At 41.0% G+C, this 121,896-nt stretch overlaps 2 protein-coding genes across 3 annotated transcripts; both read left to right on the top strand.

The window, feature by feature from the left end:
* Window positions 1-13,665: 13,665 nt before the first annotated feature.
* On the top strand, window positions 13,666-95,825 carry MAP3K20 (mitogen-activated protein kinase kinase kinase 20). 2 transcript variants are annotated; one of them, XM_054380839.1, is made up of 19 exons: window positions 13,666-13,854; window positions 37,023-37,110; window positions 41,222-41,323; window positions 42,065-42,130; window positions 43,025-43,053; window positions 43,176-43,313; window positions 49,134-49,220; window positions 52,773-52,847; window positions 58,004-58,110; window positions 63,824-63,959; window positions 74,774-74,818; window positions 75,724-75,754; window positions 75,875-76,014; window positions 77,178-77,240; window positions 78,165-78,257; window positions 88,815-88,931; window positions 90,488-90,562; window positions 91,593-91,743; window positions 95,146-95,825. In XM_054380839.1, the coding sequence occupies exons 1-19, from the start codon at window positions 13,696-13,698 to the stop codon at window positions 95,823-95,825; spliced, it is 2,382 nt and encodes a 793-aa protein (XP_054236814.1). In that variant the 5' UTR covers window positions 13,666-13,695. The 2 variants fall into 2 exon arrangements, with proteins under 2 accessions (XP_054236814.1, XP_054236815.1); XM_054380840.1 differs by lacking the exons at window positions 74,774-74,818; window positions 75,724-75,754; window positions 75,875-76,014; ... (4 more) ...; window positions 91,593-91,743; window positions 95,146-95,825 and adding an exon at window positions 67,797-68,759 and having other exon boundaries at window positions 13,696-13,854.
* An 11,417-nt stretch (window positions 95,826-107,242) lies between these two features.
* On the top strand, window positions 107,243-113,028 carry CDCA7 (cell division cycle associated 7). The gene is made up of 9 exons (XM_054381299.1): window positions 107,243-107,308; window positions 107,702-107,812; window positions 109,187-109,429; window positions 109,843-109,920; window positions 110,666-110,866; window positions 111,289-111,429; window positions 111,811-111,960; window positions 112,544-112,680; window positions 112,998-113,028. The coding sequence occupies exons 1-9, from the start codon at window positions 107,243-107,245 to the stop codon at window positions 113,026-113,028; spliced, it is 1,158 nt and encodes a 385-aa protein (XP_054237274.1).
* The last annotated feature ends 8,868 nt before the right edge of the window (window positions 113,029-121,896 follow it).

Below are 121,896 nucleotides of genomic sequence, written 5' to 3'. Positions count from 1 at the left end.
CATTAAAGTTTATCAGGCACAAGCAGCAGCTGTCACCAGAGGTCAAAGTATTAGCAATCAAATAAAATAAAGACCAGATTAAAAAGTTATCATTAAAGTTACAAACCGAGAAACTTTCACATCAGCTTGAGGACAAACAGCCAGTGGAGCTCTGCCTCCAAGGCCATAGCTGTGCTCAGGGAACCCCTGCCCCCATCAGACATCTCCCCACAGCAGTGTCGTGGAGCTGGCCAGCCTCAGTCAAAGTGTCAGCACATCCAGCCTCAGTGGCCAAAAGGTACCCTCACTCCTCCACCTCTCTCAGGAATGGGGACAGCTGCCTGATATCTGCTCTTGCAGAACAGGAACTCTCCTACATGTCTGGTGGCTTAAACCTGACATCCAGCATCTTACTGTGGTGAAAGGCTGTGGTCAGGGTGCCACAGGAGCACCTGGGGTATGCCCTCTGTGTGCTCACCATGCACTGCTTTAGCAAGAACATACATCTCTCATACACTATCTAAGAAAACTACTGGTAAATTCACAAAGGAAAGTAACCCAACTGTGGTCTTGCTGGTTTATGACTCAAGTGATAGGGGGACTACCGTAAAAAGGCAATTTTCATAACTAGAAGGGAAAAAAAGAACATGTACGTATAGCTACAAAAATCACCATCTGCATCTAATGGCTGAAGGACGCTTCCTAAAGGATTCATTTTTAATAGACTTGGCGCTCAAAGGTAATTTCTGAATTAAAAATAAACTCATAAAATTGCATGAAAATGCATAAAGAATACATAATTACTGACGTAAATTAGGATACTTTTCTTGGAAGCTCCATGTAATAGAAATGTGACCTGCAGGGGTACTGGTAAGAGACTGACCTTTATTTCCTGGCCCTAATCCATTTGGGTCAGGAAATAAAGCAAAGTCTTTGTCATATGGCAGGGGTCAGCCAGTCATGTTTAATTTTTTTCCTCTTTTTGCTTTCAAATGCAAATAAAGCACATCAACAATGAAAATAATGATTGTAAATGAATACATCAATTAAAGGAAATTTACATAAAGATATGTAGGATAGAGGTGACAGTAGATACTCCAGCATCCTAACAGACAATAATCCATTTCTTAATCAACTTCTGTCAATAATCATAAGCTCTCTGCTCTCCATGGTTTCCTCATTATAACACCTCCTCTTGTGTTTTTAAATAGTTCTTTCTTCAGATGCTGTCCGAGCCAGCAAGCGAATCCACTAGCTGTATGTGCCGGCGCTTTGTGTTTTTTCACAGGTGTACATTATTTCTGCACAGGAGTACTGCCGGCAGCATTGTGGATGTTCCCAGATAACAGAGCGCCAGCGCTGCCTTGGGTTTTCTTTAGATGTCCTCATTCTCTGTAGGACTGACCCTTGAGGGCTGCGGTACTGGCAGGTTGCTGCCTGGTGGCTGTTTGAAATCTAACGTTTCCTTCCATTTGTAATTCCTGCCCTAATGTTTCTCCTGTTCCAATTGTCTGGCTGTAACTCCTTTGTGATGCTCCTGATCAGTTAGCACTGTTGCCAGAAACTACTTAGAGGTTTGCACAGATTTTTCTTCTCCTTCCTGTCACAACTAGTCATTAATAGTGTGCTAGCATTTGGCAGGGGCTGATCACCTTTTTTTTTTGGAAATGCAGGCAAAGGGACTGAGATGATGCAACCAAACAGATTTATCTGCAATAAGGGCTTCTCTGAGGCAGCCTGATACTATGGACATTTCCTTGGTTTACTTTGCCTCTAAATCCAAAGAGAAAAAGATGTGATTTTCAATAGGCAGATTCATTTCTAATTAATGTACTCTGAATTAAACAAGTAGCAAAAAATGTAAGCTACAAACACTACAGTACATTATTAAAATGAGTCAATTTGTATTCAATACCCTGTCAAGAGTGGCCAAAGTTTTCGTGAATCCAGTGTCTGCCTTTATTTTCCAAGAAGGTAAATATACTAAATAGATAATTAATTAGTTTTTAAAAAGAAAATAGCACAAAATGCTTTAAATCAGCTATTGAGTGTTCTGCATTGTCATCTTCCCTTGGTGGTCCTTAGAGGTGGAATTGTGCCTGCTTTTCCCCAGACTCTCTACAACTGAGGAACCTATTGGAAAAAAAAATTATGAGGGTAATGAAGGAATCGTTGCTTCAGTGGAGCTCAAAGTAGTGTGGCAACACTACTTCAAGTAATAGTAGCAACAATAAATTCAGTACAGCTTTAAAACAAAGAAAAAAAGAGTTAAGTCATATTACATTTTAGAGAAAAATGTACAAAAATTAGAAAAACAATTAAAGCCTATTGGACCACAGAATTTAATATAAGAAAAAGTATAATATATAAGTATGTATAATTAAAAGTATGTAATGAAATAGTAACTGAGCAAAACTAGTGAGTAGATTGCAGCTGAGTATAATTATCAGCTAAAATTTTTATGCCAGTAAAAGATAAGAAAACCATTCCTGTAAAACAATCAAGAAATGTATTTCTTGTTAATATTTTGCTGTTTCACTGCTAACTTGTTGTTGATTGTATTGACATTTTTTGAGGAATTATATGTGCTTTTATAGTGCACACATGCCTGATCAAAAGACACATAGCATGCAAGCAGTAGCCTGCCAGTTCAGAAAACCATTATGCATAAAGCAGGTATTTGATCCACATTTAAAACACCAGTTCCATACTAGCCTTCTCTGCCAGAAAAATGCCTGTATTCTATCATTCAAGCTTGTACGTAATATTTCACTGCCTAATAATTTTATAATTAATTGTTTGTTGGAATATATTTATAATTTTATACTAAATATACAATATAGACACTTTCACAAATTCCTTTTCTCCCTCATACCAAAAAAACCCACACCAAAACCAAACCAAACCACTAAAAACAAAACAAAAGAAAACAAAACAACAACATAAAAAAAACCACACATGAAAAAAACAGATGAGAAAACAACAGCAGAAAAAAAAATACCAGTTGTGTGGGTCTAAGATTTGTATGATGGTTAGTTTGGGCTCTGTCTTTTTTTCATTCCCCATGAAAGTCAAGAATCAGGCATTACCCATGGCACACCAAAGACCAGGCTGCTGAAGCAAGCTGGTATCACACCCCTGACTGCATGGGCAGAGGGGCTGCGTGTAGCAGCAAGCTCGTCTTCGTGGGTGCATGCTTCACGTGTCATTTACAGGAGGAAAGCCAGAATTGCTTCTGAGACGAATCTGAAGGCAATTCCTTAGATTTTCCACTTGCCATTTCTCAGAAAGACTGAATGCCTCTTATCCTAGCTAACAGTATCATGCAAGTTCTCTCTTAGTCATGAAACCAAAGTTGCTATTTGTTTTGGGGTGTAACTGCAGAGGTATGTGACTGCAGTGTATCTGAATATGCCAGCATGAATTTGAGTCTGGGCAGCACAAGCAAAAACAATGATACAGAGAGACTTCTTTTCCAGGTCACAAACCTGATGGTACAAATGCGTAAAATTAATGTTTACCATATTGTTACTGCTACTATTGCTCAAACTAGTTAGTTTAACACTAGTGTATGCTAGGGCTACACATTCTACAGCAATGCGTGCAACTTTCTGTCCTAGCATATCCCAGGGATGACTATACTTTCTGGTCAATTTTTTTACTCTAGGAACAGAGGCAAGCCCAATTAGCCAAAGAAACAGAAGTGCTTCAAGAAGCCCTCAGTACTAAGCCTGAGCTGAATTCTGAGCCAGTCCTGAAGGAGAAGTGAAAAACACAGAGCAGGTGTCCACCTCCAAATTATCCGTGTCTAGAGTTTCATGTACAGTTTAAGCTGGCATAAACCTTCACTGCTGCTAAAAAAGCACTTACACGTTCTGTCCTTCTTCAGCTGCTCCTATCAGACCCTGTTCCTCTCCTGCCTTTGGGCCGGTGTGACTCATAGTGCAACTGCCTGGTGACCTGCATTCAGATGTTAAGGAAAACTGATTGTTTTCCCCTGCAGTATCTTTAACACCAGGACTCAGTTCACTGCGAAGCCGTGTAAAAACTCTGCCTGCAGAAGGGGAGGGGAGCAGCACAGCGGCAGGAACGGGGCTTGCTGGGCAGGGGTAGGGTGTGACTGCTGCTTTTGGCAGGCAGGATGATTTAAACCACCTGGATGTACACATGAAACTGTATTTTCCATGTTGAAACATGGTGAGACATCATTGCACACCCAGCACAGCAATGGTATGTAAAGAGACAATTCATGTGATTCTTTTCAACTCTAAAACTGAGTTAAAAGTTGCTAGAGCTGCCTTTATCTTTTGCCAATTGTTGTGGAGTTACAATAACCTTTGTAAGCTTTTCTTTTTCTGCCTGTTTCAAATAAATTGAAGAAGCCTGAGATTAGGGTTGAGCTCTCTAGAGCTAACTTTGAAGAGTTTTGCAGTTTGAATTTGCTGCCTCAAAAAAAATGGGGAAAAACCATACTGCCATGTGTTGGCTGACTGTTTTATATGGTATATGACCACCGAAGGAACTCCAATTATGCTGGTTTCCAATCTTTTCTAGCTAATTTTTTAGATTTCATAATCAAAAAGAACTTGAAAGGATCCAAAGACTCACTAGTCAGAGGGCAGAAAGAATATAAGCCCCAAAAGTCCACATTTAAAACCTTGTTGTAATAAATCCAGTTTCATGATAATGTACTACTTGGGGCTGGATCGTCCTCGTTAAGGTTCCTTCGCTTTTGCTCTCTGGTCCTCTAACAGAGCAAATGCAATGGTGTGTTTTAAACACTGGCATGTTAACACAGTGCCTGATGCAGACACTGCACTCTTAGAGTAGGAAATATTAGCCATCCCCTCCTTTCTCATGCACAACTGGAATAGTTTATTTTTGTTTGCAGCCGGGGCCTGAAATACGACATGTTAAATCCCAACTCTGCACATATGAAGCCCTTGATGAAATGCCTAGACCAAGTGCCCCAGGCAAGAGACTTCTGAATCCAAGTGTTCTACTCTCTGAAGCAAATGCCTATGAATCAAGTGATTTAACATTTAAATAGATTTTAAGATAATTTGACTAATTGGCAATTGACTCAGTCAGGAAGGATAAACACGTCAGTCATGGCATTTAAGACACTGAGTATGTGGCACCTCTTCTCCTCCAGAGCATGAGTTTCATGTGATGCGCATATGTTATTTGGCTTTCTTTTAAAACATGGCACCTTCGATGAACTTTGTGTAAAGATTTCTCCAGACTCACCAGCAGATCACTTCATAATAAAGCACAAGCGGTCTCAGATTAGACAGAAAGTGCCCAAAAGTGATGCATCCAGCCAGAGTACATCCCTTCACTCCTTGCCTCGGCAATGCTGAGCCTGCCTGGTGGGTGGAAGTGGGTCACCAGTGTCTACTTTTTGACTTTCTCAGCATCTTCATGTTGCACTGACTGCTTACGTTCTTCATGAAGTTTACCCCGATTAGTTATTATGGCTCAGTGAAACAATGTCTTATGACCAGCAATGTACACTTGGGCCCCACTGCTTTAATAGTTTTTTTTAAAATTCCTTGTGCCAATATAACACACTTTGGGGAAAGGCCTCTGATGTTTGTAAAATAATTGTATTTGATTCATCAGTAATGTGTTTTTCCATGATTCACTTTGATACCATACATCTTTGTGATGTACAATTAGTGTGCGTGATTCAGTGTGATGCCACACACCTCTACGTGGTTCATTGTGCCACGCAGCTGATTTATGTATGGCAGGTGTACACATACAAGTAACAAGAGTTGAATATGAGAGATAACAAGGAGGGGAGCCTCAAATGAATGCAAAACCACAGCATATGGACACCAGTAGATGAGCTGGGGAGTGCACTGTAAAGTGGTGACGAGGATTGAATCTTGCATGATACCCGTACAAAAACATGTGCTGTCACAGCCATGTGATGTGTTTGCCTCAGCAGAAAAATTGTTTGCCCCTGAGTCTTTTGAGTCACTTCCTTTAACAGCTTATTTTCCTTTAACAGCTTATTTTCAACTTGCAAAAAGTTTTCTGCAACAGCACAGTACCCTGATGTCATTAAAGTGTTTGGATAAGGAAGGGCCCGTGTGGCTTCAAAGAGTGAAGGTGGGCTGTCTGTGTTTTATCCATGACCTGGGGTGAGGATCCTGAAGGCAGCCAAGGCACAGGAATGGGATGGGGGGTTGCATTTGCCAGTCACATTCTCTTCTTCCACATTCCTGTGGAAGGAAGACTAGTAGTAGCGTCTCACTCTTCTCCCTTCCTAGTCCCGGGGACCTCCAGAGTCTCACACCCACCCACACCCACAGCAGTTAGGCAATCCCAGGAGACACCCAGCACTTAGAAGATGCTGCTGCTTGTGGCAACACTTCTGGTGGCACAGGAACAGTAAAACATATTTAAGATTACCATCATCTCGTCGGTTTGGTAGGAATTCTAGATTAATTTAGCTATATTGCCTGTCACTGAAGTAGCAACCCTAGGAAGAAGAAACTTGTCCTTCCAAAGCTGCATACACGGCAATGTACCACCGTGCCAAGACACCCCTCCATTTGCAACTCCAGGGCCATGCATGTGAACCGAAAGCACCCAAGCTGACAGGCCCTGCTCAGTCCAGAAGGCTCTTCCTAATTTGGCACGCCTAACCGACAAGCACTCTGCCTCAGTAGAAGGCCATCTTCACTGGTCGCTCATGGCTTCAGGCCAGCCCCACCGAGGCGGCTGAGGCTGCGGGCAAGGGGTGCGCAGGCCGCGAGGGGCCGGGTGCGCAACTCCTCACAGAGCCGGGACGAGGGCGGGGGGCACGCGACCCCCCTCACTGGCTGCCTCGCGCACCCCCGGCCTGGGCGGCGGCGCTGCCGCCGAGCCCCACGTCCCACCGCCCCATAGGGCGACAGCCCAGACGCGGCACCTCGCCCCCTACAGGAGGGGCGGTCCCGCTGCCCGCTCCCTTGCGGCGGCGGCGGCCTCGCCTCCCCCGCGGGGCTCGGCGCAGAGCGCGGGGTGGCGTCGCGGTGAGGCGGCGCGGGGGCGGCGGCTCCGGCTCTCGGGCACCAACCGGAAGCGCAGGGGACGGAGCGGGAGACGCGGTCGCGCCGGTTCCAGCCTCCCTCGGCGGCTCCGGGATCGGTGCCTCTCTGGTCCCGCCAGCCCGGAGTCCCTCGGGGAAGGTGAGGAGGGCGAGGTGCTCCCCGCCACGCCTGGGGCGGGGGTCAGCGTCGCGGTCATTGGGAGTTTCGCTGGGCGGAGGGAGGTGGCGGGCAGCCGGCGGGGCGCAGCGCGTCCGAAGAGCGAGGCCGGGCAGTGGGTGTCCCCGACAGGTTTGACGTTTCTTACCCGCTGAAGCAACTTTGAAGCTAGTGGAGGGGAGGCGCTCGGGCCGTCTCGGCGCACGGCCTGACCTTGCGTCGCCCCGGGGACAGCCGCCGGCAGGTCCCGGGGCACCGGACAACCAACCTTCCAACCCCCCAGGAGACAGTGACGCCCACGCGCGTCCGCGCAGTGGGTTGGGGATCCCGCGGGTGCCGCCGGCAGAGGGGCCGTGGCTCGCAGGGCAGGGCACGGGGTATTCGCGAAGGGGCACCCAGGAAAGCGAGGAGTGGTGGCTGTGCGGGACGGCCCCACGCAGTAACGGTGCCATCAGCTGTAGTCTTGCGTGGGGGTCGGCTGTGGAACGTGGGTAGCCGGCGTCCACTATGCTCTCCCACCCCTCTGCTCCTCAGACGGTGCTCACTTTGCGTGCACCTGCTAAGTTTTTCTGTGGGTTTTGAGCATAAAATTACTCAGGTTGGAATTTGAGGTGTTGCTTTCCTTCCCCTCTATTTTCTTCTTTCCCTCCTCATTTTTTAAGTGAACTGTCATTCTTTTTATACTATGTTTCTATGCTTGCTCAAGTTAGTTCCTTTCTACCAGTATGCTCTTTTTTTTTTTTTCCTAGCACATGTGTGTGAGCCATCCATTAGCCCTCTAGGCATTATGCTTTGCTGTGATTTTTAGTAGCAGAGCATTCAGGAAAGCCATGGATCATTACTTTTTCTAAATTCCAGAAGCAGAAATAATTTGAAAGCACTAGATGAACTGGGTCACTGCCTGAAAACATCATAGCTTTCTGCTAGAGGCACGTGGTTGGATGTTTTCAGGACTTTGGCCCTGAAATTTTAAGCCCTCAGAAGCCTACTTGTTTTATCTATCAAGAATGTGCTTTGCATACTGGTGGTATTGTGTGAATAATGGTAACCCAGGAGAACCTGACTTACGGAGAAGACAGAAACCAAGACCTAGATCTTGCCGTCATTTGTGTGCAAGGATCGAGTGGCTCTTGGAGCCAGGGTGCAGATTTAGCTGCCTCTGCTTTTTTTCAGGTTGTTGCATGCGTACTCTTGGCAGACACCACTGACAAGGTGTAATGTAAGCAAAACAAGAAGTTTAGAGTTTCTCTAGGATAAAATGCTTTCTATTTAAAGTGAAGCCTTTAAACCCTTCAGTCTCTTCCATTATCACAGCCTGTGTCGAAAATCGTTCTTTTCCTGAAGTACGCAAACTATATTTAGGCTGAGTTGAGCTCTTTTTCTGTAGCACTGATGGTTATATAAATTAAAATAAAATTAGAAATTATATTAATGGAATTTATACAGAATTCTTACGTTCTGACAAAGCACAGGCGCAAATGTTGCTTCTGTAGCTAAGGTAGGCAGAGCCATGCCTCCGATCACACCCTCTGCAGGGCTGTTGCTCAATCTGATTAAGGAAGTTCAAGAATTGTAGGAGTTGTTTGCTTTATATTTTAACTTACTGGGAGATTAGAAGATTAGGATATATTTAATTTGGAATTGTGCTTGTAGTTTGTTTGCATCTTATCCATTAGGAGTTAATGATAGGATTAAAACTTCTTTCTGCAGTGTCTCTTGTAGCTTGGGATCCCTGTAATTCCTCTTCAGTTTTCTGTTTATACAAGGCAGTAGTTAGCCATTCTTTGGTGGCTGAGGTTTGGGGTTTTTTTGGATGGGTTTTTGTTTGGTTGGTTTGGGGTGTTTTTTCTTTATTCTTTTTTTTGTTTGTTTTGTTATTGCTTTGTTTTGTTTTAAAGGCTAAATAAATATGAAAAAATTCAGGTTAAAATGCTCAAGAACTGTAGGCCATGTTGAATACAAAGGATGATTTGGGTCTAAAAATGGATGGTCAAAGATCCTGAAAGCAAATGGGCTGTTTTGCCAAATAAGGAAACTTGGCATATTCTGCTGTGTATTTTAAGATAGCACAACTGTAGTGTGCTACTACTTTATTGGCAATATGTTGGCAGAATGCCTTCCTGAAAGAAGCACTGAATCCTGCTTTGTGGAACTGCATGGTGTAGTGAGGGCAGCAAGATGTATGATTGTTTTTGATAAATTACAAAGGGTTTTCCTGAAGTAATCAAATATTGAAGCAGCGTTAGGTGCATGTGCAAGATGAGGGATGCAATTTTCTGCAGCCATGCACTAAACAAAATATGAGTTGCAGTTACTGTGCAATTTATACTAAATTCTTTCCTGTCTCTTGTGAGTCCCTCAGTGGAAGCTCCCCATGCTCCAGGAGCAGTAGCTGAATGACAAATAATAGGGTCTTCTGCCTTGTACATGGAATAAAGCAGAGTTGAGCATGGCAGCATTTCCCCTACAGCACAGGCTGGTTTTGGGGAGCTGGGAGATACAAGCAAACATGTTGAGTTCTTCCAGTGTTGCTATGCTAGGATGCAGGGCCAGGCAGGCTGCAGCAGTGGGAATCTGCAACATGTCTGTCTGGGTACTTGGGGCAATCTGGGAGGAGCAGCAGGTGTGGGACCTCAGCAGGGTCCTAGGAAAGGACTGTCATGCAGATTACTCCCCTGAAGTGCTGTGTAATCAGAACAGGCCAGGATGGCTGATGGCTTCCTACATGGAGCAGTCATTACTGTACTGAACCAAGCTTGTTATAACTTTAACAGATTGCTGCAAATTGACTCTGCATAATACAGTTCTGACATGTAAAATAATATTAAATAGTGATAAATAATAAGGTGTTAAATACTGCCAAATGCAGCACACGTCCGGAAATTTTTTTGTGTGAAATGAACAATTTCTAACAACATGCTCAAATAAGTTACTATGAGGGGAAAAAAAAATGACACAGGAAAAGATGAAGTATTTGTTGCAAGATGACAAGCTCACATTAACTATTAGAACTAAAACACAAAAAGGAGAAAGTTCTTTTTTTTTTCCTTAGAAAAATCCCATAAGAATAATTGAACTAACTGACAATCAAACTATTTCTCGAAATACCTGTCATTCACTCTTTCTGAACTGTCACATTTTGTCAACAAGCACCAAAGGCAGTCAGTGTGGCGCTCCCCACTGCTGTGTGACGACAGTGATTAAATACTCGACACTGTGCTCGTGGAGGACGCTACAAACACCAGCCCTTCCGTATGGTGTCTGCCTGCCTGCCTGCCTGCCTGCCTGTCTGTGCGGGGACTGCCATAACACTCCCAGCCGAATGCCTGGAGACTGTCACAGGGGACTTGTTCTTCTGACTGCGGAAGCATGAGGTGTTAAAAAGTGGTGCTGCAATGACACACTTGTCTTGGATCTAAGTGTAAGACTATGAAGTTTAATGAAATACTGGATTTTTTTTTTTTCCTTAACTAATGGTATAATCTCAGATTGTTAAATATCTTCTAAAACAGGATGACAAGTTAATAACTGTGTGTGGATTTATCACATGCAATTGTTACGCTAAACAGTTGTTTCCTCAAACATAACAAAGAAATCGATCTCTCTAATTGAGGATTAACTACCTTGCTTTTGAAAACATGGAGTAGTATTTAAACAGGTCTGTTCTTTCATCTAGAAAAAGAAAAACTGTATACCTAACTTGAGCTGTCATTTAAATTACAGATCTTTAGCTAAAGAGTGTCCAATGTAAATCTCTACTTTCCCTGAAAAAAAAATCATCTGGAAGAACCTGATAAAAAACAATAGAGCATTATTTAAATGATGTTCCTTCAGTGTATGCTGGGGCCCATAGCCTCTGCAGCTGATAGACTCCTGTGGATAAAACTGAAATCAGAAAAGTGTTAAAAGAATGAACAGTAGCTTCTTCAATTGCATAGATGTTTAGGTAAAGTTTTAAGCAGCAAGGAGAACCCTTCAGAAAAGTACTCATTGTAGCATTTTGAGGTCTGTTTTCTGTAAAATCTTGGAATCAACATCTTGTTCTACGTTAGCATAACTTTCAGTAGTAGAATAATTTACTTGTTTATAGGATTGATTTGGTTCTTCTGGGTGAACAATAGTTTAAAATAGTTTGACAGCTCTTCAGAACTATTGAATTCGTATAGTGAAAGCCAGAAATACTTGGTTTTTGTGATGTGTTTTTCTTTTTGCTTGGTTTTCTGTTCCTTTTGCTATCCCAAACAGAACCATCTGTTATCAGCTGTTCACACTTTCCTGTTAAATATATGGTCCAGTCAGTGCATATGCTTTTTCCTATAAAATAACATTACTGTTCTGAATAATTCTGTTGTCAGTAAGGAGATTATGCACTGGAGTTTGTATGTCCATAATTTGTGCAGGGATCTGCCCTTGAATTGTGAGGTCTCTGGGATAGGAAGCTGACTTTTTTTTTTTCTGCCTGTAAAGTGTGACATATGCTTGAGATACATGTACACAGTATTAACTTGGAGTAACTGCTGGAGTAAATAAGCAAATGAATTTTTGTTTCTGAAGACTTGCTAATTAGGCAGCACTGGCAAAGACTTAAAAGGTAGAACTGACTTTGCTACCCTCCTGATTTGCAGGAGGGACCAATTTCCTTTCCCTTGAGCTTTCTTTAGTGAAAATGTGTGCAGGGCTATGCAAAAGAGGACTCCAGGATGGCAGGAAATATAATGTCGATAGCAACAAAGTTAAAACAAGAATAGAAGGTCAGCAGAAGAGTTTAGGCACTTTTACTGGGGAAGGAAGCTGGCAGGGTACTGGAAGAATGGACTTTATTTCATGTCCCACAGGTAACCCCTGCTCCTGATTTGCATAGCTGTGTAAAGAGCATTTGTGTTCTCTCACCGAGAACTTTGCAGTCTGGCTGTCAACAAAAGGCGTGCTTGAAGCCTGCTTCTTCCTAAATGTGATGCCTTCTGCAAACATAGTAAAGTTGTCGCGGTCTGGTTGGTGCTCATCTTCACCTTTATGGGTAATGAAGAGATGTAGACTGAAGCAGGCAGTTTCAGAAAAGGCTCTGAGTTGTCTTATACTCTGTGTAGAAAAACATCTCTCATTTGGAGAACAGCTACAACCAAATAGTGCCAGAAGATTCTGGTTAAATGATATTTCAAATTTTTAATGAGACTAGTTGCACAATCAGGAAAGCTGGGAGGGAAATTGTATCTTTATTTGTTATGGAAGGGACTGGGATGCAGGGGTTTTGGCAGTTGGCAGTGCTAGTGCATTACAGGTGCCTTTCCCAGCCCTGAACAATACATAATATGTGGATTCCATCTCAAAAATCTGTATGGATTAGAGGTTTCCAGAAGTAACAGTATGTTTTGGTACTATAGTTAGACCTGTGTAACTGGAGGTGTAATTTTCACCAGCAATCCAAAATCTCTGTCTTTCTTTTTGGCTTGTTTTATTCAAAGCCATCTCTTTCATTTTATGCTAATAAGTTTACTTTCATTAATTGCAAGTGTACTAACTTTTGGTGGCAATTAAGCTACTTTGTCTAAACTAGCACATCTGAATTGATCCCACAGCAGGCTTTCAGATGGTTCTGTAGGGTGCTGTGTTCTGCAGTCCCACCAAGGACCTGAAGGCTTCCTGATTTTACACAAATAAAAAAAAAAAAAAAAAAAAGAAAGCAAAATTAGTCATTGTTCATGCATTTAGGTGATAACGTTTCTTGAAATTTGCTACGGGCAGAAGCTTTATTGCTGTGAAATTGCCGGGAAGGACGTTCTGTTCCCCTGGCAGCAGAACTGGGATCATCTTTTGAAACTGCAGACACCAACCTTGGCACTGGCTGCAGAATTTCACATATTGTAGCCCAGATGAATTACCGTGTACTTGTGCTTTGTTACAACATGCGAACAGAACTGAGTCACTCAGGAAGAGACTTTTACCATGTCCAGGTTTTTCCACATCCTTGTACAAAGCACTCCTACCTCGCCCCAAATGCCGGCAGCGTGCTTGGTGTGTGCTGAGGCGCCATGGCCCGCCTGCCGGAAGGCTGCCTGCCTGGCCGTGGTGGCCACCACAGCAGGAGAGCCAGCATGCCTGGAATGCCTGAGCTCCTAGGCAAGCTTGGAGCAGACAGTGTTCTTCTCATCCGTCGGTGCACTTCACACGCATTGGCGAAGGCAGTGACGTTGCCTGCCTTTCATAGAGCCACTTCCAAGGTGTTCAGGAAACGTCAGTATTGCTCTGAGGAATGTCTGTGGTCATTTTTGTCTCCCAGTTGCTCCTAATAGCTCGTGCAAATTATGCAAACATTTGCACAGCATGTTGGAGTGTGAGTTCCCAGGCTCTTGTCCTCCTGTGCCCCACAGATTTGCTGTAGCGTGTTTATTGCAACTGGGTCTTGTTTTGGCATGTCTGAGCACGGGTAAGAAACACCATAAACCCACAGAGCACATATATTAATAAAAGCTTTTCTCTTCACAGGTTTTGCTGTGGTATATTTTGTCATTATGAGATGTCGTCTACCAGTGCTTCATTTGTGCAAATTAGATTTGATGACTTGCAGTTTTTTGAGAACTGCGGTGGAGGGAGTTTTGGGAGCGTCTACCGAGCCCGATGGATTTCTCAGGACAAAGAGGTGGCTGTAAAGAAGCTGCTCAAAATCGAAAAAGAGGTAAGAATTTACCTTTATTTTACTTTAATTTCCTAGTGTCTTCCATCCTTTAGCTAATTGAGGCAAACTACCTTGGGCTTTTTTTGATTTAATTTTTTTTGATTTAATTACAAAACCCCATAACTGAACAAAGACATACTGAGGGGGCTGCAGCCCAGGGCGTCTATGGTTAAAGTGCTATTGTTTTATTGTTTCTTTACCATTCTTTTCCACTTGCCTTCTTTAGCAGCTCCTCTCTGCCTTGGCCTCTTGATCCTCAGCTTTGCTGGGACTGTACAAGAGACAAGATGTATGTGGTCCTTGTATCAGTCCAGTCTGCCTTCTGGTCACTGCTGCTGATGCAGCAGTGAGGGCACACCAATGGTAGTGATGGACAGCACTGTTACTGGACTGCTGTTCCAGCATGACTATATCTAGCTTGTGCATGATAGCCTCAAAGTATTTTAGGAAGACATAAGCTGGAGAACAGCAGAGCAGTGCTAGGGATAATTTGCTTAGCAAATACTCAGGCATCAAAGTTCATCCACTGCTGCAGCAAGTGAGTTAGTGTGGTTATATCATGGTTAGTGATGTGATAAGCATGTTTGATCACGATTAAGCAAGTTACTGTCTAAAAGGATCGTGAAAGGATTTCATTATTTTGTTGGGATAGCCAGAGATGTGTACATTATGCCCAGTGTCAGTTTGTACCTTTCTCTTTATTTTTAGTCTTTGTTAATATCAAAAGATGTACAAAGACAAGTAAAATCAGTGCTATGCAGTATGTGGAATGTGATCCTGCTAGTAGATCTTGGTAGTGGTCAGTGAAGTATCCTTATTGAATGGGTGTGTTTCTGATGGGATTTCACAGGAGTCTCTGCTGGACCTGTTGCTAGGTACTTAAAGGATTTTTGAAAGAAAATTGAAAAACAGTATTACTACATCTTGTAATGGCATAAACCTTAATTTATGCTTTGGGATGGGAAACAGTAGAGAAAGTAGGATAGTCCTATGTATTGCTTGACACAGTTGGACTATTCAACAAAGTTATTTTTTTTTAAACAGCCAAATACATCGCTCATCTTGTAGTAACAAAGAGCACAGATTGCACACTAGGGAAAGGAAACCATATGCTGGAAGGAATTTAGTATAATTTAAGGGTTTATTTAGGGATTAGTGAAGACTTGCAACTCAGTAAGAGCTCATGTGGTGGTACTGTTAGGCAAATTAAGTTAATACCCTTGCATATCCAAATGAGGATCAAGTCATTTGTAAGAAATGGCCAGGCTATATCTTGGTATGTGGCACTGGGAAAGTGGGTGTTAGGAAGTAGGTGCAAACCCTGTTCTGTTGTGTTTAAAAGAATGTAATCGAACTGGAGGGGCAGCCCAGGGGAATTGCAAAACACTTAAAAGAGTGGAAAGTAGGAGTGCTGTGGGAGCATGTGTGTTGAAAGGAGGTAATGGACATCATCTATCAGGATGACTTCATAAGAAAGGGAGCAAGTGCCTTCCAACACAAAATAGTTTTATTTTCCTTCAGACTGGTTGTCATTTGCAGCTTAGAGTAACAAAACTGGTTACATTTGGGAGCAAATTAGTGTGGACACCTTCTCTTGAAAGTTTTCTGGGATGGCAGCAGAGAGGCAAGTGGTGATACCTTCAGCCTAGCATGTTTTTCCAGAACTTTGCTCAAAACCCCCTACAGAATTATAAAATAAAAGCTGTTTACAAAGTTGCTTTTTCATATGGATAAAATGCTCTGCTCGTTTAATCTAGTACAGAAAGTTATTACAACGTTGGGATCTGAAGCCAGACAAATTATAATGGGAAACAAAGCACAAATTATAAGGAGTGAGGATGAGTAATGCTTAGAGTAGATTACAAACAGAAGAGGTGAAGATAGAGAATCCTTTCCATCTCTTGTCTTCACATTGAGATGTCTTTTTGAACAATCGTTTTTGTCAAAGCATTGAGCTCAACGCAAGCAGCTTGCTGAAGTATGGTGGCCTGTGATGTACTAGACACAACTGTGGTGGCCTAAAGGTCTCTTCTGACCCTAATCTAATGGCTGTCAGCCTGTTTACATATGTAGTGTGTTTATCTGTAGTGATGACAATAATGAACATCTGGGACTGAACTGTGATGAAAGTCATGGTAAGTTAATGAGTTTTCTGATAGTAATAGAAAAATAATTTTCCATAACTGTATGTATCTGTGTTCAGTGGATATTCGGATAGTCTGGAAAACTAGTACTCTTTCTGGTCTATTTGTTAGGAAATGTCCTTTTAACTCCATGACAGTTGTCTCATATATTTGTTAATGGCTGCCAATAATCCATAACAACTGATTAAAAGGAAAACAGGAGAGTTGGGAAAAGCTTGTTCAGAGGAATTTTGTGCTAGCTGAATCCAAGGGCACAAGCCAAGTCAACAGAACTATGGTGTCATTCTGGAAATATGTTGTATCTCTGTTTGATTTTATTAAACAAGCTAATCAAAACCAGCAAAGATCTTGAAGCCTTTATATTAGCCAAGTGGCTAACAAGTTTTAACATGTGAAGCAAGGCATTTTTTGTTGCAGTATATCATACTAAAATACGTGCTCAGAAAAGCTTAGAAATTTGGGTGTTGCTCAGAAAGATTTCTTCAAAACTCTTTAAAATTTGAGAAATGGGAAGACCTCTGCAACACATTAGCTCTTTATAAAAGGCAGTAAAGTGTGAGTGTATGGGAAAAGATGTGTGGTTATGTGACTAAATAGGTACGCTGATAAAAATAAATACGCTGCAAGGCCTTGATTAGCGTATCATATCTGAAACTCAGGACAAGACTTCTGTTGATTAAGTAAACCATAGGAGTGTTTCTTGTATGATTAAAGATCAGAAACAAAACAAACAAAAAAGTCATTTTACTGCCTAGTCCAAGCACTTTAGCAATTTTAGGTTTTAAGCAAGGTACAGGAGTTTTTTGTGAATTGTTTTATGGGAAGTCAAACTATCAATGTGACATTTATGATGCATGCAGGGAGGAGTAGAAATGCTTTCTGTAGTAGGATGTGTGCCTGCTCCCTTTGCCCTAAGTGATAATTATTTGCACTCCTTGAAGAAAACAGTGCACCTACCATTCAGGAAGTTATCTGGTATTTTTGTGAACAATTTCTGTGAATTATTGGATAAGCCCATAATTTGGTTCACACTGAAATGGATGGGAGAGATTGGGCCCAAAGGCCTTAGTCTGCAAATTGCTAACAGTTCTTTTAACTCCATTATCTTGAGCAGGTACCTGCTGGAGGGAAGTGTTACAAATGTTGTTTTATGCCTTTCCATGTTAGCTTGTCACTGAATAGCACTCATCTCCTTTGATTGTACATCTCTGAAGTTCACCTGTTATTTGTCACTGCTTTCGAAAGCTGTGCTTTTGGTGGCTGTCTTTGGGCAGATGGCATCTGAACTGGAATTTAATTCTTCATTGGGAGATTTATTACTGCTGAAATTTTACCAGAAATTTGAATTTATTTTTAATGTCACTGGTCTTTGGAAGTACTCCAAGATCCATGAATGGCCTGTGTGCTTTTGATGGACAGCAGTTTATAATCTGATTTGCTTGCTCCAGCTGTTACAACCGTGGTACTTAGGTACAAGATTGGTTTCATTCAGTAGAACTGTTTCAGGATTTCTTCAAAATGCTGGTGGTGATTTGTGCAAACTGCAGCAGAGTGGTGGAAAAAAATGAGTAAAATGTAACTGTAGTCTTACTGGGAACTATTATCTGGTGAAGTAACAGAAGTAGCTTGTGCATAAAAGATGCTCAGTTGAATAGGATCAACTGTATGTGCATTATTCAGTCATGTCTGTGCAGTTTTTGCTACTTTTGCATGTTTTTATTCGTTGCTGTATTTCTGGAAGTCTGACTATAATGGGAATTAATTTTATGTTGTCAGATTTTATGATACAAGTACAATAAGCTTTAATGAATCTTCTTGTGCTTCGTAAAGCTTTTAATATGGAATATAATGCAGCTTGTTCACTTTTTTTGGTTCTGTGATCCCCTCCTGGAGGGGATTGTCCAGAAAATACAAATTGTGCCTGTACCTTATGGGAGGGATGAGTTAAGTATAACCACATGCATGTCACTGGTAATTTTAGTGTGGTTTATGAAAGTCTGGGAATTACTTTGAAGAGCAACAAGAAAATAACAACAGAGGAAAATAGAGCAAACCAAACCAAACTTGATACTTAGCCCTGACAGGACTACAAATAGTAAATGTTCTTTTTGCTTGTGTTTTATAGCTGGTGTGGGTGCTTGGGTGCCATCGTTGAATGACTCCACACTGGGACCTGGCTGTAATGGGCAATTTTGATTCTTTTTTATTATTTTAGTAGCTCCTTCTAGGAGCTCCTCCTCCCTTACTCGTCTTATGTTTGAGTCAGCAGTTACTGAGAATGATTCAAAGTAACAGCTGCCAGGAAATGCCTGGATTTACCTGCTTCCAGCTTGGAGCAGGGGGAAAACAAACTGCATGTTTCCAACTCATGGTCCTTTGGTGAAGGTGCTGTTGCTAATGAAAGGGCCTAGAGGTACCTATATCAGGCTATGTAAGATCTAGAAGTCAAATATATGACCTTTCTAGAGATACCTGCACCTATATTGGAAAATTACAGAGTTCACAAAAAATGAGTGGTTGTGTATTCCTAGAATAAGTGATTTCATGGGAACCCTTCGAGCCTCAGATTAATTTCAAGAACTAATGCTCTATCTTGCTAACAGCTAAAAGGAAATAAAACTGTATTTAGCATAACAGAGGGGTGTTTTAAAATGTCTTTGTTTCTGTTTTACAGAGTGATTCCTCTTTCATGTTTTGCCAGTGACTTAGAACACTCCTCTTGGTGCTGACTAGAGTATTCCCAAAAGGTATCAGGAGGATACTTGGTAACCTTTCTAGACTGCGGAACTTGTCAAAATGGGGTCGGATGCTCCAGCTATTGTATATTTCTGTATCTTGCAGAACAAATAATTTTTAATAGGACAGACTTCTGCAATAAATCTCAGACTGCTTTTGAGTTTGCTCTGTTCTTGGCTTTCGTTCAAGGGATATTTTCTGGAGGACTTTATTTTGTAAATGAACATTAGATTTTTCTCAGTGGGTTCTTTGAACAAGGCTATATTGTAAGTGTTGAGTGGCATATGTGTTGTAACCAAAATTATACCAAAATCCCATTGGTGTTTGGGAGAGAGCAGTATAATGAAAGATGATTCAATACAATTACTCTAGGGAAGAAGAGGTTTTAGTCACATTTTGTCTCTTTTAAAAAGAAATTTCATTCCTCTGTGTTTCTGCTCTCCAAAACCATCTCAGATACCTAGCAATCTAGGCACAGAAGTGTATTTGTCTGTATTTTGCTGCATTTTATTCTAGTGATTTTTTTAAACTTGTGTATTTAAAACATTTTTTGTAGCAAGTTTTTCATTAAATGAGTAATGTCTTTCAGAGTTGCTTCATGTAAATAATGACTATTTCTAGTATGACTTCTGTGGTTTACTGAGAGTTTTTGACAAGCTGAATTTGAAATTCTTACTTACAGTGGTTTTGTATACACATTCTTTTAAATAAAGCCAGTTTTGGCTTAATTTGATTTAGACATCAGCTTTGATGAAACTGGCATATCAATGCCCAGACTAGCAATCTGTAGCTTCAAAAGTTATTTTGGGTCGCTTGAGAGATAGTGACTGTCAGTGTTGTCATCTTAGCTTTCAATAAATGAAAAGCAATTTCACAAGTACTGGGAATCTTGTTGTAGCCATAGTTAAGAAGTTATCCTATCCTCTTTTTTTTGTTTCCTTCAGGTAAACTACCAGATTGTGTACTGAAATTGTAAAGGGTTAAGAGCACATATCCTTCTGTTGACTGATGGTCAGCTTTGAATGATTGCTACATAAATGAACTTGTTAAATGGGAGAATTAATAAGCTAAGATGCACCAGATTTGTCTGTTGCTTCCTCCAGCTTGATTCTCAGATTGCCCTACACCTTGTCAGCATGAAGCAAAAGTACCTTGCCTATGCTGCTGGTTAAGAATACATGTACAGCTGCTATAGCTTTCTTGAGGCACAAGAAGTTAGTGTTAAGTTCCCTGATCCCTGGGTTAAGAACATCTCTGTGAGGTTTGGACCTTTCAGCCTCAATTGTCTTTATTTTTTCAAAAGGTGCACCTTCAGGTGTTTTTATGCCAGTTTCCTACAAATTATGAATATGTGTTGTTTAGAAGAGGGAGAAAATCTGTCTCAGTTATTTAAAAAATCATTCTTTCATATCCTTTTTGCTCTTCACAATATGCAGCCTGTTAGGATATTATTAAATATTCTTTATATTCGTAATTAGTTAATTCCATTGTATATTGTCTTAACAATTATTCTGTCAATCTGCTGCTTTGACAGGGAGTTGCTCAGGTTAAAAGTAGATACTTAGCCACAACTAAGGATATTTTCTCCTGTTTTTGTTTAATTTTGCTTTAGATGCATTTCTGCCTTCTCTGTTTTCTTTCTTCATAGGCGCAGTTGTTCTTTATAATTTGGAGGAGAGATTGTGTTGCTTATTTTTTCATGCCAGTGACCCTTGACATCAAATGGCAGTTCTTTTCTTTCCCCTCCCACGACATTCTCTGACCCTGAGCTTCTGTTGAAGTGATCAACTGCAAAATGGTATTTTTGGATGTTTAAGCTACCCTGAAGTTTTCTTTTAGAAATTTCATAGATGTGGAAGAGATCCTTTTCTCTGAAGGTGGCTGTTGCAGGATCAGGCAATTGAGAATTGGTTCAAGTTAGTCTTAGCCCTACATTTACCTAACCATTAAGTTTCTCTTAAAACAAGGTTACAATACAAAATCTCATGGCAGGTGAGATCTAGTGGTAACTTTAAAGTACAGTAAGTAATTGCATGTTTGAGCCTCTAGTGCTTTTAGGGACAGCAGACAATTTAAATGTCTGTGACCCACGCTGAAATCTGTTGTGTTGCAGTCCCTGGAGACTCTTAAATAATTTACACTTGCTGGACCATACGGAATGGCAAATTATGGTTTCAGATAATACTGTTGCTATTGAGTATGCAAAACAATTGTTTGAATCAAACAGTTTTTGGCTTACTGAATGCCTGTATGATGATTCAAAAAAAAATCAGGGATCTGTGCTGGTCTTGATATTATCTGAGTCCGGGACCATCAGTCTCCTGCAGACTGTTTTTCACAGATGTATTCAAAGCTAAGCATAGGGGTCACAATCTTTGTTTGGGGACACCAAACAACTCACCACACACATGGTAGTAATGGAATTTTAAACAACAATTTTGTCCTCTTGAGAGGGTAGTAAAACACTTGACAGGACTAGACATGCTCTCCTTCACTTGCCTTTTTTTGGCCCTTAATTTTGACTGGCTGTGCATAAGTCCTATAAGGGTCTGGGGCACAAGATCTCATTGAAACAGTTGAAGAATGTATATATATATCTATAAATACATGTCCTAACTTTAAGGGAAGCATCAAAATGAATCTTTTTAATTGAAATGATGCAACTTTGTCTGTAAAAGTTATTTCACATTTACCTACTGCCACTTCATAAGGTGCTGATAGAGAAAGTTTCCCTTTTAAGAAGACAATATAAACAGTCACAAGGAAACACTCAGATCTGTTTATGTTAGCTGGAGTCTGCAGAGAAACCCAGAGAACAGCTTCACCTTTAACTCTTTCTCTTGTACTCCATTAATTGTGCTAACAGACTGGGGAAATGAGACCAGTAAAGGCAAACACAGAGCTGCTCTTCTGATCCAGCTACCCCCAAACTGCTGTTTATCTATTTTATGTGCTTTATTTGCTACTGTTTGGCTACTGTGGAAGAATCTTATTTGCAAATACATGTTCATTTTTTAGACTAATGTTTAGTGAATCTACATTCTGTATAATTTCTATATAAGAAAGCCAGCTCCACTGGGGAGCTAGGTGGCTTAAGTAACAGTGACCATTTATGTACCTCCTCAGTCCCCTCTGCAGCTTGACTGCCTGATACTCGGAGATCAGGGCAGTCTCTTGCACACAGAGGGGGTCACCTTGAAGCTGCACCTCCCCAACAAGGTAGTGCCTGGCTCCTGGATATCACCTGAAGGGGACAGGCCCACATGTCTTCCATTTCTTCCAGCTCTGGTTGCTCACTTACTTTACTCCAGAACTTCTGAAAGTTGAGGTTCCTTATGGCTAAATGCTGCAAGCAGGGGAGATAAAAAATCATGTCATGATCCACACCTGACTAAATATCTGTAGGTTTTGTGTATCAGGCATGTGAGTTTCCAGTAGCTGCATCAAAAATAAGCATGGCTTGTGAAAACACTTGAGCTGCTGTGGGAGAATCGAGGAAGCAATTGGTAGATACAAGAAGACAACTTGCATTTGTTTTGTACAAAGTTTGTCTTTGGAGGGTGGAAAAAACAAAAGGCAGGCATTCAGGCTGGGTGGGTGTCTCTTTTCTGTGAAGGCTGAGGCTGCAAATTTTTGTCTGGCAGAGAGAATAGGAGAGGTGAGTAAGTTGTTGTTCTGGAAACTTGTTAAATTAATCTAGTTGTTGCACCTTTGAGTGGGTGAGTGGCATTTTCCAAGAGGATATCTTCTCCTTTTCCTTGAAAAATTGTGGAGCAGAGAACATGTAGTGCATGCCTGTGTGCAGTTGTATGGGGAAAAGCACAGAAATCACTGTTTGTCTAATCATTTAATAACCTTAATTTTAGTAATGTCAGATGCACTTGAGACAATCCTATCAAAAGTCATGGCTTGTAAGTAGTGATTGGTGATTTTCCCTTTTGATGAACTGTGTACTTTCAATCTCCTAAGCCAGGGAAAAGGCTTTTTACTCTGACCTCTTTGCAATGTGTCTGTGTATGCTGAGGTGCTGCATGTGATTTAGGTATGTAGCAACAGATGGATAAAATTTGGAGCTGCTGATCTGCACTTCCTTATGGATGTCACCTTGCTAGTACCTCCTGTAAAGGTTTTGAGGACGCTAAAGGCAAGTACAAGATCCAGAACCCCCCTCACTTAGAGTGCTCGTTTTGGCGTTCTGCTCTTAACTTTTGCATTTTTTGATTGTTTATGTATTTGTACCAAAGTCTCTTCTCCAAGTCAGTGTCTCATCTGTCCTGTGCAGCAGTTGGCAGTAATGTTGTTTCTGGTACTGTTGCAAGTGGTTTACTCAGTTCCCACTGCAAACTCTTTTCCTGTTAGTTCCTACAGTTCTGGAAGGAGTCCTGCAATTTTTCACTGACTTGGAATAAAGTTCAATTCTCCTGAAGTAAACAAGCATGACCATTGTTACTTACTACATTTGAAATCTGCAGTATGAAGGCTCCTGCCTTGTCACTGCTGTGTTGCTGAGCTATAGATTTCTCTGCCCTTACAGCTGTTACTAAGATGAGTGTGGAGTAACAGCACTAATGAAGTGCCTGGCTCAAGAAATTCAGGGTAAGTGACACTTGATTCTGTAACTACACTGGCATTGACTGTTAGCTCTAGTGACATGGTTGTTGGCTTGAAACTGTGATCTGAGTTTCCATTTCAGGGAATAAAACCCCACAAACTCATTTTAAAGACTTGGACATCTGCTTGCTTTGTCTTTTAAAATCTGTATTCTTGCCTTTCTGCTTGGTCAGTGTTTAGAACCATTAAAATAGCAAATGTGACATGAGGACTGAGATCCTGCAGCTAGAGCTCCTTTGTAATTACATATTCAGCTACAACAGTACAAAGGAAAATGAGAGTCCCTTTTCCTTTATGTACCATATTTCAGTTTTCCCTTAGGTTTAAATTGGCATTTTGGACTATGTTCGCTGGAGCCACTGAAGAGCTTATCAGAAAAGGAAGGAAACAAAGGGAGGGAAAGAAAGATAGATTTCCAAATGACAACCTTTTGAATAGTCCAAGTTCAATCCCTAAAACAAAAAGTAGAATCTTTTTTTTTTTCTAAATAATGTGCTCTACAGTCTCACCTCTCATCTTGAGCAACATGAAAGAGCAAGTGAAAGAGATGACCCAAATCAGAGAGTTCCTTTGAAAGAAGAAATTCAGCTGTTTTGAACACTTACAATCAAAGGAAGTGGTTTCCCTAATTACATGAACTATGTGAAAGCTCTCAGAATAGCTCTTCCACCCCAGGATTCCTTGCACTTTAGAAGTTTGCATAAAAGCTCACATGGAGAATCAGATGCAAAGTGTTTGATTCAAATTTTATTAGGCAGAAGTGAGCACACATTTGTATCTCTGGGTTTGACACCTGGTTGGGTTTGGACCACAATCCTGGGTTTGATGGATTTCAGTCCTATACTTTAAAATCTTTCACTCTTCAGGTTCTCCAATGAGACACCCCTTTCAAGAGAAAAGTGGTAATGAAAAAATGGAGAAGAGATAGAGGAGTCCCTTTGTGAGTTATCAGTGAGAATTCCTCACCCCTGTTAGGCTGTTCATCATTGTTAAAATCCATCCCTGTACACAGCTTTTAAAATACTGAAGAATTTTACTTTCATTTTAAAGAATCTGTGTACCTTAAAATATATATTTAGAAGAATTGGGATCTGAATTCTGTAACTCCAGTATTCTAGCACCACCTTTTACTTCAACTCATCAAAATTCTGAATTCAGTAGAGACTTTGAACAAAACTTCAGTATTTTCAGAAGCATAATACATCTTGTGCTTTCTTTTTGTACATACATAGTAGTAAAGTTTAGATAGTCTAAATCAAACAGTGAGGACATATGAAAAGATGCAGGATACTTCTGAAGGTTTAAGATCTCTGTTCCTCTGTTCCTCAAGATTTCCTTCTTAAAACCTTTTTTTTGTCATTTGGGAGTAATGGGAGAACCTCAAGCAGTATCAAGATCACTGTCAAATGTAGGCGACTACATTGAGATGCATCCTTGACCCGATTGAAATGCTCCGTTTTCTCCGTTCTTGCTCTGTAGTGAGGTGTGTCTCAGACAGTGAAACTTTGTGGTTGGTATTACTACAGAATGATTTTGCTTAGGTGAAGGAGAATGTTTAAGGTCATCCCAACTTTGCTTGACCTGAAGGTGGGGTGACAAATTCTGTTTGGGTGTATCTGACCCATGATGGAAGTTGATTTCCCCCTATATGTTAATTAGAGTAATCCTCAAACAGGTTTTTGTATGTCTTTTGGCACTGGGAAATGGGAAGCTGTGATATATGTGACACTGTTATTCTTCCATACCAAGGGAGATACTGAAGATTTGAAGGAGTTCTCTGCCACTAAACCAGCATGGAGCTCCTAGGTGAGCTCAGTTCTTTGTAGTGAATTTAGCCAATATAATCCATGTCCTTGGAACATAAATCAGTCACTGTGCCAGAACTATGGGCATTGCTAGAATAGGAAGAGCAACACTAATTCCTTTTGCTGCACTCAGATTCAGACTGGAGTTGCCATTAATTGCAATGGCAATGAGGTTGTCTCCTCTTTGGCTTTTCAAGTACAGCCTGTGAGAAAGAGGTATGCTACACAGCAGGGCACCCACCCTGAAGTTTCTGTGGGCTCATGTAACGCAGCCTTCCTGCTTCCTCTTTGCTGTTTAATTTATTGCAGGTCCTCAGGAAGCACAGTGCAGGGTGATGGAGGAAAGAGTGCAAGTCTGTTGTTTTGTAATCACAAAGATGATCCCCATTTTCTAACTGGCTTTTACAGTGTTCTTAATCCCTCATTGGCGTACATGTGTGGTATTTGTCTCATTTCTGAAGGGTTTGGAATTTTTCTAATAAAACCATGAAAGAGAAAATTTAAATGAAGTCTGAAGGTGCAGATTAATGGTGTGGAAGTAGGAACTTATAGATGGAGAAATACCAGAGCTGAATGTGATTGCAAGATGGTGGTGGTGTTTTTTTTAAGTTTATCCTAAAATGCACTGTGGTTACACTGTAGAGTGTTGTTGCAGTGTTACCTTCTGTTTATCACTTTCCCCTACATCTGTATTCTTTTATCAATTTTAGTCTGTGTGTGTCTTACTTGGAGCATTTCTCTATTTTGTACATGTTGGAGAATGGGAATCAATGGCATGCGTGATGCTAGCATGTGTGACTCTCTGATTCTTCCACATTCACAACTCTCCTCAGAGGAAACGTTCCTGGCTTGCATGTGTGCTCTTACGCCAAATGACCACAGAGGAGTCAGAGCAGGTCTCAGGCATTGTGTTTTCTCTTTAGCTCATGATTCAATTTTGCTCTTTTCTGGTAGATTTGAACTGCAGAGGCAAGGTTGTGGCACAGAGACACATAGAGGTTACAGTACCTCTGGTCCTGTTGTAACTTTGGGGAAGGAATTCGCTTTTCTCCTGTAATACAGGCTTGAAGTGAGTGCTCATCAAGAATACAACAATTTCTTTCCTTTGTTAAATTGCAGTTTTCGTTACCAAGTTTGAGAAAATACTTCAGGGAAAAGATCTTAACTTCTTTAGAGGAGTGGCTCCAGGTCCATAAGTATATTTGCTGCTGTCTCTGTTGGGTTCTGTGTTAATTGTTCAGCAGAAGCCACTGTATAATAAGGTTAGACTTGTTCTTCTAAGTTGTCTTATGCAGATTCCTTACTAATACTATGCAGACCTCAGAAAAATCCCTGCTCCAGTTGGACATGTATGAACATTGCCTTTCTCCAGATACCATTTCTCTGACATTATTCTTTCTTCTGTTACTCCTAAGTGCTGCAAGAGACTCCTTGAGAGAGGATTGGGTTTTCTCATCACTGCCTCACCAGAATGTCTCTCCAGTGAAGTGCTCATGAAACTTATAGTGACATTGATCTCAGATATAATTTCTTTGTATATTTTCCCATTTGTTGGATCTGGAAAGATTCAGGTGTTGTGAATTAGCCATGATACCCACTCACCTGTGGAGCAAGTGAGGAGTCAGACAGCTTTACGTTTTGTTATTCCTTTGTATTTTAGAGATGTGGTGGGTTTGGTTGCTGTATTGTATGGTCAAAGCAGGTTTCTGTTCAAAATTATTGTGAATAAATGGGGAAATTTCCCAACAGTGAAAACAGAAATTATGATTGCTGAAAATAAACTGCTCTATGGGAGCAGTTTAGTCCACTCATCTATGGTTTTCTATTCAATTGCTGGTATTGCTTTGCAGCTGGAGGCAGCTTCTTACTCTAAATCTGCCTGAACAAAATATTTATAATATTGCAGGATATTGCTGATTTATAAACTCTTGTATTATTAAAAATACATTGTTTATGAGAATAACCTTAGTGAAATCTAAACTACTCTTCTTATTCTTGACAGATCTTCCTTTATCAGGTACCTTAGTATTAAACACTGACACAATCTCAAGCTGTATGCTGTAGAATGTAATGCTCCTGTGACAAATGTTTGAACATTGTGGATTTCTGTGTGAAAATGAGTCATTTGTCAATGAGTCATTTTTTTAGTTGTTGGGAATTTGGTAAATGGCAGTGTAATTTTAACTAAAAATATTAGTTTTATCCTAAATGCCCTGACATCTGTTAACAGCCTCTTCTATCACTGATCGTAAGGTTTTAACCCCCATCATGAGGAAGACCAATCCCATGATCCTGCAATGGCTAGGTTAATGCTGGGTGGGCTCCATGTGGTTATTAGACTAGGCTGATGTTGTCAGTGTCAGGCTTGATCCAGTTAGCTTGGTATGACTCCCTCTGCGTAAAGCAGAGAGCCTTCTGACACATCACAAGGGCAGATCTCCCTGTGATTTTTGGAGGGACCGGATTTCCATGAGCTGAGCAAGGCTTTGCAGTGTTTTGTCAGGCATGTTCTGAATTCACTAGATAGTTCTTCTAATCCCATAGCCTTCAAATCATCCTTAAAACTGACAAGTTACAGCAGAGTATAAAACCTTTTCTTTTTAAGTGGTCAATATCCTGCAGCATTTCTTACCTCCTAAAAGGCTTGTATTCGTTTGCATGATGCAAGTGAAATCTTTTCAAATAAATTACGTAAGATGGGGTGAACCTGTAACAGCACATAGTAAATTTATGCCCATATTCCTTAATTGATGTATGTTATGACAGTTCAACAGAATTGAAGTCTCTTGGTAATGTAGGGTTTTTTTAACCTTCTTCAAGATTGCAACCTCAAAGTCAATACAAGATATTTAAAGTGTGTGTTTCTACCACAGTATTTCCAAAAGTAAGAATTTGTGGTGATATAAAACAATAGACTTAAAGTAATGATGATATTATTATATAGCAATGATAATTTATTTGTTTCCTTTATATTTCCACTTCTAATCTCTGGGATTTGTAACAGTCTAGGACATAATTTTGGATGCAAATTTTATGCTTTGAAACATATGGTGAATCAAAATGCTTTTAAATACATGTTTTGTACATCATTGTAGATGTACTTGAAAGAATTTAATTCTGTTTACAGAATTGCTGGTTTCATCAATCTGAGAATATAATTTAACCCTTCTTTTCTGTGTAGTTTGTGAAATACTATCCCTATAATATTGAATATCACAGTATCACAGTATATCAGAGGTTGGAAGGGACCTCAAGAGATCATCAGGTCCAACCCCCCTGCCAAAGCAGGATCACTTAGGGTAGTCCACACAGGAATTCATCCAGGTGGGTTTTGAAAGTCTTCAGAGACAGGGATTCCACAACCTCCCTGGGCAACTTGTTCCAGTGCTCTGTCACCCTCACTGTAAAGAAGTTTCTCCTCATGTTGAGATGAAATCTTCTATGTTCAAGTTTGAACCCATTGTTCCTTGTCTTACCAATGTGAACCACTGAAAAGAGCCTGGCCCCCTCCACTTGACACCCACCCCTCAGATATTTATACACATTTATGAGATCTCCTCTCAGTCTTCTCTTCTCAAGACTAAACATCCCCAGGGATCTCAGTCTCTTCACAGGGGAGATGCTCAAGTCCCCTAATCATCCTCATGGCTCTCCGTTGGATTCTCTCCAGCAGGTCTCTGTCTTTCTTGAACTGGGGAGCCCAAAACTGGATGCAGTATTCCACGTGTGGTCCAGGAGGGCAGAGTAGAGAGGTAGAAGAACTTCCCTCGACCTGCTGGACAAACCTTTCTTGATACATCCCAGGATCCCATTGGCTCTCTTGGCCACAAGAGCACATTGTTGTTCCATGGAGAACTTGCTGTCCACCAGCACTCCAAGGTCTTTCTCTGTGAAGCTGCTTTCCAGCAGGGCAGCCCCTAACCTGTACTGGTGCCTGTTGTTGTTTCTTCCCAGATGTAGGACCTTGCACTTGTCCTTATTAAGCTTCATGAGGTTTGCCTGCTCCCAGCTCTCCAGCCTGTCCAGGTCACGTTGGATGGCTGCACAGCCTGATGGGGTGTGAGCCAACCCTCCCAGTTTTGTATCATCAGCAAACTTGCTGAGGGTACTCTCAATCCTCTCATCTAGGTCGTTGATAAAGATATTGAACAAAACTGGACCCAGTACTGATCCCTGAGGGACACCACTTGCCACAGATCTCCAAGTTAACTCTGTGCCACTGATGATGACCCTCTGAACTCTGTTGTGGAGCATCAATCAATCCACCTCAGTGACCAGCCACCTATGCCACATCTCCTGAGCTTTTCTATGAGGATGTTATGGGAGACAGTATCAAAAGCTTTACTGAAGTCAAGATGTATGACATCCACTGCTCTTCCCTCATCTACCCACTTGGTCATAACTTCATAGAAGACTATCAGATTAGTTAGACAGGATCTCCCCTTGGTAAATCCATGTTGACTACTCCTGATAACCTTCTTGTCTTCCATGTGGTCAGAGATGACCTCCAGGATGAGCTGCTCCATCATCTTTCCAGGTATGGAGGTGGGGCTGACTGGTCTGTAGTTGCCTGGGTCCTCCTTCTTGCTTTTTTTGAAGACTGGAGTGACATTTGCTTTCTTCCAGTTGTCAGGCACCCCTCCTGTTCTCCAGGACTTTTCAAAGATGATGGAGAGAGGTTCAGCAACAGTATCAGCCAGCTCTCTCAGCACTCGTGGATGCACCCAATCAGGGCCCATGGATTTGTGTGTCTTGAGATGGTCTAAGAGATCTCTAACCCTTTCCTGACTGACCAGCGGAATGTCCACATCTCTCCAGTTCTGCTCCCTTGCTTCTAGAGACTGGGGTTCCTGAGAGCTGGTCTTAGGAGTGAAGGCCGAGGCAAAGAAGGCATTCAGCAACTCTGCCATCTCTGCATCATCAGTTACTCTATCTCTCATCTCATTCAGCAGCGGGCCCACCTTTTGCCTACTCTTCCTTTTACAATTGATATATTTGAAAAAACTCTTCTTGTTCTCTTTCACCCCTCTGGCGAGATGCAGTTCCAGGAGGGCCTTTGCTTTCCTTGTTGCATCTCTACATTCTCTGGCTATATCTCTATAATCCTCCCAATTGACCAGTCCTTTTTTCCACACATTGTAAACCTCCTTTTTGTTTCTGAGTTTTACTAAGAGTCCCTTGCTTATCCATGTAGGTCTTCTGCTTGCCTTACTTGATTTTTTTTTTTTGAGGGAATACATTTCTCTTGAGATTGGAGGAGGGAGGTAATGTTTGAATATTAACCAGCTCTCTTGGGCCACCCCTTCCTTCCAGAGCCCTAGTCCACTGGATATTTCTAAGTAGAATCTTGAAGAGGGGAAAGTTTGCCCTTTTAAAGTCCAGGGTTGAAATTTTACTTAGCCCCCGGCTTCTTTGTCTGTTGATATTAAACTCTAACATGTCATGGTCACTGCAACATGTGGCTGTCTTTTAAGGTACAACAAATACTGACAGAGTTTTAACTTCTTAATGGGCTACAGAAAACAGCTTTTATTTTGGATAAGTGAGCCTCTAAATTAATGCTGAAGAACTCCTCCAAACTCACACATCTTTAAGTGATATGCAACCATAGTTTTAAGAGCTATGACTCCCTCTTAAAAGGGGTGATAACATGGTTGTTTTGGATGGTTGCCCACAGCACTCATCAAAACATGTGGCAACTCTGCTTATTTATGATTTTAAAATGTCACTGAGGATTCTTTGGCTTTGCCATGTTCATGTGGTTTCCTTACTGCTTTGTTAGTATCAATGACAGTTTCATAGGTTTAACTAGGTAATCAGTGTGCTTTGCTTGTTTGCTTCTTAGGTCCTCAAAGCACCTTTATTTAATGTTCTTAGTAGTTTTATATTTCTACAATTCTTTACATACCCCTTAATTCGTTGCATATTGAGAGTAACATTTGTTAGCAATGATAGAACATCAGTTATCTTAGACTGTGGCATGATAATAATCCAGAAAGAGGTAAATTACTCAAACTGTTTCTACATCCTCATTAAGAATTGTATTCAATTTACCTTTCAGAAGGACAGAAATAACGAAGTAACATAAATTACCTGCTATGCTTAATTTCTGGCTTCTATCAAAATCTTAATGTGATTTTAAAAGGGTCATCATAGGGTTGTATATTTATGTTAAAGCATGTAAAACATGTAAATACCTTTTGGTAAAAATAGGCAGGTTTTTTGGCTTAATGATTTGTCATGTAATTGTTTTACAAAAATAATCATAAGCCTGTAAGATTGTAAGATGCATATTTTACTAGTGTTTTGTAGCTGAACTGTAGCTTTAGATACTGATTGTTTTAGTACTGCATCTGTCAAATGATTTTTTGGGCTCATTTGCATAGAGAAACTAGCATGTTTCTCTAAGAAACATCATCCCCTGTTAGACATCAGTGAATTCACAGGAGAGTATTCCTGAGACACTGGAATGGACACAGACTGTGTATATGTTTGAGCCCAAACCAAAAAAAAAGGTTGGTTTGGATTTGGTTTGTGTTTCTGTATCTTTTTTGTATGTGGTTGGCAGTAAATAGAACAATTTTAATAAAACATCAGCTGGCCTCCTCTAGCTGCCCTTTTATTAGATTGTGAGCCCTCTGAGAGTAGCTAAGTTGCATCTCGCCCAAGAACATGACAAAGGTCAAAGCCTTTAAAATGCTACAAGAAATAGGAAGAAATATATTTTCAGAGCTTCCTTAAGTGTGTCTAAATATCTCCTTAATAAACATGGCAAATATTTCTTTGGAAAAGTAAATAACCAACTACTGTGCACTGTAATAGCAAATATCATAAGGCAGTTCAGGAAGTTACATTTATCAGATTCCGTAAGTAGCTAACTATGTCTAACCCTGTAATTTTGCATGGAGTACAGGTGCCTCTTGCAGTGCAATTATTTGTTAACAAGAGAGCAGTTTGGCTTCTGGCTGGCCCAATGTTCTCACAAGGGGATGTAGCTATTTCCCATATTTAATCCTAAACAATCATGCTCAGACCTAAGGGAGGGATGGATGTACTTTGTCTTCTCTGGCCAGCAGCTCTAAAGGGACCTTGAAGAAATGGTGATTAAGTTGCTGTGGGCCTGGCTTGCCTGGACCTAAGCAAAAAAAGTATTTTGATACTGAAAAAAACCTCTCTGGACAGATGTTCTTTTGGAGATCCAGCTGTGCTGCTGGAATAGGCTGCTAACCCAAACCCTTGATCACTTCTCTTGACACCAAGTGTGAGTGTAACAACTTTTAGCATACTTCAAGGGAGGACTAGAGTAAGTAAATGTGCTGAGTCGTGTGGTCTTTGCTAACTTTAGCTGCTTTGGGATAGGGAGCTCTAACAAGAGCAGCTGCAGCTAGTATCAGTAGCTGGTAAGTAACAACACAGCTGTATGCAAAGTGCTGCTGTCCACATCCTTGTGGCTGCGATTAAAGATCTGATGATACTGCCTTGTCTGCATTCCTGAGTAATGCCAGCTCAGCATCAGGTGGCTGTTGCCCACATCTGCAGTCCGTGCTGACCTTGAATATCTCATCAGAGCTAAGCTGTGTTTGCTGTTCTTGTTGCTCTGGCATTGGATGGAGCAAATGCTATCTAGGACTTGTCATCTCAGTGAACTGAGGCTTGCGCAGCTCAGAGCAAGACCACACTGTCCAGGTAGCTTACTTTATCCCCTCATATGCTGCTGGATACAGGCAAAATCTGTGTTAGTGGCTTCTGTTCCAGAGCTGCTGAACACAGAGAAGGCCTAAAGGAGGACCGTGTTTTCACCTGCTGAAGATACTGAGGGTATGAGTATTCATACATAGTTGTTTGTATTAGAATATTAAGAGCAGTACTAGCAGGTCTGGGAGGCAGCTGTAGGGCTGTCAGTCCTAGATGATGTAATTGACATTTTCACACATCAATAAGCAGAGATTAAACAGACATAAAAATAAATTAGCCTTTAAGCACTGTGATCCATACCATGGTTCATAGGACACAATTCGTTTGTATTCTGAGGCGTTACTTGAATTCCTAAGTCTTATACTGTAGTTCTCTTATGAATTGGGTTTGATTTTTGATTTACAGTTAACACCACAAGGCAATAAGTGACAAAATGTTTTTTAGTGTCTCCTGCTCAGACCTTGGATTTCATGGTAGTGGTTGAATGATTTAAACAGTGGTTTAGGTTTGTTTAGACTTCTGAATCCTTTTACTTTCAAGAAATGACATCTAGTCTGCAATTCCATTCAGCAGTTCTCGAGAGAATGACATAATTTCTCCCATACCTGTGGTTTAAGTACAGAGTGAATGGTTTAGTATGGTTAGATGATCAGTACTAGGTTGTGACTAAATTTGTTGTAGGAGTAAGCATATATTTAACTCCACTGCAGTCACGTTGTGTATCTGACTGTGTCTCCACAGTGTGGAGTTTGTTTATATATTTGAAGTGTGCCATTCCTTCAGCTAAACACATTCTAGTTCTACTTTTATCCAGCATTTAAAAACAAACCAAACCAAACCTGTCTATCACACACAAAAAAGTAATATATTGAAGTAATTGAAGACTTGTTACTTATCATCACCATGGCTTTAGGAAGAAAACTGATGCTCGTTGAAGTTCCATAAAGTAGATATTAGCTTTACCAAAGGAACTGTGTCGTGCCCAAGCCAGTGAGGGCTGGGCTTTTCAGTGGCCTTTAGGCAGGCGCATGTCAGAATTTTCTTCCAAGCATTTAGACATTCTGCATTTAAGTATGAGCCTAAAGATGGTTCTAAATATTCTTGTAAGTGCCTAAAAATCCTTTGAAATACTGGTCTTTAACTATCACTTTGTAATTTGCTATCTGAAAGACAGTCTTTCATTGAAATATGGCACCTTCTTGTCAAAAAAAGTACAAAAGCTTCAAAGATGTGGATTGACTTGCATCTGGTTCTCAGTGTAAGGAATAAGTGTCTTTAAATTGGCTAATAGAGTTGACGGCTGATCTATGGCAACTGAAAAGAGCAAAACATGAAAGGAATAGTCTAGAATTGCTAGTGCTAACAGCAGCAGAGTGATTAAAAGTGTTTAGAAAGGATTTCTTTCAGAACTAATAGTCCTTAGAAAGAGTTAGCAATTTTTTCCCCTCATGATTCTTAATTTGGGATATCTGTGAGCAATTAGTAGGTGCCTTTCCTTGTTCTTAGCTGGAGGCTTGCTTTGGTGTCTGTTAAATCCCAAATTAGAGTATGAACATCAGTGTGAAGATGATGGTGTTAGCTGTGACTGGTGCAGTATTTCTTCATACTCCTGGAATGTGATTTTAGTGTATAATATATTGTAAATAAAATAATCTTAGGAAGTAATTATTTTTGAATCTCCACATAATAAAAGCGCTGTCTGTGAGTATGTCTGTGGCAGTGAAGGACTAGTCCTCTTGGCCCAGTGCTCCTAGCTTGCTTGTTCATTTCATGGGACCATGGTGATTAGTAGGCCTGGACTTCAGTGGGCTTTTACTGGATCCAGCAGCATCTTGTGTGAGATGGAGGATAGTCACTGGGTTCTGCAGGTTGCTGCAGTAGCATAGGGAGCTATGGCACTTGGATGTGTTCATTATGTGGCATTTTCAAATGTTCTCCAAAAAGATTCATCTAGTACTGTTTCTATAGCCAGGACCTTAATACATTATAGCATGGGAAAAAGTAAATGTGAAACAGGTCCATTTAATTCTGTTGGCCTGTTGAGGTACATATATTGTAAACATCAGCAAGTGGTATGCACAGTGCTTTAAAGACGTTGATTTTTAAGAACTATACAAGAAGATAATGCTATTGTGCTCCTCTTGACCAAGGTCTTAAAGAAAAGGTGGCCTAAATAGCCTTTCTAATGTTTGTGGCACGGTATTCCTATCTCATTTCTAACAGTCATGTAGGCAGTCAAGGAGTTATCCAGCAGTAATGCTGCTCGGAATTAGAGGATATTCACTGCTTTGGATATTTGCCAAAAAAGATAAAAAGAAAATAACAAAGTTTGTGAAGTATAGGGGTATTGCATGTGCTAGCCCATGGAGATGGAGTTTTGAATGACTCGTTGGTCATCTGCATCCTCCAGGCTACTGAAGGAGTTTGGAGGTACAGCTCCTGAAACAGGCAGTGCTGCCAGTGCTAGACTCCTGCCTTGGGAGGCTGATGGGGTTGCAGCTGGAGGGCAGAGCTCCTTCTGCCAACACACTGCTTGGTGATCGGACAGATCTCAGATCCCTTCACTGGCTGTAGGAGTGTTGCTGTTTACCTACAAGTGTGTCTTCCCACATTTGCTTAGCTGCCAATTACATTATTTTGTGGACTTACCTGCTGTATGCTTTGCTGAAAATAGTGTATATTAAAAAACTTAATTTTCTGCTGTTATGAAAAAAAGATGACTCACTTCAAGGTAACACTCCCTGCCTTGCTGAGCAGGTTAGGCAGCATGAAGAACTAGTGCAACCCAGGTTAAGTTCAAAACTATAGTTAAAGACTTAATTGAATGTGTATAAATGTTGGTGCATCAGCTAAAGATAAAGGTCTTCATTTGAAACTGTGTTGAAGTTACTCAGAAAAAAGCAACAACACCAAAAAATTGAACCACCTGACACCTTTATCTGTAATCATGGTTACACACATGTATCATGTACCAGCTATAAAACAAAGGCCAAACAAACACCATTTTGCTATGTCTATACATTTATTGCAGTAGCACTAGCTGATGTACCACTGCTTTCTGTGACAAAGCTGCTATTGTCTCCCTGTTTTCTATGAAGCTACCAGGCTACAAAATAATTTAATTGGCAACTGTTTAAGTAAATGTGGGAAGACAAGCTGCAGGCGAACAGCAACACTCCTACAACCAGTCAATAGATCCGAAAAGGAATCTGTCAGATCAACTGCTTTTGATAAGTTCAGAGGAATTAGTTTTGATTTTGTCCTTCTTAGATACTCTTGACTGGTATAGAGTTAACACAGTCTCGAAGTCTTAAAGTCATACATTGCTGTAGAGAAATATATAATATATAGAAAAATAATATATAAAATATACAACCTGTATTTGCATAATAAATATATGTAAAAGATGTCTTAAATCTTTTGAGTATTTATGTAATATACTACAGATGTGAAAATGTTGAGAGACCTTGAAGGGAGGTATCTGACCTTTTCTGTTAAAACGCACAAGGACTATGTCTTAACTTTTGTGGATACATTCTTATTCTCTTGCAGTCTCTTTCTCAAACCTAGAAGCATTGTTCAAGTGGAATGTGAAGGTTTTGAGTATTTACCCAGAATTTTCAAACATCTGCAGTCTGCTCTGAGGAGCAGTTTCAACTGCACTGCTGGTGATTTGGCAATCTCAAGCATGCTTGCTGTGTGTGTACGAACAGAATCCACAGCGCATGCCTGGAAACTCCACGTTTCCAGTAAACATTGGATGGAGCTGTGTGTGCATGGCATGCTCTGACAGCCTGCAGTGCTGGGCTTGCTGAACCCGAAGTACTTTGTGCATAAACAAGAATCCTGGATAGGATTGCTGTAACTCGGCCAAAAATTCCAGGTCTTTCTTTGAACAAAGTTTTCCGTGGCCTTCAGTTTTTCCAACGGCTTAGCTTTTACATCTGTGCCTTGGCCATGAAAGAATAGTTTGAAAATTTTTAGGGTTTTTTCCCTACACATACAAAGTGTTCATCTGCCAAACTCTCACATGAGGTTTTCAAATGCCAAGCATTTGTGAATAGTTATGTATGCCCGCTTGGGTGTAAAATCATAGTCATAGTAAATGCCCCATTCTTAGTTGTCTAACTTGTTCATTCTTAATTGTCTAACTTGTTTGCTTGTTTGTTTTCAACAGGCAGAAATACTCAGTGTGCTCAGTCACAAAAACATCATTCAGTTCTATGGAGCTGTCATCGAACCTCCAAATTATGGCATAGTTACAGGTAAGGATTTTTGTGTGACCTTTGTTTTCATTCTGTAAAACTCCAATGTTACAAGGTATTAGCTTTAGCCAGTGTCAGTGTTTTGCTAATTGTTCTGTCCACCTTTGAATGTTAGAGTGCTTGGCACCACCTTCCTCAGTGTAAATGGGAGTGCTGGAGGTGGGAACTAGGCTGGGGAGCATGGCTGGTAGCAGCACAGAGGCAATTGGAGCCTGGGGCATTCTTAGAGCACAGACTCAGCCATCCTCTGTATAGAAGCTTTCACTGTGTTCTCTTACCCTATTCTCTGAATTGCTTTTCCATTTTAACTGATCTGTTGACACAAGAGGAGGTTTTCATGATAGGAAGTTCTGGCAAGTTCTGTGAAAAGGGAAGGTCTGCTCAGAAGAGAACAGCACCATGAATTCTGCCTCAGTTGAGAACAGGAGAATCTGCATGGGGAACTTCTCAGCTATGGGAGGAGTTTGAAATAGAGTCATTAAACATCCTAAGACAGCTCCTTTTGTTCACAGGAAACTAGTTTTCATTTGTTCCAGCATTCCTAGAATTATGCAGAAGTTGGGTTTTGTGGTTCTGTTGTGGTGTGATTTGGTTTTTTTACCATCGCTGTAAGCTTCCTTCTCTTATCATTGGATTTGGTCCAGATATAAAATTACATTACAGATAATGGAATTTCTCCCATTCCTATATGGGAGAAACTAGGTAAGGTAGTAGTCGAAAGTAAACCTAAAGCAAACAAATCTTTGCTGAAGATTCTGAAATCTTCTGCTGAAACAAATGTTTGGAAAGGTAAAAACCATGGAAGCATGTATTAGGAGGCATGTTTTGGCATGCTGTAGCTCTTCAAAGGGTTTGATGCAAAGACTGGTCTTTGCACATGGCACAGTCTAATACCAGTATGAAACACTGCCATCAGGTTTTTATTAATTCTCAGATGGTGGACAGACCTGTGAAGAAAATTCAGTTATTTCTACCTGTCTCTTAGGCATCCGATTATCAGGGCAGATGGCAGTGTCATCTGGTGGGAGCACTGCTGAGATACAGCACTGTTCAGAGTGCGGGGAGCTTTACTTGCAGGAGTATCAGCCTACTGGAGGTTATGGTGTTGCAGTCAGTACTCCAGAGGTGTGTGGAGATGACCACAGTCTAAGGGGATCCATTGGTGACAGCATATAGATAGGACCTTGGATACCATCTTGAAGCAATAAAAACAATAGAAAATTAATAAATCAAGTTATGTAATTTTACTGTAATTTATAACATAAGTGTAATAAATGTAACCCAGCAAGGAGAGTAACAAAGGAGATGCACAATCAGGAACTCAGTAATGATGTCTGAATCAGAAAGCCCTCAGATTGATTTCACAAAAGGTCAGTGCTCAGAGGACACTTAACATGCTTGCCAGTCACAGGACAGACAGCAGCTAAAGTAGTTCATCATGTCGTTGGAATGAGGATTCTTTAACTGTGTGTGAGAGAGACTATGCTGTCTAGTCCAACTAGTGTGTTACTCAAGGAGCTCTGATTCCATCTTAACTAAAGAAAGCAAAGCTTTTTCTAAAAAGCTGTGTCAGTTCTCCCTGCAGCTTCTAAGGAGACTGGAGTGCAATGGGTTGGAAAGGAAGCAAGGCTCCATTTCCCCACACCATTTTCAAATGAGAGAATGGCTACTGTTAATTGCACTTGAAATATCTTTCAGAAAGATTGTCACTTTCTGGATGGCCTTCAGTGTTGCAGACGTAATCTTGTATTTAGTCAAAGATCCATTTCTTATGAGGGAAAAATCCCAAAGAAGAAGAAATCCTGAGAAACTAATGTTTCTTCAGAGTGATGGAGATGAGGGTATTCAACCAAGCACTGGCATGTACTGAGTGTTAGCTGCACATACAGTCTTATGTGGGATTGTCAAAGAGTTCTCCAAGGAGGGCTACATCTGCAGTGAAAACACATTTCCCTGCTGAGATGCTAGAACTCACCATCCCACTTGATGAGCTTCTGACATGGATCACATCACTCTAGATACCACTGGCTATCTTTTTGAACATTATCTCCATGCAGATCTTTCATATCTGGTGGATCTTTTTGACTACAGCTTCCTCTTCCCAAAAAGTTCTCAGAGCTTCTGCCACCTGATCTGCACAGAAATGTAGGGTGTATCCCAGAGCCCATCACAGCGTGGGTCCAGTCAGGCATTTAGAGCTTTTCTTTGTGAAGCAAATATCTCTTTCCCATTTTTGGCAGAAAATCGTCCTCACAATATGATTTACAAATCTGTAAGTTCCAACTAAAAACCTGCGGCACAATAAATAGGCAGAACAAATACTAAAGGATCAAGCTTTGTAGATGGAAGCTTGCTTGCCTCTGCTCATACAGAGTGGCAAAAGGCTTGGATACTGAGTTGTCCCTGGCCCTGGTGGATCAAATTATGCATTGTAAAGGCATGCAAAGTGTGCAGACAACCTATTCCTGAAGAATCCATTTATAAGACAGATGATGACATCATAGGTAAAAAAAGCTTATGTTTTAATGAGGAAATGTGCAGGTCAGCAGCTTACTCCTCTTTCAGTGACATCAGAAGCAATATTTCTGTCTCCTGCAAAGGCTCCTTACAAGAGGGAATCTTGCAGTAATGATCCAAAACTAACTTGACTTGAGCATGGCTTTCTCCTCATTTCCTTTCCTTTAGTGCTGGAATCTTCTCATATGGCCTACCACGTTCCAAGCTGCAGATTCAGTCTTGTCCCAGAGTTTCCTTCCCCACGCATCAATCTCCCAGTGGTTTTTATTTCCTCAATGATGAGCAATGTTGGGTGGAGTTTTTTTTAATGCATTTAGCCTATCATCTACCATTCATTGATTAACATTACAATTAGCAGCAATTTGGACATATCTGATGTTGTCTTAGAGGGAGAGATTTTGTGGCTTCTTTGAAATAGCTGAAATTAAACATGTATCAGCTGGGTTTGCAACCTTAAGTATGAAAATTTGGGGAGTCTTTTAAGTAGGTTTTCACAAACCACAAAAAGGCTTGAAGTTGCTCTTTGAATCCCCTTGGTCTTTGTGTTACTTTGGCTGCATTGGGTGCCATGTGCCCACTCTGTCCTGGCAACCAGATAAAAGAAAATGTATTGACTGCTTCAACTCATGAAGCTTGTCTTTTCAGTGAAACATAAATGAACAGTAAACAACCATAAAGCAAAGGAGCTACAGCCTTTAAATGGCTGAAAGTGACCTGCAACATATAGAAATCTGGCCTCAGGGATAGACCTCTAGTTTCATCCTTATGTTTTTTTCATGAACAAATTATTTGATCTGTTAATTTTTTTTTATGGGGCAGCATTTATGTGCAGTACTACTTGCCAGTGGGAATATCCTCTGTCTTTTGAAACAATAAGAAGGATCTGATGCCACCAAACTCATTAGTTAACTGCTCTTCTGATCAGGAGCAGCAAAATCACTGTTACGGAAAGATACATTCTTCCAAATATGGTAGAATTTCAAGCGATATAAAAGTGGCCATGTGGAGGTTTCAACTGTCTGGGGTTTTACACCTAAATGTGTGTAGGTGTAACTAGCTTGTTACTTCATCTCTCAGTCCTGTGAGCTCTGACAGTTGGACTGGGTTCCAGCTGCCATGCTTGCAAACACCAAGGGGCAAAAAAAAAAACAACTTTGGTTTGTACTAACATAACACTGCTGTAGGTTTTGTAGGTGTAGTTGAGAGAAGTTAAGGAAAAAGTTCATGGATCCTGAACAAGAAACATGCAGAACCTTTTAATCTGGAATTTGAGCTGCTTTGTCTGAGCTTTCTGGGTGTCAGGCTTGCCTAATGCCTTTTAATTTTATTGTCTATTACTGATATTTGATATCTATTACTGATAAAATGGTTTAGTTTGATTTTTTCCCATTAGCAGTAGATTATGTCTATGTTGGGATAATCAACATATTACCACTCTCCTGCTACAGTACTACTAATAGTAGCTGCTGAACCCAGATTCTTTGTCATTAAGCTGGAGGCTGACTATTTTCTGGATCTGGGTCAAGTTTCAATGATCTTTCAGTTTAGCTGCAATGTTTTAAAATGTCATGTGAGTTTGCTGTTTTTTTAACAGAGTATGCTTCTGCTGGGTCACTGTTTGATTACATTAATAGTAACAAAAGTGAAGAGATGGATATGGATCATATCATGACCTGGGCAACTGACATAGCTAAAGGTAAGCATGATGAGCAGTGCATTACTGTCCTACACAGACAGCAGTGAAGTGTACAGCTGGAGATGGTTTCCCTGTGAAGTCAGGAAAGCCTTCCTGTACTTCCTTATTCATATTGTAGAAAATCCCCAAACAACCGAACATAAAAAAACCAAGCACCAATCACTATGCTTTTTTTAATATGTTCCTTGGTTATTATGAATCTAAGATAATTTCTGGAGGGGAAAAGGCTTCCGTGAGCCAGTTTTTCGTCTGGCTTGCCCCTAACTCCCAAGAGGATAATTTTGCTGATGTAAAGTAATTATGAGGTAAAGTGCATAATTATCCTTACATTTGATTTGAGTTGGGATGTTTAAGGGTTTATTCTCAGCAAACATACTGAAATTCTTCATATAATAATGCAGAACAAGGTCTTTCATCCTTTGTGTGCTTTGTGACCACACAAGAATTTGTGTAAACTAATGAACAAACAGTAAATTTGTATCTTGGCTTCCCTGTGTAGATACCACCTCAGAGAAAATAACTAAATATGACATTAAAAAACATTAACATAGCCACACAGATGCTCTGAGAGATATGCGAGCTTTGCTTAGTGTCTTGTACCCAAAGTACAGATTATCAGTATGACATACAGGTATGCCAACTCCTAATGAGTACAATTAATGGGAACCGAAAAACATGACTATTGACACATGATGGCCATGCTCAGCCTGCCTAACTAGATTGTTGTCTTGTTTTGTGCAGGAATGCATTATTTACACATGGAAGCTCCAGTCAAAGTAATCCACAGAGATCTGAAGTCCAGGAATGGTAAAGTAGCAAAACTGAAATGTTCTGGTTTTGCTGTTACCTGTCAATTATGTGATGTTTGAATCTGTACTTGAGCTTTGCGAGCATGCAGAACTAACTAATGCCTTGACTGTCATCCAGCTGCATTTGTTGAGGCACAGAGAAGAGCATGTTCTCTCCTCTCCATCCTGAGCCTGTCACCTTTATTACAGTCCCTGACATCATTTAGATCACAGTGGAGGGCTCTTTCAAGTTTTGTCTTCCTGACCATGATAGTACTTCTCTTATCAGCTTACTTTTTTCCAGTGTAGAAAGGTTGAGTACCAGGAAAAGCTGGCAGACACCAGGCACAGTAGACCGGATAAGGCCTATTGTTTCTTATCTGAAAAATCTTGTCTTTACTGTGATCTGAGTTCTGACAGACATTCATGCACTTAGTTTGGAGCTGCACTAGTTAGTCTGTACATAATGAGCATTTATGAAATTTCCTGAACATTGCCTTTTAGCTGAAAGTTTGGCCACTAATAGTGAGATATAAGGGTCACAGATTTTAATTATGGACACAGGGAGATAATACTCAAGAAGAATCTCAATCTCACCTCAATTGTAAGTTTTCTCCTTTTGTTGATGAATCTTTCAGAGTGTTTCTTGTTAAGGCTAACTACATTCAGGAGAATGGACTTTATTTTATATTAGCTGTAGTTATTTTGCTGTCTTAGAACTCAGTAAAACCTGGAAGTTCTTGCATTTACTCAGAGACTTGCAGGTACTCAAACAGATGTTTTCTAAAGCTTCTCAAAGAAACCAAGACAGTTGTGCTTGTTCAGGTGCTGGCTTACCACATTGTTTGCTGTGAAAATGTATTATGTTTATTTTTAAAAGCATTATTGTAACCTTTTTTTTTTTCATTCTCAGTTGTTATAGCTGCTGATGGTGTGTTGAAGGTATGAGCACTTTAATTCTTTTTACAATCATGCTGCTACTTGACTAGGGATATTTTGACACTTAATGAATGAGGTTGATACTCAAGTTTTCTTGGGTTTTGTTTGTTGGTTTTTTTTCCCAGATCTGTGATTTTGGTGCCTCAAGGTTCCACTCCCATACAACACACATGTCATTAGTGGGCACATTTCCATGGATGGCCCCAGAAGTTATCCAGAGTCTCCCAGTGTCTGAAACATGTGACACATACTCATATGGAGTGGTGAGTGGCTCTCGTCTCCCTGTGTGTAGTACCACGACAGAATTCATGTGATGCAGGAATAAAGATTCTCAACAAGGGCAACAAAAGAGATCACACTTTTTCAAGACTCACCCATAATTTATAATTATGTGCTTGCAAATGATAGGAAGATAGGTAGAAAGATAGTGTCTTGCACGTTTAGTAAGATCTTTGTCAGATTAGATTAGCAGCATGCCAGACTAGAAAGTGCATGCTTTACCACAAGTATTCAGCATACATCCACAGGCTTGCTGGAGCCACTGAATGATCTGTGTCATGAACTTCTACTTGTGTGTTTTAGTGGAGAGAAGAGAAAAAGGTTGTGTTGCCAAGGTCATGTAAAGATGAACTGATTAGCATTCTACTTTCCATTAAATGAACTGTCACTGATTTGATATTTAAAAGTATGTAACTTCTCCATGCTTAATTGTTTAAAAGACCCTTCTGTCATTTGTTGTGAGAATAGAGACTGTACCTCTTGTGGAGGAGGTAGAGGCTCTGATAGTACAGAAAAGGCCATCATGGCTTTGTCATTTTTCTAAAGAGGAAACAATCAGTTATAGTTCATCAGAATGTCAGGTTTGCCGGTACAACAATTCACTCTGTCCACAATTAAACTCTAACTTGGTTTTGCTGCGCAATACAAAATAGGCTAGAAAAAGCCCTACTGGTCAGACCAATTTTGTGTCTAGTCTCACAGCCGTTCTCTGACAGAGAACAGTAATAAATACTTTGGAGGAAAAAGGAAAGGAAGTGGGGTTGTAGTTTCCATGCATACCTGTGTATTAACCATTTTTGCTGTTGTATTCAACAGTGAGTGGCAGAATGACAAATACTTTCAATACCTGTCAAGTACTGCCTCTTTCTGTTTGAGATGGGTGGGATACATGTGAGGGAGTCAGTGTGGTTTTAAGCTAGCATTTATGGCCATACATAGCTAAACTGGTGTCCCAGTGGAAGATAACAGTTGTTTATAATGGGGAAAAAATGAGAGATGATGTGGCATCACTTACAAATGAAAAGTCAAAGGTTTGCGAAGAGGGGAGGGAAAAGCCTATACTGGCAGATTTAAAGTCCTCACTTGCTTAACTGAAGTCACAAGCAGTAAGAGAACATAAGCTAACAAATGTAAATGTTAATGTAAACTGTTACTGGAAGCAATCACATATTATTCACTGAAGGGAAACATTCCACTTTCAAAACAAAGCAAAAATATTAGAGGAGAAATTCCAAACATGGTCTTAATAGCTCAAACTGCTCACATAGTCATCTTGGTGTAAATTGACTTTAAGTAACAAGAAATTGTGTAATATTTTATCATGTCAGGTATTACCAGAGCCTTGGGAACAGTGTGTTGCACGTAGTTTATTTTTCCTTGTCTAAAAAATAAAGCTGCTTTGACAGCTTTGTGCTTAGAGGTAAAACTTAGCTACTCTCTGTATGAAAACAGTTTGATGTTATTAGAATATTTTAAAGTGGTTATAGATCTATAGTGCCACCTTAGTATGCCTAATAATATTTGACCCTCATTTTTTAATATATTGGTTTCGAGATGGTGTCTTTTATTGTGGGTAGAAGCTTATGAATTCATAAACACTTGGGAATGAATTAATCTTTTTATAACTCCAGTCTCAGAACACCCTTGTTTTTAGAGGAGATGCAGGGGTAGAAATGAAGAATGGCAGTGGCCCAAATTCTCTGTTGATGAAATTGCTGACATAATGGGGTTACACCAGTAAGAAATTGTCCAAACATAACACTGAAAGTTAAAATCTCCCTGTAGCGTTAGACTTACAGAGAATTAGTTAGGAGACTGAAAACAAAAAAATCTTAGAAAGGATATTTTTGTCTCTTCAAATTATTACCACCTGTGAAAACAAAATTTAAAGAATCCCTTTTCAAAGTGTAACACTTGCCAGCAGCTTTTGTGTTGAGAGACAAACCTGATTTTCTTCAGTTAAAGTCCTGTTAACAAAGAACAGAATCCTTTCAAATGTAAACTAGTAAGATGCTAGGAATAGATATTCCATTTGCAATATTTGTCGCCTTCCCTGTGGTTTTCTTTTCTGCCTTTTTTTCCCTTTTTTTTTTTTTTCCCTGACTTTTCTTTCTACAAACCAATCTTCTGCCAGGATTTTTTTTTCCATGAAGTGTCAAAGTCTTTCTGCAGCCTTAAAGATCTGAGTTGGTCCTCAGTTGAAATGAATTTTCCTCTTTGTGAACAAGTGCCTATGTGTTTATAGCTAACATTCAGATTGGTTTGTCCTACTCTTCATGGATGGTTAAACAGGTCTATATATTCTCTTTGAGATATATAGTACATAATATGTAATACTGCCATGAAATGCTAAAGTTAAATGTTCCAAGAGGTGTATTACAACACAAAGATGGATCGTGTACTTTCCTTCTGCTATGCTATGATTGTCTTTTCTAATCCATTTCTAAATCTGTACTCTAAACAACAGGTAACAAGTGTTACAAGTGATCAACCCAGAAATTGACCTGTATGTCATTGTTTGTGTTGCTCAAAAACGAATCCTTGCTTCTCTTCCACATACAGAAGTGTATGTGGAATGACAATGTTCATTCTAAAGCTGTTTTGAAATCATGAAGATACATGCTCAGAATGTGCTATCCTTACAAAGTTGTTTGCAGTGTAGTTCATTGTGTGCTTGTGCATCAGAATAAATGTTTTTAATCATAGAAAGCTCATACAATGTAGCTGAATTATTTTAACAATTATGAGAACAATAAAGTAAACCCATTAATTTGTGATAGGTAGCATAGAGACTGCCATTAAATGTAGCAGCTCTTATGATCCTAGCAATAGCTTGTACAGTGCTTTGGCTATGACAACAGATGCTATTTATAGCAGGAATGTTGGCCAGCTCCTGGGGTTATCCCTTACCCTTTCTGGAAAGAATTATGAGATCTTAACTTCCACTTGGATCAGTGCAGAGGCGACTGACCTAAGGGCAGTACAAGAGTTCTCATGCTGTACTTCTGCTAATTGTGACTCCTAACTCTCATCTCTGAATCACCTTCCCTACCAAGCAAAAACATTTCTTTCAGTGAAGATAGTCAGAGTTTTTGTTTTTAATTAAATGACTCATTTGGATATTCCCTGTCCTGTATGACACTTTAAATCTTTGTTGGCTTTGCACTGGGGTGGGCGTGCAGGAGGTTAGTTTTGGGTTCCTTTTTCCTTTTTGTTGTTGTCCCATAGTTGAGAGGATAGGAATTGAAATGCACAGCTGCTCTGACAGAAGTGAGTGTATGAGCTTTTTCTGAAGACCATATAAGCCATGTATAGGATTAACATGCATGCATTTGGATCTCCTTTTATTTCTTTGTATGCAAAGAAGAGCTGAATGTTCTCAGAGGTCACAGCTTACAAACCACTACATTAAATGGACTTGCTTTCTTTTACGTCATTGTATCTAGTGTGACTACTTCTCAGTAAGCCCCTGCTGCTCCATCACAGAGATGTGATGCGATCAGGAAAGCAGGTGATCCTCACCATCACAGATGGGAGGGGAAGTGAATCATGCCAGTCTCAATTAAATTACAACAGAAATAGAAGATAGAATGATTTGCATATGACATGGGCTTCTGAGAGACAATTCTGAAAATGAACAGTGTTTCTCACAATAGAGAGGCTGGGGTAGGTCAGGTTACGTGCTTTTTTGCTGCTGCTGAATGACCTTGGGGACAGGAAGAGACAAACAGGAATGCAGAGGATAGCTATTTGCTGCTTTTTAGAAGACTGATAATGTGTCAGTGTAGCTGATGATTCACGGTAGCTAAGTCATGAAATGGGGTTGAAGCTTTGTCTGCACCATTGGTCTGAACACGAAATGGCAATGTTAGAACATTTTCTAAACCTGTGTAAATAAATACAAGGATTTCTGACACAACACTGTAATATCTTCTACTTCTTTTACTATTAATAAAAAATAAGACATTAAGAAAAATTCTTCATATTGTGGCAGATTGCTGTTTTTATCTTGAACTATGTGCAGTCTTGAAGTGTTTTAAGGTAGCACTATTGGTTTAGGAAGGCAGTGATCTGTACAGGCAGTAGAAATAAATACTAAAAGCATCATGATAGGAACTAAGTGGAAAATGTTCTACACAAACTTATGTGCATGAATGAAACAAGACCACCCTTACAATTTATGGTCTTCTGAAAGAAAGGTAGCAGAGCAGTAGAATTTTCCTGCTCAAGGCTCTTGGATACATTTTACATGTTTCATAATGTTCTTTACTTGGCAGATATATTTAGATAATGCTCTATCTGATGTGCAAACTTGAGTGTCTTCTCACTGGTTTCCTAGTACAGCCATACAGATGGAGATGGTTCTCCAAGGCTGCTCAACTGCATGTTTGATTTGGTCCAGAGTCTGGGTGTTTTGTACACTGATCTTTTTGTCTGAAGTACATAGCACTGCTAAATTTTTCCTTCTCTCCTAGTTAAGTGTCCCTCACTACCAGTAGAGAGATGATAACTGGAATTACAAATTGAGGTGCCTGTTTTGTTGTTTGTGTTTTTTTTTTTCTCAAAGGAATTAATTGAGGCAAACAGAAGAGCTAAATACCTTTTATGATAGCCTTCCCCATATATTTCTTATGTGAGGGGAAACTGCCCTTTTACTTATTTTTCCAAGATACCCTTGCCTTTACTAATCAGTCTTCCAACTCAGGCAGAATTATTTAAATAGGTCTGTTGATGGAGTACCCTGTTCACTTGATTAAAGGTCCAACTCTGCTTCAGTGCATTTTTCTGCTTGAGCAGCATCTGCCAGTATTCTTGCATTTTCCTTCTAATTACCTTGATATAAGCTGGGTACTAACCAAAATAGTAAGACTTGCCTAAGGTTCTTAATGCATTAGATCAGATCCTATATAAATTATATGATTTTGTTGGTATGTGAACAGCAGAAAAAGTTTGTATGTGGATATTTGTAACAAGATACGTGTGTGAGGTTCCAATTAAAAAAAAAAAATGTTCACAGGTGAAGGTACAAAGTGTCTGTCAGTTTGGTTAAACTCCAATATGTAGTCCCAATGGCAGAAAAGCAAGTTAGATTCACTGACTTGAAGCCTTCTTGGTGATGCCAAACTCTTTTCTACAGAGTAGCTTAGATTCTGGGGTACTGTGCTACCAAAATGCTAAAAGCATGTGAGTTTAGGAGATCTTTTTATGTCTGACAGTGTGACTATGAGATATTGAGAAGAACAGAGTAATTTTCCATATGCTGTATACTGTTTAATATAATCGCATACTTGGAGATAAGCAATTACAGTTTTGCTTGCAAAGTTCTATTTAATATTTTCATAGGAGTAATATCATATACCTTTTGGATCATATCTTGACTACTGGGAAACAATATGTGCAATCAGAAATATTTTTAAATGCAAAATGTCTACAAAGTAAAGATATGTCTAGTTGGGGCTGAGAAGCAGAGGAGGAGTTCATTGTCTTCCCAAGTCTCAAGTGCCAAATATGAACTATGTAGTGTACTAAGAAAGTAAAAAGCATTTTCTATGACTCTCACAAAATTGCAGACAGTGGACCCCACACAATCCAGTTTTTCATCTGGGTTATCTGTAGAAGAAAAAGCAAAAATGTTCAAATTAATTTAGTGAGAGGATCTTGCACACAAACACTGGTCCAAGTTCCTGCAAATGGAAACTGGTTGCCTGATAATTGGATACAGAATAGTACTGTATCAAGATTTAATAATGTATTTAAAATACAAAGTACAGAAATAAAAATTCTTTTCTTTTTTTCTGTTCCAGGTTCTCTGGGAGATGCTAACAAGGGAGGTCCCCTTTAAAGGCTTGGAAGGATTACAAGTAGCTTGGCTTGTAGTGGAAAAAAACGAGGTAAGACTACGTTTCTACATTCAGGTACATAGATCAGAAAACAGTATTGGGGTTTTGCAAAAGACTTTTTCATCTTCTTCAAATTGAAAGTAAGTTCACGCGTATGGAAAGATTAGCAGTAGGAGCTAACACAAAGGGTCAAAGTGATGTTATTCCTCATGAATGGACCCTTTACATCTAATTGTTGCAGCTTCACGTCGTGATGCTGTAGATCAAAAATTGTACAAGTACTGTACTAGTTTCTCAGTCTCAATTGTAAAACCTAGGGGTTTGTTCTTAGTGATGAAAGAAGCCATTGCGTCCAAGGTAGGGGAACAGTTTAACTCCATCTCCTGCGTTTAGGACATCTTTTTACTGGCCGGGAGTTGATATATCTGTAAGAGACCTTCAGCTACTTCAACTTAACTCTCCCAGCAGGAGTCACTATAGTACAAGAAACTGCCGCTTAGATGAAAATTTCAAAAATAAAAGAAGAAAAAATAGTTTTAAAAAAAGAGAGAAATTACAGTTTTGCCACCTACGTTCAACACTACATTGAAGATGAGCTCCTCACTGGTATCGGCAAGGCTGTGGCATAGCTGCAAGCCTCCTCATGCAGAGTCTTTCCATTTCAAAAGCACTTCAGTGGTGTAAACACCGTTTGTACAGTGTCCCCAGCCTCGCTTTTCTTCTTCTCACAAATTGAGGCTTTCAGTTAGTAGGACATGTGAGCATATATCTGAACACATAGTCCCTTGATATCAAAGACAGTAACTACATTTAAAAAACATTTAAGGTTGCGACTGTGCCACACACAGACAAGCATGGAAATCCTCCACAAAGATGAAACCTCCTCTATCTAGACACAGTGGAAGCTTGGGAAACATTACAATGGCGAGGTAGTGGCTGTACAATACAGATTCCTATTATTCTACATAAACTGTTTCTCAAAATGCTTCAGAGTTAAACAGAGGAGTTAGGTTTCCTCCTCTTAGGTTAATTTTTTTTTGGTGGTGGTTTTTTTACCCCATCTCTTTTTTTTTTCTTCTATTTGATGACTGGATTAATTATGGTGAGTGATTCTATGATACAGCAATTAGATGGAAATGCTACACTGACAGTGTGAAGATTGAGACTGTCGTCTTCTGCGGTCTTTATCAGAGCAGAAGGCACAATGAGACTCATCTAGTTTAGGAAAAGCCTCATATATCAGTTTGAAGGAGGAACCAGAAAGCCTTCCATCAACAGTATTTCTTTCCTATACCTACCATGTACAGATTTATGTAAGGGGTACAGAGTGGCATTGGGAGTGTTGTAAAGAGATGTAGATAATCACTGGAAGATGTTGGAGGATACAACGCTTTCTTCGGCAGTTTTCCAGAGCAAGAAACTGTCTGAAGTATAGCATAAACAAACTGTGGACATGATGACTGTTTTATTCATGGCTGAAGAAAACTAAGGGGTGGCATTTTCAGAGCCAGATGTTTGTCTGACAGATACCACTAGCCTGTTGCTACCATCTTCTCTAGAAGGGTGCCAGGGAGCTTAGAGGGTATTAACACTTACTTACATATTTTTTATTTTTGCTGTCCATGACTTAGGAACATGCCTAGCATAAATATTGTAAGGTACAATTTTTCATAATTTCTATGTCCCAAAGCAAGTGTGGGGATCAGGTTCTGCTTTCAGTTCAATCTGTTGGCATCAGTGGTGTTGCATGGTTCCAGTTCACCACAGAATTGAATCACTGTTGACCATGCCCTTCATTTTTTGCACTGCAAGGCTCTTGTTGAAATCAGTGTGAGACTGAAGCCAAAGCCTAATTGCATAGGGTGAAAAGTCACCCTTTGCAAAGCTTGAGCCCAACAAATGAAGTGGATTTTAATTATTCTGTATGGGTCTTTTTTGACTCCCATAATTTCACAATACTCTTTTAATCTGGTAGAGTTCCTATGTAACTATAGATACACCAGAAAAGCTGTGAGTTCAGATTACTCTAGCTGTGATCTCATAAAAAATTACCACTGAGAAATGTTATCTTTATCAAAATATGATACTCTTGGACCTGCTACCTCTATAATACATGACAGGTAACATTCTGCACAAGTGAGACACCTGTAAGTGCTGAGTGCAACTGATTTTCCACCTCCCAGAGCAGTGAGGGTTACAAACAAATATTGTAGCAAGACTAGCCAGTGTATTTTTAGGCGAATGACTCAAATAGAGATCAAGCACCAGTACAATTTGTTTATGCATTGTACAAATTTCTGTGTATTTCTTGCACAGAAAGATTTGCACCTTAAAGTATTACATTATTTTAATAATTATACTGCTGCAGTGCCCTGGCTCTGTATCTCATGTTTCCAGTTTTCATGGTGTTCAAATGCTTGTACAGCAGAATTTGTTAACTCTGACTTTGGCTGGTGTGGGTTTTAGGGCTTTTCGGATCACATTGCAGTAATATAATGGTACAGTTTGACACAACTTGCTCTGCTTTGGTTCTGAAATGCTAAGAGTAGGACAGATCAGAGGATCTTCCTGGCAGCCTGATCTGAACAGGACTGTAATACCTGGTTCTCCCCTCTTACAGAACAGGGAACCCTTTTTCCAGCTTGACTTCTCCTATATTTGGACATGTTTTCACTGAGAAGCTGGGGGTTTACCTACATGTTTTTAAAATTTAGTATGAAACGTCTGAAGTCAGTTAACTGCCTCAGCAATAGCACAGGCATTTCCTTATATGTATAATGTTGTTGAGATGCACATTTAATCTCAACCAGAGAGGCTTCGGCGTCTGAGTGTGTGTATATGAGAATGGATTTGCTTTTAGGCAGTCCATTGTGAAGGCAGATTCTTTAAACTAAAAGTCCTCTAAGGGACCGACTAAGGGAATGTTTTAATAGTTTAAAACTCTCAGCAAAGGAAACCAAATAAGCTTCAAACAAATTTTCTGTACTCAGTGGTCCTGACTATAACCAGCAACTCCTTGTCTTCAGTCATCAGGAAATATTGATATGGGTTCACTGTGCTCTGTGAGTGCTCTCTGAGATCTGCATGTCCTCATTAATCCTTCTGAACACAGGCTCATGAAACATCTCTTGTGTCACGTAGAGCTTCACTTAACTGTTTTTAACTCACTTAATGTTATCTATATTTCATCCATTTGCTATACCAGAAGTGATTATAATATTGTACAGCTGGATCCTCTGTGTGGGAGAAATTAATTAAGGCAGAATGTATATTATACCTATCATGCAGCAACCTCCACAAACTATTGTGTTTTAGTATTAAAAGTTGTTTGCCTTGTTTTCACTTCCTTATCTCCGAGTTTTCTTAAGCAACTTCATTTGTGCATTTGTTCCATTCCTTCTTTATAGGTCTGTTAATTAATTGGTATGTCTTGCTAGTATTAGTAGTTTCGATTTTTCATTTTAATATGTCAATCCTCAGTATGCATTTAAAAGAAAGAAGAATAGTTTTACTTCTTTTAATTGCATTGCTTTCACAGGAAATATGTTAATAGCAGCTTAAAGGAAAATGCTTACAGTAACTGGTATATTCTCTCTTCTTTAGAGATTAACCATTCCAAGCAGTTGTCCCAGAAGTTTTGCAGAACTAATGCAGCAGTGTTGGGATGCTGATTCAAAGGTACTTTAATTTATGTTTGATTTCTACACCATCACCTCCTGCCTTGTTTTGGGGACAAATCCTATTTAATGCCATTGTTGCATGCTGGTACAGACATTTCTTCACAAATGTAGCTGAGGCTGTCTTTTTTTTTAATGTGATTACATATTTGTACCTAAATGTCTCTGTCCCTTTTAATCAAGAGTTATTATGCTACTGACTTGCCTGACTACTCAAGACAATGCCTGTAAATAAGGTGAGATGGCAAGAATGTAGCCATTTTGGAGGTTAAAAATTGATCTTTTATTTTTCTTTCAGTAGTTAATAGCTGATCATTCTTGGATGTATGTGAGCATCACATATGAAATACCTATTTCAAGGTCCAACTTAGATGACTTCTTTGTGTTGAAAACATGTAAAGAATAAGTTAATCCATAAAATGTGTGTAGAAACAGCAGCAACACATTCAAAATTAATCTTAAAACTTCCCTAGTTTTTACCCTTAGGACTTTGAATGATAGGCTTTGTAATGATTATATTATAATGATATAATAATAGAATTATTATAATATACTGTTTAACCATGAAAATGGAGTTAAAGAGCTAAACCATTGTCACTTTAGTCTGCCCCTATGAGAGTAAACCAAAATGGAAATTAAAGATAGTTTGCTTTTGTAGATTATGAGATTTACCTTCTTTAAACTGACTGTGCTACCATCCTGTTATACATAAAAGTGGATGGACAGAGCCTGTGGACATACTAGTTTTATTACCAAATTCTAGCATCTGTTTCCTTGCCTATGAAGGTATTTCAGAGAGAGAAGGGTAGGTCAGGAAAGGAAATGATGCTCCTTTTCTCAAGTCAAGGCATCAACAAGAACTTTCCCAAGGTGAGTTACAGTGCTTAGGTGCCCTAAAGTGAGAATTTGTTATCGACAGAGAATAGTGAACAGCAATATGAGAAAAGAGATTTGCCACTTTGGTTTCTTCTTTCTTTTGATATAAGTTGCTTTCCTGCAGAATTGATGATCACTGTGTGGTTTCCACATGAACACCCATTTAAATGCCATTTCCCTAATATCTCCATCTTAATGCTTTCCACAGAAGGAAGGGAAGAAAAATTCTTTGAGTCTTTGAATCTACAAGCAGACTGTTTAAGTTCTGGGTCACTAATTACTGAAGGGCACTTTCCAGTAGTAACTACATATCTTTAATAACTACTCCAAATCAGAAGCATCACTACCAAATGCCACAGAATAAGAGTTGTTGGAGATTCTTTTCTGTTATTGAAGGACATATTAAATCAACTCCCTCGCTGGTTTGCTCTAGCCACATATATATGTGTCCAGAAAGCTGTTGTTTTTTTTTAAGGAGAGGGAGGGATCTGCATGTCATAAAAGAAAGATGTCTTATCCATCAGGCTGAGTTCTGTCTGCCCAAGTAATTCAGCTAGGTAGATGTGGGCTGGTTCCTGGGAGCATTACTCCCAGAGGCATCTCTCATGTGGACAAAGAGTGAATCTCATGTTAGATGTATTTTTCTGACAGTCTGCTTTTTGCTCTTTTTTCATGCAGCTTCTGTTCTGTTAGGCAATTATAAATGCTTTGTTCACATGACTGAAATGGAGTAATCTCTGGCCACAGTTTGGGCATGTGACTTAGTCACGTGTTGGGAAAGGATTGCTCCTTACAGCTCTCCAAATGCCTTGATAAAAGGCTGTGTGGCCTGCATGAGCCAAAAGATGGAGCACGCTCCTCTAAAATACTGCTCTGTGTAATGTTCTCTTTTTGCCAGGATTAGCTTTAGCAAATCAGATAGCTGATGCATGAACAAGTTACTGAAGGTCAAGCAGGGGTGAGCTTGAGGATGTCAGCTGCTCAAAAGCAATTGCTAATGTGCATACTTTTAGCCTGCAGAAAGCATGAGGTTAGGATTCTTACCCCTCAGGAGAGAGAGAGGTTTACCATGCAGCTAGGGAATACACTTGGAGAGTTGCTGCAGGGCAGTTGGTGTGTCAGACACTGTTCACACCATAACTGCCTCATGGGAATGGCCAGACTTATTAATTTTGCTTTGAATTCTTAAAAATTTCTTCTTACGTGGAGAAAAATGTCAGTAGTGCGTTGCTCCATATAATATTTGTAATGATACTCTTTACACAGTTTTAACTGTGTTAAACCGTGTTAAACTGCCTGTGTTAAATCCTGGTGAGTTCAGAGCATTTTATTAAAATGTTAATTACTAATTATTTTAAGTCAGTAATTATTAAAGAACAATCTCTATGGTAACTAAGTATCTTAAATAACTACTTTCACATGTTAAAATCCCTACCAAACAAGCTACTTTTGGATGGGTACTAGATAATTGTACAAACAAGGTTGCTCATCATTGATGCTGTTGTTTACTGGGGACATTTGCTTTTGAAACACAGGTGAGTGGTTATTTCTCATTTCACTTGTCCCTTCAGTTTATCCCCACTTTAATGTTAAAAATATTTATAAATTACTGACTATTTTAACAGAAATCAGAACCCTTGGAACAGAGAAGCAGCAAAACATCCATATGGATTAAATATCCTGGGTTTATGCAAATCTCTGTAAGAAATATTGAGTGGAAGGAAACAGTGAAAATACCAGCTAGAATTATTTCTAGAGGGGCATATATTTTAAAGATTTTTGTATGAGACATCACAGATATAAAGGGAAACAATTGTCAAAGACGACTCATGCCTTGATATTTTAAGAATGTCATATTAGGAATGACTTGAGATGCCTGACTTTCTAGAAAGTGCTAAGCAGTCATCTACCAAAAATACTTTTTTTTTTTTTAAAAAAAGGAAAAAAAAAAAGCTCAGCTAGGGTTTCCAGTTTCAACAGTTACTTCTTGCCAGTTTTAAGCAAGGTATGAGTCTGCATTTAGAATGCAGTTATTAAATCTGAAATTATCCTTGCCTTTTGCCTCCAGGGAAAGCTGGTACCTGTAAATCTGGCTAGTGGCTGTTCACAGCAACTGAACAGCCAGAGGTGCACAAGCTTTGTCAGTACTGTGTGACTCTGCCTTTATTCCAGCCGTAGTTGTGTAATTCAACAGCTCCTTTGCCTGTAGCGTAGGACCCAAAATGTGTGTGGTGCTGCTCCTCCCAAAATGGTCAGTTGGTGCTTTTACCCACCCTTTGTAAAAGCCTTGTTCTCTGTCATCTCTTACTTGGCTTGGTAGTAGTTAGTGCTGACTGTGCTCACTTTGTGTCATCCCTACTCTATGCTTCCCAGTATACCACTGAGGAAGAAGGAGCAAGCAAAACTCATGGAATTGTTTTGTAAGTCATAGAATGGTAGAGGTTGGAAGGGACCCCTGCAGATCATCTAGTCCAACCCCACCGCTTCAACCCAGTAAAGCCATAAAATATTATAATTAATGCAGCATGAGGATGTTTTCCCTTCATCTGTTCCTGAAAATGAAATTAGTTTAGTACAGGCACATTATACACCAGCCAGTCCATTGGACAGTATGTATGTAGCAGTAACAGTAACCCTGGTGTATTGGTGGGAATCTGTATCTTTGTCTGACAGTTGACTCTCCATTTGGGAAGCTCTTGAATAACCTCAACAGTTCACACCCACTGAGGTGGTTACACGAGATGCAGCCATAGCAACAAGAAGAGTGTGGCAGCTGTCAGAAGATTGCCCCAAAACTGCAGCAGTTGTCTATCCTGGTTGGTAGCAGGGATGAATTTTGTGCTCTGTACCCCCAGCATAGCACAATCCCTGATGGGGGAGGATCATGCCCTTCCAGGATGTGTTCAGAGGGTCTTATCAGCTGTGGCAGGTCTAGCATCATCATGTCTGTAGAGTAAGGACTGCTACCTCCCCTAGCCCCAGTGTAAATACAGGGAGACCCTCTTGGGTGTTCAACACTGGGACTAGATCAACAAGTGCAAGAAATGTTCTGCTGACTAGGCTCCTGCTGCTGTGCTGCTCCATATTGCTAAGTGTGTGGTGGCTGGGGCAAGAGCTGTCTGTTGCAAAGGAAACCTGCATAGCTCATCCAGCTGCCCGCTGCATGAAGTCATGCAGATGGACCAAAAAATGACAGAAAGAGCCCCCAGTTACAGCCGAATAGTGCAGCATTACAGTATAAGAGAGCTTGTCTCTTTTTTTGTTACGCATTTGACACTTCTTCATGCTATTTGACATTTCAAATAAAGAAAGTGTCTTTCGTTTATAATGTGGAAAATCACTTGGATCTTCCAGGGAGAGACACCTCAGCATTGTTCCTAATTGTTTTTGTGCTCCCAAATTAAAATGCACGTTTTAATTGCGGCATCTGTAATTTTAGCAGAAATGGTATAATTACAGGCATGATAGAGAGAGAATGTGCATCATCCCCTTATTATGTATCTACATTTTGTTTCAGCCTTTTGTCTCAACGTTGTCTGGGGTCTGTCAAACAGACTAACAGAGTCAGCGCTCTCTCAAGAAACACATTTAACTGTGGCTTTTTCAGTTACTATCCTACTTCCTAGCTTCCTTTTGGGACTAAGGGGAAAGTAGAAAATATGGAGAAGTTTTAACAGCTTTCTGTGACTAGGGACCACATTGGGAGAGCCCTGGAACAGAAAGTTCACTAAATGAGCTTGGGACAGAAGACCACAGACACTGCTGACATGAGATCAGCTGCTAGGCAAGACATCCTCATCTAATCTCACTCTTCATCTTCCATGGTAGCTCTGGAGGTAGCTAAGTGAGAGATTTTTCCAGAAAGTTTGGGGTTTTTTTCTGCAAGAGAGGAACTGCAACCAGAAACCCATTTTTGATGCTTGCTAACACATTAAAGACTATGGGTTACTACTTGTAAAAGGCCATCTCTGTAATTACCAGTTGCTAATGGGTTCAGCCTTCTCTTTTTGGATGCATTTGCCTTCTTAGCTTGAGGAAAACATTAGAATTAAGAATCATGATGGTTGTTGATGCTACCGATGTGTGGAAAACTAAGGTAAGGCTTGAGCCCTACTAGTTTATATGACATCCCAGCGAACTTTTTCTTCAGGGAGAAAAAAATAAAAAACTTCTGTTGCTTGCAGTCTTTCAGCCAAAAAAATCCTGCAAATACTTTTACACAGTAGTAGTTGTATATGAATGCAAATGCTGTGTTTTGTTTTGGTGTTTCTTTGTCTTTAGAAAAGGCCATCTTTCAAGCAGATCATTTCAATCCTGGAATCTATGTCAAATGACAGCAACCTGCCAGACCAGTGTAACTCATTCCTGCATAACAAAGCGGAGTGGAGGTAAGTTTTCCTTCCTCTCAAGATGAAATTAGGTGTTTTTCCTTTGAAATGGTGTAAGTCCATTTTTTTTTCCCAGACACTGTACTCTGATAATATTTGATAGAAAATATCTGTGCCTGAGGTATTTTTAGAGAGTAACTTACTTTGCTGTTTCTCAGGATTGTCCAGAATGTTGTGAAACTGTATCAGGAGCCAATATATTTAGTTGTACCCTGTATTTATTGTTACACTGTTTTAGGTGTCATGATATTTATGGTTTTGTGATTCATATCTTATAACTAATTATGCATTTTCAGTCAATACCGTGAGCGTGAAAACAACTGGGGTATACATGGGTTTGATGTGATTGTCATAGAAAGTTTAGGGTTTGAAAAAAAAGATAAACAGCATTTAAAAAATCTTTTCAACTCAACCCTCCATTTGTCTTGTCTGTGTTCTGCAATTTTTTGTGCATTCTCTCCCTTTTGTGTCCATGCATTCAGCATATGCACAGGGCAGCCCTGTTTTTACATAGTGCATTTGACTGTAATTTTTATTCATAAGTGCTTATAAATGCAAATGAGATTGACAACACTTTCTTACATTGCATAGTTTTACAGTAAAAGTTTCAGCCTATTTTCTCTTTGTGCCAAAACTTAAAAAGCCTGTTCCCAAAGTTTGTTTGTCGGTTAGAAAACTGCTGCTGCTGCAGAGTACGTCCTTCTGTTTGGAAAATCGAAAACAGATCTGCACAGGCAGGAGATTTTTACCAGACGATCAGTCTATATTAAGAAGCGTTGGCTCTGCTCCAGGTAAGCTGGGAGCAAAAATACAGAAAGATTCCCTGCCTGCAGCCAGCGCAGGGATCGGATAAGCCTGGAGCAGGGCGGTGAAGAGTACACGGGAATGGGGTTTGTATCAGATCCGGCTTCCCACGTTTCCTCCGCAGACTTCCAAGGAAAAGTAAGATGTACGGTTTTAAGCGGGCGAGTGGAAAAAGTGAGCCGGCGATGGGCCGCTCCCCGGTCACATGGCGGGAGTATAAATAGCCTGTTCCGGGACCGCGGCTGCTCCCGCCCGGATTTGGCGGCAACCAGCGGCCTCGGGCGGCGGTGGCGCGCCACCTGCTGGCCACAGTGCCTACATGCGCCTCACCGTCGCCCGGCCAGGCCCAGGGAGGGACCAGGCCGTGCTCAGCGCCGCCACCTCGCCGCACTGTTGAGTGTCCCCTCCTGCCAGTACCCGGCTTTCAAGTGTTTGCAGTGGCGTGCTTTACAATATATGTGCCCTCTCGGCCCCCAAATACACGTGCGAAGGCTTGGGACAAATATCGGGTATTTAAAGTATAGAAGTTTATTTCTTGAGCACTTATTTATGCAGCCTATGGACGTCCTATGTTGGTTTTGGTAGCAGATGGTTGGAAGGGTTGGAAGAAAAATATTCCCCAATGAGGGGTTTCTTACATACCTCTGTGTAGTAAAAATACTTATTCAGACTGGACGTGAGGACGAAGTTCTTCACCATGAGAGTGGTGAGAGCCTGGAATGGGTTGTGCAGGGAGGTGGTTGGGGCCCCATCCCTGGAGGTGTTTAAGGCCAGGCTGGATGAGGCTCTGGCCAGCCTGATCTAGTGTGAGGTGTCCCTGCCCATGGCAGGGGGGTTGGAACTAGATGATCCTTGTGGTCCCTTCCAACCCTGACTGATTCTATGATTCTGTGATTTAAAAGATGAACAGATACTCAAATTATGTTAGGAAAAAACAAACAACTATTCACATCTTGCCAATACAGCGGAATAAAAGCTATGGTTGACATTTGGTAGCATTAACATTCTTTTACTAAACTGATTTATTTCTTGGAGTGTGACTCAGGTAGCCGAAGTATTTCTTGCAAATTTTATTTTTGATGAACCTAAATTACTGAGATGAGGAATGGCTAACACAGCGTTAATGAAAAGGCATATAGAAACAAAAATTTCATAGAATCATAGAATGGTTTGGGTTGGAAGGGACCTCACGGAAAACTTCTTGCTGTGGAGACTTGTTTTAAAGATAAATTTGGCATATTTTTTTTGGAAGAATAAATAACTGTGAGAGAAGGAAGTATGAGAGAGAAAATACAGATTCCTGATGGGGTATGATTTGCCTGAAAGCAATGATGATTTCTAAATTAAGCAGAAATGAAAACACAAAGTGCAGATAGAATTCAAGTCATGTGGGGACTTGCTCAAGCTGGGTGAGGGGGCACCCTCTTACCTGAATTCTAGTAACAGCTACCTTCCTTAGTGCAAAAGCCCTGTCTGTTTGAGGATGCTCATGAAGGGTAAGCCAAATTAATGGAAAGTATCCAAAAAACATGCAAGTTAAAGCAGATGAAAACTTGTGTGCATAAAGTGATTACAAAGGATAAACTAAAGCAGACTAAGACCATTTCTGAGAACACTTGTACTGAAGTTTAATGTTTTAGCTTCTGCATTGAAAAAAACCTTTGCTTTTACTCATTGCTTTATTTTTTTTTATTCCATACTGATTTGCAAAGAGATTTGAGCTAGCAATAGAGAAAGAATGAGATATGTTACCAAGAAATAGGGAATTTTAATGATGCCTGGCTATCAGAACCCTGGAGAAGGGTGGGCTTGGAAGAAGCAAAGGTTACGCTTGTTCCTTTGAGGGACCTCCAAATTAGTGATCCAGATACTGCACTTTCACAGGGGTGCTGCACTTCCTGAGCAAATCAAAGTCCAGAGAAGCTGGGTTACGTTTTCCCCCACTCTTAAAAAAAGTCAGGATGAGGTTCTTTTTTTATAGAGACATGCAAAAAATGCATCTGTAACAGCAAGTAACCAGGGTCCTCAACATCTCTGACTGGTGTGAAAACTGAGAATGGGCTAAGTCTGTACATGAGTGATAGAGGTGATAATATAAATGACACTTTGACATATCTTTAATGTGGCCTTACTTGCAACATTTACTGCTTTTGATGTTTATATTAATAATTAATTGTAATTTGCCTAGTCTATAACTTCCTTAAAGTAATTCAGTACCTTCACATTTTTATTGTTTAATCAAATAGGGGCACTGTGTTACAACTAAGTTGCATAGTTCTGCCTTATGTTTAAGTTCTTATTCAGTGATCTTTTTGGAGCTCTTTCTCAAATCACTTTTATTACAGTAGAAAAAAATTACTATTGAGGTAATGATGTTCCAATTCAGTGAGAGATCACATTTATCTGCATTTAGCCATATATACTAAATGGCATTTCTCCTTCCATCCTCTTCCCAGAAGTGGCTGTTCTAATGATTAAAATAGTGTATTAGCAATACTTATATTAGTGTATCAGTAGTAATTCAAGACTTAGAAACAAATGCCAGCCATTGTTTTTAATCTGTGACTGTTTACCACTGTAGTTTCTAATAATATAGTGTATGTTCTTTGATGTCACAGAATGAGATTATTCTAGAAAAGCCAGTAAACTCAGACTGCAGAACTACAGAAGCAAACAAATTCACATGCCCTACCACATATAATCTTTCAAACTGCTTCATTTATGAAGTAAGACTCATTAACTGGGCAATGTACGGTAGCTTTCTCTTTAATTACACAGTTTTATTATACAATGGAGTTATTTTTCAGAATACAACTGTTTTCACAGACTGACCTTTTATTATAAGAGATGTTTCTGTCTGTTGAAGAGAGGTAATTACAGCACAAAATAGATTTTTGACATAGAAAGCTATTGTTACCAGAACCCTCCCAGTGCAGAATGTTATTTAAAAGAAAACTTAATTTGCATATTTTAAAAATTAACACAGTTATATACAAGTAGTAGTGATTCTGAGAGACAAACTAAGAAAAGCAGCAGTTGCAACTATCCTCCAATTGCTCTGTAGTTTCCACAGTAGATGTGTTAGTAATATAGTACATGTTGCTCCTGAGAGAAATGGTTTCAGATAGGGAAATGAAAGTTTGGAGAGGAGTCACTTTCTGATCTTCTGTCAAGTGCTTTTAGTTTTGTTTCCTTATTGTGTCTTTATCAGGACGTGTGATCACTTTCCATCCAGCACAGAGATGAGCCTGGACCTTTGCATGCCTAAATATGAGAGAATTTTGCTTGAAATATAAAGCATAACAGTTGTGAGGGGCATTTTTCCTGATGACCACATTGAGCAGCATGCTCAGCAGGATTTAAGTGTGATAAATGCCCTTGCCCCAGGTGGCTGATTTTTGCAGTAGAATTAAACATGGTAGTAGAGTTTGCTAGTTATTCCGTCTCTGAATCATTTCAATGTACTTTGTAACCATTGCTTTCTGAGAGAGATGTATTATTAAAATATGAACTCTATAAATATTTTGAAATATTTAAATGATTTCAGTTATTTAAGATAAGGTATTTGGATATGCATTTCTGCACAATGAGAGCTCAAAATCCTTTAGGTTGATACTTGAGAAGAGCTTAAGCATTCCATGCTTGGACAGGAGATTTACAAGATGAAATAATTCTCTTTTTTTCACGCGTAGACGCACACAGACACACATCCCAAAATAAAATGTGTGTTTACAAAGGGAAAAATGTTGTGAAAGTTTGAGGAGAAGATTTGGTATTGTGAAGTCTGAGTAGCTATCTTTAGAGCTCTCTTTAAGATCTGTTTCCTTAGGAGCTCTCTCTCTCTCGGAGGAAAATGAAATGCTGTGATGGACTATTCCCACAGAAGTGAGTAGGAAACACCTGAAAGTCAGGACACAGGTGGCAGGCAGTGCACAGTCTCCCAAACAGTCAAATAAACCATTTGCTAAATGTTAATACAACTTCTGATACAAAGTCTAGGTTTTTCTTTGGTTATCCCCTAAGCAAAAGATGTGGCTGGAATTTAGTGACGGAATTCTTTTTCTGTACTTTCTAGTATACACCCATGCATTTGTAGGGCAAAACTTATTAAATTCAGAATTTCCAGGAGCGGTTCAATTTGTGTGTTTGAAAGATACCGTCCCTCTGAAAGCATGTCAAAAGAAACCACTTTTTTAAGGCATGAGGTAAATGCAGTGCCTGAAGACAGTGTCTGAAGATTCTTATAGTACAGCCTTCACTTCCTGCCTTTCTTATTTTTCACACTTTACGTCTGTGTGTGAAGTAGAGAAAAGTAAACCAAATCCTTTTATTAACTGTTTCTAACTTGAGAAGCTTATATTTGTAACAATTTGCAGGGCCATGTCATTGTTTATATTATTGCTTTTATATCTTCACCTAGAGAAACAGGAAGGTATTTTAGAAAAACACCTAAGTACTGCTTCTGTGTATTTTAAGTGTAAGTCCAGGTAATATTTATAACCAAGTTATACACTCAGGCAAGTGGGCTTCTTAGGCTGCCCACATTGTGTTAGTAATGATCATCCTGCTGCCAGTTCTTGATGCAGTTTCTTTATGGATAAGGTCATGTTTCATGATGCTGAGAGAAAAGATGGCATTTCATTTTTAAAAATGTTGTTATTTTATGGTGTTTTATCCTTTTAAGTGTTACTTTTCTTCAGCTTAAGGTATTATGGTTATTCTCAGGTATAAACATTGCCAGTTGTTCTTAAAGCTCTGAAAGGCTTTGCATTTGGTAATAATTAAATTAACTGCTTGAGTTAGTATTGTACTTTTCAGCCTTTCACATTTAATTAACATTCAAGAGGGAATTATGAACAATTTATATCTGTCGGGAAAAGACAAAACATAACAAATTGTCTCCGTGCAGATGTGAAATTGAGGCAACCTTAGAGAGACTAAAGAAACTGGAGCGTGATCTGAGCTTTAAAGAGCAGGAATTAAAGGAACGGGAGCGACGTTTGAAGATGTGGGAGCAGAAGTTAACTGAACAGTCCAATACTCCTGTAAGTAGACAATAATTCAACTTTTCGTCTTTCTTCAGAAAGTACTTGAAGCTTTGTCTCTGTAAATCTAAAGACATGCCAAGGAAAGAGTGCCTGTTTTCTCCAGTTGTTCATTTGGTCCAATTAAAGTCTATTTTATTACATGACTGCAAATTACTATACTGTTTACAAAAATTTTGTTTAATACATTCAATATCAGATTTTGCTGATAGTTCGTATTGTGCCATGGGCACCAAAGTAGCTTCCCACTGATTTAGTTACAGTTCTCAGCTTTAAAAGTTGATCACATTCAATAAATTCATTTTTTAACCAGAAAGTTGTTCACTTTAATGGATGCAAGATTTGATCTTAAATGTAAGAATGACTTGTTTCTTGCAGAAGAAGGCTTGAGAAACCTATGTAGATGGGTTTTATTCTGTTCTTTTAGGAGCAAATCTCCATTAGTTGAAAAAGGGGGTCAAAATTTGAAGTGTTAATTTAGGGCTTTTTTCGTAATGATCGTTAATATAATTGTACTGGCCAGTTATTAGCTGTTAGAATCGCCACATGCCTATTAATAAATTGAATTAAAAAAACTTCCTTGGATTATCTTGAATTTCTAAACAAAATATGATGCTCTTTACTGATTGGCACTGGGAGGACCACACGGTTAGTGCATGGCTAGACATCTAGCAATAGAATTGTTAATAAAAACCTACTTAGTTTTAAAGCACTAGCCAAAACAAATACCAAATGGAGATTGCAGTAGCATGTGATTTTTCTTATGCCTAATTTTTTCCTGCTTAAAACCTTGATTCCAACCAGACCCGTTTACATACAACTTTTTTATAAGGCATAGCTAATTGCTGTTCTTTGAATAAAGTTGCATTCATGGTCCAGCTAAGAATATGCAGTAGTGAAATAATGAAGAAGGAATGTTTTCCTATGTGCAGATACCGTGTGTTCTCAGTAGATACCTGTATGCTTGCTTTAGCGCTTGCAAACTTCCAGTAACTGAGCTGTGGGCCATCGTCTATCCTGAGCACAGCATGAGACACTGCCTTAACGAGCAAATCTTTTCACCAGCAAGGCCCTAGGGTTTTTTATGCTGTACTTGCTTATGACTTCTACTTTTCACTTAGAGCTGGTATTGCTGAAAGAACAAAGCATCGTGCTTTGCCTATTGTGCTAAGCATGAACTATCTTTCTGCATAACATTGACCCAACTCTCCTATTGCATTTAAATGCAATTTCTTCTAATAGGGAAATGCACCTGGTTTTTTTCTGTAGCTCTTTAGTGAATCACACAAAAACAGCTTTAAAAAGAGCCCCTTTGTTGGAAAAAAAATTGACTACAAGTAGAAATTGTCTTGTTGGAGCAGTATTGGTTTTGGATAGCAAAGTTCCACATGGCACTAATTACAAACCCAACTCTATTTAAAATTCATAGCTGTAAATAATTAGCAAAATATCCTTGGGCATTCTGCTGCAAGCTGTAACCCGAAGACTCAAGCGTCTGTTTCCATCCCTTGATTCAGAGTATGTCTGTGCAGCAGTGGCAGAGGATGCAACAGGGAGGTGCACTGCTTGATGTTAAGCTACCCTGGCTGTAAAAACAATAGTAAAGATATGGCACCCAGAGCAAGTAACATAGCTTAGGGCATCCTCTAGGATTATGCCTGGTTCTTCACCTGCTCTAGGCCTTGTTGTGTCTTAGCTGGTGTTGTCATCTGTGCTTTGTGCCCTGCAGTCGCTTCTTCATTTTGCTCTGCAGCAAAGACCAGAGGCCAGCAGATACTGTTAAAGTGGTGTGCAGAAAAGAAACTCAAACCAAGTGAAAGGAGAACTCCTGATTCTCTGCCACTTGATTTCCCAGTATTTTAGGACTGGTAGAAGCTTCATCCTGCCATCCTGCATGGTAGGTAGCTATGAGTGGCAGGCTGCTCCTGCTCTAAGGGATGAAATACAGCTTTACACACATCCATGTGAGAGAAGGATAAGGCCAATCTTTAAAAACACTTTTGTGAAAGTAATGTTTCTCCCTGCTCTTGTTTTGACCCTGTTTCTGCCGTCTTACACAACAGACACCTTTGGGTCTGATCTTTGCAAATTCTCTGTGTGCAGATCTCTAAGAGCCACAGTTGTGGCCCATTCACAGCTTACCCACTGCCAGTCACTGAACAAACACTGACTCAGGAATGTGCTCTAGAGAAAAGCTGTTTTGCAGCTTTGTTGATTTTTATAGGGAGTTCTTCCCAGGTTTCAGGGGATGCTTTTCCATGGCTTCAAAGTGACTAAAATTCCAATAGCTAATGGAAGCACCTACCTGGCACTGAATCGTATGTGGTGGGCATCTTGTTTCTGTGGCTAAAGCTTGTTTTTAAAATCTTACTTCTCTCTATCAGTAGGAGCTTCTGGTGTCCTTCATCTGAATAGGACTCTAGTGATGGTGTAATTGTTTTTTCCTGTACAACTAAGGGTACAGAAGTTTAGCTGCAGATTCTTTCATCACTGAACCATAGGATGTGTGAGAAGTATTTGGGGCACCCCATCTCCCCACCTTCTTAATTCTATTTTTGTTTCTTAAATCATGATCACTAACTTTTTAGCCACAATGCTAACAGAAAGCAAATATAATCGGGGAGAACCTGAGAGGAACAAAAGATAGATACTGCCTTTTTCAATGACAGACAATTTACCAGTGTTAAGTGGTTTTGCCAAGAAGTGGGCATTCTGAGCAGCACAGCCCTGGAGCCTCCACTGTTACCAGCGCATCACCATAATCACCTCTGTAACCCATTGTGACCAACTGTTACTCTTTTGTCAGTTTCCTGCTCATGAATCTGGGGCAGGCAGTTTTGCAAACAGCTTTGGAAAGATAGACCACTTCAGGTGTTCACACACAGCTTTAGTAGGCAGTTTAATTAGGGATGAAACTCCTGAGTTTTTACTTACTGTGGAGAACAGGCATGTATGTCACAGAGGTTATGAGCCTGGCCACTCTGAAGGGGCAGTAATCATTATTTAGCTAGAAAGGGCACGTTTAATTTGTTACTACAAACAGACTGGGTGAGGAAAATGCCATTATCTGTAGGTGAAGATTACATCAATAGAGATTTAATATGTTACACGTCCAAATGGTAGTTATCTATGGAAAGCACTCAAAACAAAAATAAGGCAACACAACCAAGGTGAAGAAGCTAACAACTGAGCAAAAAGACACCTTTCCCCTGCCTTCTCCTCCCTGGGACAGCTTCTAGAAGCAAGGTGCTAGTGTGGGCTGGAGGCCGGTTCCTATGTCCCTTGCACTGGTGAAAGGCTTACCGCTTCTTCTCCTTTTGAGCGTATGCTTAAAACCATCTTTCACAAGTAATACTGCTGCTGTTATTTCTGATATTTAGAGGGCTGCTACTTCTGCACCAAACTTTGGGAGTGTGTTTGGGTTCTCACATCCTAACATGATTTATTCTTCAATCCTGAAAAGTTCAGTTAAGCAGCTCACTCAGACTTCTGTTGTACCTGCATCGCTCTGGGAGCCAGTCTGCCTGGCTGGGAAATAACACATTGTAGGTTTTGCTGTACAAAATGGAGGATTGAAGAGTTTGAACTTTCTTTTGTTATGAGAGCTCTGCTACCTGTGGTTCTTGCCATGCTCAGTAATTTTGCACTTTTGTGTAAGAACAATGACCCCAGAATGAAGCTGTCTGGTTTAATGAATTCTTACTTGATCTCTGTGTTTAAATTGACTAATCATTGTGCCTTCTGTTGATTGCCAACTAATCTGGTGGTGTCTTTTTCCTCAATTTTTAAATTGGTTCTAACTTTCACTTTTGCTCTGTCCTTTCCTCCTTTAAATAGTTTTTCTTACCTCTTGCTGCAAGAATGTCTGAGGAGTCTTACTTTGAATCTAAAACAGAGGAGTCAAACAGTGCAGAGATGTCATGTCAGATTACAGCAACAAGTAACGGGGAGGTAGCTGGCATGAACCAAAGTCTGAAGGCCTTGATGATGACGGGCTTTGGGGATATCTTCTCTCTGAACCAAGCAGGATCTGTCCTGCATTCTGGAATGCAGATAAACATGCAAGCCAAAAAGAATTCTTCTAAAACCACCTCTATGAGAAAAGGAAAGAAAATCAACATGGCTTTGGGTTTCAGTGAATTCGACTGGTCAGATGATGAGGATGATGATTATTTTGATGACACAGATGAAAGCAGTGAATGAAATCAGTTATAGAATTAACCCTGAAATCAGTTTTAGCAGAGCAAAACAATAAAGCTTTAGAACAAGAATCCTGTCAATTTGATCTGTTTAAATCCTGTAAAAGAAAAGAAAAAGGAAAAAAAAAAGTGAGATGTTTTCCAGGCTGAGCATGTTTGTTATAGAAAGATATGTTGTTTTTTGTTTAGATTGTGGTGGCTTGTTTCTGCTTTAATGCAATTTGGAGGTAAACTTTCTGAACAAATTGAGGTTATTAGTATTTTATGAACCATGATTATATCTATAATTCTTGATGCCTGATTACAGAAACTATGGCTTGATAAACATGATAAAGATCTGAAAACTTTGAAGGAAACCTCAATGCCTGTATTGTACATCAAAAATTTCTTTTGTATTTTTTGTTATTTCCCTTACCCCTTTAATTGTCAATTGTGAATATGTACTTGTCCTTCCAGATTTGCTGTTCTCTACAATCTGTTCTCTCTCACTGTTGCAGTGAAAGGGTTTGCTACATTTCTAATTTAAAGCCATTTTCAAGGTGGTGGTGTGAGAAGTCACAAATATGTTCCTAGGATGAGAGAAGCTTGGTCGACAGCAGAAGGGGGGTTAGTTAAATACATATTTTAAAAACTGAATAGCAGCAGAATCCAGATAATCCCTATTAGTAGATGATTTGTATAAGTGTTCTTTTTTCCCCTCGTGTATGTGCACGTGTATATAATTCACTCCAGCAAAACGAACTGCAATCAGACCTCTGCATCTATTATCAGATATTGTGATCTACAAGCTAATTTTCAGTTATATTGATGTAAATCCAGGAAGCCTCATTAACTGTCGTGGGCCTATTCTTGTTCGTTAGAGTAAAAATCAGTAAATTTTGATTCTGTTGCATCTCTTAAATCATGTGTGCTACCCTTATAAAAGGACAAAGAGAAGTGACAATGACATTTCAGCTTGGGCCCTACTACTGTGGCTTCTGTGAAATTCTCCGTGACAGCAGTAACATGAGGATTATTTAGTAGTCTCTTCATACCTTTGTTTTGCAGCTAAATCACTTCTAAAGTATTGCCACTGCTGTTGTGACTTACCGTAGAACTCACTGTGTAACAACCTGCAGCAATAATTGTCTGCCAGGCACTTATATTGAGAGCAGTGAGTATGTTTCTCCTGATGACCCCTTTAGTGGTGATGCAGAAGGAGGGAGGGAAACCAGTGCAAACACAAATGCAGGTTAGAAAGGAAGATGTTGTAAAATATTTACCCAAGGAAGAAGGGCAGCATTTCAAAAGAAAAAATGCTACTGTCTAGTTCAGATACAGTGGGAGTAAGGCATCAAAATTTTATTCTCAATTACTAGAGGGGTTTCTTTTATGAAAACTTCTGGGTTTGAGTGGCTTCTTTAATTATAGGCTTGCCTGTTACACAGCTCTAACCTACATATTACAGTGCTTTTGTAGATAGCTTAGAGAAAAACAGATACATTAGATAACAGCAGGCCTGAAATCATTACATGTTCACTCCACAAAAGAAGTTGTTCTTTGAAGCTTTTTTTTTTTTTAGAGTGATGAGTGGGCACCTTTTAAGGTTGTGAGAGAGAATTGTTTTATCCTTAAGCATCACCACTGGTCTGGTAACCTGCAAGGCAGTGAGTGCTGAGCTTCAAGCTAGCCTATTCCACTCAGTCTGCACAGCATTAGACCCTCCAAGATGCTTAATTTCTATAGGATGTCATCCCACATTTCTACCTTCTCACTAACAGTTACAAATACATTGGCTTGACTTCAACACTCTTGAATCAGGAAGCTTTTCTCATGACAGAATTGTAATTTAAATGATGTCATAAGTTTACAGAGTATCTCAAGGAGAAACTTGCTCCTTTGGCACAGGCAGAGATGTCTTCTTAGGTCCATCAAAGCAACCTTATTTTAGGGTGAAAAAGGGACATGGAAGGGCAAATAATTAAATGGAAATAGGAGCAAATAGGCTGTTTCCAGTGCAGATCTATACTGTTTTTGTAAGTCTATGTCTGCTAGCAATTACACTATTTTCGTCACTGCCACTTTGCACCCAGGAAAACTTGATGGATTTCTGTAATCTAATATTTGCACTTTAGATCTTAAGATGCGTGTCGTTGTGCATAAATTACTTCACCCCACAGGCAGCGTAGCATTGTTCAGCTTTAACTGAAAATAAATTTGTTCAGTACATTTAGTATTCAAAATGAAAACCCCAAATCTCCCTAACACTGATGTTTTGCACTTTTTTAGCATGTGACAATCTCAGAGCACTTTGTGCATATTTATATTTGCACGAGTTTTAACAGAAATAAAATCCACTCCTTAAAGAAGTAAAAATAATAGTCTTTAAATAATATGACACAGGGTCACATACTTGCAAAATCACAAGATTTAAGTGTCTTCAAGGTTTTGTGCTAAACCAGGCTTATAAAAGCAAATTATCATCAGAATTTGATAGCATGCTCATAGGAATTTATGCTTTCTACTTAGTTCTGGTATTTTTTAGTAAAATTAAGATGGATTTTTTCCCCCCCCCATCCCTTTTCTTTATTTATGTTTTATTTATCAACCATATTAGGCTATATTAAGGAAAAATTTAAACTCTTGTAAAACTTAACCTGTGTGTTCAAAGTAGCAAAGGTGGTCTCTGAATTGTAGAGAAGGAGATAACATGACAAACTCTTCTTGTAGTTCCCTTGTGGCAGTGTATATATTTGGGATATTGGCTTTGCTTATTAGAAAAATAATGGTATTGGTTGCATTTTTACTTTCCTATGATGATTTTCATACTAGGTGTCTCCAGTTTACAAGCCAAAAATCATATGTGAGAATCAGGCTGTGCTGTTTCTGCTTCTGATGTGCTTCTCACTAGATAGAAGTTCTGGAAGTAGCTCTGGTGGGCAGGTATGTTGGTTGGAGGAGGTCAGAGTATTTCATCTTGCACACCTGATTTTGTACTGCAGTGCAACCCAGTCTTCTACCTGTATCATCATGCAGATTTCCACAACAGTCCACAGCCACATAGTATGCCAACCTATGAAAGCATTAACCAAACCCAGAATGTGTTTCTCTGGCAGCTCTGGGCTGTGAGCAATGTCTCCAAAACGCTTCCCATGCTTCTTACACCTTTCAGCTCACTAGTGCCGACCAGGCCTCTTGGGATCCCAGTTTTCTCTGCTTTCTGTAAAACTCTGGAGGTGTCTGCAGTAAAGTAATATTGCTTCATTTGATGGTGGGAAAGGTAAGAACCAGGCCTGAACTTTGTGTTTTTACCAGGCTGTTGCATTAGCCAACGTTGGGTTAAGTGGGTAAATGGCCTAAGAGAACAACTGGCTTTTGGCTTGCTTAAAGATAGAGAGTGAGCTGGGACCAAGACAGGATGTCCAATTCCCTTTCTTTTCCTTCAGCAGTGGGGACAAAATGGAAGGGGAAATTCATGAACGAAACTTCTGATCTAGTAATTTTTGTGACAATAACACCACCAATTCCTTGGAGTAGCAAGTGTCCTAAGGTACGGTGTGTCGATGTGCTGAATTCCCAGCTGGCTGTGTGCTAGTGGACGTGGAGATTGTCCTCTCTAGATGGGAAGGGCTTCCAGGAGGAGAGGTCTGGCACAGCTCCTTGTCATGTAGTTACATTCATGACATTTGTTTATCGTTCCAGTGTTTTTATTTGCTGTTGTGATTCCCTTTCCCTCTGGATTTTAAAGTGGTCGTTCTGAGCTAAATATCTGATGCAATAATGGTTTATATTGCTGTCAGCAGGAGCAGTAAATCCCTAGAGTGCACATAGCTGTTAGGTATTCAGCAGTGTCACTGTGTGTCTTTAGTACTGTAGTTCCTTTTTCTGTAATCAGGCAACTTTTACAGGGTTTTAATAAGACTTCTAACTTGACAGAGGTTTTAACTACAGTCCTAGGTAGAATGTTCAGGTAGAAAAGTAAGTTTGTGTAGTAATTTTCACAGCCCTTAAAATGCACTGGTAGGGGTCTGGAGGAGAGACAGACATTTCCCTTTCCCCCAGACTTCGACTTAGTGTACACTGTAAAATCTGCATAGAGATTTCTGATGTGTGAAAATTTAATTTTAAAACTGTAGAACAGACAAATTCTATAAACATTTTCTATTGTGTGCTAAATATTCATAATGCCTTTTAAAGCCAGATATAGTCCACTGCATTTCTTGCTTTTGCACTACTTGAGTAAGTTTTGTACTGAATACTAGGAGTCAATGTTACTTACACTTCAAGTGTGAAACAATGAGATTTGAATAGAAAATATTTTCACATTAGAAAATTTTGGTTTCCCTTCTGAAAAAACAAAGCTAAACGCAATGCCTGTGCCAAAACTCATTCTGTAAACTGAATATATCATTTGTGTTGAACATGTGATGTTACACTTCTGTGTGATAAAACCTTGCAGCGTCAGTTACTCTCTTTATTTCACTTGACATAGGTGTCTTGTTTTATTCACACTGTAGATTTGATTTTCCAGTGTAAAATCAAAGCAAACAAAAAAAAATCATGCAATGTATTCAATTTCCTCAATTGGTGTCATAAACGTTCTTTCGATGTGAACTTTTTCCTTTGCTTCTCTTTGTTCCAAACTTCTATTTTGCAATAAACATTTTGACAGTAAATTTTATGCATCTGTGTCCCTGTGTAAAACGCTGGTGTTTCAAGAGGTTCCTTATTGCCTGCTGGTTTAAGTCACTTTTTGTATTACTCAGTGTGTGACATTTCTCCTTTATTCTCCAATATTTTTTTTTTAAATTTTTTAAATAATACAGAACATATTCTGCCACTGGTTATATTTAAACACAGGAAAAGGTGAAAAAAACCATTGTGTAACTAAAAATACAGTGTTTGACTTCTGCAGTGAATGATTGAGTCATACAAATTACTGTACCAGGCTCCTCCCGCAACACCAGCTAGTTTGGCTGTAAGTACCTACAAAAGGCACGACCCGCTGCCTTCTCAAGGGTGCTTAAAACTATTGCTTGCCCTCTCTCATGCTCAGGTGCTTCCCCCAGCACTACTTTTGCCCCACAGCATCCTGCCCGGGCTGCAGGAAGCTGTTAGCAGGTAGGTTGAGAAGATTGGCTGGAACCATGGTGTGGTAGAAAGAAAAAGTCAGAAAGGTCTCTTTGGCAGACATATCTTCCATTCTGCCACTGAACCCTGATGCTGTTGGCTCTGTCCCCTGTGGGGAAGCAGTGGACAAAGGGATGGGTTTGAGGGTCCACCATGTCCTCCTAACAGAGGTGGCTTCAACTGGTCTCATGGATGGCTTGTGTCCAGCAAGGTTTGGCTGAGACATTGATGGATGAAGAGAATCTGAAGAGTCGTCAAAGTGAGATGGGCAGCAAAAAGTCACAGATAAGAAGGCAGAGGTTAAGGGGTGTTGCACAGTCACAGGTCCTTCCATGAGAGTTTCATATGGATGCTCCAAAGGGTGTTTCACAGCCATGACTGAAAATTGTCAGTAGATTACACTATACCTGTTCTGGTGCCTGGAGAGCCAAGGAAGTGCTCAGGTGCATGGTGGGCAACTCTGCCCTGGGGCTCAGCTTTCAGCTGGAGGCAGGGAGAATGAGTGCCTGCTGGGGTGACTGTGGGTGAGGGCTGGAGAGCTCTTGGGTGGCAGGGCTCTTGGGAGAAGGTAACAAAGCCTTGGAGGCTGGGGGGTAATTGAGCAGTCTCATAAGTCAGTGCTATGTCCATTGAATAAGTTTGCAACTACGTGATGGTATCGAGCCATTTGGAGACACTGACAGTCCAAATACATGCATGTCAATTAATGTTAGCCCTTCAGCTGGATAAAAGGGCCAAGAAGGTGAAGCCTGGGGATACCACATGCTTGAATAAGTAAAATGGCGATCAGTATTACAGCGATAACATCTCTTCTGTCAATTTTCAAATCACCCCAGAGTTTCACTTAATGCAGCCATTCTCCTGTGCATCCTCTGTGGTTTCCTTGGGCTTCAAGAGCTAACACCATCTTACATACAACAAAGTGTGCCTTACCTGGGCTGCAGCACTGGAGGAGGCTGGGAAGTGCTGCACTCCCTCAGCCTCAGGAAAGCAATTACAAAGTGCTGGCAGAAACCAAGATACTTTCTGTACGGGAATACTAGCCACAGTGGCCCAACTCCAAATTGTGCTTTCATTGTGGTCTAGTGACAGTTTTCCTTCCTTTTGCAAAAAAATACCCATCATTCGTGAGAGGCATCATCACAGCATGTCACTGCAGAAATCAAGTGGTACCCATAGTGCCACAAGCCAAGAGGAGAGGCAGCTAGAGAGTCCCTACCATTGCATGGTTTACTTTTACTTCTTGAATTGTTTCTGTTTGAGATCTGCTGATAATTTTATCTACACAAAGTGAAGGAATTGACTTAGCACTGCCACCATGCTGTTGAAACCAGCTTGTGGTCAGTGGGAGTCCAAAGTTTTAGTATGTCAGTATGAGATGCAGCCTGAAGTCCTGCCCTTTGCAGGGGAAAAGGAGCCAAATAAAATCGGCCACCAGAGTAAAATTTGGGTAGAGGGGAAAAAATGGTCAGATGGTTTTCTTTTCAATTCATATCTCTCACACAGTTGCTGCCCTCCTTTGATATTTGTGCATGGACCGAAGAAGATGTGGTGAGTATTTTCTGTTAATGTGGCCAGTGTTCCACTGCTGGAGCTCTCTACAAATGGCAGTGGGTGTGGAGGGAGGGAGAGCCGGATCAGAACATTTAGGTGAGATTTTACTGCTGTTTGTTTGGTGAAACTTGTGTCCCAGAAAGGTTTTTAAATTATTGTGATTAAATAAATAATGGACTCGAGTTACTTTCATCAAACCAGCCACATTCTTCAGTGTCCAGAAAATAAGTTGTACTGGAAGCTGCCAGCAGTTAGGAAGACATTCCTGAGTGATCATTTAAGGAATGTGGAAGTGCCCCAAGGTCTGTCTGAGCAAGACCTATCCTGGAGAGGAGAAAATGGGTTTGAAAGTTTTGTCCCACTGTGTGCCCCCAGGATGGCAATTAACTGAAAGTTAAGGGGTTTTTTAAGGGTTGTGGAATCTCTCTTATATAATAATGGCATTGAGTCTTTTTCACCTTTTCATTCAGTTAAAAGGCTGAACAAGAAACATCCATGATTTATCTAGAACATAGAAATGTGTGATTTTAATGTCCCTTCCACGACCTTCCTTGTGTGTTGTGCATCATGGGGTTGGCCAGCGAAGCTGTGAAAGCCCTAACAGCCCTGGCTCCTTAACTTCAGCCCTATTAGCTTGTGAAAGAACCCTAAGTTTCCACTTCAGTCATTTCTGTTGTGCTTTCTAATGATAAACTGAGGAAGGTGGCTGCAAAATAGAAGGCAGTTATAAAAATCTAAATAGAAGTAATCGCTTGCATTGGTGAATCTTGAGTCCTTTAACCCAAAGTTAGAAATATTTAAAAATACTGTTTAAAAAAGAGCAATTACTTGTGAACTCCAAATAACTTTAATATAAAATTTTGATAATATGAACTTCAAGACTGATTCCTCTTTTTTTGCAGTTTTTCTGGATGCAACAACTTACTAGAAAAGGTAAAAGCCATTCATGTGTACCTTCATATTCACATTTATGAGTGTGTATACATTTGCTCATCTTTTTCCCCCTGCAGTAAAGCATCCTATGGATTTCTGAATAACCTCTCTTATCTTAAGGCGATGCTTCTGGTGAAATGAATGTATATGCCAGCTTGTTTAAGGAACATCATATCACTGGGAAACGATTGCTGCTTCTAGAAGAGGAGGATTTAAAAGACATGGGAATTGTTTCCAGAGGACACATCATCCATTTAAAGGTATTTAACTGTGTATGTTGAATGTTGCATTAGCTTATAGTAAAGAAGAAATCTGGGGGGGTTTATTCATCTTAACAACAACAAAAAACCCACGAATAACAAATATATTTAGTATAAATAAACCCCCTGAGTTACAGGTTCATACGGATCCCAAAGCAACCTGAGCATTTTATGAGTCATGAAAATGTGTCTGTACTCCACTGTATAGACTCCACTGGTTTTTTTGTGGGCTGGCCTGTCAGTACTGCTGAAGATTCACCTTGGAGGGCTATTTTCCAGGCAGAAAGCCTTGGATATCTTCAGAGAAAGTTCTGCCCAAAGATTTCTTTTTAGCTGAGGGAGGAGCAGATATGAAAACAGTTGCTTGAACTGAAATCTCTGAACTTCTCACCTTTCACATCTCATCTGTAGCTTAAAACATGTTTGACTAACAGTAACTCCATTATACAACTTTAAAACCAATTGATGGTCAGGTTCTTTTGCTTTTAAAGCTTTGTTTCACGGTGTTTTAAATACTTGAAGTTTGTAATGAGTTAAGAAAACAATGTTCTGGAAAACAGTAATAGTATTAATAGTGTAGCCACAGGAGAGAGTTAAGTTTCCTGGCAGTCATCTTTGGAAAAGGATTTCTGTGAAAGAGGCATCTACAATTCTCTTAGATCTCAATGATTTTACACCACAATTTTCTAGTAAAGAGATACGTGCATTCTAATTGCTAATCCTGCAAATTTAGCTTCATAAATCACACAGATTTATTCCCCTTTGGCTTATCAGCCATTTTTTCCATGCCACACACCATTACTGATATATTTAGTCTACATTTCCTACAGGGAAAATTATTGAAACTTAATAAAGTGAATAATGCCCAAAATGAAAGATTTCAGCTTCCTGGGTTGATTGAGCATAAATAAAAACAACCAAAACAACCCCCTAAACATCTCTTTCTCTGATTAAGCAGATCTGATTCTGAATGTGAAATGGGGCTGACCTACCACAATGGTTTCCAGAACAAGGCTGTATTTTGAACTCTTCTCACATGCTCTTTTATCTGCAATGGCAAACACAGTGCACACAGAGTTGGACAGTTTGCCATGCTGGGATTTGCATTATGAGATAGTGAATAACTCTCATCTGATTTTGTTAATTATTTCCGTTTTTTCTAGACTGCTATTGAGAAGTTAACCCATGACTACCTGAATCTGTTTCATTTTCCACCGTTAATTAAGGCAAGTCTTATTGTTTATATGAGAAGTCTTTTTCATGTTGGTATGAATATTTTACTGTTCTCATGTCTCAACTTGCCTATTGTTTGTGCAAAGACAAAGCAGCAGTTTCTGCAAAGGGTTGTGAGAAATGCAGAGGGTTAGCAGAAGCAATGGGTCACATCAGAACAATAGGAGGATCTGAAGATTTTATCATAGAACTGATAGTATTAAAATAAGACTATTGGTTGTGATTCTTTTGCTGTCATTAATCAGAAATTACTTTTAAGAGCCATTCCTCTGAACTAGTACCACCAAAGAACAGCAGACCCTTAGCCCATCGCTCTTCAGTTTGTTAATGTTACAGGAAAGAAGGATGATTTATAATGTCTGCTCACCCTTGTGTTAACCTGTTGGTTTTCTGGTATCAGTAATAAGAACCATGAAAAAGAGAGACAGTGTTTGGGAACCTTGGGGTTGCCAGAGCAGATACTTTCCTGATTTAATTTGGTGAGCTAATCAAGCAATTCTAGACCCCAAAGCTTCTTTAGTCATAATTTATTGCACAGCCATAGAGTAAAATCCACTTAAATTGGATTTATGTACAGTGAAACTTCCCTGAAGGGGGAAGTGAAAGTCAGGGCTTCGCTGCCATGCCAACTGCAATTCCAATGGCAGTGGTGCCAAGGTCCTTGCAGCGGCACTGTGCCGCACCAGAGCGGCTCAGCCAGGGGCAGAAAGCATGCAACACCTCCCAGGAGCTGTTCACTGCATGCCGTAAACCCATGCAAAAGCCCTGACTTCTCTTGGAGTGGTGTGACTGAGACCAAGTGATGGCTCCTTCCTGCTGCCTGCCACACTTGTATCATCTGAAAGGCAAATCCTTCTGCCAGCAAAGGCCTTGCTCCTGTTGTAGATGTGAAGTCTCACTTTACCCTTCCTTGGCAGGACTCTGCAGATGAAGCTGAAGAAAATGTAGAGAAAGTAGTGAATCTTGAGCTCGTTTTTGGTTATCACTTGAAGCCTGGAAATGGTCCAAAGGTAAGCTGGAAGGAGTAGATCAGATGGTTTGGTTAAGTCACTACCCAGGAGGTCTGGTATCTTCTGGACACAAAAAAAGATGATTTGCTGTGAGAAAGTTTTGGAAAGTGCTGACCAAATAGTGGGGAACTGCACCCCAGAGCGGGTGAGGAAGAGAAGAGTGCCACGGAAAGCTTTGTCTTAAGGCTTTTATTTCCTTGTGAACTAATTTTTTAACCATAATTTCTGCAGTTAGGCCTTTAGCTTTGTTCCTCTTATCCAAATGGGTGTGAAATAATACCCATTTGTGCAAAAAAAAACATTTACAGTTGAGCAGTGCAGTGTCCCTGATGTTAGTGGACAGTCTTGGCAGAAAGGTGATATCTTTTTATGCAACTAAGAGGAGTTTGGAAAATATGTGGCATGCATGGCTGCTAGCTGGGGAGGCCAGGACTGGTTCTGGTGGTGACCACATTCACTCACAGTATTGGGGGCAGGAGGAAGGGGTAGATGCAGCACATTGCAGATGGCAAAAACTACTGTGCAGTGGCTGGTAAAGGCAATTGCCAGCATGCTGCACACTAATCAAACCTCAGCTCCAAGCCAAGGTGGATCAGGGATCTTTCTTTACACCCTGTGTAATGGGAGCATTAACGACTCCAGATGTTCCAGCAAAGCATTCCATGTTGTCTTTTCTTGAGAGCGAGGTTTGTCCCATGCTTTTTTTTTTTTCCCTTTTTTAATCCAGCCTGCCATGGACCCTGAGTTCAAGGGTTTTAGAATTAATCATCTATGTGGAAATGCTGTGCAAAGCATTTCTGAGTTAGAGTCAGGGGTTGTGACAGCAGGATTTGTTTCCTTTTGTATTTGATAAATCTACATTGTATGTTCACCCTAAACTTGTGGGTGGCTGACTTTCATCTTGTGTTATCTGGCTGCTTTACTTTCAGGGTGTATTGTTTGCAGAAGTCTCTTGATTTCTGTACTTGGTGGTGCTTGCAGAGAAAGCATTTAGGTTTGTACTTAGTAGGAACTTGGACTCTTACTGAAATCGTTTCATCAATTTGAAAAAGCTTTTTGCTTTTTGTGTGGAGATTTCCTTTTTTGTTTGTTTCTTTTATCCTAAGCACTTTTCTTTTTTTCTATGAAAATTTTCTTTATCACTATGTGAATTACTTAGACTGTCTCAGTGTTGTTGAGTGCATGCAGCAGTACAGCTGCTTTTTTGTAGGTGTGCATCTTTCTCTCCCATTTGCAACTCTACAAGGAACAAAAGGTCCATGAAATAGCTCGTATCTCACTTCTGTTTACAATATGGGTCGTGAGCCATAATGCATGGAGGTGGGCAGCCTCCTCCAAAAAAGAGCAAGTCAAGGAGTGCTGGAGAGAAATTCAGGTTGCACTAACACTGACTAAGTTTGAGGACAAGTATTTTAACTGTGGTGGCAGAATTTGCAAATGAGACAGCATGCAAAATTTGTGGGACAGAAGCTGAATTGTTACAAGAGGATGGGGCTTGTTCAGTGGTCCAACACAGTGCTCATGTAACCCTTGGAGGTTTGTGACATGCCTTCCCCATGATGTCCTAATTGATCCTCTCTGCTCTGTGTGCTGTCAGGCCCCTTCCTAAGGAAGCCATTACCTCTGTAGCCAAGGGTGTGTGCCAGGCATTTCTTCCCTGGCATCTGACCTGTGCCCTGATGCTGTCCCAAGGAACATGCAATTTGTCACCTGAGTTTGGGCTGGAAACTTCAGTCTGAGATCTGCTTATTAGCCAATACATGCCTTTAAAGATGTTGCAGCTAAGCCAGTTTTCAAAAGTGGATGGGAAGGAGTAGATGGAGCATTCAGGTAGGATGCTAGGGCCAGTGTGAGCATGACAGTTTGCATTAAACATAACACTAACAAAGGCTGATGTGGTACATACAATATAGAAAATTGGGCTGGCTTGCTTCTTCAGAAATCCCTGGATGCAATCTTCTAGCTCCCCTAGAGGCTGCTTTAAGCCAGCTACTGCTGCCATCTCAATTTGTTCCAAAATGAGTTGGAGATACTGGGTAAACCAGGATCGAAGGGTTTAAACTTCTTTTTCTGTAGCATTTTTGTGAAATCATACTGCCTGCTCATGTAAAATTAGGTCAGCATAAGCACCTGGGATTGTACCTTCTACCATCTTTACAGCTAAAAAGCTGGCCTATATCAGTTTAAAAATAAATTTCTCAAAGGAACTTTACCCTGATCAGTCCCTGTAAGCAGCTGCCTAGCTAAGCAGCTTTCTTCTGTTTTAGCCATGAGGAAAAAGAGGCAATAAGCTCAAATCTGGGTTACGAGTTCAGATCGTGTTTTCCCTGGGTGATGTGTAGACTGCTAGACCTGTGTACATTAAAGGAGGTTGTTAGGCTCAGGTGAGAGCTGGTGTAGTGCAGCAGGACAGGCTGCACTGAGAACAGGTCATGCAAGGGAACAGGTCATGCTGTGAAATTTTACCGTGAGCTGGCTCTGCACTGGTGTCCTGGGCTGAGTTTCCATTAGACACTGTAGTGCAGCTTCTGTTGTAGTTGTACCTAGAAGCAAGCCGGTCCATGCGTTCAGAGGTGGCCCCACCAAAGCATGGGCAAAGACAGATGTGGGACAAAAGCACACTCCTGATATGAATTAAAGCTCTGGTGTGGGTGCAGCCTCAGTGTGCAGCATGACATACTGCAGTGCCACAGGGCATGAAAGTGCTGGATGAGCTGATCCATTTGACATGTGCAGGTTAATTCAGATTCATTTGGTTAGTCAGAGCACAGCACCATCTCAAGTGTGGTGATGGTTCCTCAGGGCACAGATATCCTGTCCCTGGCTGCACTGAGCCCCATCAGCATAGCCAGTGCACCTTCTCCATTGTCAGGCAGAAAGTTAAAGGCCTTAGGAATGGCAGTGCCTTTTGGCAAGGATCCTGATGAATACATTTCAGGATGGCATTTGAATTTTCAACCTTGTTCTGCACACTGAATGAAATGCTGACTTTCCAGTTCACAATTTTACCAGCCTCAGATTTGTTATCTAATTTAAACTGCATCTTCTAGGGGAGTTATGTTGGTTTCCACCAGCTGAACAATGCAGTCATTTCGTTGCAGTTTCCTTCCCTTTTTAGCTGCATCTTTGGAGGTGATGAAAGCTCAGTTGACCTTTGTGCTCTCTGAATGCATCAGGAGTGAGCACTGAAAGGCAAACCTGGTTTTTAGAGATTTCTTTTCCAGCTCTTGTAGTTCAAGTTATGTGGTTAGTTTAATTTACTTCCTTTTAATGACCTTTCTGTACACAATTCTCACTGAGCTGAAAGGTGATAGATTCAGACATTTTATAGTATTTTTTTCCACAAACACACAAAAAAAGAGGAAGGCACACACCAGTTAACTCCAAGATACCAAAGACCCAAAAAAAAAAAAAAACCCACAAAGCCTGGTAATTGTGGCTTGAGCTGATTCACAGAACTGCACAGAGAATTTTCAATGGCTTTCTTATCCTAGGAGTCTCATTAAAATTTCCCAATCAGAGAAAGGTGTCTGAGCTGTGTCAGCTCCACACTGATGAATCACCCAACCCCTTAAGATGGACAGTTCACAGTCTTTTAGTCTCCTGTTGGTGCGTTCTTTAGCTTTGGTCCTCAAAAGGGCACACTTCACCATGCCTTTGAATGTTTGCATTTTTTACCAAGTGCAGCACAATCTAACCTGTATCTAAACACAAGCCTTGAAGCTGGCTCATCATTTTGCCTTATTTTTCCCCAGTTATCTTTTCCTTCATTTGACAAGGTAATGAGTAGAGCCTTTTCAAGACCATCTGCTAACTGCGTGAACTATTTTCTATCCTTGAATATCCAAACTGGGATCTATTCTAATGCTGTTACTGAAATTTGTGAATATAATTCACAAAAGTGAATATAATATCAAAGCTAATTTAGAGAGACATTTCTACCAACTCTTCATGTGGAGAAACCTAGGCTGGCAAAATGCAGACAGTACCGGACAAAACAGTACTGAAATAGTTGTTACTGGAATGCAGTTTAACAGGTGCTTGAGCCTGTTAGTGTGCCTTCTTCCTCTCCACCTTCCCATGAAATCTTTCTTTACTTTCCTAGAAGCAATTCCTAGTTTAAACAGACATAATATCACCAGTTTAATTTGGCGGGTTAGGGTGCTCCTCACATTACAAACGAAAAAAAAAAAAGGCCAAGTTCTAAAATTTAAAAATCCATTTTTGTAGTTTGTCAGTCATACATATTCCTCATGCTCTGTAGGTATTTTAAAACTACTTCAATAAGTAAAGCTGGCAGAGAAATAATTTTTTTCTGACCCTTTCTTTGCAAGATACTTGCAAGTACTTTCTAATGTGGTGGGTTTTAACCTTATCTCAAAACCTTATCTTCTGAATCCTCTCTCCTTAATTACATCTCAAAGCACGATACTTTCACTACTAAAGGGTAATAGTTAATGCAAGAGTAGCTGGCACCATTAAGACCTGGTTCATGTAGCTGGCTGAGGAGGTGGATCAGTGGTCAAGCTTAGGGCAAGTGATCTGAGCTCCTCGTATTTTATTTCAAAGAGGCTTTTCTGGACCACATATTGATTTTACATATGATGGAGCTGGTACAACTCCACCACTTCCACTGGGATTGCTCCAGCTGTGGCACCCATGTGTAACTGAGGTCAAACTCAAGCCAATGCCACCTTTTAAAATCCTTTTGTAGGCACTTCTAAGCCAGAGATTTCTATCAGAAATTATTTCATAATCCTGAAGAGGAATACAAACTTTTCAGCTAGGTACTTGACTTTGTAGACCTTTTAATCTCAAGCTTTGTTATACCTTGGCCACTCTGAATGAACTTGCTGCCTTCCATATATTGTGTCTCACACATAAAGTCTCAGTGAAGGATACATCTGCAGAAGGCCAGAGAGGTTCCCGGTGGTCCATAGGCTTGGCATGTCCTCTCCAGACAGAAGCCTGGAAGAGGGGCATTTGTCCTCAGTATGCACAGGACGTGTCTTGCGGCTGCAAGCCCTTGTGTGTGAGGTGTAGCCTCTGCATGTCTTGCTCTGCCACTGGTGGTAACGTGGTGCCAGCACAGCTCCAGTCCAGTTCTCATGAGTGGTCTAATGGGAGATGCCACTGGAGCCCCTCACCAGGGCTGGGTCACACACTGTGGGAGGGTACCCACGTAGCCCTCACAGAAGGGACTTGTGTTTTTTCATGCTTTACAGTCCCACTGTTGCAAGCAGGCTGCTCATGTAGATGATGATGCCTGTGACTGCAGTGGTCCTCATTGGCTTCTGATCACATGGCAGGAGCAGCTTTTGGTAACTGCTATAGCAAGGGCCAGGACTGCCATTATCGCAGAACCCTCCATCTCAGCTGTCACAACCCACTCTTTTTGGGGCAACAGCTCCCAGTAGGTAGCAGCACCCAGTATTTACCATTATGTTCCCCTCCATGGCAGCACAGAGCTTCACAGTGCGGAATATTAAAGACAGACACTGTCAAGGGACAGATATTTTTGGTACCACAAGTGGTCTGCATAGATGTTAAAAGGCCTTGTGCTTCTGCAGGTGAAGCTCCAGCCAGTCAGTGTCTGTTGCCCTGCAGAGTGAGGGCTCCAGCTTTCAGAGGAGGCACCCAGGCAACTGATAATATAAATATATCTTTTGCTTGCTTTGTTTCTGTACATTTTAAGACCATCTCTCTAGGAAGGCCTCCCCACCACATGTTTTTTTTTCTGCCTGCACAGCTGAAACAAAACCGGTGGTGGAGCCACCTTCTCTCACTGGAGCCTGGCTGGCAACAGCCTGCCCTGACCTGAGACACCAGCCATTGTTAAGGGTATAACACATTTACATATTTTGCAATAAAACATCAGTTATTTGCATTACTGTGTCAAGTTTTATTTGATTCTTTCACCTAAAAATGACTCATTTTCCTTTCTTGTATTTTAAAAACCAACTACTCTAAGCTTGTTTGAGAATAATCAAAAATTGCCCATTTAGCTAGAAGTCATTTTCTTTTCAAAAGGCAAATGTTATTTAATCTTTCAGCTGTTCATTGTGCCATCATAAATACTTTCTTTTCAGCACAGTTGTGGGGACTGAAATGAGCCCACTAATTGCCTCCCATTTCGACTGACATGTGGTGGTTTAGTGGAAAGAGAACACAGCGGGGAGAAGGAAATAGGAGGCTGAGAAAATGAGAGCTAATTATTTTCACTGCCTCATGTCAGGCTCTGTGTCAGCCTTGTTTTTACAAACTGGAAGGTTTAGCACTAAATAAAACAAACTGGCGTCATGTTTTTATATACTGGCAGTGTCATGGAAGCAGCTGCACATCTCAAAGACAATATAATGCCTGCATTCGCATGGACACCATCTGACAGCCACTGTGAGCCACTGCTAATGAGGATATCACAGTGGTGCCAAGTGAAAGGTGCTGAATTATGTATGATTCTTCATCAGTGCAGCAATAGTCCTGTACATCATTATGAGACATTGTTTTGCTGAAGAGATTAAAACATTCTTAGTTCCAGACCCTGCAACCTATACACGCTACAAGAGGTTATTAATGGAATTTTTAGGGAGAGTTTCTTGTGGATTTCTTTTTGGTTAAAAATATCTCATGGGACAAAGCCATGGTGGGTCATGACACTATATATATAAAGAAGAGAAGCAAATTAACCATAATTGTGTTATCTTGCTTTAAATCCAGAATAATAAAATATAGTAGCAGGGTGATACATAATGATAAATAACCCCAAGTGCTGTCACTAGATGTTCAACTCTAATGCCTTTAAAACAGCAGGTTTCAGCAGCTGAGATAGATAATAGCTAAGAATGTAAAGGAGCTTCTGGGGACCCAAATCATCAACATGCTACTACTTTTAGTACCAGCATGACCAACATTTTTTCATATTTGTTTCATCTTGTGTTACAGCTTGCTTTTCTTCCAATATCCAGTTGCCTGCTACAATGCCGTTTCCATTTTTTCTTCAGTGTTTTAAAAAAAAAAAAAAAAAGTTTATTGCAGCCACTGATTTAAAACCAAGTCGTGGATTTGGGCCTCCTTTAGAAAAAGGAGATGTCACCCCAGCAACAGTTTTAAGCTGTTGTTGCGGGAGACATCTGTTGTTTAAAGCTTATGCCTGATCTTTTTTTTGTTGCAGATGTTAGTGCATGTGGGGTTAAAGGAGTGTTGTCACCACAGCAAGCTGGAGACTTAATTTTTTTAAAGTGTCCTTATTTTCTGTTTTGAAGCTGAAGAGAAATGCCTCAAAATACATGTGTGATTTGCTGTTCTTTTCTACAGTCATTTGCAGAGGTGGCTGATTTATTGGCTTTGTCAAGGTGCTATTCGGAAATGATCTTCACAAAGTTTTGCTGATGGTGCCTCTCAATTATAAAAACATTAAAAAAAAGAAAAAGCTGACATTCTTTATTTAAATAAAAATCGAGCAGGTAAATATTAGGAGGTATTTTAATACTTGAATTACAAGATGTCCTGGGAAATCTTTTTGGAAGACTTGTGTAAATACATTTATCAACCAGGTATTTTGAACGAGCCATTTCCAAATTACTTTCCTACATATGCCTGGCACTAAATGTAGTCTTAGTCTGAGAAATCTTGTGGCCCCAATGCAGCCAGATTTTTGCTTAAGTGGCTGAGCATTGCTCTCTTATTTCACTGCTAAGTAGGAACCTAGAAGTCAGTTGGGAAACAGTGAAATATGTCCCTTTCTGCAGCACACAAATCTGGCGTTATTTACTGTGTGGCTCAACAAAATGGTTACCAAGTTTGTAGCCACCTACTTATCTTGGATATTTCCCAAGTGCCTTGATTCAAAAGTGACCCAGCTCCTGTCTTTTCCCTTTCCTTTTCCTTCCTTTTCCTGCCTTTTCTTTTTTTTTCTCCAGCCTCTTTCCCTTTCTTCCTCTCTTTATTTCCCTTTCTCTCTCTTTCTCCTTCCTACAGATGATTTTACAAGAGTGCAAAATTAAAACCTTTCCAGAGAAAACAAGAGACATATCTTTGAGTGACCAGAGAAGAATGTACTGAAATGTGGTAATTTGCCCTCTGGTTCCTGTGCAGTGTAGCTGGAGAGGACTCCAAGGAGGACCGAAGGTTTTGGGGTTGGATTTGAAGGGCAGGAGAGCGTATTTCTTTCTCTGAAGCTGCAGTTCAGAGCCGTGGAAGGCGGTGTTTGTGCAGGGCTCAGCATCCACAGCTGCGTGGGGCCGCCTGATTCGTTACTGCACGGAGAGGGCTCCTGCGTGCATGGCAGATCTGACAAGGGACTGGGCATTATTGGCATTTGCCCACTGCCAGGCAGACCCTGAATTTGCACAGCTTGTCAGCCTTTTCTTTAAAAACAGTTGTTTGATTTATGTTTTTTATTAAAATGAGCTCACATTTCTCAGGTCTGGTCTGCAGTGAGTGAACAGCACAAAAACCTGAGTTGTGAAGGCATAGGAACCCTTGCACGAGGTGCAGCTCTGGCTATTGAGTGCTTGGCATTGGTCTCACAGCAGGAGATGTGCTGAATTAACTGGAGGATAGTATTTTATGTCAATGTTTTGTTCTTTCCTTGGCTAGGGTGTTTTTGTAAAAGTTATAAATGTCAGTGAGCACCTTGTCTCTACTCTCGGGTTTGATTGCAATAGGAAATCCAGGTAGCATGAATTTAGGAAGTCCTGCAAAAAAGTCCAGTGACAAGGGCAGTGTGGGCAGGGGCAGGAGCACACTTTGGGAGACAAGGAGGAGTCAGAGACTGCTTACTATGTCTGTTGCTTCACTATTGCTGCTCAGTTACATAGCATGTATGGTTCTCAGCTGATAACGGGGCTGGTGCATCTCTTCTCTGGGAAGGGACAGGCATAAATCTGGGTTAGCTCACAACAGAAAACCTGCAAAGGGATACAGTTCATGATTAGGAAACAGACACAGGGTGACTTCAGTGCCTTATCAGGTTGCACAGGTAGCCAGTGGCAGAACTGGAACCTGAACTCAATGCTTCCAAGTCTCAGTGCAGTGCCCTTGACTGGTGGACCACCTTTCCCATCGCTCAAACACATACCAGGACAATGCAAAAACCAATTCATATGTCCACTCTGCTCATAAAACACAGAAGCTTTCAATGGGGACAGATGGACACACAGGGCCAAATGCTTTCATAAGCATAATTTGTTGTTGATGTTTGGAAATGATTATACTCCAGTTTTCTTTTACCTTGGAATTGCCAATTGAATGCCTGATTGAAAGCTTTGAGACTTCTGAAGCTGAGCTCCTGCGTTACATTTATGAGAGACACACGTGCAGACGCTAGCAGAGAATGGCATGTGCGAATGGGTACTTCGTAGGCTGCCGTACGTTTGTGTGTGCAAATAACTGCTTAGGCAAGCCTGCGGCCCATAGAGGCCATCTGTGTCCTCACTGAAAGCTTCTGCTGTTTCTTAGCAGCATGGAGGAGAATGTGAGACCACACTGGCCCAGCAGAAGGCGTGCAGTGAACATAGACTCTCCTGCACCCCCAGCAAGTCTGAGGAGCTCCTCTCTCTGAAGGGAAGATCCCCTCCTGCCTGTATGGAGAGGGAGACACTCTGCCTCACTGCAGCCCCCTTGTTCCTCAGGGGACTGATTTTTGAAGGAGCTCAGCACACCAGACAGTATCTGGCTGGTTTACATTGTGGAACAGGCAGTCTCTGGTCTCCAGTGGGAGCCTCCCTGGCCACAGGCATGAACCACCTCAGCCTGTGCAGGATGACCTGTGGGATGCCACCAGAGCCATCAGCTTCTGCAGCCTCATACCTGTTCAAAATATTGGATGTTGGCCCTATGTTCATCTGATGAGATTATTTAAGGATACCTTTCATTGCTTTAATTTATTAAACGTGCTGTGGTTATTTTCTCAGCTGAGCTTTCTTATAATTAATAGTGCAACTGGAGGTGAGCAGAAGCTGAGGATGCTCAGTGCCTTGCTGGGCATTCAGTAGCTGAAATAATCAAACTGTAATAACCAGCTCATCCTCTTGCCCATTATTTGAGTGGCTGTCTCAGTGGTGTTTCACAGACCCTCTGGTCATTTATTCCCATGATTATTGGGAAGATGTCCTTGGGGCTGGCTGCCAGCACTGGCTGTGACCCTGAGCGACAGCTTCCACCACTGCCCTCTGCCTCCACTGCCAGGTGGGTGTGCGGAGCTCCCATGCCACCCACTGGAATGGGCTGTCTGCCCTCCTGGGGACTTTCAGAGATCCACACCTCTGAAGACATCCAGACCTGTCAACGTGGTGACTGTGTCTTGGGGTGAGCTGAGAGGAAAGCAAGCAAGAGAGCCCAAGAGCTTTGCATTATCACCACTTTTACTGGAAAGTGTGCATATCCTAAAATATGTAAATGTTTTTTATCTTTCTTTTTGGATTATTTTTCCCCCCCATATATTAAGGATTAGGTTTTGGGTAGTTTTAGGGTTTAGTTTTGTTTTATTTGATGGGGGGGGAGGGGGGTGCTTATTTGTATTCTAACAATCCAGCATTCTTTTTTTACTATTCATAGGATTGTAAATGGAAAATGTACATGGAGATGGACGGGGATGAAATTGCAATAACCTACATAAAAGATGTGACATTCAACACTAACCTACCTGATGTAGAGATTTTAAAGATGACAAAGGTATTTACAGCCTTAAAGCTTTCACGAATTCACAGATCTCAAACAAAGACATTAAAATACCACAGCAGTCGACTTTTGTGCTTGCGGAAGCTCAGTCTCTTGACAGCTTTTAAATAAAATGCACATTTTAAACAGATTTGTATCATAATAGGAGGTATTTTGGTTCTCTTTTAAGCTGACAATAATAAATAAGAGAAGAAACTAATTTATATTTTCATGTTTTAATTCCGTGTTGTATCCTCTGAATTTATTACCTCTTGTAAAGAAAAGAATATTCAAAAAAATACTTTCCTTTACAAGAGAAAAAAGTGATTTAAATTTCCAGTTGGAAACTCCATGTGATTTGTCTGGGTCTTTTTTTCCTTCTCTCTCTTTTTTCTTTTTCTTTTTTTTTTTTTTTTGACATGATTTGAGAACTTTTATGTGATTCTAAAACTCCCTCTTTCATGCAATGATGGCTTGTAGAGACTGAAACTCATCAGCAGACAGCACAGCACTGAACATCTGCAATTCAGTATCACTGGGCATTTTACCTTATTTCAGAACCTGCCTGTTAAATATCTACAAGCCAGCATTTAGACAGCTTTTACCATAAGCCTCAGAAAGCTTTGTTAATGCAGAGGGCATTCTGTTTGCTGTTACTTTAATTTGGCTTTATTTAATTTACCATTATTTTAGTTCAGTTTTATTAATATGTTCCATTTGATAATAGCTAACAAAAATAATTTCTACATTAAAAAATGTACAGCTTGGTCACCAACTAGAATGCTACTTTAATGTGCACTGATAAAAAACTCCAAACTCCTCAGTGCTTTAAACTCTAAATTTTGGGGGTAAAGTTTTAGGAGAACATTTGGTTGTTTTTTTGCTAAAGGAAAAGCTGAAAATTAGATTCTCAATAATCAGATTTTTAAGGAAAATATGAAAATATGAGTATTTACAAGTATTTGCCAAAAAAGATTCTCATATTTAATTCATGCTATTACTATTTTTATAGTTGGTGATTACTGAAAAAACACTTGTGATTTTTTTTTTTAATTCTTATTATTTTGTTGCAAAACAGTGTTCTGTTTAATTTTCATGTTTGACCTTTATTTTTTTTAATTAAAAAGAAACCAAACAATAAAAGGCTGAAAGCTAAATAAACCTAATAGCTACATACAGTAACATTAACTTTTCACATACTTCATCATTTTTATATGTATCAGGGAATATCCCCATGAATCTCTGGGTATTTGTTCTTGCTGGCCTCTATAAATCTAGCAGAAAAACACCCTGTACATGGACAAAAAAGGGAAAGATTTATGCCCCCATGAAAACATTCCATGTTGTCACCTACTGTCATTTATAGACCTTTCTCCTCTGTTTCCTTTTGTAAACAAGGAAGTAAATAATTCCAAAATATATTGCTTCACTTCATAAGATTTTAAGAAAAGTATTGATGCTAACAGTATGGAAATAGATGAAAAAAAAGGGAAATGTTGAAAATGGGGTGTTTCAGAAACAAGTCAGGAGATGAAAAGCACCTTATAAAACTCCCAACATGTTTTTTCCAGCCACCGTTTGTAATGGAGAAATGGATTGTGGGGATAGAAGAACATCAGTCTGTAGAATGTGTTGTTACATATGAGGTAAGCTCTAAGGAACAAATTAAAAAATTGGTTTATCCAAGATAAAACCTACATGGGAGGTGTGGAAATAGCATCCTTTGGCTTTGTTATATCCTATAATCGAATCTCAGCAGTCTGCAATTCATTGTAAAATCTAAAGTTTAGAGCAAAAGCTGAATGAGGTTTACAGAGAAAGTGTCTTCAGACAGCTGCCTGGGACAGCTATTTCCTCAAGGAAAAAAACTCCTTTTACTTGAAGTGTAATGGTCAGTCTTGTTTACATTACTTGAAGAGGCTGTCTTTTACCTTTTCAATGAAGTGCTAATTAGGAGAGCAGAGAAAGAAGACGAAGAAATAAAATGAGAAGTCAAGAGTAAAACAAGATAAAATAAAACTTAGAAGACAATTGAATGTGATATAAATTAGCCTTTATAAAAAAAGCTTGCAGTTACTTCCAAAAGTGATTTTATAAAAAGACCAATGCTGTGCATCACAAGGAGGCTAATAATTGAGGTTCCAGCTCTGTCTGGAGCAAGTACTCAAGTAGTGATGGAAAGACAAGGAAATAAATCTGGGACCTTGCTTGCTCGACTCAGAAGTGAAGAACAGTAATTTTCTTTCAGTAGTCATAGAACCTTAACAGCAAATTGAAGAGCTTGATATTTCAGGGAAGTTTTGTGGAAGGTCCCCCTGCAAAAATACCTGCTTAGTCCTCTTTTAGCAGAAAGCACTGCCCATTTGACGCTCATTTATAGAACTAGTAAAATATATTTTTTTATCTGTAGATCTTTCCACTGCTTGGTGCATGAATTGAAACAGTTATTCACTACCACGTTTTTAGCATAATCGCAAAATACCAGCCAAAATTATCCAGAGTCTAAAAATACTTGAGAACTGGCTAAGTGGTTTTGCAAAACAGGCTCTATATTGCAAACACTGCTGCAGCCCTGGCATTAGTGGAACTTCCATCACAGGGCAGCTTATTGGGTTGTGTATTGTTATGTCCTCAAATGTGTTATGTCCTTATGCGTGTTGTGTCCTTCCTGAGCAGAGTGACGTTAGAGCTCCCAAAATCACCAGGCACATCCAAGCTATCTGCTGGAGCAAGGTGAAAGTGCAGGATGAGGTCGAGACAGTACAGCTCATGATCCAGACCTCGCTTCCCAACTCGGAGGGGAACTCACGGAGCAGATCCAACTCAAGTAAGTCAGTACATGCAAACTTTACTGCTGAAAGGAATCATCAGGAAAGCAGCATGCTGAAAGCAGTCCATGCTGATTAGCTACAGACCTTTTGTCTATGACAGTAGTCACTTGCAGTTGCACATCAACAACAGACATACAGCTCAGATCCCTTCTGCCCCAAAACCTGAAATGCTTCATATCTTCCAGCAGTAAGCAGCCTTAAATCCTGATGCTTTTTCAACCCCTTCCTTGGGTCAGCTTTGAATCAACCTTTCAATCTCCTCTAATGACCTGTAGAAGGTTATTGGGAGAGGTGTTTCTGCCTATGGTCCAGTCTTCTTCCCTTCTCTGTTGGCACTGATGTATGTGTACATGCCCACGTGAGCCTTTCCACAATGGAAGGCCTGCTGTTCTCCAAAATCTGCTTGTGGACACTGGGGGATCAGCTGGCACATCTGCCCTTCTCCTCCAAATCTTCCCCTTTTCCCCATGACAAGAGAGTGCTCAGCTTTGTGGAGCCAAGTGTATCAGCATAGCAAAAGTATTTGGACTGAATTACAGTACTCACACAAAGTATGCAGGGCCTGGGGTGAAGATGTGTTGGATGTCAGGAAGTCATCTGCTGGGAAAGAAGACAATCTCACACATCTCTACCCTCTGTCTGTTGGGAAGAATGGAGTTTTCCACATCCCTTTTGAGGATTTGGGAAGCCAGTGTTTTCAGCAGCTTTTATCCTGACTTCCTCTCTCTGCATCCCAAACTCAGCAGGAGTGCTTTAGCCAGCTCTTTCTTCCTGCTTTTGGCCACCCTGAACACAGGCATCTTTGCACAGATGAGCTTGGATACAGGGTACTTGTTGGAAGAGATGTGTGGGTGCAGATTGCCCTTGCTCTTGCAGGGGAGACACATACCAAGGCTGTAGCCTCAGAAGCACGTAAGATGGCAAAAGGTCCCCTGTGGGTGACACACTGTTTTGACATGTACATGATGCCAGCCTGGCAGACTTCATAGGTGCTACTGACATCCCACTCTGCTCTAAGGAAGTGTGGAAATCTCACTGAACTCTTCTGAAGATCAGTATGCCTATTTGAGGCATCCCTGACTCATCATGATCTGACTTCTGGAACAGTGTTTGTTACAGCTTCTGGGGCTTGACTTGTTCAGTGAGATACATTTAATAATGCAGTGGGCTCTAAAATGCAGTCTTTGTTTCCTAACTAAAATATTCAGATCAGTTGACACTAGCACAGATCTGTCTATAAGATCTACTGTTCCTTTTTGTAATGGTGTTTGTTAGCCAAAGCTGCTTTTCTGACTGAGTTGACAGTAAAGCTGCAGAAACGTTTGGGATGGGACAGCTAAAGAGCAGCACAGGAACTGGAACAAAATACCAGTCAGCAGAGGGTGAACTTCTTTGATTTTGTACACTACTGGCAAATGCAGAAGAATGGCCTCAGGAGTTGAGAGGTGCTGGATTTAGACTAACTACAGACATCTAAAACAGGTGTTCTTATTCCTACAAAATCGTGATGTGCTTGCAACACAAACGTGTTTTGTAATGCAGATGGGACCTAGGGTGTGTCCTAAAAGATGTATCTTCACTGTAGATTAGCTCTGCTGATGGAGGTTGCCCTGATTTGGGGGTGATAAGCTACACAGCTATATCGAAGTGTGGTGTTGTATCTTCACAGGTTGGCTCTGCCGCAGTAAGCCGAGCAGCTTTCATTTTTTTGCAGTGAGCGGTGGGAGAGCTTGTCTGTCTCTCTGGCACTTGGAGAAGTTACATGTATTGTCAGCACCCAAGTGAATAGGCACAGTTGAGAGGAGGTGGGTTAACAGCCAGCGTGAAAGCTGTGCCTCAGCTATAGCAAACCTTCTGGCTTCTTTACCAGACCACCTACCCCAGATTTAAAACACCACCAAATCCAGGCACAAAGGTAAGGGTAATGCCTGTCTGAGGTTAAAATAACCAGCAGTGATGGTCCTACCTCTATGTCCTACCATACAGAGCATTTAATTCAGGGTACAGAGTTGGTGGTCTAGAAACCATATGAGGGAGAAGCCCCGCAGCTCACAAGAGGTGAGAGGCACTCCCATAGAACATACCGGGAGGTCCCTGCTGGGCAACTGATCCCTGGGCTGGAAACTGCAGCGAGCTGTAAGGAGCAGGGACTGAACAGACTGAAGGTGCTGAAGGGAGCACCCCCTCCACATTCAGGATAGCATCAGCACTAGTACCACAGGGGCACGTGATAGCCACCTGAGAACTGAAAACAAATAAAGACCCCAACTCAAGTCCTGAGCCTTTCGATTTCACGTTGATGAGGTCTGTATTTTACATTCACAGCCTCAGTTGGGAGGGTGCAGGGGAATGGCAGAGCTGATACTGTTGAGCAAGTACATTTCAGCATGCATGTTTCTTTTGAACCCATGACTTTCAAGGAGGTTAAAAACCAAAGAAGCAATTCTCCTCTGTCTGTGAAAGGAGGTTCATCTTTCAGTGCAGCCGGAGCTATCTGCTGTGGTGGTGTCACACTCGCACTTGGGCAGGAAAGCTTAATATGCAACTTAATATTTGATATTAAGTTGAAGTGATTTGAGTCTCTCGGGATTCAAGCAAAGTCTGGGGAAAGGAAGAATGTAAGAGACCATCCATTCCATCTTAACAGGAGTAATCCTAGCAAGGATAGAGCCACTACCCAGCTCCCACAAAACCCCACAGGTTGGTTGTATTTATGCTTCAAGCTGGCAGTGTTATGCTTTCATGTTGGAATGATATTAGCAGTCTTTAAGGACAAATCATTCAAATCTCTCTACAGCAAAATTATTTAAGCTGTTCCCATGGCTTTTCAGTCAAAGCTGTAGCCTTGGGTAAGAGGGATTCCTGATCCCTTTTCTACCTCTAAAGCAGCACTGCCTCTCTCTCCATGCTTAGCTGTAAATGGCATGACTGTGCTGGCTGGGAGACATGCAGGTGGAAGGTGATACTGCAGTGGTGCCAGCATCTTGGGGTGCTAGCTCCATACTTGCTCTGGAGGTCTCTAGGCTCTTTTGCAATGAAAGCTGTGGAGAAATCTGCTAAGGCTGCTAAAAGCATCAAAGGATTTAATACACTGGAAGGCACTTGGGAGTGGGAACCCACCTAATCAGCTAAATGAATGATTTCAGTAAGTGTCTTCTAGTCTAACCTACAGAATCTGCACTGACATCAGTTATATTTGTATCACTTCCTCTTTTAAAAGCTTAATGTTATGTTCAGCCATAACACCGAACATACTCAAACCTAAGAGTATTTGCGGCAAGACTAGCTTCAGATATACTGAGGTTCTTCTGAAAGAAATTCTGGTACGTAGCCTCACTCACACCTTTGGTTTTCCATCAATTCACAGAGATCTCACTCCATTTCGGTTTCCCTGCCAGGTATCGACAGCCAGTGGATGGAGACACTGCGGATGAACCAAATAGCAAAAGCCATTTCTCTCCAGCACAGCCATCCCCACAGCCCAACCACTGTCACCCACTACCTGCCCTACCTTCGCAGCCAGGACACCTATGCTGCTGCCGTGAGGAGGACACGCGGTCCCGTCACCTACCAGTTCACGTCAATCAGCCACTCCAGAAACTCCTCTCCCCTCTCACACAGTTTGATGAGAAACCTCTCGAATTTGCATATGAACTCGAAAGGCAGCAGCACTTCCAGCACGGCTTCTGACACGCCTTCGGAGAGGGACAGGTCTGCCGGCAAAGGCAGAAACGCGTCCCACAGTGCGAACTCCCGCAGCTCCTCGGACGGGCGGTGCAGCGGGACGAGCTCTCCGGTGCCCCCCCGGCACTCAGGCAGAGCCTGCAGGACTTCCTCGCCAGTGGGCACCCCGGCCTCCCAGCACCGCAGGTACACCCGCAGTCCCCTCCAGCCCAAGGCCATCCCAGGCATGCCGCCGCAGGGTGAGAGCGAGCCTCGGAGGGGTGAAGCAGAGAGCAGAGTCAGTGAGGGAGGATGGATAAAGGTGCAGCATGGAAAGAAGCCTCACAGGCAGGTCGCGGGCAAGCTGGCAAAGGAGAGGCCCAGGGGGAGCTGGCGGGGCCGGAGGACGTTCTGAGCAAGAAATCTGCCTCTTTATTTAACTGAATGTTCAACCTAGAGAAGATAATGCCTGCTCCTATTTAATGGTCCTATTTAATTTGCCACCCTGAAGCCAGAACACCATGTCCCTCACTGGCCTCTGAAGCCTGCCAGTGGAAGGGGAGAGCTGCCTGTTCTCCCTCCTGTCGCAGTGCTGAGAAATTTGATTTGGTTTTCTCCTCTTCGTTTGGCTGTTCGTGTTCTCAGCTGACCTGATAGCCCCTGATTTGTGTAATATTTCAATAAAAAAATCAGTATGGCACAGCTGGGTGCCATAATGAAAGGCTCTCCATTTCATCCTTAGGGAAGGACCTGGGCTGCTAAATCTCCCCTCACCTCACATATGTCTCCAGTCACCAATTTCAGCTCTGAGCAGGGTCTCCTCACTCTGTGCTCAGTCAGCTTCTCCTAGGACTGTATGAAGAGGTCATATTTTTACCACTTCCAGCTTGCCAGCCCCTGTCAGGTATTTCTCACCTTGGTCCTTACTAAAAGCTCCAACACCAGCTACTTGACTACTGAGCACAGTCTATAACATACACAGTTGCTGTGATAAGGAGAAACAAAAAAATAGGCATTATTCTTTTGAGGGAAAAACTAAAAATAGAGGGGAAAAAAAGCATTGCTTTTATCATAGTTATATCTAACCCCACTGAGGTCTATGATAATATTTACCTCTGGGCAGCAGGCTTTTTTTAATTGAATTTTTAAATGTGGTCAGACTGTGTTGCTTTTGTCTTTCAGTCTTCAGGTAATAAAGACAAGGTCAGCAAAGTTTCTGATTAATGTGGTCTTTAGCACCACTGAGAACAAAGACACAGCTGTAGACTCACTTTGTCATCAGAAAGTTTGTTCTTGGCCTTTTCACTCCAAGTTGATTTCACACAATTAAAAAAAAAAAGAAAAAAAAGAAAAAGGGGGAGAAAAAAAGTTAAGGTTTCACAAGATGCAAGAAGCAAAAAAAAAAAAAAGGAAGAAACAGATAAAAGAAGCTGAACCCAAAGCAATTCTTGGTACCCTCTGAAAGCCAAAAAAATGTGAATTAGAGAAGCCTTTGAACAAGGTGCTACATACCATCTGTGCCAAACAGAACCTGCTGGCATACAATTGTGAGTGATGCTGGAGGAGCTGCTGGCACATCACCCCCGCAGTGACCCCTGTCGCCAAAGCCCCATCACTGGATGTCCAAAAGGGCATGTAAATTCCCAGCTCCACACAAAGGCCACTCCTGGGAGTATATGTAGCTCTTTTCCCTCTGATTTCCACCAGCACTAGTGAGGGCTGACCCCCATGGTGGATTTCCCAATACCTACCAGAATGAACTGGGACTCACATTTCATGAATTCAGGACAGGATCCACCAAAACCAGTGGAACAGGACTCAACTGATACCATGTGTAAGGAACTGAATCTTTGTCATTTAAGCACCTTTTACTCTGACAATATTTAAAAGCAGATAAAATAGTAAGAGGCTGCATGTGAAGCTCTGTGGTAACAAAGCATGCTGCGTTCTTGTGGCTTCAAACTAGCTCAGAGTCCGTTAGTTACCCATCTTCTGGCCCTGGTTTGCTGAACTTGACAACTAATTTGGGGCACATGGACAACCCAGCATGGGATATTTCTCCATCACAACTTAGTGGGAGACTGGGATTTTGTCCAAATTGGGAACCCTTCCCTAACATTTCTTGCCACATTCCACACAGACTGGAGGATACTAGCTGATAGTAACCACACCAGAGAGTGTTTGCTAGAAATGCTTGGTTTTAAAATTTGGATATGCGTCTCAGGAAGCGAGACCTTGTTTCACAGTTGGGCCTGCACAAATCCTTGAAAAAAATTGCAAGAACTTGGAAGGGTACATTTCTCTTCCAAAGTGATGAGGAGTGTGGTTGTACAGGCCTGGAAACAAGGCCCTACCCAGCAGACACTGTGGCCAGTGGTGGCGATTCAAGATTTATCAGCTGCCTGAGGTTGATTGTCAAGATGTCCATCAGGATTCCTCTACTGTTTGTAAGCAATTTAATGCTGTGCCTAATTTTAATCTGCAATGTACTGTCTGTCCCCATCTGTTGTATTAAAGTGTTCATTAGCATTTAAAGGAGCAGACGGTATTGATCACACCTATTAAACAATCGTGTAATAGTGACTGATTAGAAATCTCTTGGTTAAAGCAACAGTGAGTGAACTCATTAAAAAAAAATCTCAGTAAGATCTAGTTTTCCATCCCATTTTTATAATTCTTAATGTGGCTACTCCCTATCTTGGTACTAATTCATAAGTCAAAAGGTGCTTACCTTTTCACTCCCCAGTACTTTATGAAGCCAAGCATTTCCATTTTTTACTAACACACAGCTAGAAGATTGTACACAGCAATGTGGAAAATCAGACTGTCTTGGGCAATTCAGCAAATGTCTGCTCTTTGGAAAGGAGCCATGTTGCATTTTATTACAGATTGCTTACAAGTCCGTTAAAGCCAATCGTATTTAGGTACTGATATGCTTAGGTCTGCACACTGGAACCTGGACACACTGCCCTCCATCCATACCCATATCCTCAGCAGTGCTACACCCTTCCTCCACAGCTGACTCCAAGTGGCACAAAATACCATTGCTATAAAGCAGCCTCTTGTTATCCTGGCTCTCCTTTCTCTTGGTCTTCATGTCCCCATGCACTGATACTGCTATTTCCTTAATCCTCGAAAGGTACCTCCATTTCCCTTTTCAACAGTTTAAAATGTTCTGAATGATATGAATCCAGCTCTGAGACATCTGCTAGAATGGATGATGAAAAATAGAGGAGAACTCATGAAGGCAAATCCATAACAGGAAGTCCAAAGTGGGGAGAATATTCACCAAATCAGATACAAGACTCTTGACTGCCAGAACTTACACAGAATCCGTTTGTTTGTTCAGCAACATTTTACTCTGGATCTTGTGGAAATCATGAGGGTTGCCCAGCTCCCTCTGAATGCCAAACATCACCAGAAAGGTTTCAGGGTGAACAGCAGCATCTCTCTCCAGGCATTAGTCATTAACTCCACCAGTGGGTTGCAAGAGTGGAAGGTGGTGCTCACCTCAGACAGGTCCTTGGTTTCCTGAAACCTTACAGGCTTTCCCCCTGCAGCTGAAGTCCTCATGTTATGAGTAAAAATGATACTTAGATAACTTTTTCTGCCAACAGAATGTATGGTTTAATTTTTTTTAAGCTTTTTTTTTTCTTTACCCTCTCTCCTTGCTGAAGAAGACAAACAGGTGGAGGGCAGGCATTTAACACTGAGACCAGTAATCATTCATTTGCTCAGTATGGTGTTCCAGAGGTGGGTCTGACCCTGGTGGGTACTGACTTCCTAAGTACACAGATTTCCCCAGCAGTGCTGGGATAGCTGCTGCTACTACCACAGGGACTAGTTGTAAGAAGTGAGGGACCTGCTCTTGAGAGGAGCCGAGAGCCAGCCCAGCAGCCTGGGACAGCGTTGCATGAGGAAGGGACTAAGCTCTGTGCTCTCAGGCCATGTGTTCTCTGTGTCCTGCGGGGGAGAATAATCCTTATATGCTGCTGTGCTGCAAACCAACTGGTGGTTCCAGTGACTGTGACACTCTGCTCCTAAGCGTAGCAGGCAGCATGTGAATATGAGACTCCCTGGAGCAAAAACATTGCCTGGTCCTGCAAACACAGACTACTTCTGTTCGTGTGCAGCCAAGGTTCAAGGGGGTTGCCCACATGCAGCATGCTCAACAGAGCCAAAGACGTTTCTGAAAGGAGAGTTCCTTAGAGGACTTTTGTAGCTGCTTATCTGCCTAGGTGAAGAGGGGATGAAATGGCAGAGTAACCTGTCTCTCAGCTCAACCTCACATAAGCCTTCCTTTTCCCATGGAGCCTTTGCAAATTCAGAGGTGATTTTTGCAGAGGTGACAGCCCCACTGGACAAGGGGCCCCAAAATCATAAACAGCCCCAGGCTGTTCCTTTCCTAACCCCTTGTAACATGAGTAGACCATCAATCCATCCCGGGGCAAGAGAGCTGCAGAGGTCACTATTTATGGCCTGGGCAGGAATTTCACCCAGCTCAGTGTTTTATTTGGGAGGTGCTGTAATATCTCTGTCGCAACATTTCTAGTTGTTGCTTTGGCCTTGCATTGATTTCAAAGCACACACCAAAACATTACATCTGTGTTGTGCTTATCAGGAAGATAAATGAAGTTATGGTCAGAGAGGGGAGATGGGGTGGCCATTCAACCCCTTTTCACTGAGGAACCTGGCTGCTGGAGTTTCAGCCTGTCCAACTGCTGCCACAGTGCAGTACCTCCATGCTAAAGAGGAACCTAGTTCTACTGGGTGGGATGGGACATCCACGGGTGCTGGTCATCATGTGCTGATGCCGCTGAGACCTTACTGCAGCAGGGGAGATGCCAGTTCCTGTCTGTGTGCTGATCTACACCCAGTTTTCATCGATGCCATGCCAGTAGACAAAACAGTGCCGTGCTCCCCAGGAGGAGTGGTTTGCAGTGCTAGCATTCATGGGTGTTGCTGCTGGTTGATTATTTCTGTAAAATGCCAGAGAACGCAAACCCTTTTCCTGTTCAGCTGGGAGGGGAAAGTACACATTCACACCTCTCCATGGTGCTGCCACACCTGAGCTAATGCCCCAAGAGCATCTGCTTCCTAGTTGGCATTGGTGTTAAACAGGGATGCATGGTTTTGAACAGTTTACTTTTTACAGAAAGTATTTGCTACTGCACTTTTGCTCTTTCTAACCTGCTCCCACTAATTATTTCCTAGCAATTGGCCCTGTGTGACAGCAATGCCACCCACCCCAGGGCATACAGCAAAACCTTATATGCTGACCACTATCTGGAAACTTGCTGGTCTGATTTAAGGAGCAGAAGTTGCCCAAACCCTCTGTGTCCCACTTCCCTCCTCAGTCTGAGCAACAGCCTCTGTCTGGAGCACCTCTCACCACTGTCTTCTCCAGCTCAGCTGCTGAGGATCAAACCCTCAATCACTGTTAAGACTTTCTATAAACTTCCTGCCAAAAATACTGGACTATACATCAAAGATAAGCACTTGATTTTTTTTTTTATTGCACTAGAGAATGCACTTTGTCCTAATGATTATTGTTACTTGAGGCTGAGAAAGGAGGGCAGTTTCTTTTGTAATTGTGGAAAAACCCCAAACCAAGAGACCTCCTGACACCTCGCTTCACTAAAATGGAAAAAAATAGCAGTGCTATCTCTGAAAATTACATCTGGCAGAATGTAGCTGTATATGTGTCCACCATAGAAGGGTTTTTACATAATTTCCTTATCTAATTAAGTGCCAAAGCTTAGCAGTTGAAGCCAGTTTGTTGCAAAAAGTTAGAGGTTATAGAGGAGAAGTCTATTATGGCAATAACACTAATAAGGGTCTGCCAAGATCATGTTTGAGTACATGTAAATACAGGGCATTTGTGACGAGCATCTCAGAGGACAGAGGAATGGCACTGGGAGGCAACAGCAGCCTATGGCTGCTGAGAGCCAAGGATAAAGCCTGTGGCCCCTCTCTGCAGCTCCCACCCCAGCACCACCTACACTTCCCCCAGCCACATCCCACTGTTCCCAACCCCATCACCCACCTGCCCCCAGGGTCAATGCCTCCCTCCAGAAGCTTCATTTAGGTGGTTTCACAAGTGCTGCTGAACTGCAGACATGAACACTGTGCATGGCTTAACCTCAGCCAGCAACTCAGCCCCACACAGCCGCTCGCTTACATCCCCATGGTGGGATGGGGAGAGAATCGGAAGAGTGAGAACCTTGTGGGCTGGGGTGAGTTTAAGACAGTTTAATAGGAACAGCAAAAGATGTGTGTGCAAGCTAAGCAAAGCAAGGCATTCGTTCACTACTTCCCATTGGCAGGCAAGGGTTCAGCCATATCCAGAAAAGCAGGGCTCACATGTTATGGTTACTTGGCAAGACAAATGCCATCACTCCAAACAGTCCCCTTCCTTCTTTTTTTCTCCTGGGTTTATATGCTGAGCATGACATCATATGGTGTGGAATATCCCTTTGGTCAGCTGTGATCAGCTGTCTCAGCTGTGTCCCCTCCCGATTCCTTGTGCACCCTATGGCCCACTGACTGGTAAGGTTGTGCAAAAAGCAGAAAAGGCCTTGAGACTGTGCAAACGCTGCTCAGCAGTAACTAAAACATCCCAATGTTATCCACACTGCTTTTAGCACAAATCCAAAACTTAGCCCCATACTAGCTACTATGAAGAAAATTAACTCTATCCCAGCCAAACCCAGCACAACTTTACTATATTTTGTATAGTAGTGTTAGCCACTGGAGGGGGACATGAACAAATGCATACGCTTGATCAGATCTTCTGCAGAAACACACCTTTCAAGAGAGAGAGAAACAATTAGTGTGGGTTATAGGTTACCGCTTTACAATTTACATCATAAATCAATGTCTGATTATTTTAATGCAAAATGTTTTTAGCTTCATTTTATTGCACGAACCGTTTCAATAACACACTATAATTTCCTCAGATGAAGAGGTGATTGGACAGCTCTTACAGAAATTTTTAATTACTGTCATTAGTGGCTGCAATCTTATTCTTTTCTGTGGAGCTAAGATATGTGTTACAGCATTGTGCTGCAGGTACTCTGTGGGCATAAGAATCCAAACTCTCCCTTTCCTCTGAAGGAACTGGCACTTATAAAACTGCCAAAGTGCAAGTAATTATAGCACTACACAAACATGCTCTTTTATGCAAGTAGAAATATATTGCCTTGATATTAACAAAACAAAAAAAAAGTCATAGAGCATAAAGTGTGCTGTCCACAGTTAAGACAGGAAGCAGGTAGCAGATCCAGGGATGGGGCAGCAGGAGTCACTGCTGTGTTGCAATGCCAACACCCAGAATCTGCGGGGTGACATAGCAGGTAGCACTTGTTCTTCCTCCCAGCAGACCAAAAGTCACATTACTGTTTCTGATGATGGAGCTGCTGTTGTTGGAGGTCCACGTTCATGCTACTGCTTGAAGCTTCTAATATTTAAACAACCTTGATTCCCCCAGATAGATGCAGAAAGTGTTGCAAGCTCAATCTACTGCACACCCCTCTACAGTATCAGCCGATTCCCTTAGCAGGTCTTCCAAAGGCTGCTACCATGTACAAACAACTTCACTTCAAGGACTGGCTGAGCAGGAGGAGGCATGGAAAGGCTACAAGCACTAGACAGGCAGGACCCAGACTGGGGGATCAAACAGGCAGGGATGTTTTCTTCCATTCACATTTGTCTGATCTGAGTTAAATGTGGCTGAAAATGTGATGCTTACCTGAATTCAGCCTTGCCTGTCCTCACCTGTAGTAAATACCTGGATGTAGGACAGTGGTGCTGGCTATGTCTCTACAAACATTAAGAAACTTTTTCAGTCATAGTAATGCCAATTTGGAAAGTTTGTTCTATCTACCCATGAAGAGCATCTGGGCCCTACAGAATGGAACAGAGGCATAAACGGCATGAAGATGGAAACGAGAAATAATAGCATTACAGGTCACAACAGCCACCTCAGGAGCTACAGAACTTCATTTTCTGGTACCCTGCACTGTACCATAGAAGAGAAGTCCCTGCCCTCCACATACTTTCCATGTATCCTTTCCCTTTCCTGCCCCTTTATCTCCAGTCCTCTGTAAAATATGTGAGCTGACATACACAATTTTCAATGAAGTAATTTTTTTTTCATATAGTAAGAGAAAAGAAGCTGAAAACACAGTTCACAAAATGGCCTGTGTCCAGTTTCATGCTCTGGCCTATTAATTTTAAAGCCACTTGACTAGATATGTTATTTGAAGCATGCTGTTTCCATTAAGCATGAAATGGAAAATTAACTACTGTCTGAAGTTTGAATTCAGCTAGCTCCATCACTACTCTATAACATTTCACATAATGCTTTTAAAAACTGTGAAGGTTTGCCACTCTGATAATCATGAGTCAAGATGTTATGGGCTGTCACTGCTGAGAAACTGGATCTCTTCTTCCATGTAAGTGAACTACTATTTGTGGTTTGGTTTGTTTTCTAAGGACATAAAATTACATCAAAATTCAAGAAACATTCGCTCTTTCCAGTCTTGGTTGGAAACCATCTGGGAGGAATCCTCCACTACTGTGGATTAGAAAGAATTGAGTGTGGTCTGGTCTCTGGAGAATCGTGTTTAGTTCACATGCTTTTGTGCGTGCACTGAGAAGCCAGTGGTGCAGGTAAGTATGTAATTATGGGCTTATTTTGAATGGAGATTCTATTACAAGACAGATTGCAGCACATGCAGGAAGAACAATGCCCACAGAAAACCAAAAACTCCACAAAGGCTCTTGTACTCTTTGTGCTGTAGCCTATTTAGAGGGTTTGCCTTAGAGATGATTCCTGCTTTGCTTTACACAGATGCAAGTTTGCTGTGGGCTGCACGTGTGTAGGGCCTCCTTCCCTTGTGCTGATAGCATGCTGTAGGTAAGGCACCTGGAAATGCTCATCAGCTACAGTTGCACTGGTATTGAACCCTCATCAAAAGGAGAATTACAGCGAACAAGGGGGCCACAAACCGCACACTTCTTTAGGGCTTCTGTTAATGCCACCAAATACTGGTCTCACAGCTGTCACTTTGCTGTTTAACAGCTCCATTTGATTGAATACAATGTTACCAAAGTCGCATAAAATAGTTTACAAACACTAATGTAATTTTCATCTGGCCTGTCTTCAGGTAAGATTTTGTTTGCGAAGGGCAGCACAGCCAACTTACTTGTAACAACTCCTGTACTCTCAGGGGAGCACAGGCAATGGGGAAGGCACCCGTAGTCTCACTCCCATCGTGGAGTTGTGTTCCTGGTATCCCGGCAAACAAGAACCCCACTTACTGGGGCAATACAGGAAAGACTCCACACATTATTGGGTGGGTTTCCTAGCGACCTGCTCTTTTCCTATCCTGCCTGGAAGTCCCGTGCTCTGCAAGGCCACTCGGGGTGTTCCGGAGGTACGCGGAGACTGCCGCAGCCCTGGGGGCAGCTGTGTCATAGGTCCGTCTTTCGCGAAGAACCCCCTCTGCCTCCGTACGCGAGCAGGTATGGGGGTTTACGCCAGAGTGCTGGACACAGACCCAGGCTTTGCACGTAAAAGCACCAACCCTGTAACAGCGAGCTGGAGCCACGGGGCCTCCTCTGTCTCCTCCCCAGCCCATACCCCCCGCAACCCCTCCTCTCTGGCATGCGATTCCCGCGGCGCTCTGTCCAGCAGCTTTTCGCGCCACAGTACCAGGCCCTTGAAGCTCCACAAATCCCTCACTGCCAATAGAAAAAACAAAATAGAGCCCGCGTACAGCTCCTCCGGGGGCGCCTCGAGATAAATCAGGAGTCCTCAACAGAAATGGGCAGACGGCCGCGGGACGGGCATGCCGGGTGCCTGATCATGAGGGGGGGTGTTAGATGCATCTGCCAGGATATGGGCGCTAGCGCGGGAAAGGGGCCACCGGGCCCCGCCCCCCGCAGTCCCAGCCACTTTGGCGCGAACCTTCAGTTCGCCGGTGCTCGTCACGCCGCCGCCACCATGGCTCCCTCGCGGCTGCAGGTGAGCAGTGCTCGCAGCGGGGGGAGGCCCGCCAGGCTCTCGACATGGCTGCGGGTCGCTCTTGTTGCTGGCGGTGAGGCGGGAGGGTCTGTACTGCTTGTGATCGCGCTTTCCAGAGACAAGCGGGGCTGTGTGGAGGCTGGTGAGGTTGAGCGGGGGGAGTCTTTGGACTGGGGCTCACCGGGTAGCTCGGGGGAAGAGACGTGGGAACAGTGCTGCCACGCAGGCTAGGGGTCCCGGGCCTCCTGCGCCGCTACGGTGCTGGGGCTCCCCGGGCCCGGCGGTGCCCTGGCCCCCTTGTCCGAGGTGGAGGGCTTGGCTTCGGAGCCACGCTTGGCTGAGGGCAGGCGGCCTGGCGCCAGCTTCCCAGTGCCCTGCCTTCTGCCCCCCCCCCCCAACCTTCCCGCTGCTCCCCCCCTTCCTGCCCTGCCCCCCCCTCCCCCCTTCCTGCCCTGCTGGCCCCCCCCTTACTCCCCTGCTCCCCCTCCTCCCTTCCTGCCGCCCCCCCGCCTTCCTGCCCTGCTGCCCCCCTCCCGCCCTGAGGTCGGGGCGCGCGAGCGGGAGGGGGACGCGCGCGGGGCGGGAGGTGCCTCAAGGCGGGGGCGGGCGACACCATCTTGGCGGGAGGGAAGGGCTGGAAGCGCCGCCAGCGGCTCTCGCCGAGGGGCTGCGCCCGAGACGGGAAATCGAGTGTCCGTGGCGGTCGCAGGGCTCTTGGCCTGGGCTTCATAGCGCAGGCCGGCCCCGTGCTGGACACCCTTCGGTGCAGTTCGGCCTGCCGCGGCAGAGTTTCTCCGTCTGGTCTCCCCCTCAGCCCCCAGCTGAAGGCGACACCAGAAACGGCCTCTTTTGTGTCTAACGACACATCCGTGCCGGCGTCGGGTCGGCAAGCTTCTCTGCTTCGCCTCAGCCCCAGCGAAGGCGTGAAGCGTGGGCAAGTCTCAGGGGTGCTGCTTCAGTGAAAAGAAGCGTGCAGGAGGGTGTTGGGCAGAGGATGGAGGTCTTACATTGCCCTGGCTAGTTACTATTTAAACTGTATTTATAAAACGCGGTTGGCTGGGCCTGTGATCTTGTGAGAGTTAAGAGTGCTTGACAAGAGCATCATCAAAGTGTAGGTGCAACAGGCTTGGCCTTCGTGTTGCTGCCACCCTGGGGAGGTAAAATGGGTCGTTACCAGAAACATTCCCTGGGAAACGAAGAACCTGAAGTCTATCAAAAAAGTATTTCAGCCGGGTAATAAAATATAACAAAACAGCAAGCTGTTGTGCCTAGAACAATTGTTCCAAAGATTCTTTTTTCTATGGATATCATCCGTTGTGCCTCCTTAACTATATTATATTTAGAGTTTGCCTCAAATGAGAAGTAATTAATAAATCAAAGTGTACTTGTAGGTACTGTTTGTATACTTGTACTTCTTTTTCCAGCATTGCCTAGAATGAGTAGGGAAGAGTATAAATTTTATGTCTGTTTCCACTTGGCTGTTTGTATAAAAGAATTCTTTCTAAATATTCTGAACAAAACTCACCTATAACAATGATCAGAAATGTATGAGAGCAGAAAGTCTTCCCCTTTTTGAACTTCGGTAACTTATTTTGAAGCTGATGGTGATTCTTCTGCCTTGTATTCAAGGCTGTTGAACACCCTAGAGTGTTCAGGCCTCCTAAACTTCGACTTAAGAATGTCCTTAAAAGCTAGGATGCTACAGTAGGTCTCTTTTTTTAAGTGCTGCCATTGTCCTTTTACAGCACCGTTATTCAGGAAGGAAAAACTTAACAGCATTCCGAAATACTAAACTGATTCCCATGGAAACATCCTCATCCTCTGATGACAGTTGTGACAGTTTTGGTTCTGATAATTTTGCAAACACAGTAAGTACAGTACAAGGACAAATAAAACTGAATGTGCAGAGATAGAAAAGCTTGCAAAAGATGTAAAGCTTGTAAATGTTTTGGGCACAATTAAAACTGCTTTGCTTACATTTTTGTCTAGTTATAAATCTGTGTTACATGCTGTAATTTCGTTTCCCTCATCACTTGTGCTTCTAGGTGATAATTGTTGGAAACAGATTAGCTATTTATTTTAGCCTTTGAAATGTCACCTAACCTAACATGCCTGATAATTTGCAACTGCAATTCTGAAACCTCTTGTTAAATGCCTTAACTGTTTGGGTTATTTCTTTATTTTAAAAGCTATTTGCTTATACTGCACTTGTGAATCATTTTCTATACAACTTCAGTTAAAGGATGTTTTATTCTTCATAGAAATGCAAACTTAGGACAGATATTAAAGAAGAACTGGCAAAAATTTTTCATGAAGCTTCTGATGACGAATCCTTCCGTGGCTTTGCAGAAAATGAGATTCAAGATGCATTGGTAAGACAGTTGATTTTAGTTTGCAATTTTAAATTCTTACACATTCTTTAATTGGGAAATGATAGCAGTTTCATCTTGAAAGTTAAATGTTAGAAAGAAGTAGCATTTAATTTAATGTACAACCTAAGTTGTACATAAACCTGAGTTTAATTTTCTTCCATAAAAATCTCCCAAGCTTCTGACCAGGGTGTGTTCAGAATAAAATCTGCCATATGGATTTTGAAATACAATAGCTCTTAAATCTGTGCTTGCTGGATGTTACTCTGCTTGACTCTACCATGTTTTCCTCAGTGTGAAGTGTTATGGTAGCCCATGCAATCTAGGAAACCTGAGACGAACTCCAGTATATATTGACATGCATTCAGGCCTGCACTCTGACTCCTTTTCCTTAACATCAGCGCAAGAGCAGTTTTATTGCTTAAAAAGACTAACAGTTAGTATTTAGTAGAAAAAACAAGAAGTAGTACCATGTTTGGCATAAAATATTTTTTTTTGTAACTTAAGAACATGCTGAGGAATGACTTGGAAAAAAACATCTGATGGGAAGAGGGTATGTCTAAGTTAAATAATAACAGTAAAGGGAATAAACAGGAGACAAATCTGGAATGTACATGGGCAGGCAGAACAACATGCCTGGTTTCACAAAGCTCTGTGCAAATCAGTATTGCCATTTGAGACTCATGTATGTGAAGTGGGAAGCCTGTTAATGACCTTACTGAGTAAACGTAGAAGTCAAACCCTGTTGCAAAATGGGCTTTTAGATGAAGAAATTAATTTCTGTCCTCACAGAACCCTTGTTTCTTACAAAAGTTGCATGCAAGACATCAGAATTTAAAGATAAAATACTGGGATTAATTATTTAATTTTTCACTTGATATCATTGATACTGTGAGATGACTGTTCTTGGCAGTTTATAAACTTGAGTTTGACCCTATGCTGAGAACTGTGTAATGGATTCTTTTAATTTTTATGGCCAAGTAGAATATGTTGCAAAATCAAGCCCTTTAAAGGCAATTGCCTTTCTCACACACAAACTGTATTTGCTATTAGACCTGCAGGTGACAGGTAGGACTGCTGTGACTGAAATCAAGCTCGCCCCCTTCTCCCCTTCCCCCACACCCTCCAAAGAGGAAACTAAACGAACAAAAAGGAAACAAACAAACAAACAAAAAACCCCAAAACAAAACCCCAAACTGTGAAACACAAACACACACCAAAAAAACCACTATATAACACTGGGACTGGAGATACAAATGTCTAAGATTTCAGCCAGATAATCTTCTTAAGCACTCTCAAACAAAATATTCTCAAACTATATTTAATTGCAGAGGAACTCATTCGAATTCATATGCTTTCATTCTGGTTTGTTGACAGAAATTGGAATCAGATTCAGAAGAGAATGATGAAAGTGAGGTGGCTCAGAGAAGGCAGAAATGCTCTGTTCCTCTAAAAGTAGTTATGAAGTTTACACCTCGAAGATCAGAGAGGAGGAAGCGTGAGGTGGAACATCTTTCTGAAGAGCAGATGCCTGCTCCAGATTCAGACTCGGATTCTGAAGAAAATGGTGCCATGTTTTTAGAAAAAAGGGCTTTAAACATAAAAGAAAACAAAGCAATGGCAAGTACTCAATGCCTCTCTGGATGCCCTCCCTCCCCCTTCTCCACCCCCTTGACTTTTAGAGATCGTTTTTCATTGTTCAGATTAACTCTTAATGAGAATTATGTGAATGCGTGAAGTAGAATTTACGTTCCTAATATTTAAGTCTGATACTTTATGTCCACTGGTATGTGAAAATCCATAGGCTAAGTACTTCAGCAGCCTGAAGAACAGGGCTTCAACATAATAAGTTTGAGCATTTTCAAATTACTTGCAGTCACTAAAACATAAATGGACGTAAAAGTAAAAAGTTGAAGAGTGACTGCATTGCCTTTAAGTAATTGTACTTTGAACCAATTGCCCTAATCTAATAGTCTGTAATAGCACATAAACACCCTTTTAAGGCTCTGCTTCCTTTTTCTTTCCCTTGTTAGCTTGCAAAACTAATGGCTGAGTTGCAAAATGTTTCTGGTATCTTTGATGGAAGAAAATCGTTGCCAACTGTGAATCCTGTAAGTATAAATGTCCTACGTTGGCCTTCAGATTTCGGAGATTCAAATCTTGACATTACAAATGGGAATCTCCATTAAAAAAATTAATAAGACATGTAAATCAATGTCCAGTTCAGAATTTTATTGCTTCCTAAAACAGGCATCTTCGCTGTGCAATTCTCGTTGCATTTGCAACTGCATAAAGCAGAACAGATTAATTCATGAGGGTTAGATGTCATCGCCCCCCCCAGGCCAGTAATACTAAACAGTGTGCTGTGTAAATAGATACTTAAACAAAGGCTGGAGGTAAGAGGAGTATCTCAGACTTTGAAGGTCAAGCTTGAATATTCCACAAGTTTGGAACCTTAAAAAACCCTGACTTTTGGCTTTTCTAGGTCAGTTAAGAAGGCTGGATTGTGAATCATCACTGTAAAGAACTTTATGGCTAATTTACCTGTAACCTGTGTGAAGGTGGGAATGATACTAAAAGTTGTAACCCTTCACACGCTGGTTCTGCTGCTTGCATGGGGCAGTTACTGTATCTTACCACCTTAATGTACACAGATTTGCTTTTGAATATTTCTCTGTAGCTAGTAGGATGCCCAAGATGAGTTTCCCTAGATTGTTTTTACCTTGTGTTTTCTGATTGGGATAGAGTGGGGCAACTTCATCTTTGAGAAAGACAGATGGAAGGAATGTCTTTAGTGGGGAACAGTCATAGTATGGACAGGAGCTGTCTGGGTTTTCACCTGTTTCATTAGAAAAGTTTAAACTTTTCCAGGGACCAAAGCGACTTCCAAGGCATTCATTATCCAGAAGTGCTTTGAGGAGGAATCCAGACAGAAGTTCACGGCCTCACACAAGATCCAGGTCCCTGATTGAAGGTCCTCCTACACCTTTACCGGAAGAGGAAGACGACCGATACATCTTGGTGAGAAGAAGACAGACATCTGATGAATGCCTGGAGGTATGTTGAGTTTCTTGTTTTCCTTTTGCAGGTTTGGATTTTGTTGTTTGTTTTTTCATTCGATGTTTGGGTTTTTTTAAACCCTTCAAGAAAATGCAATTCATACAGAGTTGATCAAGATTTTGAGTATGCCATAGCCTGGGAAGAAGTATAGGAAAAAAAAGTTTTCTCTGCCTTATCCTGGATAAGTCACTACTTTTCTTGCATTCCAGCAGGAATTAAGCAAGATCCAGTAGTGTTTCTGCACTTCAAAGTGAAGGTGCTAAAGCTGCATCCATATTACTTGCCTTCAGACAGATCTGTTTTCTCTTGTTTGAATACACAATGGGTATTTGAGAGTTGGGCATTGCTTTGAAGATCCTGCTTGTTTATGTAGAGGTTTTACTGGAACTAATACAAAAAATATTGCCTTCGCTATTCAGCATGAAGCCCGAACTCCCAGGAGGGGTCACCGTGGTGCCATGGCTTTTCCACACATTGTGCGCCCAGTTGAGGAGATCACAACAGAAGAGCTGAATAATATTTGTGGATCTGCTAGAGATAAAGTGTATAACAGGGCCACAGTAAGTATATATCAACTTTGTGAAATGCATATTTTGGGAAGTCGTTTTCTTGCTATTCCCTGCTTGTGGTTTAGCATCAAATAGAGCAAACTCCCTCTCACTAAGGGGAAGGAAGTGATTTTTGGGAGAAGTGTGCCTGAGATCTTGAAATGTCATCTCCTGCCTTCCCATGAGTTTAAAGAAAGGCCTTTACCAAGCCAGTTAGATTCCTTTCGCTCTGGAGCAACTGTAGTACCTAGATGGTACCAATTGAGGAAAACAATTGCTTTAATCTTGCAAGGTGACTTTCTGTTTCAGGATAGTCATGCTAGCTGCCAAAGAGCTTGCTTGTTAAGTGCTCTATTCCCCTAACTAAAGAGCCATCTTTGATCCCTGTTCTAGGGATCCACCTGTCATCAGTGTCGCCAAAAAACCATAGACACCAAGACGAACTGCCGTAACCCCGACTGCGTGGGAGTGCGGGGACAGTTCTGTGGGCCCTGCCTCCGCAATAGGTATGGGGAAGATGTACGGACGGCGTTGCTGGATCCGGTAAGATGGTTTTGAGTTTTGATTGACTTGTGCTTATCTTGAGCAGAGAAATGCATTGGTTACTCATACTGAAAGAGTTTTGGCAGGAGAATTGCTTACATGGCTGTAGTATATAATGCAGTCCTGGTTTGACTCAAACCGAATCACAGACTGTTGTGTTTTGTAGGTGTTGCAATTAGTACTTCTGTAGCTCTATTTGCAGGACTAACCTACAAGAACAGAGCAGGTGCCAAAACATTTTTGTGTTTTAAACACAAGGATAGTGTTCTCATTTGCCTTACATTAATGCTTAATGCCCTATGGAAAGGAACTGTAATGTGGATGGACAAAGTGCTGCTTTTGTGGGCTGTGGAAGTGATGTGGGAGTTGGGAGCAGAGTGCTTCCTGTGGCTATGTGTGAGGCAGGCGAAGGAGAGTTTAATCAGACTGAAGAACATGTACTCGTGCACCAGTTCAGGCAGCTTCTGCAGCACTGATGTTCACTGCAGAACTCAATGTTAGGCAGGGCCCTCTTTGAACTTGTGGGTGTGAATCATGTTTGGTGTTGCAGTTCATTAAAAGGCATGTTGGCTCTTTTATCTAGACCTGGAGGTGCCCACCATGTCGTGGAATTTGCAATTGTAGCTTCTGCAGACAGCGAGATGGCCGATGTGCTACAGGTGTCCTGGTCTATCTGGCCAAGTACCATGGCTATGACAATGTCCATGCCTACTTGAAAAGGTAAGTATGCCATTGTGTTAGTGGCATGGCTCTGCTCTAAATAGGATAAGCAGCTCAAAACTAAGAGAGGAGGGCTCTCCACATCCCCGTTTGTCAGGTAAATCTCAAGATCAGTCCATGCTGCCTTTAGAGTCTGAAATTTTGCTATGTGATTTTTCTGACGTGTTCATTCTTACCCAAAACAAGTGGCATATCCACTCTTGTCTTTTGGCTCTCAATTTCAGCTGTGTTTATTGTCAGGGCTTCCACTAATTTGTCTTGAAGAATTTCCAAACTGGTTTGCTACAAGCTAACTCATGTTTCTGCTTGTCTTTCAGTCTGAAACAAGAACTTGGAATGGAAGACTGAAGCTGTGACTGCCTTTAAATTACATACTCTTTCACCAATGTCATATTGCCTACAGTGAATTGCTTAATCAAATTATTACAAAGCTAGTGCCGTCTTTCCCTCCTCTTCTGGGTAAAAAAAAGAAGGGTAAAGATTTTTTCAGTTACCTCAGTGCAAATCATATTTGGAAAAATTGTTTAATAGTCTTTGTGCACAGACCATTATTTTCTTTTTAAAAACTTTGCAAATCAGATAGCACCAGTCCTTGCTTTCATGCCAATAACTTTTTTAACTTCTTCCTGAAAGGAGATGGGGCTTTAAGCCATTATTTTCATGCAGCGATCAGTGCTGCAGGTTTATTTATGCTTTCAAGTTGATCACAAAAAGATTCTGATATTCTGACGGTTCAGGCCACTGTTCCCCACAGAACCAAGCAGTAAAGGATATGTGCTTCAGGCCAGCTTCTGCTGCAATACAGATCTTACTGAACATAATGAATCATATAGAAGCTAAGAATTCTCTAAAACAACACATTTTTATGTTCAAACCAGAAGCCCTAGAAATTGCAGCTTAGCAGTCTCCAAGCACTAATAGTTGGTTTTATAGAGTACTTGAAGTGCGTATTGGCCATTTTAAGGGTGACGATCTGAGTAACTTAAAAACTACAGCAGAAGCAGCTGGAGGTGGAACTTTGTATTTTTGCTCAGATGAGGCCAGTACTGAATGCTTCCACAGCACCAGCATGGCCTGGTGATGACAGTGATACAAACATACTGGTGGTATACACTGTGGAGTGACAACTGTCCGAAACAGAATACCCTTAGTTAAGTTACTGTTTCTGTGGGTTCTTCTATTCCCTGCTCTTCCTGCAGCTGAAGAACTGCTGCACTGGTCCTGGGGAAGCAGGATGTCTCCAGACCAGAATTTGAGTTAAGTAGAGGGATAGTTGGACAAAAGATGGTATTTCGAGTTTCCTTATTAGGAAAAGCGACAGTGACAATATGTGGATATGGAAACCTGGATTTTTTTTTGCCTCTGTAAAACCTAAAAAGCAAGGATTTAGTAAGTTACAGTTCAGCTTAAAGTAAGTGAACATAAACGTAAATATGTAACATTCTCAAGAAACAACCTGGCTGTAATATCAGATGAGGAAGAATGATTGCTTCATCAAAAAAGCTTTTAAAAATAAGTAAGAAGGGGGATGTAATGGGTTGCATACAGTTTGTGAATGCTGATAAAAAGTGATTAGAGCTGCGGTCTGTAGCTGGCTCCGCATGGCTGTAGAAGGCTATTTTGTTTGATGTTGCTAATGAAGCATGAGTACAGCAAAAACAGCTGAAGAATTCTACTGTGTGTGGATGGGTTCTTTTGTGCTTAGTGCTGTAGAAGAGGAGGTGCCATGAAAATTGCATCAGAGTAACCACAAAGTGTATAAATGCTATTTTGATCATGGAGACTACTGTAAAAGGTTTGGAATGCAATGCTCTAAGTAATGTACAGTTGAGTAGTAGAATCAGCTTGCTTTTATTGAGCGCTAGAACAAAACAGGGTTAGACTTCTCTCCTTGTATTTGCACTGTGTGTACACATAATAATCCACAGTTTTATACCTTTCTGGGAATTACATCTGTGTGTGGGAGGGGAGAAGAAAGGTATTTAGAAACAAAAGAGATTTATGTCTCAGACTTGGAGTTTCATAAATCATCTGTCCTAGTGAAAATCTCCTGTCCTCTTTGGTTTTTTATAGTGTGAAAGCTATGCAATTTGAGGTGGAGAGTGCTTTCATGTACATTTCATGAAGAAGGAGCTTTAGAAATACATGTTCTGACAGATAAGAGCAATTCTTTCTTCTCATTGCTGGTCTTGCCTTCTGATTGCCTTCTAGAGGGAAAGGACTGTATGAAAAGCAAACCCTCACATTGTATCACTGAGACTGCTGTATTTACTCAGATCTATTATGTTCTGTACAAAGTTTTTTATTTTAAAATAAAAAATTTTGGGGTTAGAATTTTTGCCTCTTAACTATTTAAAAATTAAAGTCTATTAGAGCTGTACTTAGATTTTACCACCTTTCAGGTAAACTTTTGCGAAGTAAAGGAGTCAGCTGCTCCCATCATACCTTGGGGAGCAGTGGGACTAGGACATTTTTCTCTCCCCAGCCCTGTGTCTCTGAATCAGGCTTCCTCTGATACTCTTGCTGCCTGGATTGAGTTGTTTGGTACCTAATGACTGAGGGTAGAAATACATAGGTGCTGAGTTCAGGCCAAATACAAACAAATTCCTAAGTAAATTACCTTGTGAGCTCTCTGCTGGAGCAGATAATATTGTCTTGGTGGCCTTCACTGCAAGTGGACAGTACCAAAAGACTGTCTTGCGCTTCTTGCTTTTGCATCAGCGTGGCTGGGTCTAGAAAGAGGCAGATCATAGAATCAGAGAGAGAGACAGAAGACTGGCAGATCACAGAATCAGTCAGGGTTGGAAGGGACCACAAGGATCATCTAGTTCAATCCCCCTGCCGTGGGCAGGGACACCTCACACTAGATCAGGCTGGCCAGAGCCTCATCCAGCCTGGCCTTAAACACCTCCCCAGGGATGAGGCCTCAACCACCTCCCTGGACAACCCAGTTCCAGGCTCTCACCACTCTCATGGTGAAGAACTTCCTCACATCCAGTCTGAATCTCCCCACTTCCAGCTTTATTCCATTCCCCCTAGTTCTATCACTACCTGATATCCTAAAAAGTCCCTCCCCAGCTTTCTTGGAGCCCCCCTTCAGATAATGGAAGGCCACAAAAAGGTCACCTCTGAGCCTTCTTTTTTCCAGACTGAACAGCCCCAACTCTTTCAGTCTGTCCTCACAGGAGAGGTGCTCCAGCCCTCTGATCATCCTTGTGGCCCTTCTCTAGACATATTCCAGCATGTCCATATCCCTCTTGGAATAGGGGCTCCAGAACTGGACACAGTACTCCAGGTGGGGCTTCACCAGAGCGTAGTAGAGGGGGAGAATCACCTCCCTTGACCTCCCTTGATGGCACAAAGCCAACCTCTAGTGAGAGAAAATGAAGGAAGTGGTCAAGAAATGTTGATGGATCTGTTCCCAGTACTCTCTATTGGTGAAATCCTCATGTTACCTACAGGCATTTGGGTGTGGTACCTTTCAAGACACTGCTGCTGGTGTAACAATAAATTTGTATGCAATTGTGTGGTACGTTTGCTGTCCTTTTCCCCCAGGCCTCTGTACCAGAGATGCCTAAGTGCTGTTAATACTAACTTGACAATTAGTTAAAAACTCAATGGCTTATCCCTACAGCAAATGAGCAGCAATTCATAAAACGTAATGAGGTAAATATCCTACCTGTCAGATACAGAATATCACAGAAGAATGAAGCCCCTGTGTGATGTAGAATGACTGTTAATTTATTACTGAAAAAGGCTTTGAGTTGATAATCCCTCACTTCTCTCAACCTTAGGGTGGGGTGATCTTGTGCCTAGAAGTTCTGATTTTTTTTTTTTTATTTAGCCTGGTGCAATCATTTGTAACTACTAGAAACAGAGTATTGAAAAGACTTAATAGGGAAATTACACTCTTAATTTCCTTGAACCTTTGTTCCCTGGGATGGGAAGAAGACAGGAAACGCATTTGTGGCTATGTAACAGTCTGAGGTGACCGCCAGAAGGGTCAGTGATAGCTTCTTTTTGTTGGTTGAGTTGTTTTTTGTTTAGTTTGTTGTTGTTTTTTTAAGTTAATTATGCAAATAAAACCCCAAGCTTGCCTGCTGAGTAAATTTTTCAGTACAGTAATAGTGTATCTACTGATGGAATTGTCCAAAACCTCCTTACTATCAGAAGATTCTCTTAGATTAGTATATATTATTTGTTTCTCCTCTGTCTCAGTTACCTTTTAATTGAGCCAGATGTTGAAGCATTAAGTTTCTTCAAATCCTGAAATATTTTTATCTTCCTTACCTATTAAACAAACTGTTTTTTTCATTATATTTAAGTTAATACCATGAAGTGTTTCACAGGCTGATGGGCTAGCATACACTGTACATTCCAGAGCAACATGCTCATCTGCTTAGTCAGTTGTATTAGTGTAGGGAGCTGTAATGGAAATTCTAAAAATAGGCATTAGCTTGGGAGCCTATCCTCTCTCCCTTCCTAGCTTCATGGGCTAATATACTTTATTTTGTCTGCCACAAACCTAAAACTGTATTTTGAAGAGAAAAGCAAGGAGATGGTAACATAACAGAACAGCTGCATCATTTACTTGTGCAGGCTAATGAGAGCCAAAAGGGCAAAATGGTTGCATCTAATAAAAAAATGGCTTTCAGTGTTCCAGGCTGACTTTGAAACCTTATCTGTAATACACAATATGCATCTGAAACATTTGGCGAGAGAGTCACCCACTGACCTCTGCTGGCATAAACCAGTTTGTTCTCTTAGGCTTTTTGCTAATGCAGCTCCTGCATGGCTAATGGCATAAGCTAGTGTACAGACTTTGGAAATGCTGCCTGTGGTTCTTACATGGTCTCAGCCTTGCAACTAAAACAAAGTGAGGTAAAAGACAATAGCTTTTTCTGTCAAGTGTAGGCTGGCCAGTCTATGGTTTCCCAAGTGACAGCAGCCAGGTAATGCTGGGCTGTGTCATAGGTATACATGGGTGTATGAACTGCAAACATTGAAAGAGCATTACATTTTCATGCTTAGGTCTCTCTCTCTTCTCCAAATAATAAGCCTGGGAGCTCCTAGATAGGTGTCAAAAAAACCCACAAACCCTTTTTAATGGGGGTGGCAAATGGGATGGGATTATATGTTTGAACTATAAAATGTAATGATTAGTGCTAGTGGTAGGGCTCAGGACTGGGAGTTGAAGGGGGAATTGGGAATCCTATTTTGATTGACATAAGAAATTACAGATATCTAATTCTTAAGAAAGCATGTCTAGAGTATAGAGCTACAGTCAAGATCTGCTTGCTGCTCTTCAGTACAGGCTTTCTCTGTTCTACAGGCTAGAACTGATCAAGCTCTAGTTGCAAGGATGGCAGACATTTCTGCTGCGTGAAAAGAATAGACCAGAAGTCATAGCATGGTGAGGATGGGGTAAGAAGCATTGCACCTCTCTTTTATTAGTAGTACTTCAGCAGTATTTGTGCTGATGACTTGAACTAGAAAAAAAAATAATCAGTTGAACTGTAGATGCTGCTGCATTGAGACCTACTCACAATCTTTTCCCTAGAGTTTGTCTGCAGTAAATCTACTGAAAATGAAACAAAACGTTACTGAAATCATAGACTGGTGTTTGGGCTCAAGTTAGCTTTATATCCTTACCTGTGTTCATATCATTGAAGGCAGGGGTAATGAAATTGTGTGTTAGGTTTTGTCTGGAGGTGTAAGTAACAGAAGCCTATGGCAAGCATCCCTATTTTATTTTAATCATGTACACAGCAACAAAGCAATCCTACCAGCATTCCTTTTGCCTTGCTTTGCCTCCTTTTAGCTTGAATGCCTATGTAAAATGGTATGTTTGTTAATTGCTACATAAACTGGGCATTCAAAGCTGACTGCCACCAGGGCTGAGGGAGAGAGGGTGCCCACAAATACATTAATTTGTATTGTTCAGGTTTTCAGAGAATTAGCAGTTAGTCTGCTCCCTGAATATCCAGATGAACTCCTGTTTGAAAATAAAACTATTGGAGAGACCATACAGAAATTGAAACATTTTGGACTTCGGATAAATAGGCATTTTATATTTTATTATATAGCTGAAGTAAAGCAGGAAGTTCAATCAGTGTCAACCATTTTGCTTAACACCTTGGAGATTCACCATCTTTAGATGTGCTCTAAAGTTCCAGATCTAGAGGCTTAGCTATCTTACTACTCAAATATGAATGAACATAGGTGCCCTTATTTTATGTGATTCTCTTCTGACATAGCTTATTAGCAGAATTTAGCAGTAGGAAAGATCCTATTTCTTAATGCTTTTGTGCTATGGGTTTTTTTGTTGTTGGGTGTAGGGGGGAGTTGGTTTCAGTTTTGGGTATTTCTTTTTGAGGCTGGTTCTAATGTGAATACAAGTGATAACAGTGAATCATCACAAAAAAAAAAAAAAAAAAACTTTGGAAATAAGCCAGAGTCAAATTCTTTTCTCGTGCTCTGTTCAATCTGCTTCCTCTTTAAAAGAAAACTTTCACATTAGCAGAAAAATAAATGCTTAGCCAGAGTTCTTTTTGTGTCTCTTTCAACAGGGAGAAGAGGATGAGTGTGCCGAGCTCAATGCCCATGCTGGCTTCCTCCTGCCGTGGAGAGTTAACACTCTAAAAGCTTTTTCTTCCCCCTTTATTTCTGTTTCCATTTAATTCGTATGAAAAAGTTGCAATGTTACAATTTTGGTGTTGGAAACCAAGAACAGAGTTTTGTTGTGAAGAACTGAACTGCTTTGATATAATCCCAGTTTTCTCTGGGAGAAATAACTGCTATTTTTTAATGGTTTCTCTGGCTAGAAAACAGCATCTGCACTACAAAGCTCTGAAAAGTATCTCCAGTAAATAAAAATATACCAGTATATGTGGTATTTATGTGCCCATTAACAGCAAATACACTTTTCTGTCAAAGCCTTCTGGTATGATCTTAAACAAATTGCTTTTTCTGCATTTGTAAAACCAAAACCATAGTCACCAACATAGCTAAAACCTGCTTTAGAAAAAAAATTAACAAATGAATGTTCTTAACGTGATTACAGTTAATTTTCATCAAGACATGCAGACCTACCCTCAGCAAGAAGTAATGCTTTCTCCTTGCAAGCAGTTAGTCTATTTCTTTGACATACTCACTACTAAGTATATTATGCTTTGCAGCTGAAACAAGAGTTGATACTATGGCAGTCTGTTAGGTACCATTTTCCTTCTTTCCACCTGGTTTTCTACTTTCCAAAAGCTCATGTCTACGATCTGATTTTTGTGTTGGTTTTTTTTCAGTTCTGAGGAAAAGTTATGGATGAGAGGAACAGTTTAACTGATATCTGGCCTAGCTCACTTGTTAATTAAGCCCAAATGCTGAAATCTAGTTTCTGTTTTACCCTGTATAGATATACTGTTAAGATGTTGGGATCCATAAGGAAATGTGATTCTTGCTAGGTCTTAGGGTTTCCTGCTGTCTAGTGAAACAGCCAGCCCCACTAGCGTGTCCTTGCTCCTTCTGGTACACCACAGCTTGCTGTACAATATGCAAGAAGACATGGATTTTGTAAAAGAGAATCTTAGAAGTCCCTGTCATAAACAGCTTAGTTTGTACAAAATGCTTAATGCCTCCCCACAGTTAAAAAACCTATAACTTCATTCTGCCTCAGTTTCTGAGCAATGATTTCTTGTTTGCCTGGCACTTAAACCATGCTGACTTAATCCTTTCTAAAATACAGTTACTGGAGTATAAGGGAGGTACTGGAAGTGTTACGACCACAGTAGCACAGGGTACAAGTTGCTTTTTCACCTGCACTTGTACTGAGCTCTGCAGTACTGTGGTTGGCATGTTTCTGGGACATGGAGTGCCAAAAATTGAAGGAAAGAAGCTGTTTTGTGTTGCTTTGTGCAAGGATCATTCAGCAAATGCCACCAAATCTCACTACTGGTGAGATGAGGGGGTTATGTTTTGTTCAACAGCCTGTCTGGAAGCACAGATGTTCATCAGCTAGTGTGGGTGAGACTGAGCTTCCTCCACATGTGTCACAACAGAAATCTAGGTACTAAAGGAACTCAGAGAGCAAATGTTGTCATAAAATACAGATGCTATGGAGTGAAGTGGCAGCTGTGGTGGAACTAGTCCTACTGTCCTATGAAGAGTTAATTGCTTACAGTTTTCTTGGAGGTAATGTGTAAGGGGGAAAGTTGCATATTGGTGAAAGTCAGAGAGGCTGTTCTGATGACAGTAAGTGCACTGTACTCATTCCAGTGAAATTTTGTGGGGGCCAATTATAGTTTGCAGCAAGGAGACTGAGTGGGAGCTACTGAGCTAAAGTCGCAAGACTCCCCAGGTTTCCTTGCACAAAACAACCAAAGAAGAAAAGGCAGCTTATTAAAAAAATGTCTGCTAAGTAGGGAAAAAAATCTATATTGCCCTCAGCGAACCTGGGGTTACCCATGCACCTTTTGAAAGGATTGCTTCAACAACAAAAAAAGTGATGGCACAAGCCAGCAGTGCTATTTGTTTATATACATAAATTTACTTTAAAATTATTTTTGTGCTTGAGCTATGGGATTGGATCTATCTAACATGGCACCATATAGCTGGAGGTACAGAAAATATTCTTAGATGGCAGAAATTTCAAGGGTTTTCTGATTCTGAGCTCCTCTGATGTATATCTTAAGACATTGCCAATGCATGCCTTTTGTTATTCAGGGAGGTTTGTATGCTGAAATCTGCAACTGCTGAAAGAGGTGTATGATGCTGGGAAGTAAATATAATTTGCAGCCTTGGTTTGAACTATAGTTTCATGTTCAGCATGTTATGTATTTCTTTATTTTTCTTAAACCTGGTGGAAGAATGTTTAATCTGGTCAAGTAATCAAGTAAATGAAACATAAGGCATTGATTGTACATGTTAGTTCTCTAAGATAAAATGGTTTGTTGTATCCTGCTAATACATTCTAAAGTTTTTCACTTTCAAATCAGACACCAGACTAAAGCAGGCTGCTTTCCTGAGAGCTAGGAGAGAGACTCACATTGGAGCACTCCTCCTTGACCTCCAGACAAATGCTTTATCTTCACTAATAGGCATTATTTTACTTTTTGCAACAGATACCCCAATGCTCTGTGACAACTGACACTTCAGAGGGCTGGCTATTTATTACTTACTAGCCATGGATAAGAGTACAGTAAATTCTTCATAAAATAAAAATCA

Source organism: Indicator indicator, chromosome 5 (genome assembly GCF_027791375.1).
Source record: "Indicator indicator isolate 239-I01 chromosome 5, UM_Iind_1.1, whole genome shotgun sequence".
In the NCBI taxonomy this organism is placed as follows: Eukaryota; Metazoa; Chordata; class Aves; order Piciformes; family Indicatoridae; genus Indicator; species Indicator indicator.
This window is presented reverse-complemented; position numbering and strand designations above follow the sequence as displayed.

Coding starts and splice junctions, on each gene's coding strand:
- MAP3K20 (XM_054380839.1), top strand. CDS start 13,696: ATGTCGTCTACCAGTGCTTCATTTGTGCAAATTAGATTTGATGACTTG. Junction 42,131..43,024: donor AGATCTGAAGTCCAGGAATG/GTAAAGTAGCAA, acceptor TTTCATTCTCAG/TTGTTATAGCTGCTGATGGT. Junction 90,563..91,592: donor AATGTGTTGTTACATATGAG/GTAAGCTCTAAG, acceptor CTTCCTGAGCAG/AGTGACGTTAGAGCTCCCAA.
- CDCA7 (XM_054381299.1), top strand. CDS start 107,243: ATGGAAACATCCTCATCCTCTGATGACAGTTGTGACAGTTTTGGTTCT. Junction 109,921..110,665: donor CGTTGCCAACTGTGAATCCT/GTAAGTATAAAT, acceptor TCATTAGAAAAG/TTTAAACTTTTCCAGGGACC. Junction 111,961..112,543: donor GGACGGCGTTGCTGGATCCG/GTAAGATGGTTT, acceptor TCTTTTATCTAG/ACCTGGAGGTGCCCACCATG.